The sequence below is a fragment of the Nycticebus coucang genome, chromosome 15 (genome assembly GCF_027406575.1).
Source record: "Nycticebus coucang isolate mNycCou1 chromosome 15, mNycCou1.pri, whole genome shotgun sequence".
NCBI lineage: Eukaryota > Metazoa > Chordata > Mammalia > Primates > Lorisidae > Nycticebus > Nycticebus coucang.
Window position 1 is genome coordinate 96,536,326 of NC_069794.1, and position 132,182 is coordinate 96,668,507.

Here is a 132,182-nt window from a genome sequence, read left to right on the forward strand (position 1 = left end):
TTCCAACTCAGAACCACTGCCATCTCTTACGTCCGGACTGGCCTGCCTGGGCCCTGACTTGTTCCAATCCCGTCTGTTCTATTCTGTAGCCAGAGCCATCAGTTTGAACACACAAATGTGATTATGTTCCTCCCTTGGAGAAAACTCTTCAATATCCGCCCGTTGCTCCTGGGGTGAGATTGAGTCTTAGCCGTGTCTGCAATCTCTTCTGTCTGGCCACTGCTCACATCTCAGCTTCTTCTCACATTATTCCCACCTCTTCCTGTCCTGACATTCTTCTCCTCTAGTCATACACTTCCTTCTGGATCTTTCCCCAGTTCCATTTTGTAAATTAAATCCACAAAAGAAGAAAGAAAAAAAGGGGGGAGTTGAAGGGGGAGTAGGGGAGGAGAGGGAAGGAGAAAAGAAAAGAGAAAAGAGCCCAGACCAAAAAAGAGCTCATACCATACGCTTCCATTTATAAAATTCCAGAAAGTGCAAGGAGATCCAGTGAGAGAAAGCAGGTTAGTGAATTCCTGGAACGAGGGACAGAGAGATTGTAAGGAGCAGAAGGGAGAGATTGCAAGGGATGTGAGGACGTTTTGGAGGGTGATGAATATAGGCATTATGTGATGATTATAGTTTCACAGGTCTGTATAATGTATAATGTCAAGTATGAAAATGTATACTTCAAATATGTGCAGTTTACTGTCTGCCAATTATACTTAAATAAAGTTGGTAAATAAAAAAAAGAAAAAAGAAAGAAGGGAGGAGGGAGGAAGAAAGATGAGAGGGAAGGAAGCAAAGAAAGAAAGAAGAGGCGGCACCTGTGGCTCAAAGGAGTAGGGTGCTGGCCCCATATACCGGAGGTGACAGGTTCAAACCCGGCCCCCGCCAAAAACTGCAAAAAAAAGAAAAGAAATGGTTTGTGTACAATTAAAGATGAATCCTTTCCTTCTTTGTGGCCTCCATAAGGTTAAATACTAATTAGATATATCTTGGCAAGATACCACTTCTATTATACCCATTTTGACAATGACCAAGTAGGGTACTTTGCAGGTTTTTATTTTTCAAATACCCCAGTCCTTTTTTTTTTTTTTCCTTAGGGAATAATTTTACCAAAATATATGTGGTTCACTTTGTATTTCTCAACTGTAAATCAAATTCTGTTCTTATATACCAAGGCTAGGTGCCTAAGCAGTGGTGTGCCTGTCCCTGCATCCATCTGTGAGTGTGAGTGTTTCAGAATGTGTCTTTAACTTAGCATCCTATTGTGTGAACAAGTTGGTCTTGGTCACTGATTGAAAAGATAGTGACTCGCCATAAAAAACAAATTGCTGCCATCTGTAAAATAAATGACTGAAGGTATTAGTATCCTAATGAAATTCAGGAATGAAAATCGATGAGGAAAGGGATATTTTTGTTTTTTTAACTTAATTTTGTTAAATCATAGCTATACATACATGGGGTATATTTTTAATATCCAAATTTTGCTTTTTTCCACCCTTCCCAATCTCCAAGTACTGAGGGAAGGTGCAGGCAGCAAAACTGTACAGATGGGCCCTTACCACCTGCGGTGGAGTGGGTGGACCCGAGGTGGAGGTCGTGACAGGGACATTTGCTTGGCAATGTAGAATCTGAGGAAGCCAGGTGCAGACTGGGCTCTCTCATGAGTCTCCCGGCCACCTCCCCTGACTCCTATAAGCAGGTAGCACAGGACCTGGCACATAGTCACGTTCAAATAAACATTTGCTAAGTAAACAAGTGAAAACAAAAAGTCATAGATTCAGGACCTCATGTCATATTGGTACCAATATTTTTCTATAGCTGGAAGAATTAAGATGAAGAGGAATAAAAGGCTTGTCTGTAAAATATAAACAGAATTTGGTGGTCAGGCGACCTTTTTTCGCAGTTATATTGTGATCCCCAGACTTAACGAAGACGTCAGGGACGGTCAGAACCCTAACTACACCGAACTGGTTGGTTACAGTGCTATTTATTAGATGTTTATATTGTCATGACCTACATTATCTGCCTAGAATAATTCAGGATATTAATTAGCTCGGGCTCAAGAATAAAACGTCAGAATCCTGGATGAGGATTATACCTGTTCCACATTACACCACGGTCTCTGTTTCTCTGTGACTAGTTATTGCCACATTCCATTGTCCTAAACTGAACCCCCACTGTGGAGGACTATACTAAAATGGTGTTGGCTGTATCTCAAAACATCACCTGTTTGAGAATGTTCTTTCCTAGGATAACAGCATAGCAATGACTGCAGCGTATCACCAGAGTCACAAAATCTAAAAATCAAGAAAACATTCAACTGTAATAACACATGATTTTTCTTCGTGGATTGAATGAGTGATTTGTACTAATGGTGGTTAACCACCCGTGCTCCTTTCCCACAGGTGACATGATCTTGGGCACTCTTCTCCTCTCTCACGAACAAGGATTTTTAGAAGCTCAACCAGACTAGGCTCTAGTTACTGAAATGTAACTTTACTATGTTACCATTCTTCATTCCCAAATGACTTTATATTTTAATAAGAAAGGAAATCACACCAATCAAGTGTACACATGAAACTTAGTAAATATAGAATATAAAAGTTTCAACACGATAACTAAGAAAATGCCAGGAAGGCTATGTTAACCAGTGTGATGAAAATATGTCAAAAGGTCTATAAAACCAGTGTATGGTGCCCCATGATCGCATTAATGTACACAGCTATGATTTAATAATAAAATTAAATTAAAAAAAAAGAAAGAAAATCAGCTATCAAATAAAGGAAAAAATTTACTGACACATAAAATTTTACATATTTATGGGGTACATGGAAGTGCTTGTTATACAAAAAGAATGTGCATTGACCAAGTCAAGGTATTTGGGGTACCCTTCCCCTCCAGTATTTTTTGCTTCTATGTGTTGGTGACTTTCAAGTCCTTTCTTCTGGCTGCTTTGGTTTTATCTTTGCTTCGTTGTTGTTTGTAGGGACAGGGTCTCACTCTGCTGCCCAGGCTGGAGTGCAATCATAGCTCACTGCACCCTCAAACTCCTGGGCTCAAGTGACCCTCCCACCTCAGCCTCTCAAGTGTCTGGGACTACAGGCCTGTAACACTACCCAGCTACATACTTTAATATATACAATATATTGTTAACTGTAGTTCCCTTCCCTCCCACCCCCATCTGCTATTGCATATTAGAGCTCATTTCTTCTATCTGAATTTAAGTTTGTCCCCACTCACCAACCTCTCTTCATTTTCCCATCCCACCCTCACACCCTTCACAGCCTCCTGTAGCTTTCATTCTATTCTCTCTAACTATGTGGTCGAGTGTTTTAGCTCATGCCTACGAATGAGAAAATGAACAACGTGTCTTTCTGTCTCTGGGTTATTATTTCACTTAAAATAATGACCTCCAGTTCCATCCAAGTTGCTACAAACAACTTGATTTTTCATGGGGGAATAGTGTTCCATTGTGTATATACACCACATTTTCTTTGTTTTTTTCCTCCAAAGTTCATGTGTTGAAATACAGCAGAACCTCCACAGTTGACCACCTCCCTACATTGACTCCCTCCTTAACTTGACCTAATGTTCATAGACCAGACATGCACCTCATGTGCATATCAGTACAATAGGCCTAGTTCCTTATGTTGACCACCTCTGTATGTTGACCAGGTAGTCACAGTCCCTTGGGGGGTCAACTCACAGGCAGTCTACTATATATGCCACATTTTCTTTGTCCTTTTGTCCACTAATGGGCAGGCACTTAGGTTGATTCTCTATCTTTGCTGTCGTGAACAGTGTCATGATGAACATAAAAGTGCAGGTACCCCTCAATCCTTCCCCCCTTTGCATAGATGCCCAGTAGAGGGATATTTGGATCAGATGGTAGTTCTACTTTTTATTTTTGGAGAAATCTCCATACTGTTTTCCATACTGGTTATACTAACTTTCATTCCCACCAACAGTGGGAATTTCTCCACATCCTCACCAGCATGTTATTTTTTTGTCTTTTTAATAATAGCCATTCTAAGCAGTGTCTAAATTTTAAACAGAATAGATTAATTATTCATCCATGAATTCATCATGCTAAAGTAGAAATATAATCTAGTGGAACTTATAATTCCCCAGGGTTCTTTACAAAGTCTCACCAGAGGAATCAAAGATGATCAAGGTATCAGAGAACCCAAATTAGTTTTCCCCCTATATTCAGAAAGGAATGTCCTAGACTACAATTGAGGTAAAAATTGGTACAATAATGATGAAAAATTTGCCTTAAATTTGATGAATTCAGGATTGCAAAAGGGTAGGAAAAGGCCTGTCATGCACAGTTTAAAGAAATGTAAAGTAGGATAATCTTTCTGTAGGAAAACTGGCAGTATGCACCAAAAGCCAAATTTTCTACTTTATAAAGCCACTTATTGCATAAGTCTTTATATCCAGAAAGTATGTTTTAAATTCAAAAACAAAAATACAAAACTTTAAAAAGCAAAACATGGGCGGCGCCTGTGGCTCAAGGAGTAGGGCACTGGTCCCATATGCTGGAGGTGGCGGGTTCAAACCTAGCCCCGGCCAAAAACCGAAAACAAAATAAAAATAAAAACATCTTGGGCGGCACCTGTGGCTCAGTGAGTAGGGCGCCGGCCCCATATGCCGAGGGTGATGGGTTCAAACCCAGCACCGGCCAAACTGCAACAAAAAAATAGCCGGGCGTTGTGGCAGGCGCCTGTAGTCCCAGCTACTCGGGAGGCTGAGGCAGGAGAATCGCCTAAGCCCAAGAACTGGAGGTTGCTGTGAGCTGTGTGACGTCATAGCACTCTACCCGAGGGCGGTACAGTGAGACTCTGTCTCTACAAAAAAATAAAATAAAATAAAATAAATAAATAAATAAAAACATCTCGGAATAAGGACATCAGAAGCAATTCACCACATTTCCCCAAGTGAAAAAAAAAAAAGGTACAAAATAGTACAAAACAATATGATTCCAACTTTGTAAAAATAAATCACAGATGGCATAGAATGCAAGAGAAATTACAGAGAACCTGAACCTGAGGAATGGAAAGATAGCAAAATATTACTAATTGACTTTTTTTTTTTTGCAGTTTTTGTCCAGGGCTGGGCTTGAACCACCACCTCCAGCATATGGGGCCGGCGCCCTACTCCTTTGAGCCACAGGCACCACCCACTAATTGATTTTGAGTGGTGAGATTCAGATCAATTTTTTAAAATTTCATAAACTTTCTGCAGTGAAAGTGGATTACTAGTATATAAAAACATTAAATGTTATTAATACACTTAAACTTTTAAAAATGATAGGTTCAATAAATTAATGACATTTGCTTTTGCTTTGTTTTTTTTTTGGCCGGGGCTAGGTTTGAACCTGCCATCTCCGGCATATGGGACCGGCACCCTACTCCTTGAGCCACAGGCACCACCTAACATTTGCTTTTCTAATGCTGTTAAGTCTTAAACATTCTGCTGCTGACATTCACTTTTAAATGTTAAGCAGTATTACTCCAAAGCTGGACGTGTCAAATTCCGATAAAGGGAGTATACATTTAACACCCCAGGATGTGCACATTCTAAGATTTTATAGGGACCTTATGCAGCAGACAACAAAGCTGACAAAAGTGAGGGCCAAAGAGTTAAAGTAATTTTTCCAAAAGCACGAATCTTTTCATTTAATGCAAGAGCTAAGATGGGAAAATAGATTCTAACGCTCGGTCCAGTGTTTTTCCATGACATGATGTAGCTATGTGTTGGATGAGAATCATCACTGCAACCACAACAAAAACAGCACTTTAAGAAATGTGCAGCGTAATGGCAAATGTATAAAAATTTTTTTTTGCAGTTTTTGGCCAGGGCTGGGTTTGAACCTGCCACCTCTGGCATATGGGGCTGGTGCCCTACTCCTTTGAGCCACAGGCACCACCTGCAAATGTATAAAATTTGAATGTAGCTTCACAGAGAACCGTTAAATCCAGCAAAATTCCAGATTCCACTCTTAAAATGCCATTGGCACCTCTGATAATTCTATCCAGAGAAATGATGAGATTGGACTTAAAGGGATACTTAAAGGAATTTAATTTTTATTTTAATAGTAACACAATTCAAAGCTTCAATGAAAACATTTGGTTTCATTTTCTCTACTGATTAAGACAGCTTCGAGATTCTGGCATTGAGCATGATTCTGTCATGTATTTGATATGCAAATAAAGTTCTTGGATTGAATGTAAATCTTACATTTACAACTGTGCCCCTTGTAACTAATTATTTTTTATATCCCCTCCTGGATCCAAAAAAAGATTTGAAGTATAGTTATTCATTAAGAAATGCATCCTCCCCACAAAATGCCTACAGGCACAATTCCTGATAAAAGTAGGGAAAAAAAGAAGGCCTAATTAATTAGAATCCAAATCACTGGGATAGCTGCCAATTCTGCTGTTTTTCCACCCTTCCCCAGAGGCTGTGACCCAAACTCAAGCATGAAAAGCCAAATGGAGGGATGGAGAGGACCACATGTCAGAGGGGTCAACTTCTACTGCAGCTAAGAAGCAGACCCATTCATTAAGAGCCAGGTACTGTGCTAAATGATATTCAAAGACTACCAAGGTCAGATGAGAACCTTAGGTTATTCTCAATGGAATCAGAACCCCAGAACTGCTGTTCTCACCAAACACCCCATACGTGCACACACACACACACACACACCCCAATCAAATATTCATAACCTTCATTCCCCTCATTAATCAAGTAAGTCTGATATAACAGGGCATTAGGCATTTGGCTCTGAGTATCACAAAGGCAAAAATGTTATTCTGGACCTTCAATTAACTACTTCTAACTTGTTGCAAACAATCTTCATTCTCAAAGGGATTTAATGCCTGTCTTTTCTTCACAAGGCATCCTAGTTGTGTACCGCGCATATAAATAACAGCCAGATACAGGGCACCATCGAATGCATGGTGTTCATTCACATCAGGCAACATGATGTTTTAAAACTCACCCTCAGTTTTTATTGCATCAGGCCTAGATATAATCGCTAATTCCATATGAACCAGAGAGAGACTCTATTCAGAGAACCCAGGTCATCAGATACAAATACATACCTTTCCACAGTCAAAAGTCACAGTCTCACCTAACAATATTCCTAAATTTGAAGTAGTGAAAACAAAATCAGAATATGCTAAACTTTCATTTGTTTAAGCAAGCAGAGATTAAATCAATGGAGAAAAAGAAGTGAACCACAAATCACAATTATTGTTTAACTTTGAAAATAAACAATAAACTAGCCATTTCATATGCACAGAATTTTTTTGAAGATGTATTACAACCTATTTTTATGAGATGAAGACATATGAATAGTATTCAATGTGACAGCAGAATTATATCCAAACAGGCAACTGCCAGGTTATACCCCTGAAGTTCTTCTATTAAGCCCAGGCTCTAGACTTCGACGCGTCCAGTACTAACTGTTCACAATAGTAACTGGAACATCCTAAAATGCCTACTAAATAAATCAACTAGATTAAATTATGTCTAATATAGTCATACCAATCAAAATACACCATAATTTTCTCAAATCTTAATTAATTACAAACTGGCAAGTCACATATAACACGGTTAATACTGAACATTTAAAACTATACCTATCTGATTTATTTACTACAAACATAACAAGTAAAGCAGAAAAAGAAACAGAGCCATCCTGACAATCCAGGAAACTGGCAGTGTTGCAGGATCTCATCATGTGATATCACATACCGAAATGTTTGATAATGTCCAAATTTAGGCCAGAAGCGGTGGCTCACATCTATAATCTTACCATTTTGGGAGGCCCAGGTGGGTGGATTGCCTGAGCTCACGGGTTCAAGGCCAGCCTGAGCCAGAGTGAGACCTCATCTCTAAAAATAGCCGGGCACTGTGGCCAGTGCCTGTCTACTAGGAGGGCTGAGGCAAGAGCATCGCTTGAGCCCAAGAATTTGAAGTTGCTGTGAGCTGTGATGCCACAGGCACTACCCAGGGTGACAAAGTGAGACTCTGTCTCCAAAAAAAAAAAAAAAGTCCAAATTTTCACATCAGTCCAACTCTTTTCACATCACATCCTTCCCAAAATTTTCACATCACATCCATCCCAAAATAAACATAAACTCTGTTCTAAATGCAGAAATCAAGTTGGTTTCTCTTATCTTGCATGTTCTGGAATGTTCTGACCACTGCCCACCTCTTTGTACCACACAGACATTCTCATCCTTTAAGACATTGCAGAGTGGTTCGGCGCCCATAGCATAGCAGTTACTGTGCCAGCCACATACATCAAGGCTGGCAGGTTCGAACCTAGCCTGGGCCAACTAAATAACAATGACAACTACAACAAAAAATAGCTGGGCATTGTGGCAGGCACCTGTAGTCCCAGTTACTTGGGAGGCTGAGGCAAGAGAATCACTTAAGCCCAAGAGTTGGAAGTTGCTGTGAGCTGTGACACCACGGCACTCTACCCAGGGTGACATAGTGAGACTCTGTCTCAAAAAAAAAAAAAGACATCGCAGGGTAAAGGAGAGAAAGAAGACAGGGAAATCTCATGACTTCTGAAGTTGAAAAGAGGAATTAAGTCCTGAAAAGGAGAAGGAGGATGACAGTTTTGCTTAATTCAATTATTGAGTAAATATTGTTGCTTAATTATTTTTAGTGGCTATTTTTAGCCACTTTCTTCTTTTTTTAATTTAAGAGGATTAGGCCATAATGTAATTGAAGTGTGTTCCCTATACAAAAATCACTTTGCCCCTCACACTTGACAATATACACCCTCATCAAATCACAGCTTTCAAGATGCACCCTTAACCTGTGTCCTTAAACACCAAGCAACCTGTTTGCTAAAATGAGGAGCCAAACACAGCTGAACTGGGAAAATACGAATCGAAAATTTATCTCCCTTGGAAAAAATAAGTAAAATATATGCCCAGGAAATGGGTAATTCAGAGAACCAGAATATTTAAATAAATTCCCAGATGTTTGCACTGCAATCCAAACGGTTTAAAAAGGAAACGACTTTTTTCGTTACTTAATGAATCCTCCCTCATTGTGAAGAAAATTTCAAAGCCTCCTGGATTTAAAAGAGAAAACTCCTTCTCAGAGCTGTCTGGTTCTTACTGTGTCTCAGGCACCATGAATGTTCGAGGGATTCAGGGGAAAAGCCCAGGCCTGTGAACATGTATGATTTGGATCTCCTAACCCAAGTCTGTGTTGATATATTTATGATTAAGATGGATTTATGAAGGCCAGACGTGGTGGATCATGCCTGCAATCCTAGCACTTGGGAGGCTGAGGCAAGTGGATTGCCTGAGTTCACAGGTTCAAGACCAGCCTGACCCAAAGTGAGTCTCAAAAAATAGCCAGGCATTGTGGCAGGTGCCTGTAGTCCAAGCTACTCGGGAGGCTGAGGCAAGAGAATCACGTAAGCCCAAGAGTTTGAAGTTGCTGTGAGCTATGATGCCACAGTACTCTACAGGGGGTGAGAAAGTGAGACTGTCTCACACACACACAAAAAAGATGGATTTATGAAGCTCAGATAATATCACATTTCATATTTCTCCAATCAATACTTAAAAACAATTAAAACAACGTCATCTTAACATTAACAGCCTAGAGATATCAGCCATGAGTCCCTACATGTTCCCCTGACCACTGCATCCCTTCACCAGGAAGCTTTAACTACCTCTGGCAGTGCCAATGAACATCTTCAAAAATCAAGCAGAAAATGGCCAAATGTACACACTCAGCTACATGATTTTCACTGTTTAAAACTAAAAAAAAACAAAAATACCAAAAAACCTCAAACAATTTTCAACCAATTTGGCTTGCCTTTCTTGCCTGAAAATTTCAATACCTCCAGGGGACAAGTTAAAGATTCTGCCAATTTTCTGAGCAAAGAAAGAAAAAAAGTTAGCATACTTTCCCTAAATAGGTAAAGTGTATGTGTGTGTATTTACATTTGATTAGCTCAACATCATATGGGAGTCTTATTAAAATTTTCAAAATAGCATGGACCTGCATATGCACAACTCACATTTGGTCTCAGATTATGAAAAGAAAATCCCAAATCCAAATCAAACTGAGGACTAAAAGAAATATCACTCACAGGATGGCGCTTGTGGCTCAAAGGAGTAGGCACCAGCCCCATATACTGGAGGTGGTGGGTTCTAAACCTGGCCCCAGCCAAAAACAAAAATTGTAAAAAAAAAAAAAAATCTCCAAAAAAAAAGAAAGAAAAATCACTTGCAGCTGTAAATACCAGTATCCATGGCCACTCACATCACACATTTTACTACTGTGCAATTTATGTAGGAACCACATACTATCTATCCTTTTAGACCTTTATTCGAATGTAACTCCTATCACAAATGTGATCAAGTGACTAATTTCAGCCTCCACAAAAATACATTTAACTTCTAGAAAAGATCCTCCAAGCAAATTGACAGCAAAAGACAGACTCAGTTCACAAGCGTTAGTGGTCATGGTTGTAGAAATTCTAGAATAATGTCTCATTGACATGCAAGGATGAGGCTGGAACTCAGGAAGGAAACCCTTAGAATGCCCCCAGGCAGGAGGAACAGCAGGAGCTCAGACAGCTATCAGCCTCTCTCTGACTTTACCACTTTTAAAAAAAAGCAAAATATTGAGATAGATTTTTTTTTTTTTTTGCAGTTTTTGGCCAGGGCTGGGTTTGAACCCACCACCTCCGCTGGCATATGGGGCCGGCGCCCTACTCCTTTGAGCCACTGGTGCCCCCCTGAGATAGATTATTAATTGTAAATTCCGGAAAGTAGCCAACACTAGGTCATTATTATTTCTCTTTCTTCCCAAAGTTGGGAAAGTGGAGTGCTCCATGTTGATCATAAATAGCCATAACGTCACTGCAGATGACAAGTGAATCTCTGGTGTAAAAAGCAAGAACTCAGAAATACAGCGTCTGCGGGAGTCTACTTCAGTATAGCCATTCCCCAGGGCAATTTGGCCGTAAGTATCAAATGCCTTAAAAAGTGCACGTGCTGGGGGCGGCGCCTGTGGCTCAGTGAGTAGGGCACTGGCCCCATATACCAAGGGTGGCAGGTTTGAACCCAGCCCGGACCAAACTGCAATAAAAAATAGCTGGGCATTGTGGCAGGGAACTGTAGTCCCAGCTACTCTGGAAGTGGAAGCAAGAGAATTGCCTAAGCCCAAGAGCTGGAGGTTGCTGTGAGCTGTGACACCACAACACTCTACCCAGGGTGACAAAGTGAGACCCTGTCTCTAAAAAAAAAAAAAAAAAAAATGCATGCCATAAATATTCAGACACAGACACACACCCAAAGACCATAGGATACTCGGTGTGGTACTTTTCATAAGAGGAAAATAAGTCAAACATTCAGCAATAAGAAATTTGTTAGAGAAAATGTGGTATTTGGGGGCGCTGCCTGTGGCTCAAAGGACTAAGGTGCTGGCCCCACATGCCAGAGGTGGTGGGTTCAAACCCAGCCTGGGCCAAAAACTGCAAAATAAATAAATAAATAAAATAATTATATTAAAAAAAAGAAAGAAGATGTGGTATTTTTTCCACAGGCCATGATGCAGAAATTTAAAACTCATTTTACAGAATAATATTTAACAACATAGAGAATATCCACAGCATTTAGTGATAAAAGCAAATTAATATGTATTAAGATGTTGTGTGTCTTTTTGTTCTGTTTAATAAAGATATGAATGGAGTGACAGGCACCAAGAAGAGCATTATCTCTGGGTGACAGCAGGAAAAATAGATTTTATTTCCTTCTTTGTGTCTTTCCATTCTACAATGAAAATATATTATTTTTATAATCAGGTGAACAATAAATTTTTCAAATTAGCCATGTGTTAACACAATGGTCTTTTGGGTGCCAAAAAATAAACAAATAAAAATGAAATTAGCCATCTGTGATTCTTACAAAGAAATTGTTTTCTTTCTCCCTTTTTGTCCTATCCCATCACTCACCCCTCAGAATGCAATCTAGATTTCACCAAGTTTCCTGGCTCCACCTGAGTTCTTTTCTTGATTAAGTAAAGGGGGAAATAGTCTTAGAGGAAATGGGCCTGTAAGAGCCAAATGCCTCATAAGTTCATGTTCAAAGAAGGCAAGTATGATCCTGAGTGGCCAAAAGAATTTGGTGATGAAAATAAGCCATTAAGTGGATTATGTACCTTGGTGTTTACTGATGAAAATGTTAGCAAGCTTTGTGATTTTCAATTGCATTTAGAAGCAGAAATAATGGTATTTCATTCATTTATGCATTTGGTCATTAAATACTTACTGAGCACCTCTTATGTGGGTAACTGATGCCAGGCCTGGAATGCAAAGGTGAGTCTGCCTAGACATGAGCCCCAGGCCCCTCCCAGTCTGCTGAACGCACAGCTGTCCTGGTGCTTTCCAGGGTCCCCACCTCTGCTTCCCCCATCCTCTTCTCCAGTCACAGGGGCTCTTTTTATATATTGAATTTTTTTGGGGGGGAGGGGAGAGACAGAGTCTCACTTTATCGCCCTTGGTAGAGTGCTGTGGCGTGACAGCTCACAGCAACCTCAAACTCCTGGGCTTAGGTGATTCTCTTGTTTCAGCCTCCCGAGTAGCTGGGACTACAGGCGCCCCACAACGCCCGGCTATTTTTTTATTGCAGTTTGGCCAGGGCCAGGTTCAAACCTGCCACCCTCAGTATATGGGGCTGGCACCCTACCCACTGAGCCACAGGCATCTCCCTATATATTAAATTTTTGTAAAAGTTTCATTTGAATAAAATATTCCTTGGCTTAAAAAAAAAAAAAGAAGAAGAAGACGCTTAGAACTCTCTACTCTCTGTGGATCAACTAGATGCCCCAGACTTGAATGGCATTCACTAAAAGTTTTAAATGAACTCATGGCTAAAACTACAAGGAATTAAGTTCTTGAACTCATCCTAGGAAAAGTGCTTTGAAGGGTGGACTAGCCACCGGCATCAGTGCGCATCTTCCCAAGGCAGTTCCTTGAAGGTGACAGCAATGAGGTTTGTAGCACTTTTTCTTTTAATTGTCAGACCTCATATGAGCCAAAATGCCCCTCCCCAGTGTAATGTGTTACATGGCATCTATACCTCTTTGAAGATTCCCAACCTTTCCCACCCATGCCACACTGACTCCCCTACGTGTATTTTGGATCTGTCTTCTCTGCTCCTAGCACCATCAGGGGCGCTACAGCTATTTTTCTGTAGGCCACCTTCCTCTACTCAAGTGGTTTAGCTCTTTTTTCCAAATGCTGGGCTAGGCAGGCTTCATAAGAACTAGTGGGGAATAAACTTTTTTTAAATTAAGAGACCAGGCCTCACTTGATGCTATGGGAATGAAGTAGATTCTATGTTTTTAACAAGCTGCCCAGCCATTGCTTTCCAAGCTTGAGAAACAGTTAGGAGAAAAAACTCCTAGCCTAGGCAGAAGAGGTTCCCAGTGATGTTAGGTCTGAAGAGACCTTGGGCATCTGTTAGAGTACATTTTTGTAGCTTACCTATTTATACAACTCTTTTAGCCATTACACTTGGGGCTTCTTTTTGGATAAGAAACATGCCCTAATCGCTATATCCACAGGCTCTAGCCAATAAATGTTTAGTGTTAAATTAATAAAACAAAGGGCAACAATTCATTAAAATCTGATCCTACTGAATTAGGAGCATTTTTTCCCCACCAATAGGTTATTCTAATAAACTTGTTACTAGGGTTCATGTTTTTTTCTTCTAGAAGATTAAATTAAGCTGAACAATTAAAACAATTAAACATTTTTTTACAGTGTGTCTGGTTTAAGAGTGCTTCCTTAGATGAGCAGAGTAAGAACAGTTATCCAGTTGTTTCAGTTGAGAAAACAGGCCAAAAAGGGATAAAATGACTAACAAGTACTCACAATTTATAGTATTTTCATAGTCAAGAATGTAGTGCAGCATAGTGAAAAGAATTTAGTTTTTATTGCTAGGTTTGAATTGGAGCTCTGCCATGTACTAGCTGTGTGATCTTAAACAACTATCTAATTTATCTGAGGCTCCCAATTTTGTGTTATGTTCTGTATATACAGGGACAGACAGCAGGCTGTGTGAAGGCGTAAATACGTCCAGAGGAGTGTTTGGCACATGGCAGGACCTGAGCAGGTCTTTATTCCTTCCTTACTGATACTCTCTCCCCCGTAGCAAGAGCTTGGTTTGTCTTGGTCCATATTATATCCTCAGCATGCAGCTTAGTCCCCGGCAGGTCATAAATGCTCAACAGATTTTTTTTTTAATTGATTGAGTAATGTAATCTAGTTTTACCTTTTAAACAAAAACCTCTTCCTTTTACCTGTTGAATTTTATAAAATTGTAACATTGCCATAATGACTCTCCTAATCACAAACTTCAGATGGCCTACAAGACAGCCCACCTTTAGTTACTACTCAAGGAAAGTAACCTAGAAACTAAAAGTTAGAAAAATCACCACAGCTATGATTTAATAATAAATAAATTTTTTAAAAAAAGAAAAGAAAAATCAAAACAGAATATCCATCTAAGACTAGACATATAGGTGTTTCTCTGTATAATAAAGAGAAAACAATAAGCATCTCTTTATTCTGAAACTTTTCTGATAAGCAATGTTAAAGAGATATTTATCATGTGTAGTAATATGTGAATTTAATTCATATAAAACACACCTGGTATTCTCCTTATTTTGATCTATTTTTTTTCTATTGGCAACCTTAAAATATAATTTATAGGGATGCTATAAGTTCTTCCAACCCCATTTTTTAAAATAAGAATTTAAAATTCTCAAATGTGAATTCTCTAATATGATTTTCTTAGTTAGCATCAATAACTTTTGGGTTGGGAAGAGACTCCGTGAAGAGAACACAGATTTGAAGTTAGATAGGTCTGCCACATAACTTTCCAAGTGACCTGGCATGACCTCACCAAACCTCCGTTTCCTGATCTACAAAATGGAAATAAAAATATCTACTTATGTGGAATCATCATGAGGGTTAAAAGAGACAAAATATGTAAAGTGCCAATGAAACAGCTGGCATTCAATAAAATGTTTCCCCGTGTCTCTATCAATAATGCTACAAAAGGATTCAGTAGCTCCTATTAACAGTATCATTTCTAAATATTTTCATACTGAATCATTGTGACATCCAACTTACACACTTATTTTTTAGTCTAGTTGTAACAGTTGGAGACCTTTCTTTGGTCTCTCTAGCACAGTTATTAGCTCATGACAGTCCTGAGCCCCAGAAATAATGTGAAGACTTGAAAGTTACCAAAGAGGATTTTGAAAAATATACGGAAAAGGCTCTGTCAGTCTACAAAAGGCTGCTCTTTCCTAGGAATGGTCTCCCAGATTTCTAAACAGAGCCTCTCTAAAACTACCTTTAGCTACATGTCCCACCTTGTAACCTGGCTTTCTGAGAGTTTAAAACCTGCCCTGTCTGCTACCTTGCACATCCCTGAGATGTTGAATGTCTAGTATTAATTTCTCTGAATTTTCCACTGATAAACTGTGAGGATAGGACAGTGTCTTGCTCACTGAGATTTAATCTCAAATACAAATTTTCTAAGTGCAACATCCTCACAAAATTTTGTGCTAGATGAGTTCTCTTGAAGTTAGTTTTTATTTGTGTGTTGTTTGTTAAGTCTGAAGTATTAATCAGGATGGTAGACCAGGGAGAGATGTGGGTCCTGGGAAGAAAACATCAGCTCCTTCAAATCCTTCAAACCTTCCCACCTGAAAGTTAATCTGGGGAAACCATACTGTGATGCAGCAGCACAGCCGGCTTCTCCCCACTCTCCAAGAAGGCCCCAAGATAAAATACCCACTCTTGATAGGCCTCTTTCAGGCCCAGGCTAATTGGCCAAGCTGTTTCAGCGCTGCCCCAGCAGGTTCTCTGCCCTCTAGTTCCAGGGATATTGAACTTCTTTCAAATAGCCCAAATTAGCCACGCTCACCTCACCCTATATGTACCCTTGTTTGTGTACCTTTTCATAGCATCTTTTGTGGGGTTTTTTCCTCTTAAGAAAAAAAAAATTGGGACTATAAGCAGTGAGGACAAGAGCTGTCCGCTTCACTCTCCCATCCCTGTGCCCAACATAATAGTCTCTCCACAAATATCTGTTAACTGAATGACTTCCTTTTGGCAAGATTTTCAAAAACACTTGACTAAAGAGTAAACGGAAAGCAAATGGAAAAGAAGCTTCAAATACAAGAAATTCAGCCAAGAAAATACGTATTTCTGTTCCTAGGTTAGTCTCAGGGGGCTCTGGCCTTGTCCTATCCTGAGACAGCGCTTGTCCATCCTCGGGTCTTAGTACAGGCAGCAAAACTCCTCAGGCCTGTTTCCCCTGGGAAATGGCTTTCCTAATGCTCACATCCTGGGTCCTGGTCACTCTCAAGCCTTTCTGGAGGCTACAGGAGACCAGCCTGGTCAGAAGGGCCTCTCCCTCCCATGTCACATTCTTCCTGCAGGGACTCCCCCTCTCCCAGGACAACATAGGACCTGTCCTGGCCGACCCAGGAATATGAAGAATACCGCGGAAAAGGCACCTATGTGAGCAGAGGATACCCATACCTCACCTTTTGTCTGTGTGGCCAGCTGTGTGAAGAAGAGAAAAAAGTCCAATTCCACTTCTACAGGCAGAAATACAAGAGCCTAAGAAGGCAGTCGGCCTTGAGTTCACTGACTGCAGATTTGGAAAACTTGGGTAATTCTTTTTGGTTGTAGAAGAACCCTAAGTTTAAGGTGACCCCTGCCACTGAGGCCTGGCTAACCCAGAGTAGTCACCTTACCACTCAACCAGTGGCTGAGGTGTCCCCACCTTCTGGCCATCTGCAGAGGCTCTGAGGGTAGGCCACCCATCGAGTCAGAGACCCAGAGCCAGACCATGTCTGGCACCCAGAAGCCCAAGGCCGCTCCTGCGCCCTGGCTGGGGGCGCCGGGTCAGGCGAGGCTGCTCCAGGGACCATCACCCTTGTGGTTCTGTTAGCTGGCTGACCAGCCTCACAAGATCCATCGTGAGAACGCTGGACTTGACTGTGCGGTGAAACTCCTGAGAAGCAGTCTTCCCTGTGCGCCCCTCGCTCAGGATAGAGCCGCCCAAACGCCTCCTGTTTCGCTGCTGCGCCGGAGCCCGTGTGGGCTTTGCTGGGCCCAGCCGCGACGCCGCCCTCTCTGCCCCACTGCGGAGCGCCCCTCGGAGCGGGGCCAGGCCGGGGCGCAGGGGCTCCCTGGAGCAGCGACAGCACGGCCTCGGGTCTAGATTGGAGAAAGCTCTTGTTGTTATTCCTGGGCCGCAGGGGTGGGGTGGAGGCCGGGGTCTCACTTTAAGTCTCAGTTTGCAAAAATAATAGCACGTCTTGGTCACTCTGATGCCAGGACCCCACAGAAAGCCAGAGATGCTCCAGGCGCGGTGTCCAGTCTGCAGAAAACACACCAACCTGGGGCTTCTGCGCACTAAGCAGGACGTGAAGGGGGCGCCGGACTGAGCGCTGGAGACAGCAGCTCGGGCCTGGGCGGACTTAGGTTTTTTCTTTTTTCAGATCTGACTGCGATGTGCGGCTCTGAACTTGGTGCGACCTCCGCGCTGCGCTCTTGCCTCTGCGCGAGCAGGACCCCAGCGCGGGACTGAGCAGGATTCACCCTCGCACCCGGGCCTTGCAGACACTGGAATGGAGGGCGGAGACATGTCTGTAGATGTTGGTGCTAAACAGATCCCAAAAGAGTAAAGTTCCGTACCTGGCTAGACGACTGCGCCCCTCAGTCTGTCCACAGGGCGCCCGTGTGAAGAGAACATACCCGTACCGCTAGTTTTCATCACCAGTTGAACTTGGACGTAAGTGTGCAAGATTCACGCACTGAGCACACGCACACACCCCCACGTACTAATTAGGAGCGACTGCTCTCCCCTCACCGGTCAGGGCAGCCGGGTTCTAAGTGGCTGAGACTTAGACTTGTGGCTCCCACAGGTCACCTGCAGCGCTGAACTTCTCCTTTAGAAGAAGAAAAAGCAAAAAGTTTGAGCTGAAAACTTTAACACCTCCCCGCCCCCAACAACATGAGACAGGAAAACCCGTGAGTGGGGGCAAACTGCAGGAATTCTTTACTTAAAAAGCAGAGCGAAGTTGCCAGGAAACTCACTGTCCAAGAAAGAGTCCCCAAGAAAATAAGGCAAGACCAGGTGGCCGCGCCGGATCCGCGAATCCGCGCCCGCAAACCCTTCTCTCCGGCGACTCCGCACCCGGGGCAATAGGAGCCGGCAGGTGGGTTTTCTCCAACGGTCGGTGCTACGAAGCATGTCTCCATTTTCTCATTTTATTATTTAAGAGAAAAAAAAGGCACAAGTTTCGCTCAAAAATAGAGAGCTGAACAGATCCCAGATAAAATTTGCGCTATGAAAGATACAAGGTCGAGCTACGTGAGTCTGTGGGGAAAGGGCTGCTCTAGCGGAAGCGCTGGAAGTGAACAGGAGCCCACAGTTTTCGTTTTTTACTGCAGACTTCAGAAAACGAAATCAAATGATAATACTTTACCTAGGAGGGCCGACGAAAAAGTCGAATGAATGGAATACGTTTGGGAGTTAGATGTTAAGTCATCTAACTTTTTACTTTGTTAGCTATGTTCGTGGACTTAATAAATTATTAAAATGCTTTGGATAGAATTTCGTGAGTTTTTTAAGTGAGTGGAGATTACACGGACCAGAGCGAAGTCTGGGTATAATTTCCTTAACCACCAGGAGGTCTGCATTTCCTGACAGAACTTCCAAGGATGGGAAGAAGGATACTAAATATTCACTGAACACCTACTACGTGCAGGCATCCAGAGAGGTCTAGATTTACATATTTTATTTCATATTAATAACTGTCCATCAATAAGAGCTCTTTATAAAAAGGCCAAAACTTCCTTTTGCATCCAGACCTGAAATAGACAACTTCCATAATTTTAATTTGCAAGAATTTCGTTTTTGTTACTTCCTTCTTCTAAGTGGCATAACTGATAAGATTAACGGGGGAGATCCAGGCTCAATGATAGTAAAGTCTGTTTTGTGTAACTGATCGCATCGTTTGGTGTTAATTCCTGTCTGGAAAAAAGAAAGTGAAGGTTAATCTTAGCACATTCTGAGTTCCTCCTAACTCTACGTCCCTGTACAAATAAATACCTAGAATTGTTGGGGAGAAGAGGGAACTTGTAACTAGAAGGAAAGCACCGGGAACTCGATGTGCAACAATTAGAACACGCAAAGAAAAAAAAATTCCATCGCTGTGGATCAAAAGAACAGAAAATATGACCCTTCCGAGGAGTAGGCAAAGACTATGGCTCATGCTGACCAGATAAAGGCTGAGCCAGACCGTCAGGCTATATATACATGACAGTGCCTAGCATGAAATCCACTACTGGAGCTTTAAAAAGTGGGGGGAGAGAAAGGAGGTGACAGGCGGATAAAGTGGGGTAAGGAGGGGACAGCCAGGCGCTGCAGCAGGCAGGCAAACCATCAAAACTGAAGTTCCTACAACTAATCAAAAAAACAATCTCACTGTAGTCCAGGGAAATGGTTCTCTGATGGCAGCCTGATGGGGAGTTTATTTGTCGTGTGCCTTTTCCGGACTATCGAAAAGGTTATTTCCAGACCCAGCCAAATGTTTGGTCTGGGAGACCAAAGCCCGGACTGAGCGCTTCCTGCTGTGCCGCCGCGCTGCGCCGGGGCCCTGCGCCGAGCGCGCCCGGAGTCGCGCACCACCAGCCACGGGCTGCTCGGAGGGTACGCTGCTGCCCGTGGCCCTGGGAGAGGCGAACTCGAAATCGGCCGGAGGGGGCTGCTCGGGTTCCACCGACTTCGGCCTTCCTTTGGAGGAGCACGCGGGCAGTTTTGTTCTGGAAGGGGAAATGGGTGCAGGAATCCCAGTCACTGGACAAACTTGGAAACTCTGGGACGTTCTCAACTGAGCCACCCTGGTTCCCGGAACTCCTTTCTATCTACTCCACCAGTGCTAAGAGCTGCTGGCTGAGGGGGCTATTTTGGAGAATTTTTTTTTTTTCCACGTCGACCGGAGAGGCGCCGCCGCCCGTTCCGCAGGCGACTCGCCGACCTCCGCGCCCCGAGCTCCGCTCGGCGCACTGCCCGCTCCTCGGCGCCCGCCCGTCCCCGCTCACCGAGGGAGCCCAAGGGAGAGCATCTTCCCCGCCCCGCAGATCTCGGTGCCAGGGCGCTCTCCCGACATAACCCTGTTTGGGGGGGTGGGGGGCCCAGAAGTGCTATAACCAGTCAGGCTCCCCAGCTGCCGGCCCCATCCCCACCCCCGCCGGCTTCTTCCTTGGAACAGCAGAATCTCTGCTCCCCGCTTTCACGTTTCTTTCCGGGATCCTCCACCCCCACCCCGCTTCTCCTGCCCGTGGGGGCCGAACACTCGCTCTATTGCCCACGCCCACCCGGCCATTTAACCCCATAGATGCTCTCGGCATGGAAAGGGTGGGGACCAACGAAAGTCCATCTTTCCCACCGCTCTCCTACCCGCCCCCGGTCCCTCGCCTGGGTCCTGGCCTTAGGCAGCCTGAAGAGGATTATGAAATACCCAGGAGGTGGGCGGGGGTGCGAGGCATGCTACCTCCGCACTCCGGAAACTTTGGCAAAGCCTCTGGAACACTTGCGCTCCCCCAGGGTAATTCCCTTCGCCTCCAGGCGAGTGCGGTGTGTTCGAGTTTCTTGGCTCCGACTGCAAAGAACCTCTCCCTTTCCCCAGCCCCTTTAAGGACATCTGATCTGCAGCCTCAAACTTTCTCCTCGGGTCGAAAAGCTTCGTCAGCCGCTTCGAGCGACCCCAGGCGAGGCCGAAAAGAGAGCGCCGTGGTGTGGGGTTAACCCCAATCCTGGAGCCCAGAGGTCGGCTGAGGCCTCGGGGGTCGAGACCCCGCGCGCGTTTGGAGGAGGGAGCCCTGGGGGACCCGCGCGGGGCGTGTTGCCCCGGCTGAAACAAGCGTTGCCTTTTCCAGATCATATTCCCCATAAAATCTAAAGCCAGATGCATCGCTTGGGCAAGTTCCCATTTCACCGCGAAAGGCAAAAGATTTGTTTCCAAACTGGACTCCAAATCGAGGTTTCTGGTGCGGGTTCCTACGGCAGGAGCAAGGCTGGGGCTTTCGATGGTTCTGGGGGACTGTCCAGACGATTAACGTTTTAGACACTGATGTCGGAACTTAACCCAGGCAAAGCATCATTTGTGAATGAGGAAAAGAAAAAAAGAGTAGGATGCAGGAAAAAAAAGACAACCACCGGCTCTCATAGCCGTGTGTGTACTTTTTGTTTAAGTCGGGGAGAGGAGGAAAGACCAACTTAATAATTATAGATGCGCAGTTCAGCAAGACAACCTGATGGAACCTGGTTCACAAAAATGTTCCGAGGGGAAATAAAAACTTGCAAGAAAGTGAGAAAAGTGGCCACATAGGAAACCAAAGGGCGAGCGTGGTAAAAGCAGGCGTTTTTATAGTCTGTTGAGTCAAAAACAGATTTTGCTAAGTAATTTAGAAAAGAAATAGAGGCTTTCTCTAAAAGGAAAAGCCTCCGAGGCTATTCCATCTATAGCTTGTTTCTCATCACTGTAGAAACTTAGTGGAGTGGACCGTCCTTTTTACAGTTAGGACTTTCTGGTATTTGCTGTTGCAGTAAAGAAAGGGAGAAATAAAAACCAACAAAGCTAGTTTGGAACTGACTACTGCCGGTTACCAGCAAAACAGCAGAAGGAAATCAAAACTGCCTTCCCATTGGTTTGCCTCAGCGAACTCCACTCCTCATTTTTAAAAATTTAAGCTGTTTTGGAGTCCTGCTGGTAAAATTAATAATTGGCCATGCAGAGGCTACACAATGAAAGCGCATAGACAATTCCAACTCTCCCTGCTTTAAAGAGAACAGGAGCCAACGCGGGTCTAAGCAGCTGGAGGCGTCACAGCCCTGTGCTGCGCCCTGCGTCAGGTGCACAGGCCCGACTAGTCGCAGAAAAACTGTTTCCGAACTACATTCGACTCGTTTAGGGTCCACAGATTTTAACACTTGCCAAGTCCCACAAATATTGCTACAGCAAATATAATAAATGAAGTATTTGTGTGGCTTTAGAGATGGGGCTTTCCGGGCGTTTGTCTACGTAAAAGCACCAGAGTGGCAGGGCGCGCAGAGCGCAGGCCAATGCTGGTGCCTCGGGAAGAGGGGAAGAGAAAGCGAGCATACGTTTTATTTAACCACCCTGGGGCTGGCTGACTTGCCAGGGTTTTTATGCGGTATTGTCTTCACCTCGTGAAGATGCCTTCGCTTAACTAAAAGTCTGCAGCCGGGAAAGTCGCCTGCGCGGGCCTGGCATCTTCCAAATCTACTGGGGCCGCCTTTGTCCCCGTAGGGAGTCCGGTGAGGGAAAGGAGAGGGTGCAGAGGATGTCACAGGAGTCCCAAAGTGTTTACAGAACAAGGAACTCTGGACTTTCCCTGGAGGCGGGATGCTTCTCTCACTTCTCCGGAGCAACAGTTCTGTGGGCCTCGCATCTCGGGAGGCCTCTGCGCGCCCTTGACACCCCACTGCTAGCCCAGGCCCATCCCCGAGATCCGGTACCGCTACCGGGGCCAAGGCTCGCCCCAGCGCCACCCTCGCTTGCCCCGCTTGCCTTCCCCACGGTCCCAGTCGGTCCGGAATTTCAACTCAAGACCCAGGCTAAACACTCCCTGCGGGGTTGGTATATTATCAACCGCAGACGCTTTTCCCAAGGGTAGGAGGAGCGAGGAGGCCCGGGCAACGCCTGGCAGCTCCTGGGCGCCCTCCCGGGACCGCCCCCACCAGCCGCAGCAAAGCTCCGACCTCCACCCTCGCCTGCGACCTCAGACCCGGACTTCCCACGGCCTCGCTCGGGGAAGCTGCCGCGACTGCCGCGACCTGGGTGCTTTCGTTTTGCTTTCACTCCCTCCCCTTCGCAGCTGGGAAGACTGCTAAAGAACAAGGGGGGTGGGAGGGCATGCGCGTGTCCGGACAACGTGGAGGGGACCCCGCGGCTTGGCCCGGAGCTGGGGCGGGGCAACCAAGGCACAGGCCCAGGCCTGGGCATCTCTGCCACTTGCAGCGGCGGGGAGAGCCAGGAGTTCCTGGCTTGTTTTCTTCGTGGAAAGAAAAGTGGTTTGTAGACACTGATGCACATAAATTGCCGCGGAAACGAATGTGCCTACTTAAGAGGGTTGTACCTTTCAAACAGAAAGAGTAGCGCAGCGTTAAACAGGGAAAAAGAGTTAGCCGGGCCTTTCGCTACATTGGTAGGAAAGGAGAGCGGAGCTCGCTTCCGCACCAAGTGTGGGGGGACCAAAGACCGGTCAGGTAGCTTCGGGGTGGACTCAGCTCCTGCCTTTGAGAACCCAACAACCACTGCACAGGTTCTCTTTACTTGTCTCACCTCCTTCCCAGGAGCGCACACTGAGCTGGCTTCATGAACCCCTCAGCCAAGGCCTCCCCTTCATACAAGAAGGGAGGGGGCGAGCCTGGAAGAATTTCCCAAACAGAGGCAAACTTCTGCTGTCCTGTCTGACCCGTCCAAAACGCTCCCAGGTTTGGACTATCCCAGGGCCCGGCCTGGAAGCGCGGCTTAAGGGTGCGCGCCGGGCCTTGCAGAGTCCCCCCTCCACTCCCTGGCCTGCACTTGGCCCGAACAAAGGTGAGTGGGAATAGTTTTCCCAATCCCTTTAAAAAATAATGTAACCCTTCCAAACTGTTTACCACACTGTCCAGCTGCCGGGAAAGGTCCGACGTGTTTCCTGCCCTGGTCCCAGTTCAGCCCTGGTTTTCCTCCACCAGGGATCTGGTGAGCTAATTATTTCATTCCCATCCTGGAAAAGTTAAACTGCAATGTAAATAAATCACTTAGGGAAAGGACCGGAAGCTACGGAGGTAAATTACACTCAAACTAGTTCCTTGCTCTTGGTTCTCTTTTAAGGCCTTCCTCTCGTGTTTACCGCCCTCCTTGTTTACAAAAAGCTCAGATCAGCGGCTCTAGCCTGGAAGAGAGCTCAGTTTCATTTCGGGGATATGGCCGGGCCTTTCATTTCGTCATCAGTATTTGAAGGAAAGTTCGCATGTTTCTGCCTTTCATCTAACTTCCAGGAACTCCCCCAACACTACATTTCTCTCACGGCCGCTCGGGTCTGCAAACTCCCTGGTCCCTACCTCTGTGGTAGGGGAACGAGAGCAGCACAGCGCCTCGCTGCACCTGCGGAGGAGTCAGAGCGTCTCCGTGCGCCTCGGGACACCCGCACCGCGCTTCCCGCCCAAGAGAGACGGCGAGCTACCCCCGCATTCCTCACACCTCAGCCCTCCCCAAACACGAGGGACAGAGCGGGCTAGCACGGCAATGCCTGAGAGAAAGGTCGCTCAAGGGGCATAGAGACTTGTCAGGCCCCTGGCTGGGAGGCGAAAGGAGAATGCGCGCACATTCCGCCAGCAGGGCGGTGGCATTCGCGAAGCAGGAAGGGGGTGGGGGTCAGAAGCTGAAGCCCGAGACGCTCCATAACATTCCCAGGAACCGCGCACCCTGGGATCCCTGCGGGGTGGCGAGGGCGTGGGTGTCCACCCTGGGAGCGACGCCTGAGCTGCGGCGCGAACCCCCGAGCTGTGCGCGCAGCTGGGCAAGGCCGCTGCGGCCACAGAGCCTGGCGGGCGGCGCAGAGCCCCGGGGAGCTGGTTTTCCCGAGAGGGCACGTGACGGGGTTGGCAGCGCTCTGGCCCGGGCTGGGAGGAGGGGAAAGCGGCGAGCAGTAGGCCGAGGGCGGGAGGCTGGCGGGCCGTGTGCTTAGGTCGTGTGCTGGGGCTTTTCTCTCCCTGGAGCCCGCGGAGGGAGGGGTGGGGGAGGGGCCACCGCTCCGCCTTCTCCTTTTCGCAATGTTGACGCAATCTATAAATAGTGGAACAAAAGGACCAACTTCCTCGGAGCTTTGCTGAAACTGCACAAAAAAATCGAGCCTGGGGGTTCCCTTGTCCCCTACGATGGGGCGGAGAGCGCGGCGCCGGGGGAGGGGACGGGCGCGGCAGCGAGGGCCCAGCCGAGGGGGGACACCTGGCTGAGGCACAGTTTGCCGCCGCGCCTCCCCGTGCGAGTCTAGGGCTCCGATCCCCGCGCGGGCTCGAGATCTCGCTCCGACCGGGGGTCTTCCTCCGCCGTTGACAGGTCAGTTCGTACCGCCCCTTGCAACACTGGTTTTTTTTTTCCCTATCTCCCAGCCTTCACTTTCAGAAGGGAACTGAGGAACAAAATAGAACGAGGCGCAGCAACAGCCACCAGATCTGCAACCCCAGCGGTCCACGGCGGGGGCGGCGGAGGGGCTCCAGGAGGCAGAGTCCGCGCCTGACCCCGAGTAGTGTAGCCGGTGCCGCGCAGCGGCCTGAGACCGAGCTGGGCAGCGCTGGAGAGCGCCGCCGGGGCGGCAGGGAGAGCGGAGGCGCAGGCTGCGGGCAGGGGTCGACAGGGGGCTCCCTGCTCTCACCTCCCAACAACCCACCCCCAGCGGCGACGTGTCAGGGCCGAGAGGCCGCTGGGTGCGCCTAGCTCCCTCAGAGCGCGGACCTGGCGTCTCTGGCGGCTGTGGGAGGATGCAGCAGAAAAGAGCTGTAGCTGCACGCCGCCGCGCCCCCTTGCTTCGACGCCCACGCGCCCAGCGCGCCGAGAGTTGGGGGGCAGGGAGGGACGGGGGCACCTAGCCTCCGGGAGCCCGGGACCCGAGCGCCGTCGTTACTCTGGGCGCGGGGGAGGGGACAGAGCTGGCGCTGTTGACAGCCGAGCTGGAGTGGGGAGGGTGAGAGTTGGGGAGAGGGGATGGGGAGAGGCGGGAGTTGGGGCTGGGGGAGGGATCGCGCGCGCGGGATTTGGAGGGGAGGGGTGGTTGGGGTCACGTGACGGGCAGACGCCCCCGCTACAGGCGGACGGGGGAGTGACGTCACCACCCCTGACTGCAGGGGGTGGCACTTCCGCTCTCCCCCTATTGCTGTTTCTCCTCCCGCCTCAACGCCGACTGCCACCCTTTCTCTGTGTGGGAGTGGGCGAAGGATAGTTTTCCTTTTGGCACCAGTCCCTGGCTGCTTCTCCGGTTGTCCCGATCCCCGGACCAGGGACCTGAGCGGGAGCCGCGGCTGTCCCCTCCGGACGCGCCCCATTGTGTGAGCGGGCGGCGCAGGGCGGAGGCCGGTGCTAGCCCTCGGCAGCTCCCTGCTCGGAACGGGGCGGGGCAGACGCAGAGCAGTCAAGGCCAAGTCTAGCGGCCCGCTCGATCCTCCGTCCCGAGAGCGCCGCCCGCGCGCTTGAGGTCCCGCGCTCCCGACTCCGGGCCTGGAAGCGGCGGCCTCGCCCGCGACCCTGGGGCAACGGGTGGTTGGGACACCGCTGGTCGGTGCAGGCCCAGGGTCCAGCGCGGCGGGTGCGTGGTTGGAGCCGGTAACAGCTCCAGGGACGTGATTCCAGCAGTCTTTATGAGCTATTTGGGGAAACTCGGGGTTTTGGTGACTCAGCGCGGTGAGCGCTATTTATAGGTAGATGCTTTAAGCGCAGGGAAATAAGCTTCGCTCGGATTCGTCCGCCCAAGGACAGTGAAGAGCTGGGTTAGGAGGCAGCAATTAAGACCTAACTTTTGAAAGAAAAAAGGAAACAGCAGCTGAAGAGCCCATGCTGTAAGAGATAACAGGTTTCACTAGCAGACTAGTTTGAACGCTCTTTACCTCAAAAAGTGGAACGTTTTCCAAAGCAGATGGGGAATTTGAGGGACACAGGGTGACCCATCGACTGTCCTTTTTAGGGGGTGGTGAGTGAACCAGAAGCAGCAATTAAGGTAAAGACCAGCAGCTCTCCAAGTGGACCATAGAATGCCAAAAACTGTGTTGTTTATTAGTTACTGGATTTGTTAAATACCTAACAAGTTGTGGCTAGGTGTGAAATAAAACTGGTGTTGAATGTTCTTATACAATATTGTATAAAAGGAGTGTGCGTGTGTGTAGGTGGGGGAGCATTTATCTAGAATCAGAAATCTGCTGGGGATTGTAAATTACATATTTACCACCCAAAGTCTCCCTCTCAAGAAAGCTCTACCAAAAAATAAAAAAGCCTGTTATTCTTTAACAGTGTATAAATGAGGCACAGACACTAATTAGTCGTTGTTTGGGCTTTACATTATGGTCTTATTTTAAATCTTTTCCCCCATCCTTACCACAGTTTGTAAATCCAGGAGGTAGATGGAAAAGAGTGATTTGAAGCTGGATTTCAGGGAGGCAAGAATACACATCCTGCTTGGCCTGCACAACTTTCTGTAGGTAGTGTGGCCCGAGGTGTTTATTGAAAAAACGAAGGTAGTTTCTTGCATGGCAGCAGTTAGGGCCCATGAAGAATTTTAACATTAGCCTGAGAACTGCAAGTTTTTAGCCTTTTGGGGGAGGGGTGGGGACGTGCATACCCCTATTAGAAAAAAAGCAATTGTGTTCTGTCCAGGAAAAAAAAAATGTATCTACAAACCTATATACTCTGTTGAGTAAATTCCTGTTGTGCTTTGGCATTAAGATCCATAGGAAATGGAGAGCCAGGAAAGGAATTTTTTTGGTTTAAGTGGAAATGACAGGGTCAGGTGTACATTTGAAAAAGTACATTTTTGGGGTCCTGGAGACTTCAAGGTAGAATGTGAAACAGCCTGTGATCTAAGTAAGAATCAGGACCACTGCTGTGTATCTAAGAACAGTGAGGATAGCAGAAAGAGAAATTCAAGAAAAGTAGAGTCAGTGGAATGGGAAAAGTGATTGGCTGTGTGGGGTGAGCCAAGAGATACCACCCTTCTGGTGTAGGGTGTGGACTAGGAGGAGTGGGCCTCAGGCCCAGGAGCAGGAAACCTGCTGTATGCTTGTGGAATTTGAAGTATCAGAAAACTATCCCAGGAGGGTTGGAAGTAGTCTGGCTCTCCAGAGTCATTAACATGAAGGTGGTAGCTAAAGCCATGAGAAAGGCTAACAGGGACTAGAAAAGTGACACAAAGTCTGAAAAAGGAACCCTGGGAACACTCAAATTTAGGAGAACAGGAAGAGCAGCAGTAACCTTTGAAGGGCTCTGATGAGTGACTGAAGACAGCGTATCCTTAACACATAACTCTGATAATTAAATCCTGCTTCCCTGGTAATGAATAGAAATACGTTGCAGCTTTGATCCTTTTATAAGACCAGAAAGGCTATGTGCCCTTTCAGTGAAAAAGAAGGCATAATTGCTTTCACAAAGATTTGAATTCAGGCAGTGCCCATAGCTCAGTGGGTAGGGCGCTGGTTAGGTACACAGACGCTGGCAGTTCGAACCTGGCCAGGGCAGCTAAAAACAACGACAAAATAGCCAGGCATTGTGGCAGGCGCCTGTAGTCTCAGCTACTTGGGAGGCTGAAGCAAAAGAATTGCTTAAGCCCAAGAGTTTGAGGTTGATGTGAGCTGTGACACCATGGCACTCTACCAAGGACAACGTAGTGAAGACTCCAAACTGGGAAAAACCCCAAAGAATTCAGAAAAATGATGAAGATAGGAAAGATTAAATCTCATTTCTTTTTCCTTCGTTTTGAATCTAGGGCTATGTAGAGAAGAAGAAAAGGAGACATGGAGGGAATCCAGCTCTCTTTCCCCTGCACAGCCTCTAAGCCAGGGGTGCAGATTTTTTTAGGACAGTTTTGCTTACCTGTGGTGTCAGGGACCCTTACTTTTGCTCATCAGCTATTGTTAGTGTTTGTGTATTTAATGTGCCACCCAGAACAACTCTTGCTCTTCCTATGTGTAGCAGAGAAAAAAAGGTTAGCAATCACCTTCAAGGCAAGGCGTTAGGAGAGACTGGGTAGACATGATGGTGGTTCCTCTGTTCCTGTGGCCCTTGGAAACTCCATTCAATCTCCAATAGTACCAGGAGGTGCTAAAATCAGTCTTGCTAAAAGAACAAGGAAAAGGTGGGAAAGGGATTTCTTTTGCTCTTCCATCTCCTTCCTACCTGTTACAGCTAATCTGAGTTAGAGATGTATTGAATCCATTTTTTGTTTTTGTAGGGACAGTCTCACTTCATCGCCCTCGGTAGAGTGCCGTGGCATTACACTGCTCACAGAAACCTCCAACTCCTGGGCTTAGGCAATTCTCTTGCCTCAGCCTCCCGAGTTGCTGGGACTATAGGTACCTGCCACAGCGCCCAGCTAATTTTTTTGTTGCAGTTTGGCCAGGGCCGGGTTTGAACCCTCCACCCTTAGTATATGGGGCCAGCGCTCTACCCACTGAGCCACAGGTGCCACCCTAGAGATGTATTGAAAGCTGGGACTCAAGTACCTAACACAGCCTGAAATAATATTACTTTGCTTGTGAATATTCAAGGTGGTTGGGGTTCAGCAGGGACAACCGTAATCCTCTTGGTGATGGCTGGGGCAACTCAAAGGCTAGGGGCTGGTATTTGAAGGCTTGTCCAGTGATTATTACTGACTGACAGCTGGGACCTTAGTTGAAGCTATCAGCCAGAACACCTACACGTGGCCTATCTTGTGGTCGGGTTCCTTACAGCAGGGTGGCTGGGTCCCAGGGTCCTAAGACTGAAAGCCAGGTGGAAGCTGCCTCACTTTTTTGGCCTAATCTAGAAGCCAGGCAACATTGTACCACGTTCTATGTGTTTCAAGCAAATTCCTAAGGCCATATATATTCTAGGGTGGGAAAAGTGTCAAAAAATTTTCAGCATGTTTAAAATCACCACACACATAACTTAGGATAAATAGATTTGTAAAGAATATGTTGTACATTTAAAATGAATTTAAAAATAAATCATTATCCTCTTTGTAATATTAGAATGAAATATAAAAACCCAAACATTTGAATATTCCAGCACAGCTAATCCTGAGCCAATTTGGGGAAGCAGTTTGTCTCATAATCTCCACTCCCTCTTCTCTCCCATGTGACCCTCCATCTATTCATTCCCACGAGATCAGGATTCTCCCAAGCTAGTGGTATCCCCACAATGCTTTTAACGCTAGGGCAGTGTTTTTCAACCTTTGTTATCTCACAGCACACTTGAACCTGTAGTTAAACTTCCGTGGCACATTCAAATGATGCTGATCAAAAAGAAAAAAAGAATATACTTCCTGTGCTTTGAACTTCTTTCAAAAATAATTTAATTAATGATCTTTTAAAAATTTTCGTGGCCGGGCTGGGCACAATGGCTCAGGCCTGTCATCTTAACACTCTGGGAGACCAAGGCAGGTGGATTGCTTGAGCTCAGGACTTTAAGACCTTGTCTCTAAGACCTCTAAACCCAAGTGTTGTGGCAGGCTCCTGTTGTCCCAGCTCCTCAGGAGGCTGAGGCTGAGGCAAGAGGATTGCTTGAGCCCAAGAGTTAGAGGTTGCTGTGACGCCATGGCATTCTACCCAGGACTACAAAGTGAGACTCTGTCTCAAAAAAAAAATTTTTTTTCTGACACACCCTAGTTCCTCTCATGGCACACCAGTTTGCCACGCACGGCGGTTGAAAATCACTGCTCTAGGTGGTGATCAATTCCTACAGGGGTGTCCAACCTTTTTTCTTCTCTGCCACAAATTGGAAGGATTAGAGTTGCCTTGGGCTTCACATTCAATACACAAACACTAACAACAGCTGATGAGCAAGAGCCAAGATTCATGCATACTTTTAATGGTATCCACTATGTTAAAGTAAGCAAAATGGCCTCAAAACATACACAGGGCCCATGGGCCAAAGATTGGACACCCCTATAAAAACTCTTCTTTTTTTCCTTGAATTGTACTGACTTTGAATCTCAGTAGATCACTGGCAATTTGGAATAAAGTCCTTACTTTTGAAAGTTAAAAAGCAAAATGCTATCAAGATTATTCTAATAATTAATTTTATAATAATTAAAACAAAAGGATGTTTCTTTAAAAAATGACTATATGCTTTTAGATGTTAGGATATTGACTTTATTTGGACTTACTGATTCATCAAAATCAGTAATTCTAAAGGAATATTTGAAATTTTATGTATTTGCTAAGAATTTGCACATTTCCTTTGCAAGTAATATAACACTTACTATGATAAAACAATTTAATGATACTTCTCCCACTTTTACAATGCATACTACACAATCTTTCCTTAAAATCAGTACACTTGTTTGGTAGGTAAATGGTCTCAAGAGCTATTCCTCTGAAGAATTGAAAGTACTACTTTTCTTTGAGTAATCATGGTTAAGTAATCTTATTACCTAATATCTTTTTAAGTTCTCCCTAAGCTAATATTAATTTACATATCTTTGATGTTTTCTCAAAAAGCACTGAATATGCTTTCTTTATGACTTAGGCCATTTTAATAATTCATATTATCCAAAGGCTGCCTAATAGCTTTATACATTTTGGTAACTTTGCATAATTATTTGTGTATAGTTAAAAATCACACTGCAAATTCCTACTACAGAATATAGGCTTTAAAATAAGTACATCCAGGCCGGGCACGGTAGCTTATGCCTATAATCCTAGCACTCTGGGAGGCCATGGAGGATTCACTTTAGCTCAGGAGTTCGAGACCAGCTTGATCAAGAGTAAGACCCCCAGCTTGGTGGCTGTGGCTCAAGCGGCTAAATTGCCAGCCACATACACCTGAGCTGGTGGGTTGGAGTCCAGCCCAGGCCCACCAAACAACAATGATGGCTGCAACCAAAAAATAGCCGGGCATTATGGCAGGCACTTGTAATCCCAGCTACTTGGGAGGTGGAGGCAGGAGAATCACTTGAGCCCTGGAGTTGGAGGTTGCTGTGAGCTGTGATGCCACAGCACTCTATCCAGGGCAACAGCTTGAGGTTCTGTCTCAAAAAAAAAAAGAGTAAGATCCCCATTTCTACTAAAAATAGAAAAATTAGATGGCCGGTGTGTCAGGCACCTGTAGTTGCAGGTACTTGGGAAGCTAAAGCAGGAGGATCGTTTGAACCCATAAGTTTGAGGTTGCTGTGAGCTAGGCTGATGCCATGGCACTGTAGCCTGGGCAACAGAGTGAGACTCTGTCTCACAAAAAAGAGAAAAGTGCATACAAATACTGAACAAATATACATGTATGAACTCTTTTTTTCATTTATTATTTCATAATGTTTGAAGTAGCACTCTTTTTAAAAAATGAAATGAAGAAAATGTACCTTTGTTTTTAATACTTCTTATACAACAATGATATAAAAAATTGACACAGCATTCAGGTTAAATTAATAGACTTTGTTATCATGCCCCAAACTGTTCTTACTTCTCTGTGACTTCATAGCCACCATGGAGGCAGCCCAAAGGAGCTTAAGTAAACACTGTTAGATTACATAACGCATCTCTGAAGGAGGAACAGCCTAAACAAGACTCTGCCATGTAGTTTTTCACGAATGCTGTTTTTCTGCATGTCTTAATGCTATCTTAATCTATAGAATATCTTCAGAATAAACTTGCATAATTCTTTATGTTTAGTCTGTCTATTTATGTCTGTCTCAAGACATCTCAAATGAAGAAAGGGTATTGGAAATTATTTCAAAGCAATCACCTACTGTCTTTTTTTTGTTTGTTTTTGACCTCATAAACCCACGCATTTAGTAGCATTTTGGAAAGTGCTGTAGTGAAACTGGTAGGTTGAGAAATAAGTTCAATAAAGAAAATACGATATTTCTAGCTAACAGCAATAATGCTTTGCCAAGTAATACATTAAGAAATAAATATCTTTTTGTTAAGTAAAATAATTTGGATCCTTCTTTATGTTACTTTTCTTTACCTTTCTGTGTGTGGTGTATTCAAAACATTTTATTTTTAAAAGAGATAGGGCCAAAGTCAATAAAAACATATTTCATCAACATATGGGCAAGGCTCTATGTTAAGAATCATGGACAGGGCAAAGGATTACAAGTCCTTGAGGTAATAAAGTTATTAATATGAATATATGGGCCAAAAGTCAACTTTACAAAACTAAATTACAGAAAGAGACACTCATCAAATTGACAAAGATTGACAATAAGTGCTAATAACCAGTGTTGCTAAGAGTGCAGTAAAATTTATAGTCTTGTCTTTGTATCACCTTTTCAGAGTCTTAAAAATGTCCAAATTTTTGATACAGTTTTACTGACGGGAACCAATCTGAGGGAAATAATCAGATGTGAAGTTGAAGATTAGGGTGTCTATAGAGAGGAAACAATCTGAATACTCAACTAGAGGGAATAAATTATGGTGTAATCAGTCTAACAATATCATGCAACCATTAAAAAATTTGATGTCACAGAAAAATACTAATATTTAATGTACACAGATTTTTAGGTCATAGAACTATTTTTCCTCATTTATTTAAAAATGTGTACAGAAGAAGAGAGTGCAAAGAAATAAGAACTACACCAAAATGTTTTATGTGATTATGGTCATTTTTCACCTTCTTCTATTTTCTAAAATAAGCACATATTATTTTAACAATCATAAAAAAATCATTAAAATTAATATTTCCTTCCAAATATTTAAATCAACATATTTCACAGCACATGAATTTTAATAAATTAACAATCACTTTTATTTTCATCAGTAACTTTTCATTTTACATAATTATAATAGTATCTGCCATGAGTAATATTTGCTTACGAAATTAAATTACATAATTTATAGATGAGTACAGAGTATGATGTGAAGGGTTTAATTTGATGGTTTAAATTCTGGTGTGAAAACTGATGGTTGAGTCATAAATCCGTCTGTAAAGTTATTGCACGTGGCTGGATGTATTTTATAAGTTTTACAATAGTATTTTTAAGTTTTTCATTTTTAATTGTGGCCAAAACACATATGATTTACCATGAAGATGTACAGTTCAATAGTGTTAAGTATACTCACATGTGCATAATAGTATTTTTCTGTATAATGCCTTTATTGGTTTTATAAAAACAATACATGCTCATTTGTAAATAATTCCAACAATATAGAAGTTAAAGTTTGAAAATTCAGATCCCACATCTCACCATCAATATTAAATGAATATTCTGTTAGGCATATTTCAATGCATTTATGTAAATAATCTTATTTAAGATGAGAACATCATATTACTTTTATTATTTTCTTTCTTTCTTTTTTTTGCAGTTTTTAGCCGGGGCCAGGTTTGAACCCACCACCTCCGTTATATGGGGCTGGCGCCCTACTCCTTTGAGCCACCAGCGCTGCCCTATTTCATTTTATTTTTATATTACTTTTAAATTAAAAAGTTATGAATTTAAAATTATTTGAGGCCAGATGCCTTGGCTCATGCCTGTAATCTTAGCACTTTAGGAGGCCAGGAGTTGGGGACCAACCTGAGCAAGAATGAGACCTGGTAGCGTAATTTTTTCTACAAAATAAAAATGAAGAAGAAGAAGAAAACTCAAGAGAGGCATGGTGGCTTGTGCCTGTAGCCTCACCTATTTAGGAGGCTGAGGCAGGAGGATCACTTCAGCTCAGGAGTTTTGATATTGCAGTGAGCTATGATGATGCCACTGCACTCTAGCCCAGGAGACAGAGCAAGACCCTGTCTCAAAATAAGTAAATAAATAAAATAAAATTATTTGAATTTGGTAGCAATAAAAGAAACTGAAGGAATTGCTAGGCGTTTAAGAAAATGTTTCTTTGCCATAAGATGGATGAGTTCCTCAAATACCCAAAGTTTAAAAAATTACGACTTTGGAGATTTTTTTATCTGTTATGTTGCAAATTCAGAAATGCTAACAGATTCTTCTGCTATGAAAAATATTTTTTATTGGTTATGCTATTATTTTTATAAAGTCAAGTTATATTTCTGTTTTGTAACCTTCATTTCTTTAGTTACCTGGTCTGTTCTGTATTTAAAACTCCGGGGCTCACCTCATGCCTTGGTTCCCCATATTCTACTTACTAGTTTTCTTTTTTTTATATTAATATTAAATCATAGCTGTGTACATTAATGTGATAATTTGGCACCATAAATTGGTTTTATAAACAGTTAGACACATTTTCATCACACTGGTTAACATAGCCTTCCTGGCATTTTCTTAGTTATTGTGTTAAGACAATTATATTCCACATTTACTAAGTTTCACATGTACCCTTGTAAGATGCACCGCAGGTGTAATCCCACCAATCACCCTCCCTCTACCCACCTCCTCCCTCCCTCCGCTCCCTCTCCCCATTCCCCATATTATTAGGTTATAACTGGGTTATAGCTTTCATATGAAAGCCAAAAATTAGTTTCATAGCAGGGCTGAGTACATTGGATACTTTTTCTTCCATTCTTGAGATACTTTACTAAGAAGAATATGTTCCAGCTCCATCCATGTAAACATGAAAGAGGTAAAGTCTCCATCTTTCTTTAAGGCTGCATAATATTCCATGGTGTACATATACCACAGTTTATTAATCCATTCATGGATCGATGGGCACTAGGGTTTTTTCCACTTAGCAATTGTGATTTGGGCTGAAATAAACATTCTGGTACGAATATCTTTGTTATAATGTGATTTTTGGTCTTCTGGGTATACACCTAGTAGAGGAATTATAGGATTGAATGGCAGGTCTATTTTTAGATCTCTAAGTGTTCTCCAAACATCTTTCCAAAAGGAATGTATTAATTTGCATTCCCACCAGCAGTGCAGAAGTGTTCCCTTTTCTCCACATCCACACCAACATCTCTGGTCTTGGGATTTTGTGATATGGGCTAATCTTACTGGAGTTAGATGGTATCTCAAAGTAGTTTTGGTTTGCATTTCTCTGATGATTAAAGATGATGAGTATTTTTTCATATGTCTATAGGCTGTGAGCCTGTCTTCTTCAGAGAATTTTCTCTTCAAGTCCTGTGCCCAGCCTGCAATGGGATCACTTGTTCTTCTCTTGCTTATACATTTGAGTTCTCTGTGGATTCTGGTTATTAAACCTTTGTTGGAGACATAACCTGCAAATATCTTCTCCCATTCTGAGGGCTGTCTGCTTGCTTTACTTACTATGTTCTTGGCTGTGCAGAAGCTTTTTAGTTTGATCAGGTCCCAGTAGTGTATTTTTGAAGCGCTTCAATTGCCCAGGGGGTCCTCTTCATAAAATACTTGCCCAGACCGATTTCTTCAAGGGTTTTCCCTGCACTCTCTTCTAGTATTTTTATAGTCTCATGTCTTAAGTTTAAATATTTACTATAGTGAGAGTCTATCTTAGTTTTTTCCCCACTGAATGTTTTTAATTGGCTTGTCAAAGATCAGATAACAGTAAGTAGCTGGATTCATCTCTTGGTTCTCTATTCTGTTCCAGACATCTACTTCTCTGTTTTTGTGCAAGTACCATGCTTGTTTTGATCACTATTGATTTATAGTATAGTCTGAGGTCTGGTAGCGTAATTCCTCCTGCTTTGTTTTTATTTCTGAGTAATGTCTTGGCTATTCGACGTTTTTTTTTATTCCATATAAAGCTATTATTTTTTCAAGATCCTTGAAGTATGACAGTGGGGCTTTAATAGGGATTGCATTAAAATTGTATATTGCTTTGGGTAGTATGGACATTTCAACAATGTTGATTCTTCCCAGCCATGAGCATGGTATGTTTTTCCATTTGTTAATGTTTTCAGCTATTTCTTTTCTTGGAGTTTCATAGTTCTCTTTATAGAGATCTTTCACGTCTTTTGTTAGATAAACTCCCAAATATTTCATCTTCTTTGGCACTACTGTGAACGGAATAGAGTCCTTAACTGTTTTTTCAGCTTGACTATGGTTGGTATATATAAGGCTACCGATTTAGGAATCTTGATTTTGTAATCTGAGACGCTGCTGTATTCCTTGATCAATTCTAAGAGTTTTGTAGTAGAATCCCTGTGGTTTTCCAGATATACAATCATATCATCTGCGAAGAGCGAAAGTTTGATCTCTTCTGACCCAATATGGATACCCTTGATGGCCTTTTCTTCCCTAATTGCGGTGGCTAAAACTTCCATTACAATGTTAAAGAGCAATGGAGACAATGGGCGGCCTTGTCTGGTTCCTGATCTGAGTGGAAATGATTCCAATTTAACTCCATTCAATATGATATTGGCTGTGGGTTTCCTATAGATGGCCTCTATCAGTTTAAGAAATATCCCTTCTATACCAATTTTCTTAAATGTTCTGATCATGAAGGGATGCTGGATATTATCAAAAGCTTTTTCTGCATCAATTGAGAGAATTATATGGTCTTTGTTTTTTAATTTGTTTATGTGCTGAATTATATTTATAGATTTACGTATATTAAACCATCCTTGAGACCCTGGGATAAAACCGACTTGGTCATGATGTACAATTTGTTTGATGTGTTGCTGGATTCTGTTTGTTAGGATCTTATTGAATATTTGTGCATCTATATTCATTAGTGATATCAGCCTATAATTTTCTTTTCTTGTTTGGTCTTTTCCTGGTTTGGGGATCAGGGTGATGTTTGCCTCATAGAACGTATTGGGTAGTCTTCCTTCTTTTTCTACGTTTCGGAACAGGTTGAGTAATATAGGTACTAGTTCTTCTTTAAAGGTTTGGTAGAATTCTGATGTGAAGCCATCTGGTCCTGGGTTTTTCTTTTTAGGGAGATCTCGTATCCTTGATGCTATTTCAGAATTTTATATTGGCATGTTCAACATTTCCACTTGATTCTGGCTAAGTCTTGGAAGTTGACATGCTTCCAAGTATTGGTCAATTTCCTTCAGATTTTCATATTTCTGAGAATAAAGTTTCTTGTAATATTCATTAAGGATTTTTTGAATTTCTGAGGAGTCTGTTGTTATTTCGTCTTTGTCGTTTCTGATTGATGAAATTAGAGATTTTACTCTTTTTTTCCTGGTTAGCCAAAGGTTTATCTATTTTATTGACCTTTTCAAAAAACCAACTTTTTGATTTATTGATCTGTTGTATAATTCTTTTGTTTTCAATTTCATTTAATTCTGCTCTAATTTTGGTTATTTCTTTTCTTCTACTGGGTTTGGGGTTGGAATGGTATTCCTTTTCCAGTTGTTTGAGATGTCCCATTAAGTTATTAACTTCCTCTCTTTCTGTTCTCTTGAGGAAGGCTTGCAGTGCTATAAATTTCCCTCTTAGGACTGCCTTTGCAGTATCCCAGAGATTCTGATAATTCGTATCTTCATTGTCATTTTGTTCCAAAAATTTGGCAATTTCCTTCTTAATCTCATCTCTTACCCAGCTATCATTCAGTATAAGGTTATTTAACTTCCATGTTTTTGTATGAGTGTGCAGATTCCTGTTGTTACTGAGTTCAACTTTTATTCCATGGTGGTCTGAGAGGATCCAAGGAATAATTTCTATTCCTTTAAATTTACTGAGGTTAGACTTGTGACCTAAGATGTGATCGATTTTGGAGTATGTTCTGTGGGCTGATGAGTAGTATGTATATTTAGTTTTGTTGGGATGAAATGTTCTGTAGATGTCTGCTAAATCCAAATGTTGGATGGTTAGATTTAAATCTGAAATTTTTTTGCTCAGCTTCTTATTGGAGGATCTATCCAGCATTGCCAAAGGAGTGTTGAAATCTCCGACTATTATGGAACTGGAGGAAATCAAGTTGCTCATGTCTGTTAGAGTTTCTCTTATAAATTGAGGCTCATTCTGGTTGGGTGCATAAATATTCATATTTGAAATCTCATCATATTGAGTATTACCCTTAACAAATATGAAGTGACCATTCTTATCTTTCTTTACTTTTATTGGTTTAAAGCCTATTGTGTCAACAAATAAAATTGCAACACCTGCTTTTTTCTGATTACCATTTGCCTGAAATATGGATGACCATCCTTTCACCCTGAGTCTGTATTTGTCTTTTAAGTTAAGATGTGACTCTTGTATGCAGCAAGTATTTGGCCTGAGTTTTTGTATCCAGTCAGCTAACCTGTGCCTCTTTAGAGGACAGTTTAGGCAGTTCGCATTAATGGAGAATATTGATAGGTCTGGTAAAATTTTGAGTATCGAGTTTTTCAAAAGTCCAGTGGACAATTTTAATCCTTTTGCCATTGTGGAAGTTGGAGTTTGGTCAAAAGTCTCTGAGAGTTTATTTTTGTGATAAAGGATTGGGGTGGTCATTATGGAGGATAGGTCTGAGAATATCCTGGAGAACTGGTTTGGTTATGGCAAATTTCTTCAACATATGAATGTCATTAAAGTATTTAATTTCTTCATCATAAATGAAACTAGTTTAGCTGGATACAGGATCTGGGGTTGAAAGTTATTTTGCTTTAGGAAATTAAAAGTTGGTGACCACCTTCTTCTGGCTTGAAAGGTTTCAGCAGAGAGATCTGCAGTCATTCTAATATTCTTACCTTTGTACGTACTAGATTTCTTACGTCTAGCTGCTTTCAGAATTTTCTCCTTCATGTTGACACTAGTGAAGGTAATTATGATATGCCTGGGGGATGTCTTATTCGGATTGAGTTATGCTGGGGTTCTGAAACTGTCTGCTACCTGGATTTCAGAATCTCTTGACATATCTGGAAAATTTTCTTTTTTTTTTTTTTTTATTTTCTTTTAGTAGAGACAGAGTCTCACTTTATGGCCCTTGGTAGAGTGCCGTGGCATCACACAGCTCACAGCAACCTCCAACTGGGCTTAAGCGATTCTCTTGCCTCAGCCTCTCGAGTAGCTGGGACTACCGGCGCCCGCCACAACGCCCAGCTATTTTTTGGTTGCAGTTCAGCCGGGGCCGGGTTTAGAACCTGCCACCCTCGGTATATGGGGCCAGCGCCTTACCGACTGAGCCACATGCACCGCCCTGGAAAATTTTCTTTTATAATTTCATGGAGAAGGGCCTCTGTGCTTTGTGAGGCCACTTCATCACTTTCAGGGATTCCAATGAGGAGGATTAAATTAGCCTTCTTCAAATTATCCCAGAGCTCTCTGAGAGAATGATCTGTTTTTGGTCTCCATTTCTCTTCTTTGAGAGTTTGGGAGCATTCAAACACCTTGTCTTCAATGTCAGAAATCCTTTCTTCTGCCTGCTCCACTCTGTTACTGAGGGATTCTAGTGTGTTTTTCAGATCTTTTTTTTTTTTTTTGTAGAGACAGAGCCTCACTTTACCATCTTCAGTAGAGTGCCATGATGTCACAGGACTCAAAGCAACCTCTAGCTCTTGGGCTTCAGCAATTCTCCTGCCTCAGCCTCCCAAGCAGCTGGGACTACAGGCGCCCGCCACAACACCCAGCTATTTTTTCAAAGGAGTGTTGAAATCCGTTGCCATTCAGTGGGGGCTGGGTTTGAACCCGCCACCCTCGGTATATGGGGCTGGTGCCCTACTCAGTGAGCCACGGGCGCCACCTGTTTTTCAGATCTTTGAGGGCTGCAAATTCTTGCTTCAGTGCATCAAAATCTTTGGTGGTTTTGTCTTTAAATTCATTAAATTCTTGAGAGAATTTTTGAATTTCTCCTCAAATTTCTAATTCTGACTTTTGATTTGCTCTTCGGATTTCTAATTCCAAATTTTCCTCCATTCTGTTAATCTTGTTTGCAATCCAAATTCTGAATTCGATTTCTGACATCACGGCCAGCTGTTTATGAATGGGATCTTCAGTTACATCTTCCATATCTTTCCTTGGGGAGGGGGGTTTGATCTATTCTGGTTATTCATGTTACCAGAGTTTTTCCACTGATTGCGCCCCGTGATTACTTTACACCATTTGATTTTTCCCCTGGAGCCTTGTCAAGAACCCATGCAATGCTACAGCCTGAGATGTTGAGGACCTATTTGATGTGGTGGGGTTCTGTCTTGTTTTCAGCTGGTCTCTGTTTGCCCCTAGTGAAACAGTTACTCTGGGTTAAAGTCTCAGCTGTGGAGAAATACCAGCAATTAAGTCACCCCACCCCCCACAGGCAACAATTGGAAAAGGAAAATCAAAACCTTCCTACAACCACCCATCCAGGGCACCACTTGAATAGTCCTCAGGTGATTGGCTCAGTTCAAAAGGTCCAAATCAATTATCTCAGTCAGCACCTGTCTCAGGTGGGAGAGTTTAAAAAGTTTCTGGCAACTGGAATGCAGGGGTCTGGTGACAACTCAAATATGACTTGCTCTGGTGCTCTGTGAAGTCCGGAGGACCCACCCAGCTAATAGATTAGTCTGGGAAGGTTGATGCCTCCTTCCCCACCTTGCACCTCTGTCACACCCAGTCACTGATAAACCCGCAGGGCTGTGACCCAGTCAGTTGTCTCCAGTGAGCAGATACTCCAGAGGTTTGCACCTGCCTAAATCACAAGGAAGTCTGTATCTACTCAGCCAGGCCGCTGCTCTCTGCCTCTATCCAGTAGGGGGCGGTCAGGCCTGTCAACGTCAGGTGCTTGATGGAGGCTGGGGGGTATTCACTCAGTTCCAGCCCCACCCTTGATTGATGTTACTGGCAGAACAGAACAACCCTGTGAGAGTTTGTTTCTGTCCCTGCTAAATTCCTCTGCAGAAGAGGGGCTGATTTGAGTTCCCAGAACATGCACCTCAGACCCTGTCTTTACTCCTGCAGGTTTGTATTCGCAGCATGGTTAGCTGTCAGCTCTAGCCTCCTGTCCTCCTTTGTCTATAGGCTGATGATCCCCTGAGGGCCAGGTGCATCTTAGGCTCAATAAAGCAGTCCTCTGGGTCAGCCCTGCCCTGGGAGTTTTCCGGCTCTGCGTGTGTGTTTTCTAGTCCCCGCATTCCACCCATGGCAGTACCGCCTGAGGCAAACTCTTTACTCATGTGGCTTATGTTCCAGTCCCAGATCTGTTCCACGGTGGTTGCCATCTGAGAAGATGCCCGGCCTCTTCTGGTTGCCCAGGGAGACAAGGGGAGTGGCTTCACGATATCCGGGGATGGGCCTTGTTGTTGCTAAAGACGGCTGCTGCTCTGTGCCTCGGGGCACTGCCACTCTGGCGTGATTCCCTCTCAGCCCACCGTCATCTCCTCACTCCCATGCTGCAGAATCAGCACTGTCCAGGTGCAGTCCAGGTCTCTCGAGAAATCACCTAAGAATCTGGACTCCTGGGGGGCAGGCCTCCAGATCTCAGAGTGAGAGTGGAGGGGAGTTCTGGGAACTCAGAATTGCAGGTCGTAACACCAAGTTCATTGAAACCAAATGAGCAAATAAATAGATACAAAGGCCACCAGACACACGAGCCCATAGATGTACAAACAGACGGAGACACATAGACATACAGACAACACCCATGACAACAACAAAAAACAACTACAATAAAAATAGTGATAATAGTAAAATAATTGAAAAAAAGAAAAAAGTGGTGTTCATAAAAATGTTAAAAAAGAAGAAAGGAGAAATTAGAAATAGAAAAAAATAGAAATAAAAATATATCTATAAAAAAATAATAAAAAATTAACAATAGCTCCTCGAAGAAAATGGTGAGGAAAAAACAGAACAAAAAATAAAAAGAGAAAAGAAAAAACAAGGCACCGGGCGGCGCCTGTGGCTCAGTCAGTAAGGCACCGGCCCCATATACCGAGGGTGGCAGGTTCAAACCCGGCCCCGGCTGAACTGCAACCAAAAAATAGCCGGGCGTTGTGGTGGGCGCCTGTAGTCCCAGCTACTCAGGAGGCTGAGGCAAGAGAATCGCTGAAGCCCAGGAGTTGGAGGTTGCTGTGAGCTGTGTGAGGCCAAGGCACTCTACTGAGGGCAATAAAGGGAAGACTCTGTCTCTACAAAAAAAAGAAAGAAAAAACAAGGCACCAACCACAAAAATATTATTCTTGTATATATGTAGAAATATACATCTATATGTATGATGTAGGGATCAACTTTCGTAGGAATATATTTATAATGCAGTATACTCGCTGGACACCAGGTGGCGCTGTGAGTGGTTCCCAGGCTTATACCTGATTCACAGTTTATACTGTTACCACAGTAACCACCTTACCTGGCCTATCGTCATTTTGGAGTTTCTGTAAAAGTTTGTCACCTAACTATTGTGCAACCTCAGCTGCTCTGTTCCAGAAGGCACTCCTATCCGGCCTCCCAACTCAGTGCAGGAGTCCATGCTCCAACGTTCCTCACCAGGAATGCTCTGGTGTATTTAATCACTCCTGTTGTTCTGGGGGAAGGCATCAGCCATTTCGGATAGTTCAAAATGTCTGTTTCCCAGGCGGGATCCCTTCCCTTCAATTTTCCATCGGGTTGCCCAGCTCCCAGTGGTTTTTGAGTGGCTCTCCTTTCGGGTGCTACCCTCAGCTCAGGAATAAATTTTTGTCAATTGGGTTTTTCCAGTAATTGCAAGCTGCTGTCCTCCATAAGGGAGGGGACTGACGTCCAGCACGGCCAAGCAGGGAAAAATCTCTACAACAGAGTCCGTGGTTTTAAATTACCCCTCATATACTGCAATCTGCCAATTTGTTGAGCGTCTCCAGCTGTCCATCCACACCAATAATCCACGCGCGGGAAAGGTCCAGACCCCTCTTCCTCTCACCTGATGACTTGGGAGAGGTGGGCTACATGTCCATCCCATCCACCATCATGCTCCACCTCTCTACTTACTAGTTTTCATTCATCATTTAGTTATCTTTTCTTAACTAAGAAGTTTTTTTTCTATATGACTCATAGACACTATGTTTGCCTTTTTGATAATTCTTGAATAATACTTATTTAGATGCATGTATAGTTGTTCTGGGTTGTTTTCTGGCTTTGAATATTGCTTAGAGGAAATGTGAGGCCAGCACAATTTCCACAATTTCCTCCATCAAGTGATTTAGTTTTCTGCCTAGAGATTTGAAACTTTTTCCTTCATTCTTTTTTTTCTTTTCTTTCCCTCTTTCTTTCTTTCTTTTTTTAAGACAGGGTTTTGCTTGATTCCCCAGGATGGACTCTAGTGGCATGATTATGGCTCATTGTAACTCAAATTTGGGCTCGCGTGATCCTCCTGCCTCAGCCTCCCAAAGCACTGGGATTACAGGCATGAACTATTGCACCCAGACCCTTCATTCTTTAGGTCAATAGCTTAATCAGGATGTGCCTCAATATTGAATATTTTGTTCTGCAGGTTCAGTTCTTTCACTGTTTTGTGAAAATTCTATTGCATCTTGAAGTGCCTTTTCTGATACCTTTGTTGCGCTATATACCTATGGAAATGAATCAGCCTAAATTATGTTATCTCTTTCTCGCCTTCATATTATGTTCTTTGCAATTATTTTGGTGTGTTTTTCTTTTGTACTCATTGTCATTTATTCATTTCTGCAGTTTCTTAAATCTATTTGTTACCTAGAATTTATCGACTGCTCACTGCATATGCTAGGCACCAGTGGTAAATACGACCACATCCCTGACTCTATGAAGCTTGTGTTTTAGTTAGGATGGGAGAGGGAGAATTAAACTGAAAACATATTGTTAAGTAGTAATAATAAGAAATCCAGGTAAGGAATTGGAGGGAGGAGGAAAGAGAAAGGGAGCAAGCATTTTAGATAGAGCGGTTAGAGCAGGCCTCTCTCAGAGGACATTTGAGAAGAGGTGAGAATGTAGAGCTGCAACAAGCTAGAGGAAGGCCTGGGCAATCCAGAAAGAAAGAAGAGCAAATACGGGAAGCAGAGAGTGATCACAGACAAAGGAGTGGCAGGAAAGGGGGGGGGGAGATAAGACTAGGGAAACGGACAGGCCAGGCCACAGAAGGAGTTGTGGGCCCCAGGGAAAGGTTTAACTTTTGCTCTAAGTGTGATGAGAAGCAGGCAGATCCTTCAGGGTGGGAACTGGCAGGCTTTGGTTGAAATGCAGCCTTCTAGGTCCTAAAGGATGGCCATTTGATTGAATCCAAATTTTGCAAAACAATATTTTTATTAAGGGGTGCAGCAGAGAAAGATGAAGGTTTCTTACCTCCTTTGGTGCTTAAAAAAAGAAATCTTGAAATCAGAAGGCCACAAGGGCTCCCCAGTCCTACGAGGACTCACTCTGGCTGCTGCTAAGTATTTCAAGAGCAGTCACTGAGTGTGAGAGATTGATGACAGAGTGACAGGGGGAAGCAGCCACTGCCCCTTGTACTGGGCAGGCTCAGGAGAAGACCTAAAGTTATTAGAACGTCAGTAGCTAGAAGGAGGGACTTGGCAGAGCTGGAACTCTGACCTCAGAGGAGGAAGTGCTGTCTAACTGTCACTGGTACCTCTGACAGGGTGTGTTAGAGCCAGTTCTAGGAGACTGGAAAGTAGTTGCAAGTTGGAGCTAACTAGCACTGTTGAGGTGAAAGTCCATAACAGGGACAAGAAAGAGGAACAAGTTCTGTTCCCCTCTTTTTGACTTTTAGTCGTCTAATACCTCTTTTTGATAGAACATGGCAGGAATTCACCTGACAAAGCAGAAATATAGTTGGCAGAGTCCCAGTCCCAGTATCACGAAGTGCTGTATTGCTGAGGTCTATTGCTGAGAGATAATAGCTTAATAACTAGGACAAAGAAAAATTAAGGATGATTTCTAGGTTTTTGCCCTTAGCAACTGGGTGAAAATTATGCCATTTATTGACATGGGGGAAGACTTAGGGAGAAGTAAATTGTGCAGGATGAGACAATCAAGAGATTTATATTAAATGTGCTAACTTTGAGGTCCTTGTTAGACATCAGAGTAAAGTCGTTGGACAAGAGTTGAATGAGTCCAGAGATTATCAGTGGTACCAGGGATAGAATATAAATTTTAGGAGTTTTTAAAAATTTTAAATATTGTAGGCAATATTTAACACCAAGATAATTGACAAGGTGACCTCAGTGGGAAAATGAATGTTGATGATGAGAAGGAGGAATAAGCCTGGGGCTCCCAGACATTTGGGAAGAGGGACATGTTTAGGCAAGAAGATGGTGATCTCAAGAGCAATTTAGGTGATCGTGTGGAGACAACATTCTTAGTAGGAATGCATTCAAGGAGGCAGGGCACAGTTATAAGAGGGATTGAACCTAACAAATGCAATCCATGTAACCTGGTTCTTTGTACCCTCAATGAACACCCTCCCCCCCCCAAAAAAAGGAATGCATTCAAGAATAACCTAAGGTAAGGAAGTGGAGATAGGCGGTTTACACAGTCTTTTTGAAGAGCTTTGGTATAAAGGGGCTCCTATTCCCTTGGTAAGCAGAGAGGAATATGGGGTCAAGGGGTCATGAAGAGGGAAAAAGTGAAGATGCGGGAAAAGAAGAGAGTAATCACAGGAACAAAATCTTTGAAGATGCAAGAAAAGATGGGATTGAGGGCACAGTGGAGGGGCTTGGCTTAGATGGGACCAAGGATAACGGATCCTTCCTAACAGGAGGAAAGTATATATAAGAACAGATGAAGGCAGGCTGGTAGATTTGATGTGGGAAAATGAGTTCTTCTCGCGACAACTTGTACTTATTAACAAAACAGGAGTTTGAAGTGAGGTATGAGAGATTCAGGAGAGAAGAGACGACATGTCATCATTTTGGAGAACCGACTGTTGAGCGGTCTTTCCTCTTGGTGAGAATTTGATTCCCAGCTATGTCTATTTTGTGTCTGGCCGTCCTAAGTTATTTTGAAATAATAGTGCCATTTTGGCCTCTGTTGCCTTAGGTTCTGGAGACTTTTTTTTTTTGCAGTTTTCGGCCGGGGCTGGGTTTGAACCCGCCACCTCCGGTGTATGGGGCCAGCGCCCTACCCTGTTGAGCCACAGGAACAGCCTGGTTCTGGAGACTTTTTTTTTTTTTCTGGTTGCTTCTAGTAATGTTTTTAAAAGTTTTTACTGTTTGTTTTTCTCATTTTGTAAAGTATCTGAGGAGATTTTGTGGTCTTCTTTCACTCAATTTTTTATCTGAAAGTCTACAATTATGTTTTTAAGTGGGCTACACTTCATATTTTTTCAGATCATCCTATGTATAGAAATATAATAGGAATCACAGTAGTATTACCTATTTTTACAATAGTCACCATTTAATGCATGCTAAAAGCCACGTACTGCATGCTAAAAGCCACGTACTGTACTTTACATACGTGGTCTTTGAAACTTCAAACAACTCTACAAGGTAATTTGCTAGTTATTTCTTCAAGAAATCTTTTTTAGTTGGGATGTCTGATCACAGAATCTTACCTGAAGCTTATAGCCGTCAAAATAAACAAGGCAAGAACAAATTTTTCTCTTTAGTGTGTGTAAAAAATTAGCGTATAAGAGACTATTCTTAAAAATAATAGTTTTCCAAAGTATGGGGCTGGCTTGTGATATCATAATATTAAACCATTGGTGGCAGAGTTGTTAACTGACATACTCCAAGAACTTGGTGAATTGACTATCTCCATTGTCAGCTAACAGACTGAAGGCTGCTATGTCAAAATATGTAGCATTTTCTTAAATCTGTAATTTTACAAGTTATTGACTATGTACAAGATTTTTTAAAATTCCATTATTTGGGTTTAAATAATATCAACATTTTTTCTTGGTCAATACTGTTCGTACACATATAAATGTATACAGATACACATAAACATATGTATGTATACTGAGGTGATCCTGAACACAGATCATTAGGACATAAACACGTATCTGATTATAAAGGCAAGACAAAGTAAGTGAAGAAAATGTTGAAAATATGTTAAAAAGAATAATTTTAAAAGGACAGCAGGAAAAAATAACCAATAATTGCTTTATCTCAAGGCACCACATAGTTCCCTGTAGTTTTATGAGCTGAGAACATGTAAATTGCTTGCTTCTGTACATTGTCTTTTTCATAACAACATATCATAAATGGTTCAAGTTATTTAAATTCTTCAAAAGTATTTTCTTTTCTTTTCTTTTTTCTTTTTTTTTGCAGTTTCTGGCTGGGGCTGGGTTTGAACCCACCACCTCCGGCATATGGGGCCGGTGCCCTACTCCTTTGAGCCACAGGCGCCGCCCCAAAAGCATTTTCACTGGTTGTGTGATGTTCCTTGTCTGAAGTACTATTTCCCTAAATGGTTATTTATTTTCCTTGCTTTCTTATAGATAACGTTACTATGAGCTTTTATGCACAAATCTATTTTCCTAAATTAGGATAAATTCTCAGAAATAGCCTAAAAGGTAAACATTTTTAAGCATGTCTGGTAAAAATTTAAATTCTTTTTAATCCCGTACATTAAATTCTCTTTTAATTCTGTACATTCTTTTACCATGAAAATAAATTTAAGGAGAAAAATGTATGTGAACTACCTTTGAAAACAGAGATTAGTGTTTAAATTTAGACCTTAATAAAATGAGAGAGTCAAAGAAATTATTCTGTTACAGTGCCATTCTGAAAACTGGAAAACTTAATAGTTTTAGCCTGATTTTTCCATACAGAAATAATATAATATGTATATAGATTTTATATGACCACAGTTACATATTATGGGCACTGTTTTCTTTCAAAGTAATGTTTTAAATTGTAAACAGAATCTGTTAATTAGAGAAATATTGGAACCACAGAAAACTTATTGTCTCCTATAACCTCACCAGCCTGAGAAAAACCAGCGTTAACACTCATAGGTTCCCTTCCTACATTTAAGATATAAAGTCACTAAATACTATACAGGTGGCCATAAAGTTCATGTGCCATTTTAAATTACATAATGACCATTTTTTCAATGTTACTGAATATTTTTGGAAACTTTTTTTTTTTTTTTTTTAATTTGGCCGGGGCTGGATTTGAACCCGCCACCTCCGACATATGGGACCGGCGCCCTACCCGCTGAGCCACAGGCGCCACCCTGGAAACATGTTTTTAAGTCTGCATAGCATTCCAACATACAATATACCAAAATTTATTTATCCATCCCATTATTTTGAACACTTAGATCATTCCCCTATTTTTGCAATTACATAAACATATTTTCAAATTCATACCTGTCATCTACTAGTACTCAAAATACGATGGTTGACTTTCTTATCTATCTTATTACTTTTGTGGAAACACAAAATTGTTGTAATTCTTCCTTCTCATCTACTCCAGCCTATGCATGGCTTTTTCTCAACATAAAAACTACACTCTGGACCATGTTATAGAACTGTCCTTTCTCCCTTCTAAAACAGTATCATCCCTGAATGAGGTCTATATTTCTGTAGCTCTCCGGCAGTAAAAGAATGTGAATCGAAGCCAATTCCATGCCTGCATAAAGTCTGGATAATGTATATTTTAACTTTAAGCAAAGCAGAAATCCACAAGCTTAAAATCCCACCAGCAAACAGGCAAAGAATTATTTCTGTTAGCTATTCCCAAAATGTGATTTAGCACCACAGATGTACATATAGGCAGAGACAGATAGACTATTACTTAGGTGATTTTGCCATGATCCTGAACTTGCGATGAATAGTTTTTCCATTGAAGCATTAGGGAATAAGGATACAAGTACAGTTAGGAAAAGTAAAATGTAAGGTTTTTACTGGTAAATTCAGTGACATACTACATAATCGGCTCTCTGGTTTTTTACATATGTTATTTCAATAGCTGTCACATTCTGTATTAGCTTTGATACTTCTCTACCAACTGAGTGAAGTATAGAAATCAGAGAGGTGACACCTTGCTTTAAAATTACTCTACAAAAATCTTCAGTGAGTTAAAAATCTTTTCAATGGAATAGCTTTGCGGGGGTGGGGGGAGAAGTTATTACCTCTATTGTGCCTGCTTATGAATTAGTGAGAGTTAAATATATTTTTAAAACTTTAATTTACTATTAAGTACCTCTATAAAATCCATTAGGAATCTGTAGGAACACTCATGTTAAGACTTATTTCTACCAGAAGAGATGTGGACATTGTGGTCATAGACGGTAGAAAGGAAGCTTTTGAGGTCATGTGATCTAGTTGTCATTTTACAAATGAAGAAAGTGAAGCCCAGATACATTTAGCAAAATATCTTCCCTACTCAGAGCAGTGAGCTTTGGTTTTGGAAGAAAGGGAGGGGGCTCCTAACATCATTGTGGCTTGCCTAGTGCACGCCAGTGTGTAATAGGTTATAGGGAGAATAACTCGCCATCACCATTCCACAAATTCAAGGGATCTGATTTTGATCCTAAGTATATAATTTCCCCTTCAGAATGGGGAACTAGCTTCTCCCCATGAGAGAAGCTGGAGTCAGTCTGGCAGAGCTGCAGCCTTGCACTGCTCCTGGGAGAACACTTGGAGGTACCCCCAGGCGTGCAGGCCTATGGCCGTCCCTACAGCTGTGCTTCAGGGAACTCGTTTGCAGACACTGCATTGTAAGTGATGCCCACAGGGGTTCTGCATAGTGGGGACATTGCATCTCTGTTTTACATATACAATTACAGATCACTGGGGTAGGCTAAAGGCCATAGTAGATTAACCCCAGAAAGTACACTGGCTCAAATTTGTTTATTGTTAAAGTCAACAAGTAGTTCAACACTTACTTTCCAAAGCCTTTTTGTCTCCAGGCTTTTAGCACTATGTACAAGGTTTCTCTGGAGAGGTTGGCTCTATTTCAATGTGTTGGGAGCGTTTTAGGGAAGGATGCTCAAAGTACTGAACTTCACTTCCATTCTTATCTCACTGGCTAGAGTTTAGTCACATGCCACACCTAAGTAACCGAGAGGGAAGCTAGGAAATGAAGTTGTCCATAGATTTTGATGTCTAGCGAACAGTTACTGCTCACTTGGGTTCTCCTCTACCTCATCCACAAGTTCTGAAGTGAGTACCAAAAAATAAAATAACTCTTCCAGTTATGTTTCAGATAGAGTAATAGTGAAAGAAAGAGACTTTACGTTCACTTTTACCCCTTCCCTCCTTTAGGCAGAATTGTTAATTGATGCATCCCAGTAGTCAACTAGCAACTGAAATCTCAAAGTGAGGGAAAAGGCAGATTTTTATAGTCATGGAGTTTGGCTTGATTTTCTTATTCCATTAACTATCTAAATTCAGAACTCAGACTTATGTCTCCTTGTCTGTTTCAGGAGCTATACTATTATTAAATGATGCTTGAAAAATATTTAACATTTTATGCAACGAAGATAGCAGTTCCACGAATGAAGACGGGAGTAGGTTGAGTGTCTTTGTTTTCCTCTGGGTTAAGTTTCATAACCTTCAAACTGTTCTCCATTATTCAGTGTTTAACAGAAGCACTGCATGGCTGCACATCTGAGATCACAAACAGAAAGTGCGCTATATAATGTCAGGAAAGCTGAAACGCAACTCTATGGTTTTATGTTTTTCTTCACCTTGTATTTTCATGTTAATGTGTGACTCTATGTGTACTTTGGAGTGAGGAAGGCAAACAGGGTTATTACCTGACCAGTTTTCTTTGGCAACTTAACGCCTCAGGGCGTGAGGGAAACCTAACAACCTGATATTGCAAAGTTCCATGGAGGAGGGAAAGGAAAAGTCAAGAAGTTGCTCTTAATTTGGCATCATTAGAAATCACTTTTTTGTATAGGTTGACCAATTTTTTTTGTTTCCAGAAGACAGTATGGGTAGAGGAAGAGGCCAGGGAGTGAATGACTCTTCACTTAGCTGCAGTAGACCCTCCACAGCTGACCACTTCCCTACATTGACCGGCTTCTTAAGTTGACCTAATTTTCATACACTGGACATCCGTACATATCAGTCATTAGGCCCAGGTCCTTATGCTGACCACCTCTGTATACAGTCCCTGGTCAATTTACAGAGGTTCTACTGTATTTGAAAATCAACTATAGATAACAGTTACACTTGTATAGTCTTTCTCTGACACCTTAGCAATTCCTTGCATGTGCTCCCACTGTTAATTCCTTCATGACCCAACTATGTACTGCAAAATCCAGGTCATTGCCTCTGTTTCTTCTTACTGTGAAGAAGAAAATAGGGTTCTTCTAATAGTAAATTATTAATATTTTCTATATAACACCATCCCAGGAAAAGATGCAAATTGACCAGTCCAGAACTTTTATATTACTTTAATTATTTCTGGAGAAATGGTACCAACAAATAGCTGGTTCTATAACTTTAAAGCATTTTTCTTTTTTCTTTTTTTTTAATGGTTGGCGATTCATTGAGGGTACAATAAACCAGGTTACATTGATTGCATTTGTTCGGTAAAGTCCTTCTTACAATCATGTCTTGCCCCCAAAAGGTGTGGCACACACCGAGGCCCCACCCCCCTCCCTTCTTCCTTCTCTCTGCTCTTCCTTTCCCCACCCCATAGTGTCCTTAATTGTCATTAATTGTCCTCATATCAAAATTGAGTACATAGGATTCATGCTTCTCCATTCTTGTGATGCTTTACTAAGACTAATGTCTTCCACTTCCATCCAGGTTAATACGAAGGATGTAAAGTCTCCATTTTTTAAAATGGCTGAATAGTATTCCATGGTGTACATATACCACAGCTTGTTAATCTAAAACATTTTTCTTTAGAACATTGTTTGGGTGGCGCCTGTGGCTCAAAAGAGTAGGGCACCGGCCCCACATACCAGAGGTGGCAGGTTCAAACCCAGCCCCTGCCAGAAACTGCAAAAAAAGGAAAAAAAAGGAAGAAAGAAAAAAAGAGAGAGAAAAAAATTTGATGATGGCATAAGATTGATAATGGATAGAAGTTTACTTATGTAGAATTTTTTTTTTCATTCTTTTTTTTTTTTTTAAATCATAGCTGTGTACATTGATATGATCATGGGGCATCATTCACTAGCTTCACAGACCGTTTACCAAGTTTCACATATACCCTTGTAAGATGCACCGCTGGTGTAATCCCACCAATTCCCTTCCCTCTACCTACCTCCCCCTCCCTCCCCTCCCTTTCCTCCTTCCCCCTATTCTTAGGTTATAACTGGGTTATAGCTTTCATGTGAAAACCCTAAATTAGTTTCATAGTAGGGCTGAGTACATTGGGTACTTTTTCTTCCATTCTTGAGATACTTTACTAAGAAGAATAGGTTCCAGCTCCATCCATGTAAACATGAAAGAATTTTTTTAAGTACTGGTGGATTTGAATTGCCAGAAAGAAAAGTTAAACACTCCTTTATTCATCAAAGGTGTACTCAGTGCCAACTACGGGCCACTCCCGTTTCTGGAGACAGCCGTGAACGAGACGATTGTAGAACAGGGAGAGGCAGGTCATCTCCCAGGTACTTAGGAAAACAGAACACAAAGAAGGAAGTAGAGAGAGAAGAGAAAGGGACAGAGGCCGTAAATGCTAGGATGTTTCTAAATGGGAGAAACGGCAATGCAAAGATGTTTGGTGTGAAATGAACTCCTTATGTCACTATGGTCAGAACAGAATGCGTCCCCTTCTCCCTTGGTCAGCCCTCCTAGCTTCCTAGGGCACCTCGTAATTACCAGTCTAACAAGATCATAAATACCACCTGTGTAAAGTCTCCCAGATGATGTATGGGAGAGTAAGAAGGGAAAGGACAGCTAGCAGAGCTTCTGCTCCTTGGATCTTCCCAGTGGCTAGTGGCAAATATTATCATCAGTTGTGTCCATTAAAAATCTCCCATTCAACTATTCAGCCATTAAAAAAAATGGAGACTTTACATCCTTCGTATTAACCTGGATGGAAGTGGAAGACATTATTCTTAGTAAAGCATCACAAGAATGGAGAAGCATGAATCCTATGTACTCAATCTTGATATGAGGACAATTAATGACAATTAAGGTTATGGGGGGGGAAGCAGAAAGAGGGAGGGAGGGAGGGGGTGGGGCCTTAGTGTGTGTCACACTTTATGGGGGCAAGACATGATTGCAAGAGGGACTTTACCTAACAATTGCAATCAGTGTAACTGGCTTATTGTACCCTCAGTGAATCCCCAACAATTAAAAAAAAAAAAAAAAATCTCCCATTCAAGGCAGCGCCTGTGGCTCAGTGGGTAGGGAGCCGGCCCCATATACCAAGGGTGGTGGGTTCAAACCTGCCCTGGCCAAAAGGTGGGAGAGGGGTAGGGCCTTGGTGTGTGCCACACCTTCTGGGGGCAAGACATGATTGCAAGAGGGACTTTACCTAACAAATGCAATCAGTGTAACCTGGCTTATTGTACCCTCAAGGAATCCCCAACAATAAAAAATAAATAAATATATAAATAAATAAATAAATAAAATACCCAGGCATTCTGGCGGGCGCCTGTAGTCCCAGCTACTTGGGAGGCTGAGGCAGGAGAATCGCCTAAGCCCAGGAGTTGGAGGTAGCTGTGAGCTCTGACACCACGGCAGGCTACTGAGGATGAGAAAGTGAGACTCTGTGTCTAAAAAAAAAAAAACAAAAAAAACTCCCATTCATTGTTTTTCTATGTTATAATCTACACTATAATTCAGTTCCAGAAGGTTCTGCTCTTCTTCCTTTCTAGTATCACTGAAAAGCGAGATTATACTTACATTTGTTTTTTCTAGTCAACCCATTTTTTATTTACCCAGGAACACTTCTCTGTAGAAAGTGTGATAAAGTATTTTATGTTCCGTATTCCCTAGTGGGAAAGAGAGTAGGCAGGGAGGGGGACTAAGAAACATACTAAGCGGGCAGTTTTAAAAAGAAAAGTGTCATATCTGTAGTAGATTATAAAGAAGTAACTATAAGAGGTAGCATTAAGCATCATTTGTCTATAGCAGTGTTTTTCAACCATTTTTATCTCATGGCACACTTAATGATGCTGATCAAAAAAAGAGTTAAAAAAAAGAATATACTTACTATGTTTTGAACTTCTTTTGAAAATAATTTAATTAACTATCTCTAAAAATGTTTGAGGCCCATTTAAGATCCTCTCCTGGCATACCAGTTGAAAATCACTGACCTATAGGAAGAAAAGAAAATAAGGAAACCGAACTCAAACCTAAAATTGTAAGCTTAAAGGCCCAGAAACTTGTGTTGCCAAGAAATTTGGAAGAATTACTTGGAAGGAAAAGAAAATGAACTTAATGTTAGATCTAAGTGGGACATCACAAAAAGAGGACAAGTTTTCTTGATAAGATATCAGACTTGATGGATGTGTGAAAATCATCATCTATAACAGCGGTTCTCAACCTGTGGATGGCGACCCCTTTGGACTGTATTAAAGGTTCATGGCATTGGGAAGGTTGAGAAGCGCTGATGTATATAGAATTTGATTAAAACTTTACGAACTACCGAGGGAATGGAATGAAGCACCAATGACTCTGAGTGATCTTTGCAAGGTACGGTATCAATTTCAGACAAAAAATTGAGCACATACTCAATGATTACACGTATGTAAAATTCTAGAAAATACAAACTATAGGGACAGAAAGCAAACCAGGGGTTTCCTAGGGAGAGCGGTAAGAGCAGGGAGCGATTATAAAGAAACTAGAAACTCTAGGGATGATATCAGTTGTTTTTCTTCTTCTCCACTCTGAATGTACAAGTATGTTATTTCCTTTTCTTGCCTGATTGCACTAGTCAGATCCTTTGATGTTGAATAAACGTGAGCAGACATCCTTCTATTTTTCCCCAATCTTATGGGGAAAACACGTGCTCTTTCGCTATTAGGCATAAGGTTATCTGGAGGCTTTGTAGTTTCTATTCCTACTCATTTTTGTGTGTGTATCAGTGGAGATGATCAGATTTTCTTTTTAACATTAATATGGTGTGACTTAAGAAAAAAAAAAAAAGACAGGGTTTTTGCTCCATCACCCAGGCTGAAGTGCAATGGCATGTTTATAGCTAACTGCAGCCTCAAACTCCTGGGCTCAAGTGATCCCCCTCCTCAACCTCCTGACTTGCTGGACTGCATAACACCTGGCTCACTTAACTTTTGAATGTTAAACCAACTGTGTATTCTTGGGATAAACCTCATCCAGTAATAATATTATCTTAGTCTAGGTATCAGGATAATGCTGGCCGCAAAGAATAAGTCAGGAAATATTCCTTCCTCTTCAGTTTTCTGGAACAGTTTGTGTACAATTGGTATATTTTTTTCCTACATACTTGGAAGAATTTGCCAATGTTTCTTTGTGGGAAAGGTTTTTTTTTTTTTTTGAGACAGAGTCTTACTATGTCACCCTTGGTAGAGTGCTGTGGTGTCACAGCTCACAGCAACCTCAAATTCCCGGACTTAAGTGATTCTCTTGCTTCAGCCTCCCAGGTAGCTGGGACTGCAGGCGCCCACCACAACACCCGGCTATTTTTTTTGGTTGTAGTTGTCATTGTTTGGCAGGCCCAGGCTGAATTTAAACCCACCAGCTCCAGCATATGTGACTGGCACCCCAGCCACTGAGCAACAGGAGCCCATTCTGTGGGAAAGTTTTTAACTACTAATTCAATTTTTAGAAAATAGATGCACAGCTATTCCAGTTATTCCATCTTGAGTGGCTTTGGTAGCTCACTATGTCTTTCAAGGAATTTCAACATTTTGGCTAAGCTGATGAGTTTATTTGCTTGAAGTTTTTCATAATATTTCTTTAATAGCCTTTAACTATCTGTGGAATTTGCAATACATCACCCCTCTCATTACTAATATTGTGTTCTCTTTTTTTTCCTGATCTGTCTTTTTTTTTTCTTTTTAGATGGAGTCTCACTTTGTCACCCTCGGTAGAGTGCTATGACATCACAGCAAACTCAAGCTCTTGGGCCTAAGCAATTCTCTTGCCTCAGCCTCCCAAGTAGCTGGGACTACAGGTGCCCGCCACAATGCCCGGCTATTCTTTAGAGACGGGGTCTCACTCTTGCTCCAGTCCTTCTCAAACCCGTGAACTCAGGCAATCCACCTGCGTTGGCCTCCCAGAGTGCTGGGATTACAGGCAGGAGCCACCACGCCTGGCTCCTGATCAGAACTCCTATAGCTCTGTCTTAATTTCAAAGATGCAGGTTTTGTTTTCATTGATAGTCTCAACTGATTTCCTATTTTCCACTTCATTGATTTCTACTTTGATCTTTAATATTTCCTTTCTTTTGCTTTTTTGTGTTTAATTGGATCTTCTAATTCCTTAATTGGTGAGTTAATTAGAAGCATGTTATTTTGTTTCCAAATATTTAGGGATTCTCCAGACAGCTTTCTATTACTGATTTCTAATTTAATTCTGTTGTGGTAGACAGCATACTTTCCGTGACCTAAATTCTTTAAAATTTATTGAAATGTGTTTTATGGCCAGCAACAAGGACTGGCAAACTTTTTCTGCATAAAGGGTAAAATAGTAAACATTTAAGTTTTGCTTAAATGTCTCCATCACTTATTTTCTCTCTTTTCTTAAGAAATTCTTCAGGCTAGGCACGGTGGCTCATGCCTTTAATTCCAATACTTTGGGAGGCTGAGGAGGGAGGATCCCTTCAGCTCAGAAGTTTGAGACCAACCTGAGCAAGACTGAGACCCTGTCTCTACTAAAAATACACAAACTAGCCAGGCATGGTGGCAGGCACCTGTAGTCCCAGCTACTCGGGGGGCTGAGCCAAGGGGATCGCTTGAGCCCAAGAGTTTGAGGTTGCTGTGAGCTATGATGCCATGGCACTGTACCCAGGGCAACAGAAACACTGTCTCAAAACAACAACAACAAGAAATTCTTCAAAATGTGAAAACCATTCTTAGTTCTTAGGCTATATAAAACATGCTAGATTTGGCCCTCAGGGCTATACATAGTCTGTTAATCCTTGGCCTAGAATATGATCTCTATCTCGGTCAAGTTTTATGTCCACTTTAAAGGAATGTATATTCTGCTTTTCTGCCCCACCCAGAGAAGGTTCATACTGTGTTCTGGATTCCTATCATAACTTAAAGGAAAATTTTCACAATGTCCAGAGCCCTTGATGTCCTTCAAATGTAGGAGGAGGATGTCCTCAAATTCCTTAAACTTTTTGTTTAAAAAGTTAATTAACTTAAAGGAGAATTAAATAGCTAGAAAAAACTCCTATGTCTCTGTTCATGCAGTAGCCATTTCTAGTAACAGCAGAGCCCATGAATACTCTCGTCGTTTCAGAACAATTCTTTTTCTGTCTTTCGTTTTGAGTATTTTCTTTTGCTATGTATTCAAGCTCACTAGTTTTTTCTTCTGTCATGTCTAATCTGCTGTGAATCCCATTTAGTGGCTATTTCATCTCAGATATTATAGTTTTCATCCTTAGAACTGCAACTTGGGTTTGTTTTTTTTTTAAATGTCTACTTTCTGAACATGTTATGGGCCATTGGTAATCATTTATTAAATGCAAGGCATTGCTAATTTTCTCTTGTTGGTTCCTGGATATTCTTCTATTCTTATAAATATTCCTGAATTTTGTTATGGCATGCAATTAAGTTACTTGGAAAAGTTTGATCCTTTGGGTGTTAGTCTTAATGATTCGTTAAGGAGTGCAGAGTTTACAGCTCATTATTCAAGGAACAATAATTCAATAGCAGAATAATACACTGCAAGGCAATCTGTAAGTTTAGGATTTAGTTCTGAAAGAGACTTCCTGCAGGACTTTAGCAACATATTTAATCCTCTTTCTGTAAGAAACATGAAGATAATAATTTCAGAAAAAATATTCATTGTCATTAACAACTGCAAAGCACACTGAGAGAAAAATAGAGTGAGAAGGAGAGAAATTGAGGACAGTGGGAAGTCCATGTATTCTTTTTGTGAGTAAAGATGACTTTTTTAAAAGAATTGGTCTATAATATATTAATGTATTTCATTATGAGGGTAGTGGTTAAAAACAGACATTGGGGACAAACAGACTTGGATACACAGAGGACTTCTCCACTCATTATAACTCAACTCGTCTGGGCCTTGATTTTCTCACCTGTAAAGTGCCAGATTTTCTTACAAAGTTATCTAGAAGAGAGAAAACTATTAATTAAAAGTAGTTTAGCATTCCCTGGTAACCAAGTAAGTTATACATTTAAATCCGATATTCCCCCTTTCCTGTCTACCTTGAAAATTTTCAAATGGTTTTAAATGAATCAACTGAAACATTCACAATTTTTTTTTAAAATCCCTATTGGATGATCTTTGCTTAGTTTCTTATAATACAGCCATTATTCTGCCTGTATCAGCTTATTTACACTTACTTCTTAATTCTAGAGCTCTATATTTTTCAACTGTATATGAAGGATAGTGCTAGCTCCAAGAGGTTCCAAGCTAAAATTAAATTCCATGTAACTCCTTTATGTATAGACACCAGACTGTTGAACAGGAGCAATCCAAAGTGAATTCATGTTTGAACCTGTAGCTGACAACCTAAGTCTCTTATTCTTGAATAAAGCTCACTAGACAAGATCAGGTCAAATCTTTTCCATGCCTAAAGAATATACTACATATTAGCTTTTATGGCCAAATGTGTCCTTTTCGAGAAGACAGTACAAAAGTTATATGACTCTCTTTTGCTTTATTCTACCAAACACCGGTTTTAAAATTGTTAGAGATTAGCCATGTTTGTTTTGCCTAATAATGAGAACCAAATAAAACAGGGTCATTCTACACCCCATAATTTATTGTTAGGTTTTTTAAAAATAATAAAACTCATGATTCAGTAAGTATTTTAGAATACCATTAGAAAGGAATCCTCAAGAATTAGAAACCAAGAACCTCTGCTAACGCATTTTATGACCTTTCCTCTACCAATAAAAGCGTCTACTACTGAAGGCTTTGTATAATAAGTAGGGATTTGCTTAATTTTATTCCAGCCTTTTCGTGTTCTAGCAGCCTCTTGCATGTCTCCTGTGTATTCGTTTCTAAAATTATGTGTCCCGATCTCTGTGCCTGTGTGCCAAGCTTCAGAAACAAGAAGACTCTAAGCCTACTTTGTTTCTCGGAGAGTACCCAAATATTTTTAACCTGTCAGTTCTGAGATCTAGAGTGCTTATGAGTTACCAGAAAAAAAAGGAGGTAAGAAGGAAGGAAGGAAGGCGAGTAAAACAAATTGTTCTTTAAGGATGTGCTTAGAGTGGTTTTGTGGGTCTAGGAAGAAGTGAGCACTACACTTGTTATCTGTAACTCTTTTGATGTAATTGGATAGATCCTTAACTAAGAAGAAACCCCAATATTAGTTCTGATTTTGCTACTGTTCTTCAATGTGGGGTCCACTCTCCTGAAACTGGAGCCATGTATGAAGAACATCACGCCCGGGAGGCTTCCAGTCCTCAGTAGTCATATGCGTAAATATTAACAGCTGAAGAGTTGGCACCCTGTGGGAAGGTGGGCCATGGCAGAACATTAAATCATTCACTTGATTTACACAGTAAGGCTGTCTTGAGGCATTCATAATGATGAACTATGATTATTATGGTGAATATAACACAAAGGCATACTTTTGAACTTTCATGGTACGAATTTTCACAGTTTCTGTGAACTCTCATCTCTCTGCTATGTACTACTATAAATAGCTTTGGCTAAACTGTAAAAGAAAATGCAAAAGAAACATGTTATACCACCATAAACTAGCCTACAGCTTGCCTCTGAACGGCCACAAGACAAGAGGGACTTTTGGTGTGCAACTGAATAAATTTGGGGCATCTTCTTATATATTTGGCTTTACTTAGAGATTTTGAAAAAATATATAATCAGCTCGGTGCCTGTTGCTCAGTGGTTAGGTTGCCGGCCACGTACACTGGGACTGGCTAGTTCATACCCAGCCTGGGCCTGCTAAACAACAATGACAACTATTACAACAACAACAACAACCAAAAATAGCTGGGCGATGTGGCGGGCACCTATAGTTCCATCTACTTGGGCAGCTGAGGCAAAAGAATCACTTAACCCCAAGAGTTTGAGGTTGCTGTGAGCTGTGATGTCACAGCACGCTACCAAGGGTGACCAAATGAGATTCTGTCTCAAAAAAAAGAAAGAAAGAAAAAATATATAATCATATTTATACTAAATATAGGACGATTGTGGCATATAAGGTAATGGTTATATTAAATTAAAGCAAAATATGAAACTAAAGAAAACTCTAGTTTGGAATCAGGCTTTTAAGGCAATTATTTACTCTTCTCTGGTTATTAATAACCATAATTTTGTGGAAAAATTTGAGGTATAGTGACTTTGACAGTTATTCAAGGTGGTATTTTAAAACCTCTAATAGTTATGGAGATGGATGATGGTGATGGTTATAAATGTATGTAATACCACCAAACTGTACACTTAAAAATGGTTAAGTTGGCCAGAGTGTGGAGGCTCATGCCCAACCTAGCACTCTGGGAGGCTGAAACAGAAGGATCCCCTGAGCTCAGGAGTCCAAGACCAGCCTGAGCAACATAGTTAGACCACATCAGTACTAAAAATAAAAAAACTAGCCTGGACCTTGTGGTAGGCACATGTAGTCCCAGCTACTCAGGAGGCTGAGGCAGGAAGATCTCTTCTACCAAGGAGTTTGAGGTTGCTGTGAGCTGGGCTAGTGCCATGTCACGCTAGCCTGGGGCGACAGAGCAATGCTATACCTTAAAAAAAAAGATGATTAAGTTGGTAAATTTTATGAGTATTTTATCACAATTTTAAAATTTTGGGGAAAAAAAACTCTACTAAAGTTGAATGTTATGAACAAATGTAGATCATTCCAAGAGATTTTCCTATAATTTGAACATGCATTTCATTTAATTTGAATGTGCAGTTTCTGAATTGACCACTGTACTCTGTTGTTCAACTCATGAATCATCTCTTATGGCAGTCATGCAAAATATGCCTGATTCCAGGTTTTAAAAATACCTATCATTTCCTTGTGAAGAAGGATCTTTACTTCTCACATTTGTGGCTATCATTGCGTCTCCATTAATCAGTATCCGGGACACTGCCCAAGTTTCTGATTTTAATCCAGGATGCAATAAGAATGTACAGAAATAAGCCTGTTAGAAATAGTCCAAAATAAAGAAAAATAGCTCCTCTATGAAGACCTTACCAGAAAATCTACTTTTAAGACTCCATCCTATGGAAGGAAGGAAGGCAAAAATCTAGCGGCTAGATTTTTCCTTTTACCAGTAGAAAAAAACTTGACTGGAACCAATAAAAATGCCCCCAATAAAGAACCGTTTTAATTATGAAAAATCCTTACATTTTGTAACAGAATACTTAGCCTTTTAAGTATATCAGCTGGGTGTGGTGGTATAAACTTGTAGTCAGGTACTCAGAAGGCTGAGGCAGGAGGATTGCTTAAGCCCAGGAGATCAAGTCCAGCTTGGGAAACACAGCAAGACCCCCATCTCTACAATAAAATAAATAAAAATAAAGTATACAGCTGAATATTTATTGCTAGGAAAAAAATATAAGTGTAAAGAACAAACCAGTATAGAAGTTTAATAACAAGGAGTTAATAGAAGTTATTTCTGGGTGATGGGATTACCTTTTCCTACATCCTGCTCATTTGTATTTTCTTTAATAGCAATTGCTTGTCATAAGAAAAAAAAAACAAAGTTTTCAGAAATGCTTATTCAATATGTTGTCATCATTTGCTTATTCATGAATCCAACAAATACAATTCATTTGTTGAATTAATTGAAACTTAGTCCTTGCTCTCATGGCTCTTTTTTTTTTTTTTGAGACAGAGCCTCAAGCTGTCACCCTGGGTAGAGTGCTGTGAAATCACAGCTCACAGCAATCTCCAACTCCTGGGCTCAAGTGATTCTCCTGCCTCTACCTCCCAAGTAGCTGGGACTATAGGCACCCACCACAGTGCCCAGCTATTTTTTTTGGTTGCACCCATCATTGTTGTTTGGTGGGCCTGGGATGAATTCGAACCCGCCAGCTCGGGTGTATGTGGCTGGTGCCTTAGCTGCTTGAGCCACAGGTGCTGAGTCAATTTTTTTTTTTTTTCTATAGAAGTTAGGTCTTGCTGTGTACCTAGGCTGGTCTTGAACTCCTGGGCTTAAGCAATCCTCCTACCTCGGCCTCCCAGAGTACTGGGATTACAGGAGTGAGCCACTGGGCCTGCCCTCATGGCTCTTAATTTATGAGGAAGAAAAGGCATGTTCAAACAATCTTGAAATTCCTGTCTTTTATTATCATCACTTAATTGCCCAGTCATTCCCTCCCTTCTCCAAGCACTTTCACCCTCTGCTTACAGTATCTGCCTCCCTGCCTTTTCTGTCATCATCATGTCCCACTTCAGTGTCCACAGGGACAACTCATTCAAACACCATGAACTCTGTGTGACTTCACCAGCTTTTACAGCCACTTGACTCAGCAATACTGAGTATACTCAAAGTACACTCTTCACTCTAATCACCTAGAAACTACTCCACAACTTCAGAGTCCAATATATTGATCTTTGACGACAACCTCTTACCCTTCTAGATTTTCATTCCCTTACTCCCTAAACACCTGCTTTCTTACCTGATTTTGACTTCCATTCCTTAACTTGTCCCCTTCTTTCACACTATAATCTCCCACATAGCTTCATATTTTTTCCTGTCCAGCCTAGACTGTCAGGTACATAAGCCTTTCCTGCTAATAACCTTTGTCCCTAGTTAAATTCCTTCTCCTGTTCCCTAGCTCATATACGTACTTTATACCACTTCACTTCAACTCATACTCGCGACTTCCCCTCTGCTCTTATCTCTTTTATACTTTCTTTATCAGACAAAAAACTATCAGATATGAACTCCCTTAACTTCCTGCTCTACATACAACCGTCTTCACCTCTTTCCTTTTAGTCTCAGGAAGCGGCGCCCTTTCTCTCTTTCCAGGTTAGTTCTTTTACCTGCACCCTTGATCTCATCACCTACAGAATCTTGCTTTACCTTTTCTTCTCATTTTAATCTCTCCTTTCTGCTAATTCTGTTCCCATATTTTATAAGTTAAAATAAAATTTTATGAAGTTTAAACTCTCTTCTCTATTCTGCACTCTCCCCACAATTATCACCCTATATTTCTGTCTTGAAGAAATGAAGAGCCTTGAAATAATACACATTTATTACAAACATTATCTTTTAATATACGTTTTTTTTTTTTGTAGTTTTTGGCCGGGGCCGGGTTTGAATCCACCACCTCTGGTATATGGGGCTGGCACCCTACTCCTTTGAGCCACAGGCGCCACCCACTTTTAATACACTTTTTAACTCAACGCAAACAGAATTCTGCCTCCATTAATCCTTTGAAAGTGTTCTTGCAAACATCACTAAGGACACAATTGCCAATCCCATGATCTTTTTCAGTCTGCTAGACCTGTCTTTACCTTCTGAGGCTCCCCCTTTCTTTCCTTTTGAAACCTCTCTCCTACTGGGTCTCTGAACACTGAGCTCACAGCAAACTCAAATTCTTGGGCTTGTGTGATCCTCTTGCCTCAGTTTTTCATTTTTGGTAGAGATAGGGTTGCACTCTTGCTCAGGCTGGTCTCAAACTCATGAGGTGCTTTTCCCTTCGCAACTCTTCTGTTGCCTCCTCTTACCTTGCGCATTTACTAATTTAATTTTGCTTTTCATTTCTTCTTACTAAAATTAGTCGCTGCAAGCAATGGCATCCATTTCCCCTAAAATCTCAACTACCACCTGTTTAGTGATAGCTATATCCAGCCCAGATCTTTCTTTTAAGCCTCAGTTGCATATACTGAGCTCCCTACTGAACTTCTCCACTTAGATTTCCATTGCTTTTTTAATTTTGTTTTGAGACAGTGTCTTGCTTTGTTGCCTGGACATGAGGGCAGTGGCATGATCCTAGCTGACTAAAACCTTAAACTCCTGGGCTCATGCAATCCTCCTGCCTTAGTCTCCCAAGCAGCTGGGACTACAGATGTGTGCCACCATGCCCAGCTAAGTCGTTCCCTATTTTTTGTAGAGATAGGGTCTCGCTATATTGCTCAAGTTGTTTCTGAACTCCTGACCTCAAGTGATCCTCTTGCCTCTTCCTAAGTGCTAAGATTACAGGTGTGAGCCGCCAAACCCACCCCAACACTGGCATTTACTCTTCTGTATTCAATTGCATCCTCACTAAGCTTCTCATCTCCCTCCCTTTTCCCAGTTTTCCATCTCACGCTCTTAAATACACACACCCACTCTCACACTCTCAAAAGCTCTGATCCTCCACTTGACCCTTTGTTTTTTTGATGATACAATTGTACCTGATAACCAGCCCAGGGATCAAAGTGTCATTCTAAACTTCCTTACCTCTATCTCAACCATCACGACCCTAGTCCAAAAGTTCATTATTTCCCACCATGACTGTAAAGCCACACAAAAATACTTAACATTTATTTAAAAAATAATAAAGAGTACTTTATAATATTCTCCCAGTGCCTAAATGATGAAAAACACCACATTACCTTATTAGCAAATGATGAAGGCTATATAAAAACATATATAGCTTCCACTGTTCTCAAACTTCAGAAAACCTTGTTTATAACCAGTACCTAACGGCATTCAGATTATAGCTGCTTTTGCTTAACTATCTGTTCGTATTTGAATAAAGTAAATGTATATACTTAAAGATATCTATAATAACTATTAAACTGCATGCTCAGCAGTTCAATAAATAATAGGATTTATAACAAAATACAATTTTTACACCTTTTTCATTCATTAGAATTTATTTATTTTATTATTTTTTTCTTTTTTGCAGAGTCTCACTTTGTTGCCCTGGGTAGAGTGCTGTGGTATCGTAGCTCACAGCAACCTCAGACTCTTGAGCTCGAGTGATCCTCTTGCCTCAGTTTTTTCATTTTTAGTAGAGATAGGGTCTCATTCTTGCTCAGGCTGGTCTCAAACTCATGAGCTCAACTGCTCTACCTGCCTCTGCCTCCCAGAGTGCTAGGTTTATAAGCGTGCTAGGTTACAAGCGTGAGCCATTGAGCCCAGCCCTGAGTTTCTTTTCATTCCCATCCTCCTGTCATGAACAATACTTAACCTATCTATGCTCTCTCACTTTATAACAATTCCTCATCTCCGAAGTGATTACAGTTAATGCACCTTCACAGCCACCCTTAGAACGATAGTGCACACCTAAGGGAGTCAGAGGAACTTTGCCTCTCCAAGTTTTTCCTACTTGGATCTCTGGTGCCTGAAGGGTAAAACCTTCTATTCCACAAGATACCCAACTGCAATTTTCCTGCAGTGAAATGTTAAATGGATGAAATTCAATGATGCTAATATACAAAAGACAAACATGGAGCCTTCCTTGGTCAACTGGGAAAGGAGATGGGGAAAGAGGTATTTTTTTTTTTTTTTATTGTTGGGGATTCATTGAGGGTACAATAAGCCAGGTTACACTGAATGCAATTGTTAGGTAAAGTCTCTCTTGCAATCATGTCTTGCCCCCATCAAGTGTGACACACACCAAGGCCCCACCCACCTCCCTCCTTCCCTCTTTCTGTTCCCCCCCATAACCATAATTGTCATTAATTGTCCTCATATCAAAATTGAGTACATAGGATTCATGCTTCTCCATTCTTGTGATGCTTTACTAAGAATAATGTCTTCCACGTCCATCCAGGTTAATACAAAGGATGTAAAGTCTCCATTTTTTTTAATGGCTGAATAGTATTCCATGGTATACATATACCACAGCTTGTTAATCCATTCCTGGGTTGGTGGGCATTTAGGCTGTTTCCACATTTTGGCAATTGTAAATTGAGCTGCAATAAACAGTCTAGTACAAGTGTCCTTATGATAAAAGGATTTCTTTCCTTCTGGGTAGATGCCCAGTAATGGGATTGCAGGATGAAATGGGAGGTCTAGCTTGAGTGCTTTGAGGTTTCTCCATACTTCCTTCCAGAAAGGTTGTACTAGTTTGCAGTCCCACCAGCAGTGTAAAAGTGTTCCCTTCTCTCCACATCCACGCCAGCATCTGCAGTTTTGAGATTTTGTGATGTGGGCCATTCTCACTGGGGTTAGATGATATCTCAGGGTTGTTTTGATTTGCATTTCTCTAATATATAGAGATGATGAACATTTGGAAAGAGGTATTTTTAAGGAGCCTTCAGAAGCAATGCCTTCCAGTCATTCTTGATTTTTTTTTTTGCTTTTCTTTAATGCACATGTACTTTCTTAGTAGGGGGGAAATGTTCAAAAGCAAGGCCTAAGTCTAGTTTTAAGGGCAAAGAAAAGCTGTGTACAAAGTATTCTTACATTAAGTGATTTAGGAGAGAATTTGAACTTTAACTTATGTACTACCATTTATCACATCTATAACTTTAAACTTTAGGAATTTTGTAGCCAGGCATGGTGGCTCATGCTATAATCCTAGCATTCTGGGAGGTCAAGGCGGGTAGATTACCTGAGCTCAGGAGTTTGAGACAGGCCTGAGCTAGAGCAAGACCCTGTCTCTTAAAAAAAAAAAAAAAGCCAGGCATTGTGGTAAGTGCCTATAGTCCCAGCTACTCAGGAAACTGAGGCAAGAGAATCACTTGAGCCCAAGCATTTGAGGTTGCTGTGAGCTATGATGCCACAGCCTTCTACTAAGGATGACAAAGTAAGACTCTATCTCAAATAAAATAAACTTTTGGAATTTTAATTTTATATAAAAGGAAGGTAAATTCCTTTTTTTTTAAATTAAGTCATATATACATAGATCATGAATACATTTATGCCTTTGTGGGATTCAATGTGTTGATTATTTGTACAAATTGGAGTGTTTACATCCTACTAATTAACATAGCTTTTACCTCATTTAAATCACAGTGTTAAGACATTTATGTTCAGCCCTGAGTTTCTACTTGATAGATTTGTACCCTTGCAATATGCTCCATAGGTGTGGTCCCACCATTAACCCTCCCTCTATGGAACCACCCCCCTCCCTTCCCTCCTTCATCCTGGGCTAGAGCTGTGATTCATCTCTCATATGAAAGTGTGAATGATTATAAATTGGTTTTATAGTAGTACTGAGTACACTGGATTTTTTTTTCCATTCCTGAGGTACTTTACTAAGAAGGATATTTACCAGTTCCATCCATGTAAACATAAAAGAGGTAAAGTCTCCATCTTTTTTTAATGCTGCATAATATTCCATGGTGTACATATACCACAATTTATTGATCTATTCATGGGTCGATGGGCACTTGGAGGAAGAGGTTTTATATCTCCTCTACTATATATATATAAAATATATGTATGTATATATGTGTATATATATATGTAGTGTGTGTGTGTATAATTTTTTTTTGAGACAAAGTCTCACTCTGTTGCTCTGGGGTAGAGTACCATGGTGTCATCATAGCTCACACTCTTGGGCTAAAGCAATTCTCATGCCTTAACTGCCCAAGTAGCTAGGACCACAGGTGCCCTCCACAATGCCTGGTTAATTTTTCTATTTTAGTAGAGATGGGATCTCACTCTTGCTTAGTCTGATCTCGAACTCCTGAGCTCAAGCTATCTGCCCGTATCGGCCTCCCGGAGTGCTAGGATTATAGGCATGAGCCACCACAACCAGCCTCTCCACTTATTAGTAGTATTGCAGTTTAAGTTTATTAAAGGAATTGAAGTTAAGTGAAGTCAGTTTGGGGTTGTTTTGCCAATGGCACAAACATCTAATTGCTAAAAAGAAAAAACAAAAAACAAAAACCTCTGTGCTTAATAAAAATACATCCACCAATAAGGGAAAAATTCTTTGATTAAATATGTATGATATTCTTCTATATGGACTGTGGAAATGAACTTAATCTTCTGTTTTACATCAAATTTTTTTTTAAGAGTTTCTTTAAAATTAGGAATGCAGTCTGTTTATACTGTCCTGAGTTCACTGGGTCAAAAGTTAACAGTATGGGGTCATTAAGTAAATTAAATGTTAACAGCAAAAATTAAAGGACTTAAATTAAAAACATAGGGCCAAATCCTATGATGGAAAAAAGTAAGGAAAAAGTGTTCCCATAAGAACTATAAACTGCTTACCTATTTAAAATAAACTACTTCTTCAGAGCTGCCTTAAAAGGTTAATTTGTTTTAAACATTTCTTAGTCAAAAGGGAATGTGATGTATTTTAATCTCCATATTTCCCTATAGATTTATTCTATAAGAAATAAATTGTGTATACTAAGAATAGAGATGTAGCTTGAGGCTCAACTGTCTTTAAATTTCTTTCTTTCTTTTTATTTTTATTTTTTTGAGACAGAGTCTCACTGTATTGCCCTCGGTAGAGTGCTGTGGTGTCACAGCTCACAGCAACCTCCAGTTCCTGGGCTTAGGCAATTCTCTTGCCTCAGCCTCCCGAGTAGCTGGGACTACAGGCACCCACCACAACACCAGGCTATTTTTTTGTTGCAGTTTGGCCGGGGCCGAGTTTGAACCCACCACCCTCGGTATATGGGGCCAGCACCCTACTCACTGAGCCACAGGCGCCACCCTCAACTGTCTTTAAAGAACTGGTCACACATCCTCAAGTCATATCTCCTAGGGAGCAGAGGTTCTCAATCTTATTTCTGTTTATTTAAATAAATAAGAAATGAATGTTAATAAATTCCTGTTTCCCTGTCTTCCACAACTTCTAGGGCAAGTTTCATCTCAAAGCAATAAAGTTTCTTCTGTGAATGTCATGAGTTGTAATATTTTTTAAAGTTTTTACTCACTATAGTTTATTTTACTAAAAGCCTGCAATTTTCTTTTTTTTAGAGACGGAGTCTCACTTTGTTGCCCTCAGTAGAGTGCTGTGACATCATGGCTCACAGCAACCTCTAGCTCCTGGTCTTAGGCAATTCTCTTGACTCAGCCTCCCGAGTAGCTGGGACTATAGGCACCTGCCACAACGCCCGGCTATTTTTTTCTTGCAGTTTGGCCGGGGCTGGGTTTGAACCCACCACCCTCGGTATATGGGGTCGGAACCTACCCACTGAGCCACAGGTGCTGCCCACTCTGCAATTTTCTTTTGACTAACTGTCAAGAAGAGATCCATTTCTATTATTTATTAGTCTTTTTTAATTATCTGAATTAGTGTTCTCCAATATAAGAATTTTAATGAACAGGACAAAAAGTTAACACCAACCCTTGATATATTTCAACCCTTGACTGTAAATAGTATATGAGATACCTCTTGGGTTGTCACTTTTTGAGAAAGATCCTGTTATTTTTATTTTTTATTTTTTGTAAAAATTAAGAAAAGTATAATTCTGGATACTGGGTGATTTATGGGAGATTAATCAGATGAAGGAAGCCAGAATGATGAAGATTTTTAAATCATAAAACCATTAAAGAAATACTAAATATGCCATTAAAGCAGTATTTAATATTATATTTAATATTTAGTATTAAATATTAAATGGCGTATTTCATTTAGTACTAAGACGTAGGCGTGTTGGCATATGTCTGTAGTCCCAGCTACTGGGTCAGAGAGGCTAAGGCAAGAAGATTCTTTGAGGTCAGGAGTTTAAGGCTGCAGTGAGCCATGATCAAGCCACTGTACTCCAGCCTGAGTGACACATCAAGACTTCTCTAAAACATTATATAAACTTTTTAAAAAAGATGTAGGCAGAACTGTGTTCCCTTCTGGAGGCTCTATGTAAGAGTCTGTTTTGCTGCCTTTTTCAGCTTCTAGAGCTCATGAACCTCATAAATCTCTGGCTCATGGTCGCCTTCCATCTTCAAAGTCAGCAATGGCTGGTTGAGTCTCACATCTCATGACTGACTCTTCTGCTTTCCCTTTCCACACTTAAAAAAGACCCTATAATTACATTGAGCCTCTTCAGCTAATCCAAGATAATCTATTTTTAGGTCATCTGAGTAGCACTTTTAATTTCTATGTGCAATTTGAATTCCTTCTCACCATTGTAACATAACACAATTTTCCTTTAGTCTCCCCATGGACTGTCATCCATCTCTAAAATTATATCCAAACTATTTGCATATATTCAGTATTCTAGGAAAAGGGTCTATAGCTTTCAACAAATTTACAATTTAAAAATCATTAGACTGGCCCCCCAAATAGTCTGAAAAACACCAGTGTTCTCTTGGAATAACAATACAGAATTTTAGAATAAGTTTTTATCATCTATATTTTTAACTATAATCATAAAACCTTGGTATGAACTCAAAGTTTTTCTTGAGTTTTTCCTCTGTGTGTTTTTATAAGGGCCGTATAAATGGAGAGGGACAGGGGAGAGAGAAAACTCACCTATGCACAAGAGAAGGCAAATGATACAGATGTTCTTTGAACCAGTTTTATTTTTTTAACTTTATGTAAATACTAAATAAACAGGTTTTTAAATTTTTTTTTGTTTGTTTGTTTTGAGACAGTCTCACTTTGGTGCCCTTGGTAGAGTGCCGTCACATCATAGCTCACAGCAACCTCAAACTCTTGGGTTCAAGTGATCCTCTTGGTTCAGCCTCTCTAGTAGCTGGGACTACAGGCACCTGCCACAACATCTGGCTATTTTTAGAGAGGGGTGTCTCATTCTTGTTCAAGCTGGTCTTGAACTCCCTGAGCTGAAGCAATCTACCAGCCTTGGCCTCCCAGGATACTAGGATTATAGGCATGAGCCACTGCACCAGGCCAAAAAAGTTTTTAAGTTATAAATTTCCTTCAGAAAAACAAGACTTGTCAGGAAAATCAAAGGAACTTAAAAACCCTACTAAGCAAATTGTTTTTAAGACATTCACCAGTGATACTGTTTTCAAGTAATTGTTCAGTATGTTTTCTTCTTTAAAAGTCTGCATTCTTTCTTGAAAGATGAACAGACCTACAGCTTTCACAGTTTTATCTGAATAAATTAATATGCTGAAGCCAACATTCCATCACTTGTAACTTACTCATTAGCACGAGGGAAAAAAAGCACTGAAATTACAAGGCCTTAGTTCTCCGTATTACCTGTGTTTATGATTCATTTGCTAATGATTGCATTACAGTTTCCAAAAGCAAAATCATATACTTTAAATTATGATTTCAGATTTACTCTTACAACAAATAAAGAGGAGTAAGCAGGCAGAGACAGAAACTAGCTGGGTAGAAAGGGCTGGGGAAGAATAATTAACTTTTTACTCTATGGAAGAAAGAAGGCTGAAAACTTCTGCCCTAATTGAGTGCCTAAATAATTGAGTTCTTTCTTCTTATAAAGTACGTTACTCTGTGGAGTATCAACGTTCTGGGCAGAAATTCTTTCTAGTTTTTTTACCCATGAATTTGATGGTCTGAAATAAAAGGGCTTTTTCTTTCTCTTTCAAATTTAACTCAGGAATTTGCACCCTCTTGTGGTCAAACATAAAATTCTTAGTTTTCAAAAGACCCTTTTTTCCAATGGGGCTTTTTGTTCAGGCATAGGAAGTGCTGTAGGCGACTTGATTTTGTTTTACCTAGCAAATCAAGAAACTCCAACGAAGAATTTTAGGCTTATGAAATAAAATTTTAACCAAAATGAGACTTATTTTCTAAATGTGACCTTCATGTAAACTTTAGCCTCTGCAAAAAGGGGATAACTGCACCCATTTCATGAGTTATATGAGGATTCAATGGGAAAATGCATGTATGTGTTTAGCAGACATAGGGCCTGACATAGTAGATCCTCAATAAATATTATTTATCAACACCATCACTTTAGAATTTTCTTGACAAGAGAATATCGAAAAGGACACAGATCAGAATTCTACAGTAAGGAAACCAGGTCGCATTATTTACTTATTCCTTTTTTTTTTTTTAATTAAATCATAGCTGTGTACATTAATGCAATCATGGGGTACAATGTGCTTGTGTCTGATAATTTTAATAATTATCTATGTTGGACTGAAGTTCTATTACAATCTTGCAAATAAGTTCCCCAATATATCATTTATTCAGATTCCTCTAGCTGATTCTTCCCACTGGTACATTTTTAAAGTACAAAGAATTTGTAATTATCTCTGGAGGTAGAAATTTGGATGATTTTTACTTTCCTATATAAACTTACTTTTTTAAAATTATAATAACCAGAAAAAGCACTAAAACTACTCCATTTCCAAATATTATTCTTGCAAAATGGAAAAATAAATTAACATCCTTATTCACCTTAGAGAAGTCATTACTCATATTTGGCTAAAATCATTTGTCAGGCTGATTTACCATTTTAAGACACTCTTGAATAAGGATGCTAACCCCTAATGGTACTAACTGAGGTACAATGTTTAAAACACCCATTAAAACACCCGTTAAAAGATATGCTCATGACTGACTCCCAACTATAAAAAACATTTACAAAAATGCTAAGCACTGTTGAAATGCCTTTTATATATTGGCTCATTTACATCCTTACAATGCCAAAAGATCCGTCAGATAAAGTAACTCACTTAAGATAACACAGCAAGTAGCAAAGCTAGAATTCAAACCCAGACAGTTGGGTTCCAGAGTCCACCCACTTAAGCAGCAAACAAAAGTACCACTGAACCTTAAGACAAGTGCTCTGGGGTGCCCTGTTAACCCTTGATGATCTCAGGTTGCTAAAATCCATTTCTTTTCCAAAGAACCTCAACAATGCAAACCTTGCTACTCTTCTCCCATTTCCTTACTAATTAATACTTTAAGCACTTTCATATCCATTGTCTTATTTAACCTTCACAAGGAAGGTGTTCAAATACTGACTTTATCATTATTTATTGTCTTATAGTTCCCAGGGTTTTTTTTTTTGTGTGTGTGTGTGTTGTTGTTTTTTTGAGACAGTCTCACTATGCTGCCCTGGGTAGAGTTCGGTGGAGTCACAGCTCACAGCAACCTCAAACTCTTCGGGCTTAAGCGATTCTCTTGCCTCAGCCTCCCAAGCAGCTGGGACAACAGGCACCGGACACAATGCCCGGCTATTTTGTTGTTGATGCAGTTGTCATTGTTGTTTAGCTGGCCCAGGCCGGGTTTGAACCCATCTGCCTCAGTGTATGTGTCCAAGGCCTTACCCACTGAGCTGCGGTCACCACCATACTTCCCAGTTTTTGAGAGTGGACGCAGGTTTGCCTAGATCTTGTGTTTCTAGGTATCAGTTGGAAGACTTTGGAGCAGGTTTCCTAATCTGAGCTTTTGGTGACCTCATATGTAAAATGAAGATAATACCTACTTCATAGGGCTGTTGTTACCCAATAAACACGATTAATCCAGTAAAGCATTTATTTAGCAGTGTCCTAGTACACAATCAATACGTGGTAGTTGTTATTAGTTTATCAATGCGTCATACAAAGGAAACCCTGGATTTACTTCACTTGACATGTCATTTAAAAAAAAAAAATCACCCTTTCTGGCTCTGCGCCTGTAGCTCAGCAGGTAGGGTGCCAGCCACATATACACGGGAGCTGGCAGGTCCAGCCCGCGCCTGCCAAACAATGACAACTGCAACCCCCAAAAACGGCCAGGTATGGTGGGTGCCTGTGCAAGAGAACAGCTTAAGCCCGGGAGTTGGAGGTTGCTGTGAGCTGTGACAGTACAGTACTCTACTGTTAGAGTAAGTGAGACTCTGCCACACACACACACACACACACACAAAATCACCGTCTCTCGGTCAGGTGTGGTGGGAGGCTGAGGTGGGTCCATTGCTTGAGCTCAGAAGTTGGAGACCAGCCTGAGAAAGAGCTACAGGGGGTTGTGGCAGGTGCTGGTAGTCCCAGCCCCTAGGGAGGCTCAGGCAAGAGTATTGCTCAAGCTCAACAGTTTGAGGTTGCTGTGAGCTGTGACATGACAGTACTCTACCCAGGGTGACAGAGACAGATTCCGTCTCAAAAAAAAGAAAAAAGAAAGAAAGAAAAATTACCCTAAATGACATCCAAAGACTGCCCATCCTTACCTTCCCAACCAAGCCGAAAGTTTACGGATAAATGAGATCGTAAGAGAAACTGGATTTGATGAAAGCGCCTCCGAACAGGCAGGCTAGGGCAGGGAAGAAGCACTCCAGCAATCCTAAGTAATTATTAACACAAATACAACACGCACGAGTATGTAACGAGAAAGGAGAAGAAACGACGTCTCCTGCTCAGGTTGGATCTTGAGCTTGAAAGATGTCCAGGGCTGCAGAATCTGACGCACGTGGACTAGCCCGCTTCCTTGCTATCTGTACTGCCACCGGCAAGTATTTAACGTCTCTGAGCCTTGGCTTCCCGGTCTCCAAACTGAGAATGGTTGTTCCTGCCTCCTAAAGTGGCTTTGAGACTTAAGAGCGAAGCTCCTGTAAAGCGCTGGCGAAAGGCAGGAGCTCTACGTGGGGCCGTTTTAATACCAGCGTCTTAAGACACGTTCCCTTCTTGGGAATTTAGACAAAGGCTGTAAGACGTTTTCCTTTTAAGAGGGACCTCCAGGAGTATACTAAATGCCTGCGGATTGATGGGTGTTTGCGCACCCTCGGGCCCACAGTGTGTACAGTCAGTCCGCCGCCGCAGCTGTGCAAAGGCTGTACGCACGCTCAGGGAAAAAGGCTAGCGGACTGCTACCCAACAGGCGAGCGGAGAGCGGCGCACGGCAGGGATTCTGCGCATGTGCACGGCGTGGGGTGGGGGCGTGAGGAGGGTTGGAGTTTGCGCCTGCGCAAAAGTGTCAGGCGAGCAAGAGGCGGGGGGGGTAGAGGCGGTATTGACAGCTGCGGAGGCAGCCCGCGTTCCCGGCATGCCGTGGGGCGGCGGGGTTGGCTCCAACGAATTTGAATGAGGAGCCTCAGCGCTTTCGGCGCCATTTTCGAGTGATGCCTGATCTTAGCAATCTAGCGGGAGGGACCGGATAACCTGTCCGAGAGTACAGTTACCACTAGGACTGGGCCAAAAAAAAAAAAAAAAAAAAACTCCCCCCATCCCCTGGAGCAAAGGGCAGTCGGCGGCGCTTCGCCAAGGTTGGTGCAGTCGGTAAGAGCCCGAAGAAGTAGCAGGACGGGACTCGAGAGGCGGCAGGGTGGGACCCGCGGGCAGCAGGGGTGCGGGGAGTGGGCGCTGGGTCTGATGTCACTTTAATGCGAAAAGGCCCGGGAAGCCCGCTGCGGCGCGACCCGGGTGTCCGGAGCGGGCGGCGGGCGGGATGTGGCGGGAGCGCGGGGCGCGGCGGTGGGGGAGGGGAGCTGCAGTTTGCGCGGGACGAGCCGGGCGGGGGCGGCGGTGTCACCGGACCGGCCGGGCTGCGCGCCGCGGGGTCTCCCGGGCCGCGGGGCCTTGACAGCAGGAGGGAGCGCGCGCCGCCCTCGGTGTCCGGACCGAGCCGCCGCTCTTCGCAGTTCCCGGCTCGCGGGGGTCGCGGGTCGGCCGGGCCGGCCGTCTGGGGGGTCGTCTTGGGAAGGCGTTTGTCGCCGCCGCCGCCGCCCCCCGCGCGCCCGGTCCCGGCGAGGTGCAGGTCGGCGGCGGGGACCGCGCCCGACGCCGCCGAGCCGGGCAGGGCAGGGCAGCGCGTGGGGGCGCAGAGGGCTCTCGGGGAGACGCAGACTTTCACTTCTTCCTGGGGACGTCTGTCATTTGCTTTCAGCCCTGTCCCTTCTCGGGGGCACGAAGGGACGCGCGGGCTTTGAGCTCGGATTCCTCCTCCCGACTCGCGCTTTGCCGAGAAGACTCTTTTCTTCTCCAGTCTGTGAAACTTGTCGCGAGGAAACAAGCAACCTGGGGAACCAGCGACGTTTTCCCCCCGACAGGCCCGTCTCGGGACCCCTTCACTGTCATCTTGCAGGTGCCACCTTTTCTGGGGAACCCGCTCGCCGCCCAGGCACAGAGCAGGGGCGGCGTTTGTCCCGTTAGGGATTTTTTTCCTTGTAGCTTCTATCAGTCCTCCCTCGACAGCTCTTGAACGCTGCGAGCCAGTGACTGTTAACTTCAGCTGATACTTTATGGCCTTCCTAAGAACCCCTCGCTAGAGACACGCGGGATTCGGCGTGCTTTTCCGGGCTGGGGGCGCCCCGGGATTGCCCCTTGGCTGCTGGGCGTCCCGGAGATGCTTCTGCAGCAGCTGCTCAGTTGTTCTCAGGGAGGAATAACGCTTCCCGGGACCTGCAGCCACCTTTCCTTAGGACTGCCTGCCTACCTTACCTCTCCGCCTGGAGCTGATAGTAAGGATTGATTGATTGATTGCTTTCTTATATTTCTGGGAAGACTGAGAGATCCGCCCTCACTTGAAATCTTTGCAAAGAGGAGAGGAGGAGAGCGCTGGGTGATGTTTTTCAAATTGTGTCTTAACGGAGCTTCCAAAACACTGGATTTGTTGCCCCCTGATTGGCTGGAAGGAAGCGGGACTGGGGGGTTTGAATGTTGAACGCTAGATTATAATTCTCGACTTTTTGAAAAAAATTATACTTTTAGTTCGAGAACTACAGAAAGTTATGAGACATTAAGACGGTAGTTTTAAAAAGTTGATGTTTCATAGTGTTTTTTTCCTCCCATAAAGGACCTTCAGGTGGTTCTGAAATGAATATTAAAAGTAAAATTGAAGAGGCCGTTTTTTGTAAAATTGTATTTCTGATGGCTGAAATGACAACACTTTTATGTATTTGACGCTGTTCTTTATTGAAAACACTGAGTGAAGGATTTAGGTTTTTTTACACGAATTTTTTATCTTGAACACATAATTGTTGGATGCAGATTCCGGGGGAATTGTTTCTTAAATAAAAAAACAATTTTCTTAATGTCAACGAATAATTTTTCCACATTTTCCATAAAAATATATTTTTAAAACTCTTTACATATAACTTAAAATATGTAGATTCTGCTGATGCAGTCATTGCAGTAAACTTAAAACTTAATAGAGGAGACATTTATGTTTTATTTAGACAATAGGACAGGTAAGTAAGTGCAGGTATGTATATATGGTGTCGTTCCTTTGATAAATTTATTGTGAAGAAATATATTGTATAAACAATGTGGGTGTGTTGTGTTTTATTTGGTTGTTTTTTTATTTAATGTTGCTTGAGACAGCCGTTGGTATATTTTTATTTATTACCAAGCTTGTCATTGTTTTAATTACATCTTGATAAAAGGCAGGTGTAGATTTCAAAGAAAAGCCATAAACACTGATAAACAGCTTTATGTGCTTTCAGAAAGAATTGTTTAATAGTTTACATCTTTTTATGAATTGTAGTTGAAATTTTGAAATTTATATTTTGCATTTTCACATTAAGTCAAAAATGCAATGTAAGAAAATACTCAAGTGGAAAATTTAATGACTTTTACAAGTCTTCATAGGACTGTAAATATAATTTATGTTAATAAGTGGAATAGCTGAATTTCTAATTCACACTATTTTGTATTGTCTTTATAACATGAATTGGGATTGCACAACCCATGTTCACTTCCTTTTTTTAAAGCTGTGTATTTTGGATCAACTCATGAAAATTTCATAAAAGGTGTAATTATCCTCTCTATAAAATTTGATTTAATGAAATTGAAGATCTCATTTCTATTTTAAATACATTTGCACCTAAAGTACCAGAACTAGTGGGTTTTGCTTTTTACTGTTGATTTTTGTTTATGGTTTTACATTTTAATTTTCAGTCAAATTGTGTGACTTGTAGAATTTTGTGGAGAATGGGGGCGAGGCTTTAAATTCCGCCAGGCTGGTTAAGTTTAATCATACTTTTAGCACTTTGGTTTATAGGATTTTTTGTTGTTTATTTTGGGGATGGTGAGTAAAGGATTGTTTAATAAGCCATTTTTAAAAGAAGGATTTCTTTATTTAAAATACTTTACGTAAAGCTTGAGAACACACAAACACCTAAATAAAATCCACAGCATTAAAAATATTTTCCCTCTTGTGTCATGCTACATAAGAGGAAGAGTTTGGTGTATCAGCATGTAAGTTCCAAGAGATGTATATTTTTAATGTTTATATGCATGTGTTCATATTTTTCTGTAGAAATCCATAGTTCTAATTTATACCGTAAAGACTCAAAGTCGTGGTGTTGCTACAGTAGCTCAACTCTTTTTGAAGCTATATTTACATTCTATAGGGAGAGAATGAAAGAAAAGGTATCAGTCTTCCTGATAGCATTGATTTTCATTTGTTGGCCCTTCATACTATTTTTAAAAATCCAAGTACAAGTGCAGTTACAGACTTTTTTAAATATACTGTTAATTGTCTTAGTTTTACATTTACAAAATATAGCCTCTGGATGTAACAGTGCATTTTTAAAGATCAAATGAATAACCATTTTAATATTTATCAAGAACTACAACTAAGGATCAAAATTTGAAAGTAGCTTTCATATTCTGGATCCCTTGTTTCATCATGCTTTCTGTATTACATTTTTGTTTTTTGTTTTGTGGAGACATGTTTTTTTTGTATTTTTGTTTATTTATTGGTATGTAGTGACTGAATAAGCAGAATGTCAGAATATTTCAATCCAGAAATATTGGTCAGTCGATTTGGTTTACAAAATGAAAAAATATTCCAAGAAACTGTATTAGATATTTTTTCTACATGCTACATTAGCTTTCTTCACTTAAAAAACAAGTAGATTACAAATTTAAGGTTTGTTAAAATTACCTTATAAAAATTAATCTCTCTTTAAAATATTTCTCACCTAAAATTGGCTCTTTTTTTTTGTTTGTCTAATGAAGCTTACTAATCCCATTGATTTTAACCCCTTTTGAGAAGAAACAGATTATTGGTCTGATTATAACTGGAAAACACATCTTAGAAAAAATTGTCACCTTAGAGTATTCGTGTAAGTTTGTGGTTTTTGTTGTTTTTTTTTTCCAGCAAACTTAGAAACATTGTGTGCCAGGCAACTAATTTTGGCACATGAACTCAAACTATGACTTGCTGAAATTTTTTAGCCCCCAAACTCAAAAGACCAAAGGAAATCAGCAATAAGATACCACTTTATTTCCAGTAAGCATTGAAAATGAGATTAAGCATTTAAATTTTAGCAGTGACAGTATTAGAACTTTAAAGTCATGATTGTCTTAAGAGTAACAGTCTCAATTTTACAATATCCCCTTACTTATATGTGTTTATGTATTTATTGGATTATTTGTATATACAAATGACCGTATTCATAAAAATATTGCTTTCTGATAGGGAGCTGATGGGCATTTGTTCTTTTGCTTGTTTTTGGTTTTTGGCCTGGAGTTTGGGGCTTTTGTTGTGGTTTTGGTCTGTATTAGGTATACTTTAAAGGCTCTTCCTTTTAGACAAGTTTCAAATACTGGAATTGATGTTAAATACATATATTTGAACTTTATTCTTCAAATTTATTTCAAATTATGAGTAATTTAATATACTTTTGTTTACTCCTGCCTTGTTTCACTGAAGAATGTTTGCCCTGAAAGACTCGTGGTTTCTAAGTATAAATAGTAAGTTATATTTTAGATTTCAGGTTTGAGTTTTACTACTTGAAGTTTTTTTAATAATGCCTTTCTTTAGTCATATACATTGGCATTTATCATATTTATGTCTAAACCTCTTTTGTTATAATCTAGTATTTTTTGTCTCCCTACTATTTGAAAACTTCACATTTAGCATGTGATACGTTTTGTTTTACTGTTTTCCTTCTATGATTTCTAAGCTTAAGATACCTTAATTTTCGGAGTGCTAAAATATAGAAAACTGTCTTTTGAGGAAGACTACGTAGAAATGACTTTAATTTTTTAAAATGTCATGGTATTTGGATTGGTTTTTATAAGTTAGTTATGGTTGTATGGGTTTTGTTATTAAACAATATTTGGTGGCAGAGAAAGAGGTTTTTGTTTGTTTCTATCTTTAATTTTCCTGAGCCATTTTTAAATAAACTAAGAGTATTATGATTCATATGTAGGACATTATAAACTTTGATAATTTAATAATTAATATTTTTATATAATTGATTGTTATATTAAATCATTATTTAGAAAGGTGAAACAAAGGAAAAAACTAACATACATTCAATTATATCTTACCTCTTGGAAACATTAAAAAATTTTTTTGTTCAGTAGAGGTTCATTTATTACTTGTAAATGATTTGTTTAAAAAATAAGTTCCATGTTTGATCTGGTAGAACTGTAATTATTAAAATATTTGGCTGGGCAAAAGACAAAAGTTGAAAATAATGGTAATCATGAAATGTTTGATAACTTGAGGAGAAAGATACGATGTTTTACCCTGTCCCTTGGGTAATCTTTACACTGTATGTACTTCATGAGTTTTAAAAGCACAACCTACATTTCTGACATTTTCCTTATGAAATCCCTCTAACCAGTCCTCTAACAGCTACGTCTCACACACACACACTCTCTCTCTCTCATATCCGTGTTGCTTTGAAATCGGATGGCCTGTAGACAAATGAAGGCAGAAACACATTAATGTGGTTTGTTTCAAGAGGCTTCAGATACTACAACATGTCACAGGTGTTTCTAATCAAGTTATTTCTGTTTTAAAAACATTATTTTCAAGTTAGGGCTTCTTTGAACACTGGCAAAATTGGGGTCATTTTGAAGACCTTACCTCTGTATTCAGGGATCAACTGTGAAACTACAGGAGGTGAAAATCTGTTAAGTGTCTTCATGCTATAATACATGACGTTTTTATTACAGGTTTTGACCTTTAGGAGAGAGCCAATTCTGGAGAACAACCTAACTTCTTTGATTGAATACTCACATAATATGTTGGAACATGCTAGGAGATTAAGGTACAGTAATGAATTTTAAAAGCATGTATGTAATTGTGTATCTTTGCAATATAAGTGGATTAGACAATTGGTAAATCTGAAAGTTTTAGATGAACTTAAATCATTAAATAATTAATAGAAAATCATCCTGTGAAGCTGTGTTGTCTTGCTTATTAAACCTCTATATTTAATTTTATATAGTTGATGTTCTCATTGTTTTATATTTGGCCCACCTCCAACCGAATTTATTTCAAAAATAAATGTATATAGTAATTTCTTTTTCATTTCCTTAAGGTTGTTATTACAGCATACTAAGTAAAAGAATTAAATAGGGGGCTTTCCATCTTATAAAATAGAGGGTTTAAATCAAAAGGAATTTGGTGCTTGGCTATTTGGCAGGCAGAGTAGTAGGTAGAGCCTGCAAAATTAGATTAATGAGACTATTTTAAGAGAATTTAAAGTATTCCAGGTAGTATCCTAACCAAAAGTGGCAGTGTGGTTGAAACCGAAAAACCCACTTTCTTAAACAGAAACTACTAGTATCTAACTCATAGGTACTGTGATTTAAGTTGTTCATATCAAAAGTTACAAATTCTAAAAATAAAATTGTAGAATGCCTAAACTTCCAGTGACTTTTATTGTCTTAACCTCCAAAATACTTTTATCACAAAACCACTTTTGTGACATATTTATATTCCTTGACTTTTATAGTTTTTGTGGAAAATTTTACATAGTATTTAGCTAATACAATTTTTGTTTTCTAAATGTTTATCTGGTACAGTGAAAATGAATTTATTGAACAATATTACTAAATTTTATGTGGTGAATTCTTTACTATTAATCCCATAGTGAAGTATTAATTATTATATCGTGCTTAAAAAGCTATTTGCTAAATAAAGTGAAGTCTACTAAAATTTACTACTATTTAAAAAAATTTTTTTACCTAAAAATGTTTACTTTATATACTTAAGATATAAGAAATCCTATAGGTCTTTTTTCATGAGAAAAGTGTAAGTTAGTCCTAAGATTGAAATGTAATTATCAAGAACAGTGCAAAAATCTTTTAAAACAAATTCTCGGATGTGTTTAGTAATGTTTAAGTATTAAGATACTATATATCAAATTTTTTTCAAACTGAAATTTGGTATTTCAGGTATCTTCAGATAGTAAATGGATAATCCAGGAATGTGAATCCTTTAACATTTATATACAGTGTTAAAATTTAATGAGAATCAGTTTAATATAAAGGTGAAATCCAGGTACTTTTATGTTGGTGTCCTTGGTGGTTGATTGATATAATAAATGCAAGGTAGAGAATGTTTTTATAACTGTGATATGAGAATGGTTTTTAAAAAACAGCTTAATTTGAATAGGATGAAAAATCAAAAATATAGTTACTTGAGTAGGAGAAAAAAAATCCAGGTTCAACTTAACAATTTCAATTCAAATATCTGTAGTATGTTAAATAGGGGAGTAGAGACAGCATTTGGTCTTAATTTAGAGAGTTGTGGTTTGTGATTTTTGAAGGTTTCAAAACTTATATTAATTAGACACAAATATTTAACATCATGTAATTGTTCTCTCTGTAATTATATACTGGTTTATAAACGTCTAAACATTTAGCTTAGTAAATAAATATCTAAAAAATCAATACGTTTATTAACAGTTCTTGTATTTAGTCAATTCTTAAGAGTGAGAAACCTAAGTGATAATGTGTATTATTTTAGGATGTAGATTAATAAAGGCTTCAACTATTATGCATGACTGACTCTTTGTTACCTCCCTCTTAAAAGGCATCCTTTATAGATTTTGACTGTTTTAAATTTACATACTTGATTATATGTAACATTCTCAATAGGTAGATCATGATGTCAGAATTTGCAAGAAGAGATTAATTTTTTTTTCAGTGATTTGAATCTCATTTGTGTAATATTTTTACTTTTGGTTAAGTGCATTGTCATAGTGAAATAACACTCACTTTCAGGAAAAATTATTAATTGTCCCTAAAATACAGTTACACTGCTACTGTTCCTATCTAATTGAAATGGTTGTTTTAGGGTAGAAAGACATCTGAATAAACTAGAATAGAGGAACCTGAACATATCCACACATTAAGGCACTTAAAATTATTCATTATTTGTCATTAATATATGAATGCTAGTTTATAAGGACAGATTATATTTTATTTTAAGCCGTTTGTCGGCTATGATAATTGAGGTTTTGTGCTATTGAGATACGATTAACTTTTTAATAATTTTTTTTAAATGTTTGTAGAAGCAATTTTGTACATGTATATATTTTGTGTTTTTACTTGAAACAGCAAATAACACCCATACCCTATTTATATTGTTTTTCTAATGGTCAGACTTAAGCATTTTTCAAAGGCTATGTGAGGGTTCTAAATTCTTAGTAAATATACATTTTGAAGTGGAATTTCTGTTCACAGCACCACGAACCACACTTTTCACATTCTATTAACATGTATTATTTCCCATTTTCATGGTTTGAATCATTTGGAGCAAAAATGTGCAGCATGTTTCAAAGGTGGTAGGGCTGATCAATCCCACCAGCTAACAGTGTCTTAATCCATTACTGTTTCTAAATGTCTTAATTTTTAAAGATCCTTCTTTAGTATTTGCTGCTAGTCTTTTTTAGTATGTAACTTTTATACTAAACAAATATATTTAAAGTTATATTGTTATCCTGTGATCTTCAGAATTATTTATTTTTAACTTATTTGTTCCTCACTAAACTAAGTAGAAAAATTTTTCTACACTAAACTAAGTAGAAAAATTTTTCAATTTTGACAAAAAAGATTAATATTGCTACTATTTCATAGTTTCATTTTAAGAATCTCAAACCTAGACTTGACTAGATATTATTATTAAAAATTACCAACCAATTCTATCCTATGTTTGGGTTTTTCTTTTTATTAATTTATAGATGTGCGGATATTTCTTTTTATATTTGTTTGAATCAAAAATTGCTTAAAGTGCTAAAACGTGAGTTGTGTTTAAAGTTGTGAGTCTATAAATAGCATCACATTATATTTAAAGGTAATTTAACAATACCGTATTTCTACATCTGACTTACTAACATTGTTTAGTTACTAAGCTTTTAGCTTTTTCTTACGCATTTGAAGTACAGAAATTGCATGTAGAAATTTTGTTTTTGATAGCTGGGATTTTTACAAAAATATTACAGGCTGAAATCATTTCTTTGCTTAATAGTGTGTGAAGTCAAACATAGGGTGATGATTAGATATGGGAGTACCTGGGAACCAGGGCCTTTTTTAAGCAAAATAAATTGTCATTTTCTGACTCGAGTTTGACACTTCCTCATTTTCCAAGAGAATAGGTAGGAAAGATTCTCTCATTATGCATTCACCATAATCCTGGTTGAAACTCTTTAGAGAATTTTGATAATTGAGCAGCTAAATCTAATAAACTGAAGATTATTACGTGTCATTAATTTTTTCCCTTAGATACATTATAGGTTCCCTTTCTAATCAAAATACCAATTTTGTTTTCTTGCCCACTTTTTAAAGAAAAAATCCTTTCCTGAATATTTTTATCATACAGTGATGTAAGCAGGCCTAGTAGGTAGGTTGAGCTGAACGTTTTCCCTCTGTGTGTTAGTTGCATATATTTTTCTCAGCTTGCTGCGTAAGAAGCAGCACGAGTGAATAAACAAGTTATCACCACAGTCCTCACTCATTCTTATGCCTTACAGCTGTGAGCAGGGGCTGGGCGATCTCTGTTGCTTGTCAACTGTTGCACAGAATATGCAATAATAGTGGCCAAAGGAGCCTGCACCCATCAGTTTTACCTACCAGGTGGAAAGGGCCCAAGTATCAGTGTAGCATATGTGCAGTACAGAAAATATGTTCTTTGACAGAAAGGTATTTTCTTCCCAGTGCAGCTTAAAGAGAACAGTAGATGCTTGTAGTTCTTAAGACTCTTTATTATTTTTTACTGTTTACTCTGGTTTCATTTAATTTTTATTCAGTTAATTCCATCTGGTAGAATGGAAAACTGTCTTGCTTCTGGAAGTATATGTGGTATATTTCATGTTTCTCACTTTTAAGCTGCTAAACTGGAAGAAATTATCAATAATTAGTTGGTGATACCACAAGTTAGGTAATATGTTGAAGAAAGAAAAGTTGACTATGGTCACGCAGGAGTGTTTCTTTCACTTTTGGGCCATATTCTCAGCCCATGTTATCTTTTGTTTCATATTCCAGTCTAAACAAGGCCAAATTCTTACTATTTCACAATAATAAAAGAAAACAATGCTCTGTATTACTTAGTGTTGTAAATAACTACAAACAAAGCAGGCCACAGATTAAAATTTAGATCTATTTTTTTCTCTCTACTAGCCTATTTACTGTATCTATGATTTACTATGTAAGAAGGCTCAGATTATTCTAAATTTTTTGGGAATAAGACTTACTAATTTCAAATAATATAGAAGACTGTTCTTTATTTTTACTATCTAAATTTATACAGATTGTGTAACCTATTGATAGTTTTCTCTTTTATATCTAAATAATTATAATAGTTATAGTTACAGGGAAGTAAATATTAGATTTTTATTAAAGTTCTGATTTCATTTGTAGAATTCTTGGTGAGAAACTACAAAAATTTGTTTTATTATATAAGTCTAATGTGCCAGTTTAAAGTCTGATATTTGCAGCCACATTCAAATACTATTTTAAAAGGTAACCATTGTTTCTTCCTGGTCATCTTCATTAAAATCACTCCTGATCATTCCTACTCTGAATGTTTTCCTTTACCAATCATGATAAACTCAGAATATTGGTTTCCTGGTAATATCACTTACAAATTAAAAAAAAGAAAAAGCTGTGTCATAGTATGTGCTTGGTTATCTGAAATAATAAATAAACCCATGGCCTGTTGTGACATTGTGAAGTCAAACATATTCAATCATAAATTGAGGTTACTTTTTTTTTGTTCCTGGATAATGCTGGAGGTTTTTTTTTTTTTTTAACATATTGATATGTTAAAAATAACATTAATTACTATTACTAATCCTTAACCAAAAAGTGAGTTACATAAACCTTTCTATTAAAAACACCTTATTTTTACCATTATTTCCAGATTAAAATAAGATAAAACATTTTTTGCAGGGTAGCACCTGTGGCTCAATGAGTAGGGTGCCAAGGGTGGCTGGTTTGAAACCGACCCTGGTCAAACTGCAACAAAAAAAAATAGCCGGGCATTCTGGTGGGCGCCTGTTGTCCCAACTGCTTGGGAGGCTGAGGCAAGAGAATCACCTAAGCCCAGGAGTTTGAGATTACTGTGAGCTTTGACGTTATGGCACTCTACGGAGGGCGATAAAGTGAGACTGCCCCCCCCCCCCCAAAAAAAAAAAGTTTTGTTTTGTTTTAAGCGGAATCTTTGGAGCTAAGACTCAAGAATAGTCGTATTTTACAACTCTTAATAGATTGTTTTTAGGAGCACTAAAGCAAGTGAGAAGCACTGTCTGAAATGGAATGGGGGGAGGATTGTTCATACCAATTCATCTTTTCTGCATTTTCCCCCCTTTGGGCATCTTGGACCTAAGCTCACTTTTTAATTAGGAATCTTACCATTTTCATGAAAGTAGTTCTAGATTTAAGTCTTGGTATTTCCTCAATTATATGAGGAAAATTTGTTTTACCAGAGCTAAAATTTTGTGCAAGTGCCTTGGCGCAAATTTTAATCTATTCTATTTTTTTCTACAAATGGTGTACATATGTTAGACTTACACTACATGAAAATAGATGGGATTGATCACTAAGAATTTTTATAATTTTCACCTAGACAGTGGTTTATTTTTCTTAAATGTACTTCCAAATGTTAGGGAAAATATAAAGAGGGGAACTTAGTATATGCTGCTCGTGGGAGCATTTAACAGTATCCTAATAAAATTGAAGATATAATAGGCTTGAACTCAACAATTCCATTTCTAGATATTCTGATAACTCAAACATGTAAAAAAAGTCATATTTTTTTATAGTAGAAAAAAACTGAAAGCAGTGTTAAGCAACCAGGTAAATGGCAGATTGTGACATAGCTGTATGATGAACTAACTGTATAGCTATTGAAATGAGAGCTGAGTGTGTCATCATGAGTGAATATCCTCCTTCAGCAAACAAAGTTGCAGAAAGGTTATAATATAACATTTATATAAGAGATATGTATGGTATCATACCTTTCTATCAAGTTTGAAAGCAAAGACGTTGTTTTAAAGTCTTGAATTTGTAATAAAAAATGATTAGGAAATGTCAAATTCAAGATTGTGATTGTATTTTGAAAGGATGAGTAGAATCTGTGTGGCACACAAGGGGCAATATGTGTAAACACTTTCTTAAAAATAAGAGAGGCTGGGTGCAGTCACGCCTGTAATCCTAGCACTCTGGGAAGTCAAGGCAGGTGGATTTCCTGAGGTCCAAGAGGTTCAAGACTAGCCTGAGCAAGAACCTGTCTCTAAAAATAGTCAGGCATTGTGATGGGCACCTGAAGTCTGAGCTACTTGGGAGGCTGAGGCAAGAGAATCATTTTAGCCCAAGAGTTTGAGGTTGCTGTGAGCTATGACACTACGGCACTCTACTGAGGGCGACAAACTGAGACTCTGTCTCTAAAGAAAGAAAGAAAACAAGTATGGGAGAATATTAAAATTCAGTAGAGTTGGTCCAGGAAAAGAATGTGAAGACTGATTTTGGTGTTCTTTTCTTTTTCTCTGTGGGTTTTGAAACAAATGATTCTGAAGTAAAAAAAAAAAAAAAAAGGTACTGTTCTTTTTTGTGATAAAGATATTCTACAATAAAAGGTACACTTGGAGTGCTGCATTAAGAGCTTAGATGGGTTTGTTGTACTCTTTCTATTTTGTATCTTGTAAGTGCTTAACCATTAGTTGGTCTAAGAACTGCAGCTTATAGCCATGACCCACAGAAATCAAGTATTCTGACCAACTCAAGTTACTCAAATAGTTAAAAACTATTTTATTTTTAGAGATGAGCTGTAATATATTTCCTGCTTTTGAGAACTGGCTTTTAATCCTTCCTACTCTTGTAAGTAAAGGACAACCCTGTGAACAATTTCTCTTTTCTTATTATGTCACTTACTCTTTGATTCAGCCATTCTCACAACTGTCTTTTATATTGGCCATAGCATCATGTTGTACTATTTTCAGAGATTATTTTATGCATTTTAAACTCCACCTTAAGCTTTGTATTTATATTCTTTCTTTCTTTCTTTTTTTTTTTTTTTTTGAGGTCTCACTTCTGCCCCGGAGGGTAGAGTACTGTGGCATCATAGCTCACAGCAACCTCAAACTCTTGGCTCTTGCCTCAGTCTCACAAGTAGCTGGACCTACAGATGGCCTCCACCACATGCAGCTAGTTTTTCAATTTTTAGTAGAGATGGGGATCTTGTTCTTGCTCAGGCTGCTACGGAACTCCTGAGCTCAAGCAGTCTACTCCCCTCAGTCTCCCAAAGTACTAAGATTAAGGATTGAGCCCCTGTGCCTGGCTTGATACTGTTTAACAATAGGATTCTTGGAACTGGGCAACATATGGAGTTTAGATTTTGCAAGTCTGTGTGTGTATGTGAGAGAGAGAGAGAAAGACTGGTTGATCAATCTTGAGATAAAATTTGAATTTGTCTTAAAATATCTGCAGTTACATGAAGTCTTCTAGAGACTCATGTGCTCTAGTTTAGACATTGAAGTACGAATTTTACTTATGCTTAGATTTTTGACGTTTTAACATTGAGAAGATATTAGTAATAGAAAAACAAATTTTAAAAACTAATGATAATGCACTGGACTAAAAAAATGTAAATATTGCTGCTAGGTATTTATAATCTGTGATTGTTCTGTGCTGTGTAAGGATCAAAAAATAATTATTGTCAATCTCAGTTGGAAATGTTCCAACTTACATAATGTGATGAAATTTTTGACGTGTTTTTATCTTTTTCTAGATCTAATGATGATAAAATGAAGATCATAATAAAAACACCTTCCACTTAGCTTAGCAGTTCTTACGTTGTAAGTATGAACTTTCTAAAAAGTTACTGTTTGATGTCATATTTTGGTTTATTTCTGAATTTTTTTTCTACCCATCCTAATACGGTAACTTTCTAACCTTCCCTTACCCCCGTACACATTGAGGTTTGATATTTATTTAATAGAGCAAGAATAATTGGCATAGCTTTGGATAAGTTTTCTATTTCAGGAAATGTTTTATAGCCAGCATCTGTCATCTCTGAGAATCACAATTTTGAGTCCCTTTCCTTCAAAGGAATTTACAAATACGTAACAATCCTTTTTATTACCATCACTATTTAGGTTTATTGGTCTTATGGTTTTATAAATTGAGAGTATCGTCTTCTCTTAAAAAATAATTTTCAATTCAATAATTTGTTTTTAAATTTTATTAGATTATACTTGAGACTATTTTTTTATTGTTAAATCATAGCTGTGTACATTAGTGCAATCAAGGGATACAATATGCTGGTTTCATATACAGTTTGAAATACTCTCATCAAACTGTTCAACGTAGCCTTCATGGCATTTTCTTAGTTGTTGTATGAAGATATTTGTATTCTGCCTTATACTTGAGACTTTATGAGGAGCTCAATATTTAGCTGTTAAAACATAAGGTGTGTATACACATATATACCTCTTTTTGAGAATAAGAAACATCCCCCCTCCATTCATTAAACTTCTGAGAAATTTGTAAATTCTAAAGGTTAACGGAAATGAATATCATACCCCTAGGAAAATTTCACAGACCAAGGTCATGTGAAATGCTCAAGATACTTATTTCCCTAAAAGTGGTTACCAAAAAAACTTCATTTTCATCTATTCATTGAGGTAATTCTACATCCCTAAAGAAAAGAAAGTCAAGTGCAAGACTATTCTTGTTCTTAATGATACCGAGGCGTTGCTCCGTAGAAATAAAATTAGTGCTTCAGATACTTACATTATCTCACAGGGACTCAAATAATGTGTGTATATTGAGAGTCTTACAATCATAAATGATCAGCCCTTAGGGAGGAGGGAAATCAGTTATAAACTGTTAATAAGCCAAGTAGTAAGAGTAGTAGCTAAATGCCACAGGTCACTTTCTTTTTTAAAATTTTTCCTGTTATATTTTTTGTCTCCAAAAATTAGAATGGAACCCTTTTTAAATCCCTAAAGAATCCTGTATAGTCCAAGTCCTGGGTTCCTTAATTGGTCTCTTGAAAGCCAACTCAGACTTCCTTCAGCTTAACACTTAAAAAAAGAAATCTTTTCAATTTATATTATACATGTACTGTTGACAGGAAAGTAGTCCACTTTTTTTTTTCAAAGGATCATTTAATTTCTAACAAATGTATAAGCATAGATAACATCATGTTCTTAAATTCATTTTATCTCTTATAAATTTCTAAGTAAATAGTCTTTCTTGGATATTCTTCACCATCTTTTTTTTGTTGTTGTTGAGACAAGAGTCTCACTGTACCCCCTCCGGTAGAGTGCTGTGGCGTCACAGCTCACAGCAACCTCCAGCTCTTGGGCTTACGTGATTTTCTTGCCTCAGCCTCCCCAGCAGCTGGGACTACAGGCGCCCACCACAACGCCCAGATATTTTTTTGTTGCAGTTCGGCCGGGGCTGGGTTTGAACCCGCCACCCTCGGCGTATGGGGCCGGCGCCCTACTCACTGAGCCACAGGCACCGCCCACGCTGTATTCTTCACCATCTTTTAAACATAGGCCATTTGCCATATTTCACAGTTGGAATGCTGTTTGTTTGAGGTAGTGTGCCTGGAGTTACCTTTAATCTTAGGTATTAAAATAATGTTTCAAATTAAACAGTACCTAAAAAAATAGGAACATAGTGACAATAGTCAGTGGTCCTTTGTGATTATGTAGATGTCTTCCATTCTTTCTTTTTATGTTTGTTTAATGATGTTATTGATTTAAGTTGAAGTTTTTTTTAAGGTATTCATTTGTGGAATGTGGATGTTCCAGAAGTTGTGGAATAGTAGTCTTCATATGTTCAATCCTGTCAAAGTTAAACAATTGCAGTGTTTTGGGTTTGATTTTACTAATCAAATAAAGACATGGAGTATTTTTCAAGTTTTTTTTTTTTTTGCGTGTGTGTGTGTGTGTGTGTGTCTTGTTTTGTTTTTTTGACATAGAGTCTCACTTTGTCACCCTCAGTAGAGTGCCGTGGCTTCACAGCAACCTCAAAGTCTTGGGCTCAAGTGATTCTATTGCCTCAGCCTCCCAAGTAGCTGGGACTACAGATGCCTGCCACAATGCTTGGCTATTTTTAGAGTGGGGTCTCGCTCTTGCTCAGGTTAGTCTCAAACTCCTGAGCTCAAGCAATCTACTCACCTCGGCCTTCCAGAGTTCTAGGATTGCAGGATTCAGCTACTGCACCCAGCCACTTTCAAGTTTGTCTTTCATTTTAAAGATCTTAAACTTTGTTGCCTACCAGAAAATTCAGAAATGTCTTTCCACTTCCCTTCCTTTTCTTTTTTGAACTGTTTTGATTTTTCACTTATGCTTTTTTTGATACATATACTTAAATTATATATTTCTGTTATATGACTTTAAATATGTATCATTTGGTGCTTAAAAACATCTTGAGCATTTAAGAGCATTACATCAATTTTTTTAGTCTACAACAAAAATCTTAAGACATTAACTTTATAAATAGGGAAACTGACTTTAAGTAAAGTGACCTATAATGAAACTAGTTTTACCATGGCTACTTAATACAAAGAAGAGTTAAGTTTCTACAGCACATTTCTAGTCACAAAAAAGCACCACCAAACTTCTAAATAAAGACCAGAAACACAATGTTAAATATTGAAATAAATGTGAGCTTTACATACATTTAAGAAAGATTAAGAGAAACATCATTATTAACTCAATTATGGTAAATCAATGAATAATAGTGGTCTTAGTGGTTGTTTGTTAAATCAAGGAATAAATGTTTGCAAAGTGAAAATTGCAGTAAGTACCTCTTAGCTGCACATAGTTCAAAAACAATAAATATGGCAGGCTTGGTGGGCACATTCATACCACATTTATTGTCATGCATCTGTATAACTAGCATAGACATAACAAATTTTTATTTAACAATAATTTGTATCCATTTATTCTCCAGCCTACTTACTCCACTTCGGATTGCAGGTAACTGGAGCCTGTTGTGGCAGCTCAGGGTGCAGGGGAGGAATCAGCCCTAAATGTTGCATCCAGGATGCACTCGCACACATCTCAGCGTGCTCACAGGGACAGTTGGGGCATCCCGGTTAAACTCACATGCACATTTTGGGGATGTAGGAGGAAACCATAGTATCCTGAGAAAACCCATACAGACAGTGGCCCTGGCTAGCAATGGACTTTTTTCCAACTTTAAAACAAAACAGCTGTACTCATGGACCTGCTGTATGTAACACTGACCCTAAATGTAGATAGTTTTTATATCTTTTTTGTAGGCTGTACACACTCTGGTCCTTCCATGTTCTCATAGCATGAGTGCTGCTACATCATTAGTATCTGGACACGCCACGTTGAGTCTGCTACATTTTGTTGGTATTCTCTTTAAAATATTGTATATATAACTGAATTTGGGATACTTGACGTGATCTAGATACAACATCCAGTGCATTTCTTGTGAATGAGGTACTTCTATAACACATCCCGATGGCACTAGCTTTCTCTTAGTTGTTGGTTCACGTTGAGCTATAGTCCCTAAAACACTTAAGTGTGCTAGAATTTCAAATCCTAGTATAACTTTAGATTCATAAGGCATTAATTGAACACTTATTAGATGTGTTTGTATAAATTTGAAGTAGACCTTAATAGATCTATTTTATGGGAGAGGAAATAGAGGGTCCATGTACTGAATTTCCCAAATTTGGAAATTTTATAAAACTTTCAACTTAATACTAGAATAATGGAAAGATTACCAAGGGGGAGAAAATTTGGAATTGAAAAGAAAAGATTACCATGTTTAATGAAATTGTCATGCAGTTGGTTTAGACCCCATAACTTAGGCCTTTGCTTATGGATATTAAAGAATAACTACTTTTAAATTTTCTTCCAGATACAATATTGACATTATCATTCCACTTGTTCATTATTCCATTGTTCTTGAGCAACAATAGTCATTCTGTGGCCAAGATGATATATATAGCCAGTTCCTTAGAGCTTCAAGCGTGGAAGATGAAGCTTATTTGAAGAACGTGATTACTATTATGAATTATATTGATACTGGATTAAAAGTAAAATTAAGCATTCGAGAAACCTAAAGTAATGTAGTGAACATGTAAAGATATGTCTAAACAGCAAACTAGGAGAAACATTTTCATGACTTACATTAGCATCTGAGTCGTGTGAGTGGAAACAATCTAAACTTACAGATTCAAGGGAATTTTTAATTTAAAATAGCTCATTCTTTTTTGTTGTTGTTTGTTTGGAGACCGAGTCTCATTGTGTTACCCTCGGTAGAGTGCTGTGGCATAACAGCTCACAGCAACCTTCAGCTCTTGGTCTTAGGCGATTCTCTTCCTTCAGTCTCCTGAGTAGCTGGGACTACAGGTGCCCGCCACAACACCCGGCTATTTTTTTTGTTGTTGCAGTTTGGCCAGGGCCGGGTTAGAACCCGCCACCCTCAGTATATGGGGCCGGCACCCTACTCACTGAGCCACAGGTATCACCCTAAAATAGCTCATTCTTAAAGGCAAAATATAAAACCCACTTTGGTGGTCCCAAAGTAGAAGGTAAGTGGAAAGGAAAAAACATACCTGAACACATTGGGAGGAGATTATTGTTAATATATCTACGTTAAAAAAGAGCTATATCTTGTCTATGTTCTTGGACTTGCTCCACAGAGTCTTTCAATTTATTTAAATCAAGAATTTCTATATTAAAGTATGGGAATAAATGGTTTCTAATATAAATTTATCAGGCTTTCAAATGGAAAGCAGTTATTTTAACTAATATGTAGTTAAAAATGGATAAGAAAAAAAATCTTTGAGTTTGTTTATTAAAACATTGGCGATAAAATTGCAATATTGTCCCCAAAAGTAATAGTCTTTAAGAGATGAAATTAATGCTGAGAGAAATAACAGCATGTTTGCTGATGGGAATCATCCAATAGAGAGAGGAAGATTAAATGAACATCTAGGGGCAGCCAGCACTCTGGGAGCCCAAGGCAGGTAGATGGCTTAAGCTCAGGAGTTTTGAGACCAGCCTGAGCAAGAGTAAGACCTGGCCTCTAAAAATAGCTGGGTGTGTGGGAGGTGCCTATTGTTCCAGCTTCTTGGTAGGCTGAGGCAAGAGGATCACTTGGGGTTTGAGGTTGCTGTGAAATAAGATGTCAAAGCACTCTACTGAAGGTGACGAAGTGAGACTGTGTTTAAAAAGAAAAAAAGTCTAGGCAAAATTGCTAGAGGAATATTCTTAAGTATGTAAGTGACGACAAATTCTAATATATAAGAGGGAAGGAATTTGTCTTGGGAATAGTAATGGTTCATTCGTAGTAGAAGTCATATGAGCACAAATAACGTGTTAGATTTGGTGGAAATTGGGTGCATCTTCTGATAGTTGTTTATTTCCTCCGTAGCAAGAGGATGAAAGAAGAAATGTTGGAAGTTTGAAAGAAGAGCAGCGATCCCTGTGTGATATTTTAATAGAATGACAGAATGAATGGACCACGATTGCCAGACAGCCCTTGAACCAATTTGTGCTATAAAAGATTATTAGAAAGTAAAATTATCTCTTTTCACAGATGACATGATCTCATAATAGAAAACCCTTAACATGCCAGCAAAAAGCCTGTTAGAACTAATAAATGTAGTGAAGTTGTAGGATATAAAATCACATAAAAGCATTTCTATACACTAATAAAGAATAATTTGAGCAGAAAATTAAGAAAACAGTTCTCTTTATGAAGCAATCAAAATGAATAAAATACTTAGGAATAAACGTTACCAACGCAGCAAAAGACTAATACACAGCAAACTACAAAATAGTGCTAAAAGAAATTAAAGAAAAAAATAAATGGAAAAATATCTCGTGTTTGTGGGTTGAAAGATTTAATAGTGTAAGGATGATAATACTATGCAAATTGGTCTACAGATTCAATATAATCCCTATCAAAATTGCAACTTTTTTGGGCGAGAGAAGTAGGAAAATTCATCCTAAAATTCCTACGGTATCTCAAAGGACATAGAATAAAACAATCTTGAAAAAGAACAAAATTGGAAGTCTTATACTAACTTAAACTTGCTACAAAGCTGTGGTAATTAAAACTGTGGTTATGGTTTAAAGACAGACGTGTAGGACTGTGAAAATAGTATTGAAGGCCCAGAAATAAACCCTTGACTGTATGCTTAAGTGATTTTCAGCCAAGGTGCCAAGCAATGCCAAAGTTTCTGATTTAGTGGAGAAAGGACAGTCTTTAACAAATAGTAAAGGGTAGACTGGCTATCCACATAGAAAAGAACTAGAACCCTTAACTTATACCATACACCAAAATAAGCTCTAAATGAATCAAAGACCTAAGCCCAGTAGTTAAAAACCATGAGCTTTGGGCGGTGCCTATGGCTCAAGGAGTAGGGCGCTGGCACCATGTGCCGGGGGTGGCAGGTTCAAATCCAGCCCCGACCAAAAACTGCAACAACAACAACAAAAAAACTATGAGCTTTCGAGACATTGAACTTTGCAATGATTTTCCAGAGATGACCCCAAAGCACAATAAAAGTGAACTAGAGGAAAGAAAATGTTATAAGGAAGAGAAAATATATTTGCTATTAAGGGGAAATAGATCATCATAAAAGTGTCTTTGGAGGAGGAAGAGGAAAGGAAGTGTTAGGGTTTGTAGGTGGCGGAAGAGGCAGGAGAGTCACGTGCATTTGATGTAACTATGGAAATACATTTTAATTTGTTTTTACTTTTTTATCTCTAAAAATGTTTATGTTATCAATCTTTCCACGGTTTCCTTTAGTCTCAGTGCCAGTTTATAGAAGGGTCCCTGTCTTATTATAAAAGAAGTAAAAAGCAATCTTTAGTGATGAGTCGGAACCCTTTGCCAGACTGATGTCAATTTGTTTTCTGTTACTGCTTCTCCTCAGTCTTCCTCCTCACCTGGCCTGGTTTGGAAGCGCTCATCTCCATCAGGTCTTCTGTTAATTTCTCTGGTGTGGTGTCTACTGGCTTTTGAATTTCTCCAAAATCCGTATCGTGAAACTCTTCACCTTCAACCTTTTTTTGCCATATTCAAAATCTGTTTTATGGTTTCCTTGACTGGGTCTTTTGTAAATCCTGTGAAGTCATGCCCAAGGTCCAGATACAGTTTTCTCCAGCAGGAATTTACTGGTTTGAGCTTGGTGGCTTTTGTGGCTTTTTCTATAACAATAATGGCACCTTCAGTGGTGTAATCCTTCCACATTTTCATAATATTCTCCATGGGGATTCTCTTTCACGGTATTGACAATGCTTTCCAGAGCGTATGTGTATAATGAGCCTTAATGATCCTTATGATCTTCAGATCTAAGAGGGTAAATTTAATACATTGTGTTTGGGGCCAGACTTTGATATCTGAAGTGTAGAATTCCTGGGGGTTCTGGGTAGCCAGGGGCATTGTCCAATATCAGAAGATCCTTCCTGGCAAAGCACTTTCTAACTTCAGGGACAAAGCATCAAGGGAACCAATGCAGACAAGGTTTCCAGTTATCCATCCAGGCCTTGTCATGCAACAAAAAGGCAGCTGATGCTTGCCTTCTTGCCTTCAAGGCTTGGTGGTCAACAGCTTTATAGACTAGGGCAGTCCTGATCTTAAACATGACTGCATTTGCACAAAACAGTAGAGCCTGCCCGTTCCTGCCTTTTATCTTGGTGCTCTCGGCACTTTTGTGTACATCTAAAACCTGTTCAGGCAGATACCTTTCTCCTCAGGGATTTTCTGAATGCATCTGGGAGCTCGTCTGCTATCTCTTGGTTAGCAAAACCTGCTGCTTCTGTTATCTTGATAGTTTTTAAGCTTAGCTTCTTTCTAAAATTATCAAACCATCCTTTGCTGGCATCAAATTCCTCAGCCTCTGATCCTTAGCCTTCATTTTTCTTTCAGATATTAGAGTCTACAGATATGCCTTTTTTTTTTTTTTTTGGCAGTTTTTGGCCGGAGCTGGGTTTGAACCTGCCACCTCCGACATATGGGGCTGGCGCCCTACTCCTTTGAGCCACAGGCACCGCCCTACAGATAGGCCTTTTCTATGGCAATTCTGTACCATAAAAATGCACAAAAAATGCACGTGCATTTTCAATGAGGTAAAGTATTTACCAGGAAGTACCAGGTTTTCATGCCTACGGTTGTAGCTGCAGCAACAGCTTCATGAATGTCTTTTTTTTTTTTTTCTATTAATGATCCTTACAATGGGTTCGGAAATGGGCAACCACAGCTGCAGACTCCAATCTGCAGTACATATTCATAAAATGTCATCTTTTCCTTGGGAGTATTTCTCAGATCACCAGTGGCACTTCTTATGGGTTATGTTTGCACTAAACACAATGGAAAAATATGGGAAAACCATGAGAGCTCCACTTTTTACCGTGATAAAGTTTTCTGAGTAGACTAACCCAGAGATAATCAGCTATCGTGTTTTAAGTGGATACTCACCTCAATAGCTAGCAATGGGAGAGGACTACAAAATTATTATAGGAATACATTATGTACTACATTTAATTTTACGCAGTTATGATTTCATATCGTATCTTTATATTCTTTTACATTTCTAATGCAATAGTGCCTATTTATTTGTAAATTTTGATAAATTTTAACTCTATAATTTGTATATAGGAATCCTAAATGGTAAAATAGTATCTATGTGCATGTCTTATGCATTTGTGGCATACTTTTTTTCTTAATGTTTTAGATATTTCTAGACTATAGAGTTTGTGAGTTTTTTCAAATTGTCCCAAATCTCAAAAAAAGTTCCAATATATTTATTGAAAAAAAAATCTGCATGTTAAGTAGACCTGTGCAGTTCCAACCATTGTTGTTCAAAGATCAACTGTAATAAGTGAGAGCATCCTTGCTGTAAAAAGATTTCTAAGATTTATATAAAACATTGACATGAATGTGAATACTTATAGTTCAAGTTTGATATTCTGGCTTAAAAATTAAAAATATATGGACTTTGCACAAAAAAAGAAAATAAAAGAATGGAAGTGAAATAACCCAATTGTTTTCTTCTTGATTTTGGAATAATCATTTAATGTAACTTTATGTCTTAATATTTAAATGATTTTAAACCCCTTCTGAGAAGGGACTGTGCATTTGGCATACTAGTACATAAACTGGTATAATAATGGGGACAATGATAGGTATTCAAGAAAATATTTGTTTAATAAAAAAATTATATACTTAGCCTTTTATATCTGGAAATACATTTTAAATTTTTGTCTGGAAAGTGAGGGTAGGCAAGCCTAATGGACAATTCCTTAATGTAAATGTAATTGATAAATACAAATACATATTTCTTAAGTAATTGCAAATATAGCTTGGTTACATGTTAAAAATTGTGTAGAAACTTGAGACAGGATAGGATAATACATGAAACACAGGCTGCTTAGGTAGGGCATTAGCTACATGTATTTTTCAATCATGGGGAAAATAATTAATGTAGAATACATGACAGTGTGCTCTGAATAAATACTAGAATAGAGAGGCAAATTTCATTGGGTTGTATGCATCACCTTATTCTGTAGTAGAAGTATTGTAGCTTTAGCACAGTCATTTTAATGGTAAGAAAACCATAAAAAAATAGGTTGTCAAGGCTTGAGCTAGAGTGATGGCAATTTCTTGATATCTTTTAGAGAGGAATTTCATTTCTGCATCTGAGTAATCTCAGTAAGGGGAAACTATTTAGGAGTGTCCGTCTTTGCCTGGTGAGTGGAGCGGAGACAGGTAGAGCACACGAAGAGCCAGACCTGCAGGACCCCTGTTTTACTTCTTATCTCAAGGTAGCAAATTAACTTACGTTCTAAGACCTCATAGTTTAGAATTAAACTGTTATATCAAATGATATCATACTCTTTTAAGAGAATAACTATTCTAATATGGAGATAAATGTTGAGAGCAAAATATTTACAAGAATTGGTTTGTTTGGAACTTTGTGTGTTTTTACTATATTTAGAATTAAAATATTTTCTGAATTCTAGTCTTCATCTTTAAGAGTATATTTGTATTTTGCTAGCTTAAGTTTATTGAAACTGAGCTCTGTGTCATTTCATGTTTTCCCTTGACGTGAAGTCAGCCCTACTTTATGAAGACTGGAAGGTGTGCTGCAAGGAACAAAACGTCTGTAAATGCTGCTTTTACCAAGGTAAACACCAAACTTTATGGATTTACTTTTTTTGCTTATACAAGGAAAAACAACTATATATTGAACACAATCAAAATTTTAATGAGATATTGAACTGTTTTGCCATAGTAAGTTGGCACAGGAAAAAAGGCTTATCTTTTCCTCATATTATTATTTGTCTTCTAACCTGTAGCATGGTACTGAACACATTAAGTTTTTGATGTAAAAACAGATTTTATTATGCTTCTTAACGTATTCTAAGATAGAAATAATTATGCATATTATCAGAATCATCAGACATAGAATTTTTTACATGTATTCTCTTTTCTCTAAAAGAAAGTATTTTTTTGTATTCCTTAGGTCTTAATGTGTGTTAAAAAAAAACAAAACCTTGGAGTAAAGTAGCAGCACATAATGGTTTGTGGATTTTGAAAAGGTGCAGGCCATATTGTGCTGCCTCAAAAATACAAGGGTCTGATCTTCTGAAGAAAATGTATTTCTTTTTATGCATAGCTCTTATGATAGCAATGTCAACAGTGCCTTAGCAGCACGTAAATATTGGCGTTAAGATTCTAAAATTATCTCCAGTATTGACTGTGCTGCTGAAGTAAGGTTGGCCACACTCTACAGCTGTGTTTTAATGTATGGTAATGTTACTGATGTGCTTTCAGTTTTATTGATAATATGTTTTCAGTATTACTGATAATCTTTCGTATGGTTCTGTAAAAGTAAATTAATACTAATTATTCAAATGTATGTGTCTCTTGAAATAGTATAATTGCAATTTAATAGTTCTGTTGCGTGCCATCAAGTTTCTGAATGAGTTTATATAATATCAGGAATTTATTTTAATGTACATTTATATTCAACATATATGTTAATTCAGATTTTTAAGATAAAACAAATACTAGTTTTCCCTTTTGAAATTACTTTTAAAAATTTGCATATCTCAAGTAAAGTATAAAATTATACATTTTGAGCAGAACTTAGATAGTTTTTAGTAATATTTCTAACTATTTCTTTATAACTCAAGGGGAAAAAAAGCATCAAAATACATGAATTAAATTCATGAAATCCTGGGACTCAAACCGTACTTAGTCATAACATTAAAGGTAGGAAGAAACCTTACAGAAAATCAACTTACTTATTGGGAGTTAAGGAAACAGAAACTCAAAATGAATACTTTGCTATAGATAACAGATTAGTGCCTTAATTTTATGTCTTCTAAATTTATAATAGTATTTTGTTTTTTCTTGTTTTTATTAAAATGTTTTCTGAAATCCTTAGACAAAGATTTTGTTTGACAAGTCAAAAATATAAAGATCTTGGGCGGCACCTGTGGCTCAAAGGAGTAGGACACCGGCCCCATATGTCGGAGGTGGTGGGTTCAAACCCAGCCCCGGCCAGAAATGTCTAAAAAAAAAATATATATATATATATAAATCTTGTTTACTTTATTATATTCAGTTTTTAACTTCAGAATAAGACCAAATTATGTTTGTAGTTATTAATTTTATAGATGCAAATATAGTCAGAATATTTTAATTTAATTTAAATTTGAAACTAAATGCTTTGTTTCGCTTATTAGTGGTGTTTTTAGTCATTAAATTAAAAAGTGATGTTCAGGATAAGACAGGTATGTTTGTGTAATGTACTATAACTCTGGTGTTATTTTGTATAAGGAGTATCTCATTCTTTTTTATTGTAACCAAGCAGAAAAATCTACAAAATAAAAACAGTTTTTAGTGAACTTCTTTCCCGATCATAACAGTCTATTTTAGAAACCCCCCAAATATTTCAGATGTAATTTAAGAAACTGTATTCAGGGAGTAAAGGACCTCCTGTTTAAATTCTAATTTGAAGGTAAAATATTATATAAAACTAAGTTCTCACGTTTAAAAACAATCTCACTTTTTTCCCAAAAATAAAAAGCAATATGCCATGTATATGTGTGTATGTGTGTGTGTAAATGTATGTATATAAACATGGTGGTGGCTAGAATTAAACGCCAGTTTTTATTTTAAATAAAAATAATCGCCTTGGCACTTTTAAATATCATTTATCAAGCTTGTTTCCTTTATTTCAACCATTGCATGATAGACTCTAACAAGTATGTAATTTTTGGTTCATCTAAAAATATTAGATGCTGAGAAATATTTATTGAATGAATTACAAAGTTTGTTCAATATACTATACAATGTTTTTCAAAATAACTGAGGAGTTAGATTATTTTTGTTGTGGTTCTCATGTTCCTAAATGTATCTTGTCAGGTTTTAGAAAATTATATTTAATCTGTCTTCTAAATGACAAGGAAAAAACCTGCATTTTACATTTATCAAGTGAATCTTTATCTGTACATACTCCAGGTATAAAGGATTATTGGGTGCTATTGTAGCTAAATGGAAATTTTTCTAGTTTTTAATCCTGACAGTGGATTAAAAAAAATTGAAATATCTGAGGTGTAAGAAAATATAGAAAAAATATTGCATTAAAACTTAGAATAATATGCAGTTTTTTTCCAGTCTCTTCTTAGAGAAGAAGAAATAGCCTATCAATTTCTAAGGAAACATACATTTAGGAAACTCAACAGGACTGGAAGTTTTATTGGTAGAGTTAATACACTTACATCTTTGTAAGTATTTAATAATTTCGAAACCTGTAAGGAGCCAATAGAAATAAAACATACTTTTTTCTTTTGTGAGAATCAGGTTTGTAGTGTAAAAACCATATTTATTTATTTATTTATTTATGTATTTATTTTTGAGACAGAGTCTTACTCTGTCAGCTTGACTACCCAGCTAGAGTACAGTGGTGTCATCATAACTCACTGCAGCCTCAGACTCCTGGGCTCAAGGGATCCTCCTGCCTCAGCCTCTCAAGTAGCTGAGACCACAGGCCTGAAGTACCATGCCTGGCTAATTTCTCTGTGTTTAGTAGAGATGAGGGTCTCGGCTCTTGCTTAGGCTGCTCTCAACTCCTGACCTCACGTGGTCCTCCCATTTATGTCTCGCAGCGCGTTAAGATCACTGCAAGAACCACTGTGTTGGCTACTGTTAAATTTAATTTGGCTTTTTATTTTGAAAAAAAAAAAAAAAAAACTAGCTATATGTGGGTATATTTTAAGTGCTAATTTTTCCGTCTCTGGGGAAAAGTATTTTAAACTTTTTAATTTAGGTTTCATTTTAAATCAATGCAAAATAATTCTGATATTGAGCATCTTAAGTTTGGAGCCAACTCAGGACTTCAAGAAAGAGTCTTCAGGAATTAGCAAGAAGGGTATTTCAGTAATTTAGTGTGTATGTCATATTCAAATACAAAACTCAAGATCACACAGATTAATATGTCATAGTAGACTTGAAAATTTAGCCACAAGCTAAATTTCATATTTAACATCAAAAATTTTCTTTAGTCATTTATATTTTTTTGGTTCTCATATAGAGTTACAGATGTTTTTAATCCACTAAATGTCATTAATGATACATACACAAGTTATTCATATGTGGATTAGCAAAATTATGCTTTCATAAACTGTGATTTCTAAGTTAGTATATTTATTTATTTAGAAGTCAGCATTCTAAATCAAATTGTATTTTTTTCCTTTTGCAGGTGGATATTACTATCTGTTCCTCATGGAAAAAGTTTTTTCTAAGTGTTATTTCTCCTTGAATATTATCAAAAAGGAGAAAAATTAGTGTTTTAAACTTTTGAGATTGATGTCTTTAGTAAGTACTTAGATATATCACTTGAATATCTGAGAAGAGAAATAAGAAATCATCATCAGTACATTCCCTTTTACTAAAAACTTATTTTTTTTACACTTGTCAAAGAATTACTTACAACTTCTGTTTTATTACAAGTGGCTTGAGTTCCTTTAATGCAGAACTAACTCCTCCACCAGAAACTTGAGTTTATGTTCTTGCTTATTTAAAATACATCTTAGGTATTTCTAAAATTCTTTTTAAAGGCTTAGTGCTGAGAAATACATTAGCAAAATAAATGCTTAAAACTTTTGTGTTAAAATTACTAGGCGGGATGACAAGTTAATTGCTGCTTTTTGTTTTTATTATACTGAAATTAAATGCAACATTTATAATTTCTATTTGGATTTATTTCTTGATTTTTTAATACATGGAATTCATGTGAAAACTATATGAACAATGACTTAGTGTATTGATGAGAATAAATCCTATCTTAATTCTCTAGGACTTTGAATAGCCTGATATTTTTCTTGTGATTAAACCTTTTTGTTTTGAAGAAATGTAACTGACTAAAGAATCTTGTTACTACTTATATTTATCATGTGCTATAGGTTTAGATTTTTGTCTGAGAAATTCTGACACAAAAGGAAAATTTTAAGCCATTTTTACACTAATATTTCTCTATGGGATTAATTTATAATCATATGTATTCTATATATTTTTTTCATAACACTAACTTTGTTTTACCTACTTACCATGAATGGGTCTACTAAAGAGTATGTTTACCGAACAAATGCAATCAATGTAACCTGGTTCTCTGTACCCTCAGTGAAAATAAAATAAAATAAGTAAGAATATCATTAGGAAGTGGTAGAAACTTTTAAATTGCTCCATAGTTTTCTTCTTTCCATGTTTTATTATTTAATAATTTTAGAAAATGCTTACAATTAGGGATCTAACATTTTCAGAGATAAAAGTTCTTATAGCACCATGAAACTTTATCTTTTGACTTAATAGCTGTGACAGTAACTATAGAGAAATTTTTTTAAGTTCCTATGTATTTAAAAATACCAAGTTGAGAAAGTTTAGGTATATCTTCTATTAAAAGAACTTATACATTCCAGCTTAGTCTATATAGATTTTTACATCAGTTTGTTTATATTTTTATTAATGTCTTTTCTAGAGTGTGAAAATGTTAATATTTGATAAGCAGCATTAAAAGTAGATTTGAAAGATACAGAAAAAGGCACAAATTCTTGTATGTATTCTTCTACTTAGGTGCTGAATAAAACAGATAAATCCTAGGCTCATGGAGCTTACAGTCTGGGTTTGGGGGATGAGTAAGAAATGGACAAGAACCTGATAGGTGCTGTATACAGTACGTCAGAGAGTGTTATGTGCTATGGGGACAGTAAAGTCAGGAAGGTGGCAGTGCTGCAGTAAAGTTATTTGGAAGGCTGGAGAGACATATTTTTAAATCACAGAGGAACAAAGACCTAAAAACAGCAAGGAGCAAACCATGTAAGTATCAGGGAGAAGAGCATCTCCAGTGGATGACAGCAAATAGAAAGCTGCTGAGGCTTTTTTTTGTACAAGGAACAGCAAGGGAATGTGTGTGGCTGTGATCAAATGTATAAGAGAGAAAGTAGTAGATAATAGGATCAGAGTTTATAAGGACCAGATGTTATAGCTATTTAAACTTTTATGTAATAGTTTAATCTAGAGATTCAGTTTTCTATACTTCTTTAAAACAACCCTGACAATTATATGTGCCTCAGCCTACTTGACCTTTGCAGATAGAATATTTTTATGAATCTGATTTGAGGTTAGACCTCCCACCCGAGACCATTTAGAATAAAAACAAAATGTTGAAATAAGTGGTTAGTATATGTGTGATGATCATGTTTTTAGAAATTTGTGATTTCATGGCTCTGAAATTGTTTTCCACTTGATCAATTTAACTGGAGTCAAAAACAATAGCTCTGGCTGGGCTGATGGCTCACACCTGTAATCCTAGCACTCTGGGAGGCCAAGACAGGTGGATTGCCTGAGCTCACGGGTTTGAGACCAGTCTGAGCAAGAGTGAGACCCCGTCCTTAAAAAATAGCCGGACATTGTGGCAGGCACCTATAATCCCAGCTACTCGGGAGGCTGAGGCAAGAGTTATTGAGCCCAAGAGTTTGAAGTTGCTTATAAACTGTGATGCCATGGCACTCTACCCAGGGTGACAAAATGAGACTCCAAAAAAAAAAAAAAAAAAAAGGCTCTAAAAGACATTTTGAATTTGTTTGTATTTGTCATTTACTCAAACCACACTTGTCTTTGATTCCTTCATCCTTGAAATTTTACTATAATTATTTTGTTATTCCTGTTCAGCAGCATGTTAGGAGTCTTTGCCTGTAATTGTTTTAGGCTAACAACATTATCCTCTATAGTTTATACTACTAAATCTTACTAAAATGTTGCTTTTTTTTTTTTAATTTTAAAAGTCATCTTTATTTTCTCTGTCTTGATTAATCAGTGAATATGAAGAAGTAAAAATAATTTATTAGAACCAAGAAGTAATGGTTTTAGGGGCTACTAATAAGGACTTTGGATATCAGGTTTAGTTGAGGCAGAAAATAGCAGACCCAAGTGCTAGAGTTTTCTAGCCCAGGGACAACAAAATTCAAGGTAAAACATAATCCACTATAAGATAAATGGTCATAATTAAATACCAGATTTTTTTTTTTTAAATCTTCCATTTTATTATTTTTTATTTTTTTATTTTTACATATACATGTATTTATTAGGTTTCCATTTTTTTGCCTTCACAAAATTAACCAGGCTTAAATTTTAATAACAATGTTTAAGGACTAGAAACAAAAACCTCATAAAGAACAAATACAGTCAAAAGGAATATTTCAATACTGCTACATTGAAATATTAAGCAATAATGATAATAATGCAAAGAAAGTATCGTTCACATTGTCAAATAAGAGTATGTCTGTTATAGAATGCTTTGACTCTGAGATTCAGTATGGAGTCACCAGTTAACTTCTTATTTTTTTTTAAGTCTCAAAAAATAGACAACTAATATTTATAAATAAAAATAAAAGATAATTTAAAAAAACATCATGCCAAATCTTATAGACAATAGAAAAAGAAGAAATACTTCAAAATCATTCTACTTGATCTGAGTACACCTGATACTAAAATTGGAGAAAATATATTGTTATAAAGGGAAATTACAAACATATGTCACTTATAAGTGAGGATGCAATATCCTAAACCACATATTAACAAATTGAATTAAAAATTAATGTTTAAATAATGTACTTTGGTCAAAATTAAATCCAATTTATGTGGGAATTAGTCCCTATTTTCTTTTCTTGTTTTTTTCTTTTTTTTCTTTTCCTTTCCCTCACCTCTTCCCTCCTCCTCTGTCTGGTCTCCCCTTTTCCTATGTTATAAAATTCAGACTCCATGTCTTGGTGCCTCATGATCATGTCCCAACCTTTTCTAAATTGTTCAGTTTTTCTTGAAATGATCTCTAGTCCGGATCCATGCATTTTTCTATCTCTGTATCTTTATGCCATTTTTTTCACCCTAGTTTTCCCTCAGCTAATTCCTGTACATTTTTCAAAATTAGGCCAAATCTCTCATATGTGCTAAGTTTTCCTTGACTTTACTAGACTGGTATTAACCATTCTTCCCATGGTACGAACATATTATTTCTGTAGTTCTTAGCCTTTTTCTCACACCTGAGATATATAACACTTCTTTCATTAATTGTACCTCATTTATTTGTACATATTTTAAAGGTATTAGCAATGTGAATAAAAATTTAAGGAACAAAATGAAGAAAGGAGGTAGACTAGAACACCTAGAACTTCAGAACACAGCAGCCTGGGTCGGACGCCATGGCTCAACGCCTGCAATCCTGCTCTCTGGGAGGCTGAGACGGGCAGATCACCTGTGCTCACAAGTTCTAGACCAGCCTGAGCAACAGTGAGACCCTGGTCATTATAAAAATAGCTGGGTGGCAGGAGCCTGTAATCCCAGCTATTTGGGAGACTGAGGCAAACGAATCGCTTGAACCCAAGAGTTTGAGGTTGCACTCCTCCAAGGGTGACAAAGTGAGACTCTGTCTCAAAAAAAACCTAGCAACCTAAATGTCATATCCCAAAGTTTATCCCTAATTTTATGCCAACAAATTATATACTTGGGTTTTTGTATTTCCTAAATAGTACGTGTGAGCCAGATATAGTATATTTCTAGGATTTAAAGCACATTAGAAGAATAGTCATTTATAGTTTTACAATATTATAAAATTACTTTAAAAATATGCTCTTTTTCCCAGCACTTGGAAGGCCAAGGCAGGTTTGAGACCAGCCTGAGCTAGAGCAAGACCCCATCTCTAAAAATGGCTGGGCGTTGTGGAGGGCACCTGTAGTTCCTGCTACTCGGGAGGCTAGGCAAGAGAATTGCTTGAAGACCAAGAGTCAGAGGTTGCTGTGAGCTAACGTCACAGCACTCTACTGGGGGCAACAAAGTGAGACTGTCTCAAAAAAAGAAAAAAGCAAAAAAACAAAAAGTATATTTTTTAAGAAATAATCCAATGTGTTTATGACAGTATTACTGAAGTGTCCAGTAGTAAGAGGCTAATTAACATGCCCAATAGAATACTATGCAACGATTTAAGATAATCCAGGTGAATAATGAGCTAAATTCATGAGCAAGTAAATAAAAAGTTATCAAATAGTATGAACAGATTTACTAGAACAATACATATGAAAAACTGTTACCACTGGTTTACTCTGGGTAAGAGATGAATCTTACTGAGGAGGGAGGGACCTTATTTTCTTGATTATAACTAAGCATGTATGACTTTTATAACGGGGAAATGTTTCTCAAAAAGGAAAAAAATCCTTAAACAAAAATGGTTATTTGAAGCAATTTTACCCACTTTAGAAATCTGTAGGCAATCCTACTATGTTGAAGAACTAAGTTTTCTTTTTTTTCTTTCTTTCTTTAAATAGTCTCACTTTGTCACTCTGAGTAGAGTTTTGTTGCGTCAGAGCTCACAGCAACCTCAGACTCTTGGGCTTAAGCGATTCTCTTGCCTCAGCCTCCCAAGTAGCTGGGCTTACAGGAGCCCACCACAACACCCAGCTATTTTTTTTGGAGACAGGGTTTTGATCTTGCTCAGGTTGGTCTCAATCCCATGAACTCAGGCAGTCCACACACCCAGAGTGCGAGGATTATAGTCGTGAGCCATCATGCCCAGCTTACTCTTAAGTTTTCAAAGCAATATTGAAAAGGAATTCAAGAATCACTTCTAGAATTCTTGGTTGACAGGTTTCACTTGCTCAGGTTGGTCTCAATCCCATGAACTCAGGCAGTCCACACACCCAGAGTGCGAGGATTATAGTCGTGAGCCATCATGCCCAGCTTACTCTTAAGTTTTCAAAGCAATATTGAAAAGGAATTCAAGAATCACTTCTAGAATTCTTGGTTGACAGGTTTCACTATCATTTCCTAACTCACCCTCAAAACTTTCAAAAGGTAAGCGTAAGAAAAGGGATATGCGAATCTAATTTTGAAGTTATATTAATAAAGTAAAGTAATACGAATCTGGTATATTTTATAGTGATAAATATTTGATAATGCAATGAAACTTTCAGAGCTAAAAGTAAAGAATTTGTTTTTCAAAGAAATTTCAGTTTTTGTTATAAAAGTAATATGTATACATAGAAGCCTCAGGAAAAGCAGAGATTCTATTTTAAAATCACAATTTTTTTTTTTTTTTTTTTAAGGAACATGAGCCAAAGTTTTATTCATTTCACTTCTTGCTTTTTTCTTTTTTTTAAAGAGACAGAGTCTCACTCTGTCACCCTTGGTAGAGTGCCGTAGTGTCACAGCTCACAGCAACCTTCAGCTCCTGGGCTCAGATGATTCTCTTGCCTCAGCCTCCCGCATAGCTGGGACAACAGGCACCTGCCACAATGCCCAGCTATTTTTTGTTGCAGTTTGGCCGAGGCCAGGTTTGAACCACCTTCGGTATATGGGGTTGGCGCCCTACCCACTGAGTCACAGGTGCCGCCCAAGAAATTTCTTATAAAGCCCACAATTCTTATGAAGCTCAATATTGTAAGGTATCTATCCAGTTAAAAATACTTGATTTTGTGATAAAGACCCTGTACGTTTTTTCAGATAAATTTCTCGAGACTGACTCTACTGACTTAACAACCAGAGGTGTGAGTTATTCACAGATTCTCAAAGGGTTTCAAGGAACCTACTTGGTGCAGGACTGTGGTGCTGCGTGACCAGAAACTCAAATCTTAAGAAGTTACTGTCTGAGTGGTTCGAACCTGCCACACTCGGCATATGGGACCACAGGCACCACCCCCCATTTCTTGCATTTGAAGTACTCTTCGATGACATCCTTGGCCTGAGATTCTTTGCCATAATCCTTTTTAAAAATTATATGCAATTTCTTATTAACATTTAGAAATTCCACTAAGTTCATAAGCATTACTCACAAACAAGCTTTAATAATTAACTGTGCCTTATGAGAGTGCATCACGTCACTGACATTTGTTATGGCCTTAACAGCTTCAGTGTCCATAGGGCTCGTAACATGGCTTTGCTATTGCCAGCTTTTTAAAAATTTCTGCCGAAACACATTTTTTTTAATCCAAAGGCAATTACTATTAGTAGCCTCATATTCTCTTCTAGTTGCATACTTGGATTAGTGAATTTCTTTTTTTTTTTAATAGAGACAGAGTCTCACTTTATCGCCCTCGGTAGAGTGCCGTGGCCTCACACAGCTCACAGCAACCTCCAACTCCTGGGCTGAAGCAATTCTCCTGCCTCAGCCTCCCGAGTAGCTGGGACTACAGGCGCTCGCCACAACGCCTGGCTATTTTTTTTTTTTTTTTTTTGGTTGCAATTCAGCCGGGGCCGGGTTTGAACCCGTCACCCTCTGTATATGGGGCCGGCGCCTTACCGACTGAGCCACAGGCGCTGCCCGGATTAGTGAATTTCTTAATTCACTACTGTTCCAGGGACTAGAAAGAGCGCCTGCTTCTAAAGAAGAGATGTGGTGATATGCTTCTGGCTCAGAGTTTTTCCTACTTGAGTTTTATGTTAAAAATACTACTAACTTTATAATCCATTTTGTAATATTAAACTTTAAAAATGTATAAAACTAGGATTTTTTTTTCCCTGAAGATTGAGGATACAAGAAGGTGCGCCTTTTTTACTCCTTGGCTGCTTCCTCAACCTGCATGTCCTCTCCAAGGGAACCTTTCCATAGTGAGAAGAGCATTTTGAGGCAAGGGAGATTATGGAAGTGTTTAGACCAGGAAGGTAAGAAAAATAACTATAGAAATATGCGTGCAGCTCAAAATTTGTTGAAAGAGAAATGTTAGGCCAGTGTATTAAATTATGAATTTTTTTCTTTTGTACCCTGATAGTTACATTAAATTTATCAAAAAGCTATGTTCTAAATTATAGAATTCACCCTTGATATTCAAAAGACATTTCTTACCATTAATGACAGCTAATTATAATGTATATCTCTGTTTAAGCATATTTATGCTTATAAAATGTAACATGACATTAATAAATGAACTAAGTAAATGTTTGGCCTATCTATTACAATGACTTTCTCAGAATTGGACCAATTCAGAATGTAAAGAAAAGTGATCTGTCTCAACTCATTTTTCTCACATTAATTTTTTTGATATAGCTACATTTAAGAGCAATAGTAATTTAACTTAGATAGGTGGGATTAGAATCTGAGAAACAACTGGGCTAATAAAACAAAGAAACTTATGTTTTGGAGGTTTAAAAGTCTGAGTCTATGTTGGAGAAGAGTGTTTATCACCAACACAGGTCTGTAGTACTGATTTCTGGTCAAATCCTCTGGTATGCCACTTTTGTCAGCATTTTATTGTGTCCTTTGAAAAGTTAAAATAAGAAATAGGCTTGAGTCTTAGGAATGTTTAGATACTACCAAAACCCAAGGAATTTGGAGCTTTAAGAATTGATAATTTGTTCTTTCTGGAAAGCGCTATATAGGCATAATGTCAGGGAAAATGTGTAATTTTAAAAATATTTCTTGTGTTCTGTTCATAAAGAAACTAAATGTCTTCAATATTGTCTTTATTTCCAATAATATCAGATGGTCTTGGTTTCTGTTTAATTTGGAATCTATAGGTAAGGGATTCAACAAATTTCAAAACTAACACGCACGTTCTTCATTTGTTTAGGTTAAATTCTTCGTATTTTTTATTTTGTTTTGTTTTTTGAAACCAGGTCTCACTGTGTTACCCAGGCTGTTCTCAAACTCCTGGGCTCAAGTGATCTTCCTGTCTCAGCCTCATAAGTAGCTGGGGTTACAGATGTGCACCATAGCACTTGGCTAATTAAACTTGGTGTGTGGCTCACCTAAGGCCGTAAATATAAATGTGACCCAACTAAAGAGCATTCAGACAATGGAAAAAGTAAGAAGTGTTTGAATGTTGTAAAGAGTGGCTGTGGAGATACTGAGAACTTGCTAAGAAAAAATCAGACTTGTTTATTATTTATTGTACTGCCAGGCAAATTGTTTTAGGGAAGCAAATACAAATTAAAACAAGGGCTTCCTACCAATTACGGATGTGTGCATTATAGAAATGATCGCCTTCCAAGGACCTTAAAATTGGTGAAATAGGAAAAACACTAATATTAGTCAATTTAAAAGGCAATTAGATTTAAAAGGCATCTTTTGAGGGCGGCGCCTGTGGCTCAGTGAATAGGGCGCCGGCCCCATATGCCAAGGGTGGCAGGTTCAAACCCAGCCCCGGCCAAACTGCAACAACAACAAAAAAAAAGGCATCTTTTGAAACGAAAATCAATATATCAACTTAAAGAAATCCTTGCTTTAAAAATGTGAGGCATTTGTGCTCATTAGCATAAGGTGGACAATTTTTAACTTAAGAAAATAGTAGGGAAATTCGGGATTTTTTTATTTCCTAACAGTTTTTACTAGAAATAAGCGTAGTTTTAACAACTGACATTATCTAAGAAAGGTACTCTGGAGAAACTTAAAATTAAGTTTTCTAGAAGCAAATGTCATTTGCCTAAGACCAGTGAAATAACAAGGTTAATGAAAATATTTCTAAAAGTTTTTTTAAATTAGCATTTGTCTTCAAGAAGAATTTTTTCTTATAGTAAGTTGGAAATCCAATATTGAGCTGGATCATTAAGTAATCATTTCCCTCTTAAGACTTCAAAGGAGAATAAAGGTAGTGAATTTGGATAAACACAGGAAGGAATCCCACAAAAATACTGTAATCATACAGTTTTGATTTGAGAAGAATTGAGTTGTATGCCAACGGGGCATTCTCTGATGTTTATATTCTAGGCTGTTCAGACATGATCAAGACTGCAGAGCTGTAGCTTGGGTTTAGAATTACCAGTCTTGGAATTTTTTTCTATAGTAAAATATAGAGGAATTTAGCTTCAGTTGGAGCTTTTCTTACCATACCAGAGATATAATAGGTGCTCAGTTATTTGTTAAATGGACTGTTCCTAGGAAGATCAATCTCACTGAGGTTGGCAGTGGCTCTAGTTGGTTCTGGCATCAAAAATGCACGAAATACTCAATTCTGTACTATCTTTGCCAATTTTTTTGAGCCTAAATTGTTGTTGAGACTTGATTAAACTATTACAGCTTTGCTGAGAAGATTATTTTTGTAACATCTTTTAATGAAATTCAGGCTTCTTACTTTTGATAGCTAAGTACTTTTTAAACAACCCTGGCTCTCTTTTAAATTATATTTATAAACTCATTTAATCCTTACAACTACTCCACGAGAGAGGTACATTGTTCTGCTCGTGCTATAGGTAAGGAAACAGTCACAGAGAAATAGCATCCCTAATGTCATAACTAGCAAATGGGGGGAGTCAAGGTTCAGGCTCAGATGGTTGCATCACAAAGTTCATGGTCTTAGGAATTACATCTAAAGCCTCTTCATATAGCCAACAAGAGGCTACAGAGACAAAACTACATTCAGTATTAAGCTAGATAATGCTTGAAATGATAGTGATCCTTTACTTTTAGGTAGCACTTACATCATTCTCTTGTTTAATATTGTGAATCATAATAGCCCAGATCTTTACACTATTTTCATTACAATAGAAATCAGGGAGATACGGCACTGGCCCCACATGCCAGAGGTGGCAGGTTCAAACCCAGCCCCGGCCAAAAACTGCAAAAAAAAAAAAAAAAGAAAGAAGAAATCAGGGAGATAGTCATAGTGGCTTTCCAAAACTGGTTTTAGAAGGGAGAATATTAGAGACAAACATTTTCTTACATATTATCTCCTTTGATTGACCTTATGGTTTCTTTATAGTTGTTTTAAGACAACTCCACAATCAAAGGCAACCTTGCTTTGGCTAATGAATTTATATTAGCTTGTATGTTAAAAATCCAACTAGAACCGCAGTTTCTTGCTGTCTATTTCTACCTCATAGAAAAAAACTTTTCCCTTGCATCTCTTCCCACCAGGATCATGGGGTGCAGCCCCTTTTCCTGACACTGCATTTGTCTTCTGGCTGTTTTCCCAGACTCAGCTCTACCTATTGACCCAAGGCCACTAGCTTGCCTACATCCATAGCATTCACATGCTTTGCCCTGCTTTGGGGAGTCATCTGGCTTCTGGACTCTCATTTACATAGATCTAAAGTTGATAATTCCTTTTTTTTTTTTTTTAACTTTTCATCTTGTTTTATTTCCTGACTTAGTTTATAATGTTTTTATATGAAATGTGCTACTTAAATTTTCATAATTATAATTTACTCAATATAGAATATATACTTTTATAATTTATGGTATTTGTTTTTAGTTACCATGATTTCCTTGCATATATAAGGAAAATATTCAATTAATTTAATCTGATTCAATTAACTTGGCAATTTTAAGAGGTAAATAAGAATTTTTAAAATTCTTTTATCAATAAACAACTATAATTTAGAGCCTCCTCTGTTTTAAAGATGTTTAATATCAATAGTTTTGTATTTAGTTTCTCTCAATTCAAAAGATAAAAGTTCTCGTAGAAATAATAAGTTGTTCTTATGCTATTTTGATTGTTTCTTGCTTTTGTAGGGGGGGAGAAAACTTAAAAGTTAAGATTCATTGAAGAATTAAAAATAACATGTAAAATGAAGTAAATAAAATTAGAAGTGAAAATGAGGCTGGGTTCAGTGACTCATACCTGTAATCCTAGCACTCTGGGAGGTGAGGAGGGTGGATTGCCTGAGCTCACAGATTAGAGACCAGCCTAAGCCAGAGCAAGACCCCGACCCTGAAAATTAGCCAGACATTGTGGTGTGCGCCTGTAGTCCCAGCTACTCTGGAGGCTGAGGCAACAGAATTGCTTGTGCCCAAGAGTTTGCTGTGAGTTGTGATGCCACAGCACTCAACCAAGGGAGACAAAATAAGACTCACTCAAGAGAAAGAAGTGAAAAGGTTCATTAGATTAATTTGGTCATTCTAGGCAGGAGAATGTGCAAGTTATTTTCTGCTGCTTTGTCCTCATTTTTTAAATTGTGGACAGTGAAACCTCCATTACCATTACTTAATTCTCATTCAGTAACATGCACAGCTTTCATTCATTCAACAAGTCAGTTCCTGTTACTTGGCTCTTCAGTGTCATCAGGATGCATTTTACTAAGGTAATCATTGAACATGTATGAGAAACTCAAGCTTTCCTAGTGGTTTATAAGGCCGTGAAATAAAGCAGAATAAAAGGTTATAATGCAGCATATAATTTGTGTTTGTATTATGCTAAAGAAGTATTTAGGTAGCTTGGTAACTTTGCCAGAGGAATGACAATGTAAACAGGAACTTAGACTGTCTCTTGGAGAAATTGAGTATGTGCATATTCAAATACTGGAAAGTTGTCTCTGCCATGGGTTAGATGTAAGGCATTAAGAAAAGATGCTCTTTTCTACCCTTTCAGTTTTTTTTTTTTTTTAATTAAATCATAGCTGTGTACATTAATGCAATCATGGGGTACAAAGTGCTGGTTTTATATACAATTTGAAATATTTTCATCACACTGGTTAACATAGCCTTCACAGCATTTTCTTAGTTATTGTGTTAAGACATTTATATTCTACATTTAGTGAGTTTCGCATGTACCCCTACCCTTTAAGTTTTAACTAACATTGAATTTGGCTTGGTCTTGTCCCAAGCTTTTGTTGTCTTCAGTATCACCTCATAATTCTGGAAATTATGTATTTAACTTTGCCATTATAGAAAAAAAAAGTTATGTTTCTCTTACCCTTTGCCAGATCAACACCTTGACTATATGAGACATGGCTCACAAAAAGGAAAACTATCCCCCCGGAACATGGAAAAGCGAAGTTGCTGTAAATGAAGAAAATTAGATTTTTAAAGTTTTATTAGACAATACATTTAATTGGATCAATAGAGCAATCTGGAATGCTGAATAAGTTTGAAGTTTACAATCATTATAAACCTTATTTTAATATTTCCTAATACAATTTTAATAAAAATTTCAGTATTCAAATGTATTTTCTTGCCAATAAAGAGTATGCAGGATATCATTAAACTTCACGAGTGAAGCTCTAACAGTAGTCTCCTCTTTGCCTTCCTCATTTTTAGATACATGCAGTTAATTCTGGTTCCAAAATAATAAAGTGGAAAATTCTAGAAATAAGTGATTCTTAGATATTAAATTGTGACCCATTCTGACTAGCCTGATGAAATCTCACACCATCCATCCCAGGACCCAAGAATGTTGCTTTGTCCAGTTTATCTACATTGCAAACGCCACCTGCCCATCACTCACTCAGTAGCTTTATTCCAAAGTGAATTATATTATTCATAATTTCACTAAACATTTGAAAGATGTATAATCCAAAGGATTCAAATTACAAACCTTTTCAGTAGTGATCTATTGGTTTTAAGCAAGGCCATATACTTATAAATTTCTCCTAGTTCCAAAAATTGTCTGGTTCAAAGGAGATGGGCTTGCTTTGATCATGGCTAGTAATGGAGTAGGAAAGTTATTCATATGCAAATATAATTTTAATAGTGTGATCATCTGAGGTCGTGATAATTTTTGAGGTTTAAAACTCTGTAAATGAGAATAAATATAGTTGTGTTTCATCAAAAATAGTTATTAAAATGTGTACTACTTTAAATGGCTTGAGAGTTTTGTTTGCATTTTTCAAGTGAGATAATCTTTGTTATTAAGGGCCTATTCTAAGCCAGTACTTGACTATAGTCTAAAAGATAGTACCTGCCAGCAAAGAATTTTTAACCTAGATGGGAGTATTATACTAACATACAAAAACACCTGTAGAAAAATGGAGTGTAAACTCTTGCTAACTTAAAGTATGATAAAAGCTGAAAAGATACATGAACTTAAACTCAATCAGAGAAGACTTAAGAGGAGGCAGAAGATAGTTGAGCTTTAAAGTGAATAAGATTGATGAGGTAATATGAAGGAATGATAACTTGCAAGTGCAGAAAACGACATAAATTAAGTCATGGTCAAGTAAGAAGTAGCAAAGTAGGTACGGTAGAATGGAGGCAGAGAGGAGATTTTGGAGCATAGGTAGGAAAGTGAGTACAACCCTTTTGAGATGGATTTCCCTTCCTTTGCATAAGGTACCCTTGTTTCTAACCAAAATGAGTATTCAAATTGCCTTCCAGCCTTTTAAGAGCCAGGGTGTGATGCTTTGGGGGTTGGGGGGTGGTGGAGCTTATAAGAAATCATGGAAGAAAGTCTAGGCTTTCAATAAGGTAGATTTACCCTAAACAATTAGGGGATCTGTGGCTTTTAACTCAGTAAATCAGGTGGGAAATACAGAAAGGGCTGCATAACCATAATTTTGTACCGAGGTGTATTTACCCTAGGTAAGGTTGACTTTACCACTATGGGAATGATTATGAATTAATACCATAATAATGTTAAGCCAAAGGGAAATAATCCTTTCCAAACCTATTTGATTTTTCTGTAAGACTTAGTTATTTACTCCTAGAATGTCCTTTCTATCACTTTTTTTTTTTGAGACAAAGTCTCAGTATGTCGCCCTGGGTAGAGTGCGGTGACATCACAGCTCACAGCAACCTCAAACTGTTGGGCTTAAGCGATTCTCTTGCCTCAGCCTCCCAAGTAGCTGGGACTACAGGCGCCCGGCTGTTTTGGGGGTGTGGGTGTCACATTGTTTGGCAGGCCCGGGCTGGATTCCAACCTGCCAGCTCCAGTGTATATGGCTGCGCCCTAGCTGCTGAGCTACAGGTGCCGAGCCCCTTCTCTCACTTTCAACTCAATATTAGGCTACCTATCGCCTATAAGAAATTTTCCCAGTCCACCTTTTCCTCAGCCAAGAGTGCTGTATCTCTGTTTTGTGCTTCCATCTCTCAGAACAGTTGATGCATTCATTCTGCCTTGTGGGAGGAGCCGTCTTTCTCTTCATTGCGTATTTTGCAAACCTAGCACAGTGTCTCAAGCATAGTGGGTACTTAATAAATGGCCATTGATTGCTGAATACCAGCTAGATAAATATAAAAATACACAGGTTCTTTCCTGGTAATTTGGAAATTCTCTACCTTTCACTACTTAGCAGGGCTACTTTCTTTCTGCATTCCCTATTACAATTCGTGCCTCAAGTTTTAGGTACCTCAAAAGGTCAGAAACTTACATGAAACATCAGGCTAGTGAAATGTGGTATCTTTTTGAGAGCCATTAGTGATCTGTTTGATCATTTCTAAGCTTTCCAGTGAAGGGTGAAATACTATGAAAGTTATTTTTTGGTCTTTGTGTATGAAGAGGTAGGAGATGGTAGTGAATGAAAAATCCTTATATCAAAAAATACTTTACAAGAAACATCATTACCATAATCACAAAAACAAATACTGAGCATCTGTTATAACTCTTTAAGTTGAATCTAAAATTAGTGGGATGCTTTGCAATGGCTGAACTTAACTGGAGCCACATTATTGAGTAAAATAGGCTTTCTCTTAAACTTTCTTGGACAGTTTTATGAGAGACTTATGTCACACCAAAAAAGCTTTCAGAAATCTAAGAGGGCAAAGAAAATCATGCATCAAACATGTAGCATTTGTTTACTGCTGGGACATTGAGTCCTATTTTTAATGGTATAAGGATTCATTTTTATGTGTGTGCCCTTATAACATTTATATAAAATCTGTACATTTATGTCTTTTCTAGAACTTGATGTATAAATTGTATTTTTTTTTTTTTAAACTTGCTGTTGGTTTTGTCTTGGCTTTGAGGATGGTGGACACATTTGCCATTTAGTCAGAAGTCAGGAATTAAACCAGCAATTGCATAACGGTTCCTGTGGTGAAGCAGGTTCCCTTCTGTACTGATTTGCCTTACGGCCTGTTTTCCAGGTGTGCCTTTTGACACTACCACTGCCCTTCCCCCAGAAGCTGAGAACTGACAACTGTGGTTCACAGACAGTGTGGAGAAGGGACTGAGACTGGGGAAGCAGAAGACAGGTACAAAGAGTGGCTGACAGCTCCTCACTTTAGTAGAGGCCAGTAAATGCCACGTGAGGTGATGTCGGCACAAAACTGTGAGTATGTTTGGAGTATGTCCAGGGGAATTGGACAGTTGTTTCTGCTGGCTCAATAAAAATGTCATTTTATAATTTGTGGCCTGCATGCTTATAAATTAAGATGCACTTAATTGCCAAGTAGTAGACTTTCCTGGTTTGTAGGTAAGAATTTAAGCTAAAACTGAATGTAGCATTCCCCAGAAAATAACCTGAGATCTGTGCCATATGACCTGAGGCAAAGGTTATATGAATTTCAGTAACTACTTAGAACTAAGTTATTGCGACTTAACTCTTGATATAGCAAGGAATATGGATACATCCTAGCCCCTTGAAATAAAATAATAGTTGACTTTCTGGAAGTTAAATGTGGCAATACTATATATAGAATTTTTTTTTTTTTTTTTGAGACGGAGTCTTTCCATGTCACCCTCGGCAGAGTACCGTTGCTTCCCAGCTCACAGCAACCTCAAACTCTTGGGCCTAAGTGATCCTCCTGCCTCGGCCTCCCACAGTGCTCTTCTATTTCGCATTGCAGTTGTCACTGTTTAGCTGGCCTGGGCCGAGTTCGAACCCGCCAGCCTTGGTGTATGTGGCTGGCGCCGTAACCACTGTGCTACAGGTGCTGAGCCAATTTATATAGAGAGAAATTTCTAAGAAATAAACTCTGATGGCAAAAAAACTGGATGTGTGAGTACTGTAGTGATCTAGGGGTGAAGAAAACTGGAACAGAGAGTAGTGGCATAAGAACAGAGGTGAAAAAATAAATTTAAGGTCTTCCAAAGGAAAATATGTAGAAAGAATATCATGATGGGATGGATAAAAGGGAAGTGAAAAATGGTATGTTTTCCATATTGGAAGACAGTGATGATCTCCCTGAAAGTGGATATTTACGGAGCAGCTGTACAGGAGGGAAAGATGCCGCATCTCCTGTTTGTAATGCTGCACTTAGGGTGATATTTAAGCATTTGGTTTGAAATGACTTGATTTAAGGTGACTGGATATACAGTCCTAGAATTCTATATAAAAGTCAGGCCGGAGAAGGAAATTTGGCAGTTATTCACATAAAACTGGTAAGGGGAGAAAAGGTGACTGAAGCTCTTTAGGCAGGACAGTAGATCAGTTTGTAAAATGTGTGTGTATATGTGTATATATATAAATTTCATTAGGTATGTAATCTTAAACATTTCCAAAACTGAATTAAAACTCTTCTTTTTTTCCTTAAGAGTGTCATATCTCAAACTTGTGTCTGTAAGAAAATCCCTACATTTGTATCAGTTACTAGATTCAGTGGCTAAAATGTGTTAATACTCTGGAACCTTACCTTTTCTTTTAATAAAACTTTTTCTCTTACTAAACTAAGGGAATTGAAATTGAGAACTTAAAATTTCAAGTAATTTAGGCAGTTAGAACTTTATAAAATTAACATGACTTTAATTTCTCGAATGGAAAGGCAAGTAATTGAATGGGGGGAAGTGAGCTGGTCTCCAGTTTCAAGAAATCGTACAGCACAAAGAGCAGACATTCTGGCCAAAGAGCTAAAATAATAAACAGAAATTTGAAAACCAGGAAGACAAGTTTTCCAAGAGTGCAACTGTGGCATTTCAAAGGAGATTTAGCAAGAAATTCCGGAAGATGGCCAAAAATAGGGTTAGAGAATTGAGATTCCTTATTTGAATACTTGGTTTTGATGAAGAAAAATGCTTAAAGGGAAATGAGGGTTCTGAGTTCTGAAACTTTTTCTCACCCTACATCAATTTACTTTAAAACTATTAGTCAGGAAAGCCCCCCCAAAGTATTCAGCACTGCTTAAATTGTAGAAATTTAAAAAGTGACCAAGGCAACAATTTTTTGAAAATTAATTGCAAGCAAATATTTTGATTTTCTAGACACAAAACCTTGTTTTGTAAGATTCTGATTTATAAAGTCAAAATATCTTGCTGTGTTTACTCAATTATTACTTGCCATGAGAAATAGCATGCTACTGTACACCTTTGATTCTTAGTATGTTCTATTTTAATTATATGTAAGGAAACCTAAAATGTTAATCTGCACTTTGAAAATAGCCTTTAAAACCTCAGTAATATGCCTTTGGATGTATCAGAATATTTTGGACCATTGTACCTTTCATACTTTTGGGGGCGGTGGGGGAGACAGAGTCTCTGTTGCCCTGGGTACCGTGGCATCACAGCTCACAGCAACCTCAAACTCTTGGGCTCAAACGATCCTCTTGCCTCAGCCTCCCGGGTATCTAGGACTACAGGTGCCTGCCACAGTGCCTGGCTGTTTTTTTTTTTTCTTTACTAGAGATGGGGTCTTACTCTTGTTCAGGCTGGTCTTGAACTCCTGAACTCAAGGGATGTTCCCACCTCCACCTCCGAGAGTGCTAGAATTAGAAGTGTGAGCCACCTCACCCACCCAAACCTTAATTCTTTAACCACTTGATTAAACCAAATTCAGTGAACCTCAAGTTGGGTTACCCAGAAGTGGGAACATTTCCGTCCATGTTTCTGTATGATTTGCAACGAGTTTATGTTCCTATCTACCTCTCTATTTTCATCTTATTTCTGTAAATACTTTAATACTGTTTCTGTAACTTGACTACTCTTTCAGACTGGATTATATAAAGTACCCTCTTCTATCTTTTAATCTACTTTAAATATTGTTTTTACAAATATCCATTCACTGAGACCATAGCTTTCCTAGTGTTCCAGTTCCTGAGCCTGGTAGATGTCCAGCACTGTGGGGCACATGGAGACCACTACATAGTACAACACGAGTCCTCATCCTCAGACCCTGGTGCAGAAAGGGTAGGAGAAACCTCTCCTATTTGGCTTTCTATTTGGGAACCCAAAGAAATTAACGTTCTTTCCAGAAGTCTTATGAAGTCTTATGAAATGATGAAACTTAGATAAAATAGAAAAGTTGGTATTTGGTATGTTTTGCTCAGCTAATAGAGGTAAGAAATTAAAACAAAAGACTTTAGATTTAATGTTACCTGGATTTGAGGTGTTGGTGTGAAACCTGGAGGTGCCTATCTAAAAACCCTGTGTGGTTAGGTAAGTCTTAGGCTCATTCTGGTTTGGGAAGCAAAGTCTTATTTATTTTGCTACATGTTAAGTTCTTTTTTTATTCTGTGCTATGCTTAATTTTCATTTCCCATTTTCGTCCATGTAAGACTTCTAGCTTTTTACCCATGAAAATAATTTTGTGGTTGGATCTGTCTTGTAGTTTAGATAAACACCAGGGAATTTTATATGATGTATTTTTTGATGAAGTTTGTATATTCCTTTTTTATCTCTAACAGGCCCAATAGAAGGCCTAATAATTCTTGAGGCTTAGTTCTGTAGCAAAGCAGGTGGGTAATTGTGTTTTTTTCTTTTCTTTATCGTTGGGGATTCATTAAGGGTACCAGAAACCAGGTTACACTGATTGCATTTATTAGGTAAAGTCCCTCTTACAATCGTGTCTTGCCCCCAAAAGGTGTGGCACACACCAAGGCCCCACTCTCTTCCCTCCTTCCCTCTCTCTGCTCTTCCTTTCCCCACCCCTCCCTCCCTCCTTCTTTCTCTCTCTGCTCTCCCCTTCCCCCACCCCACAGTGTCCTTAATTGTCATTAATTGTCCTTATAACAAAATTGAGTACATAGGATTCATGCTTCTCCATTCTCGTGATGCTTTACTAAGAATAACGTGTACCACTTCATCCAGGTTAATGCAAAGGATGTAAAGTCTCAATCTTTTTTAATAGCTGAATAGTATTCCATGGTATACATATACCACAGCTTGTTAATCCATTCCTGGGTTGGTGGGCATTTAGGCTCTTTCCACATTTTGGCGATTGTAAATTGAGCTGCAATAAACAGTCTAGTACAAGTGTCCTTATGACAAAAGGATCTTTTTCCTTCTGGGTAGATGCCCAGTAATGGGATTGCAGGATCAAATGGGAGGTCTATCTTGAGTGCTTTGAGGGTTCTCCATACTCCCTATGCTTGCTAGCCATCGTCTGTCTTCTTTAGACAAGGTTCTATTCATCTTGCCTGCCATTGATACATGACAGTGGTTCTCAACCTTCCTAATGCCATGACCTTTTAATAACAGTTCCTCATGTTGTGGTGACCCCCAACCATAAAATTATTTTCGTTGCTACTTCGTAACTGTAATTTTACTACTGTTAATGAATCGTAATGTAAATACCTGATGTGCGGGGATGTATGTTCATTGTTACAAATTGAACATAATTAAGGCATAGTGATTAATCACAAAAACAATATGTAATTATTTCTAATTATAAATAAATGAAATTTTGTCTTGAAGCATGGTGTAGCATGGGTAACAGTCTTACATTGCTACATTTTGCAACAGTATGCATAAAAAGCCATTGTCGGTGCAAAGGTCAAGACTGCATCTTTCTCACCAGATGAGAAATTCTCCGTGCAGTCTCTGCAAGAGCACAACGAAGATCTTCCACAACAAGTCTACTTCTGTGTTTAGACTTGATAACCAACAAGCTGGAAAACCGTGTTGCACAAAGATATGTTGTTGGAAATGAAAGAAGGTGCAACACAGTCTCAGACAGGACAGGATCTGACTGCGAACTCTCGATCCAGAGTTTTATAACTGGCATTGTAGAGAAATCAATTCTCGCTTCATCGCTGTTAATAAGTTCAATGAACTCCTCTTGTGTTGTCTCAGGAACATCTTCAGCTTTGACTGTGCATCAGCTTCTGGCAAGTGTAAATGGGGTGTCAGGTAGATTTGGAAAGTATGATGAAATTTCATCTGCAAGCATGTGCAAGTGTTCTTTCACAGAAATTATCATAGTAATCCTTTTGTCTGGTTCAATGTCATGTTCATTAAAGAAAGCAGATAAGGTAGGCAACATGTAAATTTTATTTTCATCTAAATTTTTTCCCCAAAGCTGAAGTTTCATTTGGAATGATTGGATCTTTTCAGGCAAATCAAGGCTCATTCAAGATGGCAAAGATGTCAACCAAGTGAGCTATTTTCTGCAGTTCACTTTTTTTTTTTCTTTTTGCAGTTTTTGGCCAGGGCTGGGTTTGAACCCACCACCTTCGGCACATAGGGCTGGCGCCCTACTCCTTTGAGCCACAGGCGCCGCCCTCTGCAATTCACTTTTATCACTGAAAAGTACTTCGAACTGCAGTCTTGTTTTCTGATTAAAAAACATTTTGACTTCATCACGAAGCTCAAAAACACGTTTTAAAACTTTTCCTCTCAACAGCCATCTCACTTCAGAGTGAAATAGCAGAGCATTGTTTGGCGCATCCAACTCATTAGTTGCACAGTTGCGAAAACAGTCAACTGTTTAAAGTGTCCGCCTTTACAAAATTGACAGAACTTAAGACACTTTTCATTATTTCTTGTAACTCTTGTGGCAGCATCTTTGTTGCTAATACTTGCTGATGAATCATACAGTGAGTTCCGATGACTTTTGGTGACTTATTCAGTACCAAACATTGAAATCCAGATCGTCATCCTGGCATAGCTGGAGCACCCATCTGTGCAAACACCACAAACCTTTTCCCAAGAGATCTTATGCTCTTTCGGAAATAAACCAACTGTGTCAAATAAATCACATGCAGTAGTTGTCGTTTCAAGAGGTTTGCAAAAAGGAAACTCATCTTTAAAGTCGCCATCATTAATGTACCTCACATAAACCAGTAACTGTGAACAGTTTGCAACGTCTGTAGATTCATCAAGCTGGATACTAAGTATTGGAAGTGGAGCAGATTTAATTTCCCGGATTGCCTGATCAATAATATCAGCAGACATGTCGTCTATTCCTCTGTGGACAGTGTTGTTAGATAAGGAAATTGCACTCAATTTTGTAACAAGTTCATCTCTGATCATAACTCGAACAATGTCTTTGGTCGCTGGCAACAGTAAATCCTCAGCAGTGGTGTGAGGGTTCATAGCTCTGGAGATTCTGAGCGCTGCCAAATATGAAGCTTCGCCGGTGCTACGTTGTTTGTGGTACTTAGCACCAGTGTCAAGTCTGGCTTTCTTGAGTCCCTCAGCTTTGCTTCTAAAGTAGTTGGTGTCCTGGCCGGCAAAGCTGGGATGCTTGCTATCAAAATGCGTTTTAGTTTGTTCGGCTTTATAGATTCGCCTGATAGAACTTCATAATAAATAGCACATTGTGGTTTCTCAATTCCTGCTTTAATTATTGAGGTAAAACCATGCTGTAAAAAATCCTCACTATATTGGGCGGCACCTGTGGCTCAGTGAGCAGGGCGCCGGCCCCATATACCGAGAGTGGCGGGTTCAAACCCAGCCCCAGCCAAACTGCAACAAAAAAATAGCTGGGCGTTGTGGTGGGCGCCTGTAGTCCCAGCTGCTTGGGAGGCTGAGGCAAGAGAATTGCATAAACCCAAGAGTTGGAGGTTGCTGTGAGCTGTGTGACGCCACACTCTACCGAGGGCGATAAAGTGAAACTGTCTCTACAAAAAAAAAAAAAAAAGAAAAATCCTCACTATATTTTCTTAATGTTCTTCTCTACACGATCCATTGTCATGGGATGGTTTGATAATGAAAATAATATATAACAATATCTTTAATGATACAAAAGCTGATCCATGGCAAAGTTCAGTCAATACAGTTCATTAAAGTTTCCTGTGATTTACATTCTCTGTGTTGTTTTTTTACATACCTTTTACTACCACAGAAGGCAGTATTCTCATCAACCACAGCTGAATATAAAAAGACCCATCACCGGGTGGAGCCTGTGCCTCAGTCGGTAAGGCGCCGGCCCCCTATGCCGAGGGTGACGGGTTCAAGCCCGGCCCCGGCCGAACTGCAACCAAAAAATAGCCGGGCATTGGGCGGCGCCTGTGGCTCGGTCGGTAAGGCGCCGGCCCCGTGTACCGAGGGTGGCGGGTTCGGACCTGGCCCCGGCCAAACTGCAACCAAAAAAATAGCCGGGCGTTGTGGCGGGCGCCTGTAGTCCCAGCTACTCGGGAGGCTGAGGCAGGAGAATCGCTTAAGCCCAGGAGTTGGAGGTTGCTGTGAGCTGTGTGAGGCCACGGCACTCTACCAAGGGTGATAAAGTGAGACTCTGTCTCTACAAAAAAAATAAAAAGACCCATCACCATCCAGATAAGTTCCCATGGTACAGATACATACATATTTTTGCAGTAGTTGATGATTTTACAGTACATGATTTTATATTTACCCAGTAATTATAACTCATGAAGTGTCGTTTTTACCTCCAATACTGCTGCTTTGAACATAGCAGCTGCTTTCTACAGAGTAGCTGCTCTCTACACATGTGTGACTGGTCGCATAAGTACATTATGGCGCCAACCCTGTCACATACACCTGTATTTGTAGGGGGTGTATGCGATGGGCGTGGCCTAATGATGTCATCACGCAGGGTACTCTATGTGGGCGTATCTGCATGTGGGCAGACCCGCCTGGAGACCGGTAGAGGAGACATGGCTGAGTTCCTGAGACCATCAGAAATAGCGTGTATTCTGATGGTCTTAGGCGACCCCTGTAGAAGGGTCATTCAACCCCCAAAGGGGTCAAGAGCCACAGCTTGAGAACCACTGATAGATGGAATTGTTGGCTTTTTTCATGTGGATTAGAATTCTCTATAGATCCTAGTTATCAAGCTTTTGTCTGATTCAAAATATGCAAATATCTTTTCTCATTGTGTAGGTTGTCTTACTTGCTTTGGTTGTTGTCTCTTTACCTGTGCAGAAGCTTTTCAGTTTAAGTCCCACTTGTTTATTTTTGTTGTTGGAATTGCCATGGCAGTCTTTGTAAAGTCTTCTCCCAGGCCAATATCTTCCAGTGTTTTTTCTGTGCTTTCTTTGAGGATTTTTATCATTTCATGCCTTAAATTTAAGTCCCTTTATTCATCTTGAATCAATTCTTGTGAGTGGAGAAAGGTGTGGGTCCAGTTTCAGTCTTTTACATGTGGATATCTGGTTCTTCCAGTACCATTTATTGAATAGGGAGTCTTTCCCCCAGTGAATGTTCTTATTTGGTTTATCAAAGATTAGGTGGCTGTAAGATGTTAGTTTTCATTTCCTGGTTTTCTATTCAATTCCAAATGTGTACGTCTCTATTTTTGTGCCAGTACCATGCTGTCTTGACCATTATGGCTTTGTAGTACAGCCTAAAATCTGGTATGGTGATGCCCCCAGCTTTATTTTTATTACTAAGAACTGCCTTAGCTATACGGGGTTTTTTCTGGTTCCATACAAAATGCAGAATCATTTTTTCCAAGTCTTGAAAGTGCGATGTTGGTATTTTAATACGGATGGCATTGAATCGGTAGATTGCTTTGGAAAATACAGACATTTTAACAATGTTGATCTTCCCAGCCATGAGCATGGTATGTTCTTACATTTGTTAATATCCTCTGCTATTTACTTTTTTAGGGTTTTATAATTTTCTTTATAGAGGTCCTTCACCTCCTTGGTTAGGTATATTCCTAGGTATTTCATTTTCTTTCAAACTATGGTGAAGGGAGTTGTGTCCTTAATTAGCCTCTCATCTTGGCTGTTATTGGTGTATACAAAGGCTACTGACTTGTGGACATTGATTTTATATCCTGAGACATTACTGTATTTTTTGATGACTTCTAGGAGTCTTGTGGTTGAGTATTTGGTTCTCTAAGTATAAGATCATGTCATCAGCAAAGAGGGAGAGTTTGACCTCCTCTGCTCCCATTTGGATGCCCTTTATTTCCTTGTCTTGCCTAATTGTATTGGCTAGAACTTCCAGCACTATGTTGAATAGTAATGGCGACAGAGGACAACCTTGTCTGGTTCCAGTTCTAAGGGGAAAAGCTTTCAGTTTTACTCCATTCAGTAAAATATTAGCTGTGAGTTTGTCATAGGTAGCTTTGATCAGTCTAAGAAATGTGCCACGTTGCCTATACTCTTCAGTGTTCTAATTAGAAAAGGATGCTGGATTTTATCAAATGTGTTTTCTGCATCTATTGAGAGGATCATATGGTCTTTGTTTTTGCTTCTGTTGCTTCTGTTGATATGGTGGATAACGTTTATGGACTTGCATATGTTAAACCAGCCTTGCATCCCTGGGATGAAACCTACTTGATCATGATGTATAACTTTTGATGATAAGCTGTAATATATTGGCTAGGATTGTGTTCAGAATTTTTGCATCTATATTCATGAGTGAAATTGGTCAGAAGTTCTCCTTTTTAGTTGGTTCTTTTCCTGGGTTTGGTATCAGGGTGATGTTTGCTTCAAAGAACGTGTTGGGGGTGGCGCCTGTGGCTCAGTCGGTAAGGCGCCGGCCCCATATACCGAGGGTGGCGGGTTCAAACCCGGCCCCGGCCAAACTGCAACCAAAAAATAGCCGGGCATTGTGGCGGGTGCCTGTAGTCCCAGCTACTCGGGAGGCTGAGGCAAGAGAATCGCTTAAGCCCAGAGTTGAGGTTGCTGTGAGCTGTGTGAGGCCACGGCACTCTACCGAGGGCCATAAAGTGAGACTCTGTCTCTACAAAAAAAAAAAAAAAGAACGTGTTGGGGAAGATTCTTTCCTCCTCGATTTTTCTTGAATAATTTCTGCAGCATAGGAATAAGGTCTTCTTTGAAGGTTTGATGCAATTCTGGTGTAAAGCCATCTGGACCAGGGAATTTTTCTGTTGGAGATTGTTTTATTGTTTCTTTGATCTCAGTGCTTGAAATTGGTCTGTTCAGGAGCTCTATTTCTTCCTGGCTAAGTCTAGGGAGAGGGTGTGATTCCAAATATTGATCCATTTCCTTCACATTGTCAAATTTCTGGGCATAGAGTTTCTGGTAGTATTCAGAGATAATCTCTTTTATCTCTGTGGCATCTGTTGTTATTTCCCCTTTATCATTTCTGATTGAGGTTACTAGAGCTTTTACTTTTGTAATTTTAGTTAGTCTGGCCAATGGTTTATCTATTTTATTTATTTTCTCAATAAACCAACTCCTTCTTTTGTTAATTTTCTGAATGATTTTTTTTGTTTTCAATTTCATTAATCTCTGATTTAATTTTGGAGATTTCTTTTGTTCTGCTGGGGTTTAGGCTTTGATTGTTCTTCTTTTTCCAATTCCTTAAGATGGCTTGTGAGTTTGTTGATGCGCTTTCTGTTTTTCAAATGTAGGCATCTAAAGTGATAAATTTTCCTCTCAGAAATGCTTTTGCTGCATCCCACAGGTTTTGGTAGCTTGTGTCTTCATTGTTGTTATGTCGAGGAAGTTAATGAGTTCATCTTTCATTTCTTCCTGCACCCAACTGTCATTCAGCATAAGGGTGTTTAATTTACATGTCTTTGTGTGGGGTTGAACGTTTTTGTTGGAGTTGAGTTCCACCTTTAGTGCCTTGTGGTCTGAGAAGATACAAGGTGAAATTTCAATTCTTTTGATTTTGCTGAGGTTTGTTTTATATACTAGGATATGATCAATTTTGGAGAATGTTACGTGACACGATGAGAAGAACGTGTATTCTTTATCTTTGGGATAAAGTGTTCTACGTCTATCAAGCACAGTTGTTCTAGGGTCTCATTTAAGTCCCTTATATCTTTGTTTAATTTCTGTTTAGAGGATCTGTCCAGCTCAGTAAGAGGAGTGTTAAAGTCCCCTGTTATTATGGTGGCATAGGATATCATATTGCTCAGACTGAGTACAGTCTGTTTCAAGACTTTGGGAGCATTTACACTGGATACATAAATATTTAGAATTGAAATGTCTTTTTGTATTTTTTTCCTTGACCAATATAAAGTGACCATCTTTGTTTTTTTGATATTAGTATCTGAAAATAAGATTGCAACCCCTGTTTTCTTCTGAATTTTGTTTGCCTAAAAAATGGTCTTCCAACCTTTAACTCTTGAGTTTTTCATTTGTCTTTTGAAGCTAGATGTGTTTCTTGCAGACAGCAAATAGATGGCTTGTGTTTTTTAATCTAATCATCCCATTTCTGCCTCTTCAGTGATGAATTCGAGCCGTTAACATTTTATTGAGATAATTGATAAGTGTGGTAATATTCTATTCATCTTATTTTGTGAAGGTCCATTGCTTAGTTTTATTTTTTGCATCATTGTGGAAGCTAGGTTCTGTCCTTTAATTTCTGAGTTCTCACTTTGCTGGTGGTCCGTTGTGGTGGTCAGTGTGTAGAACAGGTTAAAGTATTTCCTGTAGAGCTGGTCTTGTTGTGGCAAATTTCCTTAATTTGCATATCAGTAAAAGATTTGATTTCTCCGTCAATTTTAAAGCTTAGCTTAGCCAGATACAGAATTCTGGGCTGGAAATTGTTCTGTTTAAGTAGATTAAAGGTAGATGACCGTTGTCTTCTGGGTTTAAAGTTTCATTTGAAAAGTCTGCAGTCACCCTGATGGATTTGCCCCTGTAGGTCAACTGGCTCTTACTCCTGGCAGCTTGAAGAATCTTTTCTTTTGTCTTGCCTTTGGACAGGTTCATCTCAGTGTGTCTTGCAGAAGCTCTGTTAGAGTTGAGGCGAACTGGGGTCCCATGTCCCTCTGAAAGGAGTGTGTCAGAAATCCATGTGGTATTTGGGAAGTTTCCATTTATAACATTCTCTAATATGGCTTACATTCCCCTGGGGCATTCTTCTTCCCCTTCTGGGATTCCTATAACTCGTATCTTTGAATGCTTCGTAAAGTCCCATAATTCTGTCATTTAACATTCTTCTTTCTGTCTCTTCTTTTCTGTCTCTTTAGCTATCTGAGTTATCTCAAGAGCTTTATCCTCTTCCTCTGAGATTCTTCTGCATGGTCTAATCTGTTGATAATTTCTATTGCATCTTTAAGTTCTCTAATTGACTACTTCATTTCCTTCAGCTCTGCTATATCCTTTCTATATTCTTCATATCATTTGTCTCTTATTTGATTCTATTTTTGCATTTCCTTTTGGTTATTTTCCATTTTCTCAGCAATTTCCTTCATTGTTTTCATCATCTGTATTTTAAATTCCCATTCTGTCATTTCTAACATTTCTTTATAGATGGAATCCTCTGCAGTAGCTACCTCCTGATCCCTTGTGGGGGTTGCTCTGGACTGGTTTATTATGTTGCTGGGATTTTTCTGCTAATTCTTCCTCATGAGTGTTTTCTTTTATCTGTTTTCTTGCCCTGATTTTCCTTTCACTTCCTTTTGCTCTTTAAGTTACCATGCCTATGGGCTAAGGTTTTGATGAGTCCTTTGGACCAAAAAGATGAGAAGATGGAAGTGCAAGGAGGAAAAAAAGAAAAAAATAAAGGCAAAGAAATAAAAAATAAGCAAGGAAACAAAATAAATCAAAAAAGGGGGGAGGGAGAGAATTGAGAGGGGGTGAGTAAAAGGAAATATTAACAAAAAGAGGAGAGGCACAGAAAGAGGGAGACAGGAGCAATATAGGTGTACAGGAGGGTACTTGGACGCAAACTTAAAAACCCCCAACCTCTGGGGGTGCCAGGTTGGGTGGTTCCCTTGAGGTCAGCAGCTCTTTGCCAGCCTGTTCAGACACAGTACCCCACGTCCACCAAGTATAGAGGAAAAACAAAAATATTATAAATCAAACAGAAACCCTTACAGGATAAAACTGGGGGAAAAAAAATAGGGGCAGAAACACTAGCAAAAATGAAGTTATTATTAAAGAAGGCAACAATGGAAGATTTTATTTAAACTAGAAAATTGAAGAAAGAAAAGAAAAAATATCTAGAGGGAAAATTTTAAAGAAAAAAAAGCCATATATATATATTGCTGAATATTGTCTGGGCTACAGGTGATCTTCTGGGTTATGAGATGTTAATCACGATGCTGATACAGCTGTATGAGATGGAGACTGGAAGCCTCTACTGATTTCTCAAACCGTGCAGGGTTGAGAGCCTAAATCTCTCCTCATCCTGCTTAAAAGGAACTTTAAACCATTAACTTTGGCTAAGCGATAGTTTTCCCAGGAAAGGACTTGTTGCTGGGATCTCTCCTGAAGTGACTGCCCACTTATCCAGTGTGCCAAAACTGGTCTCACTCTATGCCCCTGTGGACCAGGGTTTCAATGCGCAACCCTGCTACTGCCAAACACTGAAATCGCTGCTCTTCCCCAGCATCTCCGTCCCGGCCTTTGGGCTGCTCAGTCACTAGATCACTCGCCCAAGGTCTCCCAGACGGAGCCTGGCTCTGCAACCCTGAACGCTCAGCCTGCAGGGGCAGTTCTCCCACTGTGGCTGCACACGGCCCACTGCTAAACAATATTAGCTCCCTTCTGGCTCAGCTGCTCAGTCCTAGACAATGCTTAAAGTTATCTGCACTCTCGCCCAAGTACTTCCAAGGTAGTTCAACCGAGTGCCCAAGTCCAAAAACAAAACAGAACAGCCCA

General features: G+C 39.4%; 1 long non-coding RNA gene across 5 annotated transcripts; it reads left to right on the top strand.

The window, feature by feature from the left end:
• Window positions 1-24,967: 24,967 nt before the first annotated feature.
• On the top strand, window positions 24,968-121,540 carry LOC128566947 (uncharacterized). 5 transcript variants are annotated; one of them, XR_008374671.1, is made up of 6 exons: window positions 24,968-25,209; window positions 81,113-81,207; window positions 89,172-89,238; window positions 99,506-99,578; window positions 118,680-118,864; window positions 119,254-121,540. It is a non-coding gene; the product is annotated as an uncharacterized LOC128566947 (long non-coding RNA). The 5 variants fall into 5 exon arrangements; XR_008374673.1 differs by having other exon boundaries at window positions 118,680-118,787; XR_008374670.1 differs by lacking the exon at window positions 119,254-121,540 and adding an exon at window positions 110,471-110,608 and having other exon boundaries at window positions 118,680-119,244.
• Window positions 121,541-132,182: the final 10,642 nt, after the last annotated feature.